Source organism: Oreochromis aureus, linkage group 16, assembly GCF_013358895.1.
Source record: "Oreochromis aureus strain Israel breed Guangdong linkage group 16, ZZ_aureus, whole genome shotgun sequence".
Taxonomy (NCBI): Eukaryota; Metazoa; Chordata; class Actinopteri; order Cichliformes; family Cichlidae; genus Oreochromis; species Oreochromis aureus.
Genome location: NC_052957.1, coordinates 30,843,360 through 30,987,214, shown reverse-complemented (window position 1 = coordinate 30,987,214; position 143,855 = coordinate 30,843,360). Strand labels below are relative to the sequence as shown.

Here is a 143,855-nt window from a genome sequence, read left to right as displayed (position 1 = left end):
AGATCCAGTGCTCTTTCGAAATAGGCAAAGTTTCTTTAAGAAAAGACATTTGGTTTTCTAGTTCCTCCTTAGCTTGTGGCACCATGTTAGTCAGCTTCTCCCGACAGATTACGCCCCCAGATTGAGGACTGTTGATGTGTATGATGAAGGCAAAGCCAAAAGACAAGTACCTTTCGCAACACATTTGCTCTTTTCGTTTGGTCGCTAGTGATGGGTAGTTGTGGTCGAAAAGTGGTCCATTTCCCCCCTTTTTAGCCTCCTTACAGTTATAAATGATAGTTTTTTTTATTACCACCAGCAAGTGCATTCATAGACTGGGCTTACCTTTGACTACATTTTTTAAAGAATTTATTTATTTACTTATTTTAGAAGAAAGGAGTTCATACAAAGTATTGATATAGTTGGTTGAAAGTTCATACAGAACACTTTTGAATTTTTAGGGACACTTTTACTTGTCTCAAAGGACACCATTGAGCCTCAGCACACTGTTTGAAAACCACACCCAGCAAACATGGTTGAAACATTAGACTACTATCGCCACAATCAAACCCAGATGTGCTACAATAGCAAAAAAGTGCACCACACATGGCACATGCATACATACATAGATATAGGAACAGTTTTCATAGATGGTAGTGCTCCTGTCAGAGTCCTTACATATTACTGCAATTGGGAAAACAAATTCCGAGATAAAAGTCATTTATTCAATTCTCACTCTGAAGAAAGCTTTTCATTCATTTCATAGTCTTCTTTTCCACAAATGTTTTGCTTATGCCATTTATTTCTAATTGAAAAAAAATAATAATATTTCTTGTACACAAACTTCCCCTTGCTAGAAAGTCAAGAATGAATATCAAAGATGATGACCAAGCTATGTTCAAGAGGAACATCCAGGCTATTCAACATCATGTGACAGGACTAGACACTGAAAACAGATGGGTGGACATTTCTTTGGTGTTGATGCTTTTTAAGAGTAAATACTTATTCAGCTAATAATGTTAAAACTAATCACAGGGAGGTCTATAGAATAACCAGAGTAAGCAGGATATTGTTTTGGAGAAGATCCAATCTTTTCAATCAAATTATTCAGTCTTTTCAATACAACAAGCAAAATCCCATCGAGAAAGCAGCACAACTGACAAAGGTGGATTTATCAAAACCTCTTCAAGTAAAACCAAAAAAATTCTCCTTAGGATGATACCACTTTGCATGAAATGACCATTAAGTTAAAAGAGGCTTTATGAAAAGGGGTGTGACAAGTGCTCTCATTTACCATCATTAGAATTTAAAGTGTATATCCTTGACTTCAGACTTTAGGATACTAGAAATAAATCATCCCTTCAGTTTCATTTTAGCACATTAAGGTCAGAGCCAGCAATTTCTGTCAGAACATTAGCAATATTTTTGCGAAAGCACCACCCAGCAGTGCCACTCACAAGGTAACACGATAGCTGGCATCCAAAGTTTTTAAAAATTCTCATTGAGAAAATTAGCATTTGGCAAACAGAATAGTTTAATTTTAAACTTCATGCTCATTTTGCAGCTAGCACTAAAAAAATCACCTTATTAGAGCTTCAGTAATTCTTTTTTAAATAGTTGATTTAAAAAAAGTTCCATGAGTTTATTATTTATTTTTAAATATACCTATTTATTCCTTGTTTTAATTTTCTAATTGAACATTCATTTATAGCTCAAGAAAGTAAAGCCAAAGTCAAACCCAAGTAAGTCTACATACAGAAATAGAAAAAAGCATGATTTGCAGTATTTGCAAAGGAAATGATGTGTATTCATGTAAAGTGTGTTGATTTCTATTTCCTGTCTCAAGTTTACTTTACTTGACTCACTATAAATACTAGCTAAAAAGAGTCCGGATCACAGCTGGTGCGGCATCCAGGAATCATTTTAACATTAACATGCTCGGCCAATACGTCACTGTTCTATGATTTGTTTGACGTTCAAAGAAAAACCCTAAAGCAATTTGCATTGTGTGCCTGTAGTTTGATATTTAGCTGCCACAAACTGATTCTTGGGCAGGACCACTTGGCGTTACATTTTAATGTGCTGGCTACCCTTTCGCAAGTCCTCCTACAGTCTAAAATAGACACCATGACACCGTGTTGACGTGGCACTTGCAATGCACTGCTCATTGTGGCAAGCAGAGGGGAGCTTGTTGTTGGTGGGTAAAGTTTGCCTTCTATCATGTGGTCAACACTGTGAAACATCCCATTCTTTATCTCAGGACATCAAACGCTCATTTGGCCAAAAATGCTGACATCTTCCAGTTGTACACAAGGCATCCGAAGGTGTTGGTTGTGTTTTACTCAAAACTTGTCATATATGGATGCTTGTTGTTCCTCGCATCAAACATGTAGTTTTACTCAAAACTTGTCAGTAATCACATATGGATGTAACTTGTTACCTTGGACTTCCCAAAATTACGCATCAAATTTAAATGTAGTTGCTATTTTCAAGCAGGACAATTACGCTGACAAATGTTTTATTCAATCATCACCTCTAGCCAGTGGTGTCAAGGCAGCGCGTGGGTATAAAATATGGGAAGTAATAGGATGAAATGTTCCACAACCAAGCATGAAATGTTAACGTGGGTATGAAAAGGTGATGGGAAGTAATAGATTACGTTTCTGTCCTTAAAGTATGGCTGCAACCAACTATTAACTCTAACCCCTCTACCTTGGCTTAAGCTCCCAAAATTACTAACCAAAATAATATCCTGAGAGGAGATGAGATTTTTCTAAATCTAACCAAGTAGTTTTGTTGCATAATTCTAGCTAAACAGCAACTGGAAATGAACACACACACAAAAAAATTCTAAAATTAACACGATTTCATGGGAGGTGAACTGCAAATGTTTTATGCAATCACTACCTCTGTGTTCCTCCTAATACATATGCACACACATGGTGTTTTGGTTTTATAGTTAATTAGCCAAGTTTCATATTGTAAAATTATTTACCTACCTAATTTAATTACTTTAAAGGTTAATCGTACCCCCACCCAGGATAACCACCAAACACAACAAATTGCAAAACAACAAAAGGTGATGGGCATAGCCACCCAGCTGAAACACACTTACTAAAGGGAGTCAATAGGACCCCTCAAACAAACTGATAAGCATGAAATGTCCAAACAATCCCGGACGAGCCCCACAGAGTGTTTACGTTTTTCTGTCCTTAAAGTATGGCTGCAACCAACTATTAACATTTGTAGCTTAGTACAAGTACTAGAAACAGAGAGAAAACAGTTGATAAGTTTACTTTACTTATGTCAATTAGTACATAATTAAAGTTCCTTCCATTTTCTTCAATTCAGGGTCTTTGGGGTGCTGGAGCCTACGCTGGCAGTCACTAGGTAAGTTGGTTCCATAGACAAAAGCTATGCTAACTACATGTTTCTATAGACTACATCTAAATCTCAGCAAGAAAGCAAATAAATGTATTCCCTTGAGGAAATTTTTATTACAAACAACTAACTTGTAGATTTTCAACATGAAATGATGGATTTATCTGGTTTTAGGCTTAGTATCGAATGGGACTCACTCAAATATTAGCCAGCTAATAAGCCAAGCTAAGTAGTGGGATCAGTTTGCTGCATCCTAAGAGAAGGCAGTGATTCCATGATCCCAGCTTACTGTAATGTGTCACAACCATGTCAGAGCATTGGTCCAAATATACGGTGGAAAGAATTATGGACACAATATTATTGGTCTATTGATATAAATGGTTCCCAGCACAGTGGCGCAGTGGTTAGCACTGCCTCAAAGTGAGAAAATCCTGGGTGCTAATCCACCAGCTGGCTAGTGTCTTTATGTATGGAGTTTGCATGTCTGTCCAGGTACTCTGGCTTCCAATGATCCAAAGACATGAATGTTAGTTTGCTAAATTGGCCATAGGTGTAAATGTGAGTGTGAATATTTGCCTGCCCCTCTATATTAGCCAAGCAATAGATCAGTCTCCCTGCCTTTCGTCCTATGATACTCCAGCTGGAGAGTCACAGTTTAAGAACTAGAATAGAATAGCCTTTATTGTCATTGTACAGGGTACAACGAAATTGGAGTGCCACTCCCTTGGTGCAAAATGCAATAATAAATATAAATGTAAAATATAAAAGGTACAATAAAACAAACGTAAGTACTCAAACAAAAGTAAGTATGATATTTAGAGGATAGCAGCATTAATATAATGACAGTATGACAGTATGAATAGCAGCATAATATAATGACAGTGACAGTATGGTATGGCTAAGCAGGTTCAATTGTTTTTGTGCTTATTTACAACGGTGATAGCTCTGGGAAAGAAGCTATCCCTGAATCTGTTTGTCCTGGTTTTATGTGACCTGTATCGTCGGCCTGATGGTAATAGTTCAAACAGTTGATTGCTGGGGTGAGAATGGTCCTTGATGATATTGCCAGCTCTGCTGAGGTACCGAGAGTTTGCAATGACCTCCAGGCTGGGCAGAGAGCAGCCAGTGATCTTCTGGGCTGTGTTGATGACCCTCTGCAGTACTTTCCTGTCTGCAGCTGAGCACCCTGCATACCATGTTGTTATGCCGTACGTTAGGATGCTCTCTATGGTGGCTCTGTAGAATGTCACCAGCAGCCTCTCCTCCAGGTTGTTCCTCCTGAGCACTCTCAGAAAGTGGAGACGCTGCTGGGCCTTTTTTACCACCGCAGTGGTATTTGCAGTCCAGGAGAGATCATCAGAGATCTGCTGTAACTACTAACTACTAACTACTGCTGTAATACAGTGAAAAAGACTCTTAAAGTTCTCTTAAAGTAACAATAAGTCCTTTACTCACTGCATATGCAAAGAGCATGTACAGTCAGACCCTCCCAGCTCTCTTTGTGACCTTTTACCTCCTTTTTACCTCCTTTCTCTGAAAGTAGGCCATTCTCGGACTACTCAAGTGTGAAAAAGTGTCTTTTTTTCTGACACAGTGGAAAGTTTACCTTGTGACCAAGGTGTGCTGCTGTGCTGATTATGCAAACATCCCACAGCCAGTAGGAGCCTGTACTCACACCCATATGCATGCATGGATGCATTCACCTGACTCACACGTGACGTCATGTACGACAGGTGCCTCTGTAGATACAGCAGGACCTGAGGCAGCGAAGGTCCGTGTGTGTATGCATGCGCTCTTTGAGTTGTTTGTGGTGTTTACACATAACAGTGCAATCGTTCGAGTGCGTGTCATGCGTCAGGGCAACTGGGAAAGTGAGGATTAATAGGAGCTGGTGATGTCACACAGTCATAACCAAGGAAAATGTTGTGCAATACCTGCGTCATTCTGCACCAGGACAACAGCAGGTCATAGCTGGGAGCCGGCTGGTCAACTTCTAAACAACATCTGTCATGTGGAGCCTGCAGGCGGCACAGAGGCATCGCTGTAGTGCTTCTGGTTAGTCAAGGGCCAGTGACTTATACTGCATTAGTAGGTGGAAAGCACCGTACTATCTGGCAAAGCCAGATAATCTGATGACTTTTGGAGGCACTTCAGATGACCAAACATTGTGGTCTGTTTTTACAGGAAGTAACTCAATCCCAACTTCAGCTGTTTCTCCTGTTTCTGGTTGTTACACACAAGCATGTGGACTATTTCACATACACACGTATTTGTCATACTTAAAAAAAACACAATGACTTCTCTCTAAATTAAAAAAAACCCGTTCTGTTCGAAGCAATGCCAGAATTTTGACAAGACAGAAGAACTGGATTAGGTTATGTCAACAGAGCAGATAAAGAGGAGTCTCTTATTCCCATCCGTTGGAACTGTGGAGTTTCCCTTGCTGCCCAGGTAGCGGAGCACCTGTCTACGAGAGCGTTGCTTTATGACTTAAACAAACAGAACACTGATGCTTTTCTTCCTGCCGTTAACAAAATATTTTTTTATACATTTTATTATTGCATCTGCTTTACAATCAAGTCATCATTACTCATCGCCGTTATCACTCATATTCAGGCTGCTGATCTTTCCCTCAGTTTATTTTGTTTAATGTTCCAGATATTCTTGGCAACAAAATGCGATAAAAAATGACTAAAAGCCACCGCTGTGGGAGGATTTAACCACTGTTTCAAATTAGCAACGTGAACCATTAAATAGCTGTTCAAGTGACCTCTCTGCTGATTGATGATTGTCAGAAGAGTCACGGTGACTCAAGCATAACAGCGGAAGGAATTTCAAGATTTCTGGAAAACTGGCCAGGTGCCAGTTGGGTTGCCATCTGTATTTTGCAGAGATTTTAAAGTGAAATTTTGTCACAGCAGACACAGCTTGTTAGCTGGAGGTGCAATCACCTTGTAAACAGGGAAGCCACAAGCAAGAGTTGTTCTCATGTGGACACTGGAGACAAGCTGACAGTATTTGTGGACACTGCCACCATGTGGCTCCTTCCATTTTACTTAGGTTCATCACAGCAAAGGATCAAACTCAAATATCGGCAACATATAGTGCAAATAATAAGTAAATAGTATCAATGTTAGCAGGTGAAAAAAATACAGGTTTCAGTTCAGATAAGTAGCATTGAGTGCTGGTATTCAATTCAAACACTAACTGTGCACACACAGATTTTTTATTATAGATCCAGTTATATTCGCCACAGCTGAGATTAAATGGACAGTGCATATCCTTGTAATTCCTTTTGACATAGTTGAAATATCAGTTCATTTACATTTATTTACGGACGGGCAGTATTGACACCGAGTCAAACTGCTGTGAAAACAAATCAGGTTTTTCATGTCATGCATCAAACCCACGACAATTTACTGGCATTAATATTAAGGCTAATTGATTAATTACTATTCAAGAATGCCAGTTTTAGTTATGTAATTGCTCTCCATTTCAATCCTAAAATCAACCTATTAATGAATTAATATTGAGATTAGCCTGTGCAGCTAACACAGTTTAATGAGAAAAATCACCTCCAACCAGCAGTGTTACTGAACGAGCAGATAAATATTTTCCCCCTGCACATTTTAAAAGTATGAATCAGTCCCGAGGTCAACACCCACTGATTCATGTTATAATGGTTAATAATTTACAACAGGAAAAAGCATTCCACAAAAATGTGCCGTGTACTTTTGCAGTAGCTTGATGAGTGACAGCAGTAATATATTGTCTGCCACATCGCAGGATGACAAATCTAAGAACCATCTTTGCAGTTCCTGGTGATGAGCTTCTGGAAGTGAAAACACAGGACTGCTTTCATAACAAATATATCAAGATGGTCAAACTGTGCTTATACCTCTGCACAGCGTAAAAGTGTTGGAAGTTAATAAAAAGTACAACTGCAAATACCTTTTAAAAAAAGTGTGATACATTCTGCAGAATACAGTGTGGCAGGAAAGAGTACTGAAAACCAGAAATGATTTTGGATTTTGCACCAGCAGTCATCTTATCCATCCATCCATCAATCGGTCCTTGAGCAATCTCAGAAATCCATAAATATACATGTAGCTCACAAATTTTGAAGTGTTTGTGTATCTCAGTGAAGGTTTTAGCTAACAAATGGCTAAGACATAGCTAGAGGCATCCAACATTATCAAAGCGAAATCCAGGAGGTTAGAGGTGGTGACTCTGAACTCAAACCGAGAACCAAAGAAGACCTAAAAAAAAAAAAAAAAAGAAACACAGTGGACTCTTGTTAAGGGAACCAAGGTGAAACTAAAGACCAAAATGGCCTAAAATATATGTAAACCCTGCAGTTTTTTAAATAAGACTGTCATCTTATCATGGTGCTCAATGTAACATTTCCTGACCATTTCAAATTGTATGGGTTATGATTCCTCACATTCCAGTGTCCCCTACCTTCTTTCTTCCTCTTGTCTTTCTCTCCCACTTGTTCTCCCACCGGGTATGAGTATATAGGAGGGCGTACCAGCCTGTCAGGACCCTCTGAAGGTCCTCAAAACAGACCTGGCTGGATTCTGGCAGACACACCTGCTTCTCATCCACTCATCAACCTCCTGCACATCAAAGGACCAACTCATCGCCCGCTTGCTGCCAGATTGTTATAGCTATCAAAGTGGTGACTAGTTCAGGCTGAGTTTTGTTTCTGTGAAGTTTTTCCAGTTACTTACCTTCCTCACTCTCTGCAAGGAACCCTGCTGCTCACTTGCTCTCTACCACTTTCCAACTTAAGGAATAAGGAGCAAGCCAAAACCCAGAATCCTTACTGGCTATTGCCAGCGCCCAGTCCCAGTGAAAGCCACAGGGTGATTGGAACAGTTATTTTAAGTACAGATTTTTAAACTGTTAGGTTGTGTTGTAAAGGGTTTTTCTAAAACCTATTGATTTTAAGATCCTATTGATTGAAAATCTGCAGAATAACACAATTTTTTAAAAACAAAGAAGGTGGATCTGTTGTATTCCAGCATCTGCAAAGTGGATGTTCATACCATTTGGCTAAACATGGTCAAATTTCTGTTATAGGTAATGATTTCTTTGACACACTGCCATCCTATCTTCTTCTGTCAGACCATCTGTTATGCATGTCGTCTATCACTACATCAGTGAATTCTCCTTGTCTTCCTGTATTGCGCGCGTCGGTGGCTCAGGCGGGTGGTCTACTTATTAGAAGGTCCATCCTCCAGTCTGCATGTCAGAGTGTCCTTGGGCAAAATCCTGAAGCACAAGTTGCCCCTAATGCATCCATTGGAGTGTGAGCATGTGCATAGTAGTTAGAAAGTGTTTAAAAGCAAGAAATATAGCTGTATGTGTATGGGTGAATGTGACTTGCAGTGAAAAGCACTTTGAGTGCTCAGTTAAAGTACAAGAGTACACCAGTCCATTTACAACTGCTCTTGCCTGGCAGCTCTAGGCTCCTTGTTCTGCACATGTCCAAACCACCTCAGACTTAGCTGTCTTTGTCTATAAAGTTGGCCTAAGTAAAAGAAAAAAAAAACCTTTGTAGGATTACAGATTACTAGATGATAAGTATGACAATTATTCTTCTAAACCAACAGAAACATTGCTCTGTTGGCTAAAATAGCTGGATTCTATTTGTGCTTGTTACACAGAACATCCTCCGGCTATGCAGAAGTTTTTCTTTCACCACCTGGACCTACAGTGCTGTTCTCGCATCAAAACACTTTGCAAGGTGGTGAGTCATTGTAATGAGTACTTTTACTATGCATGCACATTTAATTCACTATGTATGTGTGTGTGCACAAAATCACAAGATGCTCATCAAGTTAACCCAATGCATCCTGTGACTCAGCTCCAAAATACTCCAACTCTTACCAGCGGAATCTGGGGGACTTCTACCACATGGAGACCTTGTTGTTGCTTTGGCACATGTGGGAAAATGGATACTTTCTGAAAACATAATGGTGAGCTTGCTCAACGCTGAATGGTCTGCACACTTGGCAGGCAAAGCGGCTGAGCTTCCTGCGTCCCCTCCAGTGATACAGGAGGAGTGTGATATGTGTGTACATCCAGTCCACCTGTTTACTGAGACAGGAATTGCAGGGTTTGTGGACCTTCATTTTTGGTGCCATTTTGTGTTTAATTAATACTGTGCATAATTACCCGAATTACATGTTCAGTATGCTACTCTATTAGATCCAAGAAATTAGCATGGTTATTCCAGAGACACCATATATGGGGAAATGTGGCAGTTAAAGAACTCTACTACAAAATTCTGAAAAGATGGCAGTTGTCTCCACCTCCAGAACAGCTAGAGCTAGAGGTAGTTAACAGCTAGTTCAGGTAGTAACAGGGAATGTATTAGCAGTGTTGGGGAGTAACGGAATACATGTACCGGCATTACATATTTAAAATACAAAATATGAGTAACTGTATTCCGTTACAGTTTAAAAAGATGGTATTCAGAATACAGTCTTTTCCTGTTTCATATGTTAGGCTATGCCCTCTTCCACGCCGGTGGCAACCCAAACAAAACACACTTTAAGAGGCTCTAATGCCTGTGTGTCAATCTCGCGGCCCATGTCAACTCTAATGACGTGAAGAAATATTTTTTAAAATTATTATTCAAAAAAATTATTTAATATGAAGGCAACAGGGAGAGTGTTACAGTCATAGCCTTAAAGAATGTAGCCTCATGGGCAGTGTAGTCCGTGCTGCAGGGAGAATGGACTGCCATATCCGTTATGTGTCTGTGAGCGCGAGGAGGGAGAAAAGGAGAGTGGAAAAGTTGTCACCGACCAGAAACGGGAGATGGAAGCATGTAAATATAATAATAACCACTGAAGCCAAAGAGTGCCTGACGAGCCCAGTTGTAAGTAAGCTATTAAGACTCGACTGTACACTGTGTTCGTGTTTTCCTCATAAACAATAAGTTCCATTGGAACAGTCTTTCAATGCCTCTCTCTGTCACTCGCTAGCAAAGTTGACCCAGACAACAAAGTAAAGCTAGTTTTCGAGCATGACACGGAACCCGATGTATTAGCCAGAGGTCCTGTGGACCTGTTTTATATAAGCGCGGAATAGTTTTAATATGAGATCGCTGCAAAAATGGCGAGTAACCTTCAATAATAGTAATAAATCACACAGCTATAGTACATTCATGTAGCTGTAAAAAGCATGATAATATATTAAGTAATCCAAAGTATTCAGAATACGTTACTCTCATTGAGTAACGTAACGGAATACGTTACAAAATACATTTTAGGGCATGTATTCTGTAATCTGTAGTGGAATACATTTTAAAAGTAACCTTCCCAACACTGTGTATTAGCCATTGTATTAGCCAATGTTGCTGTGCTGATGCACAGTAGAGTCCAACGGTTTCAAATGTGTGGTAGCAGGCTATTCTCTCTCCTCATCCCTTATGTTTTCCTCATATTCCTTTTATTTTTTTCTTGTTGTCTCTTGCACTCTAAATTGTTCTCCTTGAGTATGACCTTTGGGCTATGTTTTTTTCTTTGTGTCCATTACAGGATTTGACTGATGACTGTATACATGAGGTTTTTATAACCCAGTGACAAAATAATGAATTTGTTCCGAAGTGGCTGTGGAGTTTGGTCTTTAATTATGGTTTCTCGCGCTGACTCTTTGATCAGGTCTTTAATTATGGTTTATGTAGCTACTTCCAATCTTGTTGCCAATCTACTTTAAGGACCTGTCTTTTTGACTATGTATATGAAGTGCAGTTGCCTGGAGCAAGAAAGAGACACTGTTGAAAGAGCGGGAGCAGAAAAGAGATTTACTGTTAGAAGGATTTACTAAGGTCAGAAGTTCAGCAAAGTCCCATTGGTGGATGGATGAAGCCTCTCTACCAAAGATCTTGAATTTCTCCAACCCTTTTCCTCTGGCAGCCAATAGAATCAAACTAGAAATCAGTCAATGACATGCTCTTTTTCACTTTCACCACATCCAGAGGATGGCAAACTTCCTATATTCGCACAGGGGCGACAATGACTAACAGCTAGCATAGTATTTTGCAGGCCATGTTTACTTTTCATCAGTCAAGGTCCACTGAATAGCACTGGTTTTACCTTCACCAAGACACACTTCCGAGCATCAACTCAAGGTAAAGGTACATTTGAAGAAAACTGCTGAAATATATGTAAAATAGAGGTTTATTTTTTATAATATACTAGATAAAAAATATTCTATAGTAGCTGTAGTACTTTAAATGTTGGACAGCTATGATTGAAAAGCAAAGTTAGTGGCTTGGGGCTTTGAAGAAGCTGCCATAATGACATCCACTGGGGGACTGGCATCAAGGTTCAATCCCCCTCAATCCTCTTAGTGCACTGCTATACATTTATATTCATTCTGATGTGACATGATCTCTGATTTCCCAAGGAGCATGAAAATTTAAAGACTGTAAGATTTTTTGTGAATGTGGGAGGGTTGTGAGATGCATTTATTCACTGAGTTTATATTGTGAGAATAAGGCTGCCAAGAGTCTCTGATGGGAAGTGGAAAATCAGCTTAACATTAGTTTGCACAGTCCATGACAAAAGAGTTGAGCTGCCTGAGGTCTTCCAACACACCCTTGACTATGCTGAGGACTTTGAACATGAAGGAGTACGTTGTGCACCATGACAGCTGTTACAGTTGAGAGCCTTTGATTTCATTCATCTTAGATTTTAGGGGTTGGGGAAAAAAATGATACACCATAGTTTCATGGCATGTTGCATGGCGATATTATATTGATATAGGAATACCAAATCTGATATTTTATTAAATAAATTAAATACTCTAGGAATACAAACAACAGGCCTCATCTTGTTCACCAATACTCTGCAATAAGTCAGCATCTTTAAATGGCAGACTGTCTTGATATTGACATGGCATCCCTGTGAAGGTGTATACTGTCGATATAAACTCCACTTATCCTGTGGAAACATGAATTGTCCTTCTAAGAAAATTCTAAAGTCATTGAAAGAGTAGTTCAAAAATGAAAATTCAGAGGGCTTTTACTTTGAAATGCACAAGAAGATGGGCTTTGATAGTGACAGGGTGCTACAAGAGTACAAGGGTCTAATCAGATGAATCTAACATTAGAGTGTGGAAACAAGACTAAATGATATTTATTATTATGTTCTTAACGTGTCTGTTAATGTGAAAGCTAAATTCACTCGACGTTGGCTATTATTTTGAAATTAGGTTTCAAATGCTTTTATTTTGAAATCAGATTTCGAGAGCTTTTTTTTTTTTTTTTTTTTTTTTTTTTTTTTTTTACGTCTTGCCGTAATAGTTGCCGTAATAGAATACATAGGAGCGCAAAACAAAGTGGAGGCTGGCTTGACACAAGTTTTTCACTGCAGGGAACAGCTGCTTTTGCTGCAAGTGTTATTTTTTTCCTTCCCATTTTTTGTACTTTAATAATAAGATTTAACTCTTCCATTTTTTGCCTTTATCACATTGACTACATAAACAGCTAACTAACAACTTCCATAGGAAATGAGTCATGAGTTATGGCTGCCGGAGGTGTAGGGACTTTTCCCACCCAAATAAAGAAGGCTTGTGAATGGATGAGTTACAGTTTGTTGGCCTGTTGCCAGTCACCCTGCGCCTCGTTTTAAGCGTTTTTCCTGCCACTATCTTGTGTTTGCATTATCAGGAGAGTCTGCGGTTCTGTTGCCTTGTGAGGTCGCTCTAAGTTTGCGGTTGTTTGTTCGTCCCAGCCCTGTACTACGGTTTCCTCGCGCCCCGGGAGACGCACGCGACCCACCGCGGCGGCTCTGACTCTCGGCTGAGTCACTGGACTGGACCGCACCACACCGACCCTCCGCCTCCGCCTGTCTCGCTCCTGTATATAAAGAAACCGAACAGAGCTGATGCCGAGCACCTCGCAGTTCTCAATACAGAGTGTACGTGTGAAACAGCTGAGACGAGGAAGAGTTCAAAAACGACAGTGAATAACCAACCAAGAGTGCGGTTACTTTCTTTACGAAACAGCTGTACAAATAGCATAACATGCTTGTATAATTATTAACTACTACAATATTATTTTAATGAAAAATACTTCTTTTATTCAAATAAATTTTGTGGATGGTATGTCCTATGTATTATAGGGTGCCTGTGAGTAAATAAAAGCAATAAAAAGCAATCAAAAATGCCCTGTCTTCCCTGTATAAGAGTTGTGGATGGTCGTCGCGGTGCTTCTATGTCTATCTTTTCAAAAGTCTTTCTGTGAATTTACTTGGAGTGAAATAACGGAAATGCTACACATTACATATTACATAGAAACATATTACCCAGCAAATTTACCTTTGTTTTTAAAGCTGAATCCTTTCCAGATTTTTATCCTGCCTTTTATTTCTATGTTATTATCCATTGATATTCACAAGTGAATTCTTTTCTTCTTCTTTGTTTTTTTTTAACACTATTTTATTAAGACTTTTTCTATAGTGATGTAGATGATAAGACCTGTTTTTCTTTCTTACTTGCTAGATTCATGGTGTCTGTTCCATTTAGTTACCTCCTTTAGAAAAGTGAGCAATGGAGACAGAAATTACTGGGATTCCCATGATATGGGAATTCCTTTTCAAGATTATATTTGATGGCTATTAAGCTCACATGGATCCTTTTTCATGCATGGATTTATGGATATTGTCTGTGTGTTTTATGCAATATTATAAGATTGTTAACTGTGTGGAGATCACATGTTTTAACACCTCATTTCAGACTAAACTGATGATGGTGCATAACGATGCCTAATAATCAATATTAAGAACAATACTTATTATACAGACTGAACAACTGATACACTGTTACTTTGTGCTATGTTTCAGCTACATTCAGCCCTTTTCTTCATTGATAAAAGCTAATGCATTACTGCAATTTATTCTGATCACAGTTTCATACCAAAGTTTAACTGAAGCAGCTGGATGCAAGCTGGAACTTTTGCTATATTTCAATAAATCATCCTTGAACAAGAAGAAGAAAACTATCTTTTTGTGGCATTCTCTATCAGAAAGCTATTTTATGTTCTCATCTCAGCCTTGTCAGACTTCAGATGTTTTGCTCTCTGCATTAACGGCAGTCTGTGCTTCTTACAGACACATTCCTCACAAACCCAGCACTTCCACAAATGACTATGATTTCCTCTTGGCTGCTGAAAGTACTTGATGCACACAGTCCAAGAAATATAATTTCTGCCCTTCTGTACATCCATTTCCTGTTCTAAAATACTTGCATGTGTTTTCTTTGCCAACTTTGGTGTGACTCACTCTGTTTAGGAGTAAACGGAACAAATACAAGTTGACTCACATGAGTGACTAACGCATCTGGAATACACCTTAAGGATTTAGGAACAGCTTTGATCCTGTTTAGTAATGTGTGTGAGTGTGTGGTGTGTAAGTGCTTTCACAACACAGTTAAGTTAGTGTCCATGGCTTTTTTTAACAACTCGGTTGATCAGTGACATCTGCTCTGCAAGCTGCTGTGTTAAACTGGCTCTGATCAGTTTTAATCTTCACTCAGAGCTGAAGTGGGAAACCATCGGATTTGATCAGACTGATGAAAAGTGTTTCCAAAAGTTACATCCATCCATCCATCCATCTTCTGCTGCTCAGCAAGACTGCTTCCCAGCCACCTCCTCCAGCCTCTCAGTTCAAAAACCTGTTACTTTATCTGGATGTTTCATCTTCACTCTGAGCTGAGCCCCTCCCGGATGGTGTGGATACTTGCCAAACCTACAGGAAGCTCATTTCTGCCGCTTGTATCCGCGATCTCACTAAAAGCAGAACTTTCCCTGGAGTGAAAGCCATCTTGTTTCCAAAAGTTACATTTTCTTTGAAATGAAAAATATTGTTAACATCACAGAGCTTGATTTTTTAAATGAAGGCAATGGAGTTTGTGTGATTTGGAGGAAATTTTAATAAGAAAAAAGTTCATCTTTAGAGAGGACCTTTGATCTCACTGCCAGACAACATCGGCTAATGGCACAGCTGATTTTGTTGTTCATATAGGATGTTCATATGCTTTACCCTGACAGTAGCTGCTGCGGTTGTATAGGGATCGAATGGCCTAGCAATCAACCTGCCTCCTATGCCTTCTCCAAGTCCACAAAACACCAGTTATTCCTCCTGTATGTTCATTTCTTTGCACCCTGGCATAGACTTTCCCAGGGAGGCTGAGGAGTTGATTGTAGTTGGAACACCCTGCTCCCTTCTTAAAGATTTTTATCAACCTGATTTTGTAGAGGCGTGTCACAGGACAACAACAAGACGGAATCATTATGTTTAACTGCCTTGAAAAGTTAATTTTCTTTGAAATGAAAAAATTGTTAATGCACTTGATTTTTTAAATGAAGGCAATGGAGTTTGTGTGATTTGGAAAACTAAGAAAAAGATAGAGAAATGATCTCACTGACAACATCGGCTAATGGCACAGCTGATTTTGTTGTTCATTAGGAGTTCATATGCTTTATAAAACCTGTGTCCTGTTCATTTCTTTGACCAATAGAGATGAGACAATCCAATCAAAACTAATGCACAAAAACTAAAACTATGATGAAATGCACTGATACTTTCATTAAAGAAAAAAAATGTGTCCTGGAGAGATGAGATCCAATCAGAACTAATTAAGTTGTGTAGAAAGGCAGTACGACTTTGTAAGTGATCCAATGAAATGTAAACTACTAGTACAGTAAGGTTAGACCAATCTGACTGTTGAAAACAGTACAGCAAAGAGAATTTCTTTCAGTGTGGGGTGGGGGCAGGCAGGGCAACTGGCACTGCAAACCGTGTGGTGCAACTCTCACCAGTAAAAACACAACAAACTTGTAAACTTTAAATGGGGGTGAGCTAGCAGAGGCTTGGGTAGTGTACTTCATTTATGCTATTCAAAACAAACCATATAAGCATTCCTGAAATGACATGTAGGTCTGCACACTAGAAAAGACCATAAATCATCTTTTTTTTAAATTCATCAAACTGTAGATATCAGTCTTTCACTTGCTTTTCTTTTTGCTTGCTGTTTGGTTCATTTAGGCAGCAAACATTGAGGTTTCGCTTCAAGTACAGCTTAGCTATCACTCACCATGACGCTGAGATCTGTGATGATGACATACATTTTACGCACTGACAGCTTGATGTCATCCATATACAGGAGGTGTCTGACAGTCATTCCACTCCATATCTCTTGAGCCAAGTGATCAGAGCTGTGAACCCTTGTTTGTTAATTTCTATCTTAGTAGCATCTCAGTTAACTGACTAACATCCTTCTGGTCTTCCCTGACTTTGGCTTCTAACCTACTTTTCCACAGGGGGCTTCCTCTATAAGCATCCTTGATTTTATAGTCAAGTGCTTTAGGATTACTTTGACATGGCCACACTCTTTATCCTCAGCTCAGTAGCTGTAGTAGTAGTAATAGTAGTAGTAGTAGTAGTAGTAGTAGTAATAGGTCATCTGTCATTATCAGTGGCTACACTGGACTACCAGGGATGGCTCATTATTTCCATTCTACTCACTATTGTTTCCACTCTACTGTAGGATCTGGATTGTATAGTCGCTGTCTTTTACTGATGTTACTGTTAAAACATCCCTACTTGACCTGTGGACAGTCTTTATCCTTCAAGCTTCGGTACTCTACCAGAGGCCTGGGAGCTTGAGGGTCCTGCACCATATTTCCTAGGACTACAGTCTTCTGGATGGAGATCTCAGATGCCGTTCCTGGGATCTGCTGGAGCAACTCGCCCAGTTTGCGGTCACTGCCCCAGTCCTTCGATTAGCATGGGGAACACTGTTTTCTTACCCCTCCACATCTTATGTACCTTCTTTCTGATGTTGCTATCACTTGGTACAGCTATATGTCTCACTATGGCATTCCTTCTCTGCTCATCCATCCCTACTATGTCTGGTTGGTTAGCCATCACTAGTTTGTCTGTCTGTATCTGGAAGTCCCACAGGATCTTAGCTTGGTCATTCTCAACCACCCAAGGAGGCGTTTTTTTCAGTTTTGACCTCGGGACTTCCAGGCTTTAGTCAGCACAGATGTTCCTGTATAATATGCGAGCCACTTGGTTATGGCATTCCACTTATCCCCTGCCTCTCTCTTCCTGCACCCAGCTGTTATGTGCTGGATTGTCTCAGGGGCATCTTTGCACAGCCAGCACCTGGGACCATGGTGTGATAGACCCCAGCCTCTACTGATCTTGTGCTCAGCCATTGCCCGTGGTGCATGCTGTGCACAAGCTTGTCCATCCATAATATGTGTGTGCACAGACCCACGAATCCACTTTGTTACTGAACCTCATAATTGTAATTATAAAGTGCATAACTGCACTTATAAATGTGTATAACTGCCTTTTATACCTGACAGACCAAAAACATAATCTCTACAAAACCAGACTTCAGCTTCCATCTTTGATATTTTCTAAAATGTCAGCCTCCACCCCATCCTCACTTCTGAAGGTAAATGAAGAGTGGAGAAAAAACATAGCCTGCCAGTACGTTTTTTTTTTAATGTAAAATTTAAAAGGGATCATGAATAAATTAAAAGTGTTTTGGTTGAAGCGGTTGTCAGTCCATCAGTTCAACACAGCCACCTGTGGTTGTGATAATGAAGTAACTGTCAAGCACAATGCCTACAGACCTTGTTACAGATGAATGAACTCGCACTTATGACTCATTTTATTACAGTAGCACAATGAATGTCATCCAGTGAGCACAATGAATGTCCCCCATCACATGCTTTCTAAAGATTTTCAAAGCTTTAGGTAAGGAATATATTGTTTAAAGATTCAGGCACCATAAAGGACCAAAAAGTCTAATTTTAGTGTTATTATAAGCCTTGTATTCATATGTTTCACACCGACTGTTCATGTAAAAGGTTGTCAGAGTAATTCAGTGAGCACCTGCCTTCGCCAGATTTTTGAATACTTCGATCCTTTTTACCCTTAAGCCAAGACAAAAGGGAAAGTGGTGCCCACTCAGAGGCCAAACAAACCAACCAACGCTATGGCAGTATCACAGCGGGATGTTAATGCATTCTGCTGTCGTTGTTGTTCAAATCAACAAATTTTCAACATTGCATTAGTCCGTCTCTCAGCACTTTTCAACTTCCCTTGTTTTTTGTTTTTTTATTTTTATATTTGAAATCTTTCTAAAACAGCATTTTAATGAGCTTTTAACCAGCAGGATAGGGTCACTTACAATGATCCATAATAAACTGAATGCCCATTTTGTCAGAATGGTCACCCAAATACTGCAATGGAGGGCACCAGTGTGTGTTGATGGGTCCATGTAGTACAAAATGTATTAAACTTCTGTAGCACTAACTGAAAAACTAATGGACAAAATAAGCTGTAACCAGAATGATCTGAATACAAAGTAACAGCAGTGACAACTTTTGCCAAGAATAAACTGAATCCAGCCATCAGGTGTTGAAGAAAGTGAAGAAATATGTCTGATTTGAAGTTAGGACAAAGCACTTTCCTCCTGCTGAGTTGAATGATGGGTGTAACACATTAATAGCTTTAATGGAAAGCACTTTTCGCACATAGATAAATAATAATACATTTCTCTTAGCCTCACTTTTTGTACTTTGTAGAGTAGTTATAAAAAGCTTTACAAATAAAACAGTAAAACAGCAGGTGTAGGTTGTCTCCAGCAGGTCTGGTTTATTCCCCAAAGTCCAACGACAGCTGCAGGCGTGTAAGTTGTGTGTCTGTCTGTCTGTGTCAGCCTTGCCATGCAGCGGGTGATCTGTTTAGTTTGATAAGTGTTTGATAAGTGGAAAGATGACATATCAAAACTTCAGTTCTGTCAGGACTACTTTAGGAAAAATAGGATTCTTATTCCACTTGCAGAACTTTATATTTCACAGTATGCCTCTGTGCTGGGACCTCCCTGCCTTCCATGTGGAAATATGAAAAGCCTAAAAGCGGAGAGAGTAGGTGTCACCTCTAGCACAGAAAAGAAGATATGGCAACAAATAGAACAGAAACAGCATGAAAAGGAGGAGCTTGGGTGGAGGTGGATTGCAATGCGGCTTGCCGATAAGCAGCGATAGTGGGCAGGCTGAAGCAGCTTAAATACTGTACCCTATTTGAGATTTGCCAATTTGTCAAGATTGCTGGTTGAGCTTGAGTGTATTGCCTGCATGAACTGATGCTATACTCACACTACCAGGATATTTCTTTTTACTAATAAAAAGGACTGGCAAGATAAAAGACAGAAAGATAATATAGAGGCTTTTTTTCACAAATCATGAATTTCTGACTATAGAAAATAAGTTTTAACAACATCGACACTGCTCCCAAACTATTCAAATGTCCCAGTGATTAATCACAGCGTGTCAGTGAAACAGCATGTACAGTTTCAGGAGCCTGAAATTAAAGCAACTAAGTTGAATGCAGCCATTCAGCCAACTATTCATTACACCTGTCCAACTCCCAGTGTCACATGCCAGAAAAACTTCTGTGAAAAACGCCTCTTCAACATTGACTTGAAACTTAGCGTCAAGCCATTTCATAGTCATTTATGTGCTGCCAAATTATTCAAATGCACCAAACTTTATCAAATCTAGTTGAGATCCAATGATTTCCAGTGATGATCCTCAGTGCAATTTCATTTTGGTGAAACCACAGAACAAGTATGATATTTGTTATTAAATGAGTAGCTCTGATTAAGGTTTCTTTTCCTCACAGGTTCTTTTTTAGTGCCAAAGCCATACTTTTTGTTTGACACTCCTGCTGCAGCTTAGCAGAGATAACACTGTCATAACATGATGTGTGAACCAACTGCAACACAATTAAAGAGGACCTTTAAAGTGAAAAGGAATGATTGACCTGACTGCTGTGTTACAAATTAGTTGAAGTAGGCTTTCTGTTTTGGCATAAATTCCTCTCTGTGATTAATTTTTTAGGTAAAGAAAAAATGTTGTTTTTGTAAGCTGTAATGGATTGATGGATGGATTTTGTTTTGTTTTGTCCTATACTAGCAGTAGTTTACACATTCAGTACTGAGGTCGCTGGAGTTTTGGTGGTAAATAGCTGCTGCGGCATTCTTTTCCTTGAAAAATTAAAATAGTAGCTAGCCAACTTTAACATTTTTATTAATTTGTTGAAGCTTCTATGTGGATCAAATCCAGAAAATCCAAGGTATTTGTTATTTTGGGGGGTTGAATAAGAGACCAGAGCTTCTACTGCTATCTAGTGGTAAAAAACTAATATCACCGTACAACTACTTTAAGTTAAAGCAGGTGATATTTTAAGCTGAAAAATAAATAAAAAGCTATACAGTAGGAATTCTACAAAACTTGGTAACACTTCAAATGTAGCAACGAGCTCTGTTATGACAGCCATTCTTTGCTGGTTATTAACAACCTCTGTTTTTACTTTAAGATATGTATAACAGGCAACGATTTGGACAAAGCACCCTACCAATGTGGAGAGATGACTCCACTCATATGTGCAAAAAAACAACTGGATCAAGCTTTTGAAGTGTTCGCCCTGAAATTTGGATCGTGCAACAGGACAATGATTCCAATCACAGCAGCAAATTTACAACACAATGACTTTACAAGAAAAGAATCGAGGTGTTGCAATGGCCAAGTCAAAACCCAGACCTGATTAAAATGCCCTGTAGCTGGACCTGAAGACAGCAGTGCACAAATGAATACCTTAAAAAATGAACTAAACCAGCACTATAAAAAATGACATAAGAGAATGATGAGGTCAGTTGCCAGGTTTATGCACTTTACTGTGCAATACTGCAAATTTTGATATTGATATGATACCAAGTAAATAGAGGGCCGTTATTGCCAATACCAATGCCAGTATTGATGCTTTTTACTTATAAAGGAAGCATATGCAGCGGAGAGCAGTGTGTCATGATTTATGAGATTAATCACCATCAATTACACATGCTAAATACATTTTAAAGACCACTAAATCACAGAGTTTTACTTTCCACAGTAACCAGGTAACACAGTAAAAAACCTTTCAGTATTTCATGTACATTTACATTCCGGGTTTTTTGGAAACCTGGAATGTAAATGTGCCTGTCTCAAAAGCACTTTGCATCAGTTCTGTCTTAAATGTGTCACATAAATAAAACAGACTTGACAATCATGTGTTCAGACATTTTTCACAGTTCATGTTCAAGGTTTTTCTCTTTTGTGCTCTTTCTTGTCTTTACATGAGTTGGTGCAGTACTGAGTTTCTTTCAAACACACATCACTGATTACAATGTTTTCATTTACAGCCACAAAGCACTTCTACACCATGTTCCTCTTTCTTACTCACGTCAGTCTGCCTGGCTCTGCTCAGTGCCGCTGAGTCACGTGACTGCAGGGAGGAGAGGACGGAGCAAAGAGTACCAGCATGAGAAGAGCGGCGTTTTCACAGACGTGTCTATTTTCTGATGAACAGCAGCTACGTTCTGAACTTAGAGGAGAGAAACAAACTAAAGCGTAGATCCAATCGTGCTTCCATTGATACACCAATACCAAGGTTGGTATCAATACTATCAATATTTGGATTGATCCGGCTACCCCTAATTACTGACGCTACCTCAAATGAGATTAGAAATGGAAACTGCCTTTTAAACCTTTTCCAACATAATAGAACAATTAAATAATTTAGATGAAGATTGGTTATAATCTCAATGATGACCACATTTTACTTTATATATACATTTATCAACATTTTCCAGTACACTGATATGATGAACTTTTCATAAAAGGGGTGAGATCAGGACATCATTGAACAGAGATTACAGAGAGTAGACAACAGTCAGTACAGCAAACATGACTTCATCATTATGATGGCAGTGCATGAGGCCCACAAAGAACGGTGGACTGCAGGGTACTGTCACATCTGTTTAAAAATAACTTTTATAGTTTGAAATAAAAGACATTGGCAGACATACTGCTGGTTCGCGTTGCAAACATAACAGGAAATGTATGTGCACAGCAAATTATCTGTCCATTTCTCTCAACAATTTCATTCTAATGAGATGGAAAAGAAAGGGAATCAAACAAGTTTTGGAAAATGTATCCATTTCAATCCATCCAGGTGCAGTGGAAACATCAATCCATTTCAGAGGCTGGGTACTGGACCGGCACTCATGGCTCAGTCACAGTAGACTCAAAATAAGCCTCTGTGTGACAACGAAAAAATGGTGGTTGCTCGGTGATTGCAATAAATTGGTCACCCAGACGTTGAGAATGGGAAACTACTTTCCATCACAAGTTCATTGCACAGGTCGACTGGTGGGAGGCAACCAGTCTCCACACAATAGTGGTCAGGGTCAGACTGAGTGCAATCTAAATAACTGCAGACAGATTTATAAATGCACTTTACAGTAAGGTTGTATTTTGGTAAACTTCCTATATATAAAAGCAAAGTTGCCAGATCTTGTGTCCAAGTCAACCTAAACTTATCTAAGGTTAGGGGTATGACTGGGTTTTTTTGTTTTAGCCACAGGGCACATTCATTTAACCCTTTTTCTGTTATGAGCTTTCCCACATGGGAGTTCTAAAAGTAGGTGTAAAAGGAGCGTTCACTGAGCTATCTCAAACTCTAACCCCAGATGGGAGACCAGTGACTTGGTTTATGTTGAGATATTAATATAACTGAGTCTGGAGTTATATTGCTATCACATGCCATTTTAAAACACTGTGAATGTAACAGATATCTTTATTCTTTCTTTTACTAGAGGTTTGGGCTGTCATTACATAGAGTCAGATTAAATCAAGGCTGTTAAACTGATCATAAATGTAGAAACAGTTTAATCAAATGGAGCCAGTCAGTCATTTCATTATTTATTTAGCTCTTTGTATCATTTCATTATTAGCCCGGAGGTGGAAGGCACTTTCTGTTCCTCTTTTACAAACCGACAATTATCAAAGTTCCTCTTTTCCTCGGTTGTAAATCACAGAATCATCTGTTCTTCTCTTAGGGGGAAGCTGTAAAGTAGATTTTGCACAGCACCTCTAAAAAAACCCACACTGTTTAATTACCAAATGTGACAACCTAGTGAGGAAAGGATAAAGACAGAACTTTATATTGATTGTAGGCAGAAACATCAGAAAAGCTTTTGATTTCTCTCAGCTGCTTTGTTCTGGGTCATTATTTTGTTTCCACTTCTGTACTTATAGACTTCATTCAGATTTTATAAAGAAACAGTTCCCCACTGAAACTGGATGCACCATGGGGACATTTAATGAGGCATCATGACTTTGTTATGCCACACGTTCTGACTGTGGCACACTTGCACTGGACTGAATATGGTGCAAATTCAGGGTACGGTTTACAGGGATAACAGGCTCCCTCGTGAATTCTGCGCACAAAACCAGCGAGCACTGAAGGAGACCTCAGCTGTGTTCAAGCAAACAGGTTACACCAGAAAACAAACAAGAAATTAGGTGGCCTTTTTCATATTTTATTTCTTTTTGGGGAAGTGTTTTCACACACACATGTATGTTTCAGTGATTCTGAAAGTAATATTTTAAACGCTGCCCTAAGCAGTATACTGCACAGCTCAACAACTCTGTGAAATAATTTAAAGAAAACTGAAGCCCAGTGAGCAAAACTATTTTAACTGCTCTCTTACTGATCCACTTGGCAAAGTTAAATTTTTACTGGCAGCCTGCTGTAGAAAAACCAACTGAATGGACAAATAGCAGCCAAGCGTGGACTCAGTTGCTGACGCTGCAGGACTGAAGGCAGGTAGTATTGTTAAAGGATCTTTAATATGAAGTTAGGGTTTAATAGGAAGAAATGCACTGAGCTGGCAGAAATCACAAAATCCAAAAGGGTAACTAGAGCTGGGGTATTTCCAGATTTCTTTTTTTAATGTGTGCTATGAGGAGCCTCAACTAAAATACATAATTTTGTCTGAGAACCTATGCATTCACCTGTAACAAGAGGCTCATCTATTTTCCCTCTGATGTGTGCATCAGCTACAAAAAGAAACAAGCGAGAGTAGCAGGCCAAGCATGACTTTAGCTTTTTTAAAGGATTTTCCTTTAAAGGGAAGTGTACAGTATTTAAATTGATCGTATTAGTAGAAGGAACAGCAAGGTGAGTGAACAAACGACAAGTGCAGGCAGAGATAGAGCCAAAAACAGTTCATTTCAAAGACACAGGCGATGGCCGTCACACTGACTCACTTCCTGCTTTGCTCCAGTGAAGGTGGAAATGACCACCCACAGAGCACGGGCCAAACAGCCACAAACACAGGACAGCTGTCTCAACTGCTGTTTGGCACCTTATCAAACTGTTTTCAGCCACCTGTAGTTTTGGTAGTGGGAGGTTGATCTGTACTGTTACATCAGTCAGGCCCCACCAATCTGATTATGTTTGTCTCTGAACACACCGAGCCGTCTTATAATTGTCAGCATTTGTGTTCGTAAAAAAGAACATTTGCCATTCTAGTACCATAAAATATATAATAAACAAAAAATAAAAATGTTTTTTCATTCTGTTAGTTGTTCACACAAAATGTGGCCATAGTGTCAAATAATTAGGTCAGTGTGTACAGAAGTTATCACTATGAGCCAAAAACCCAAAAGTGTTTCAAGACACTTTTTTTCTTCTACGTTTTAGTCTGTGTAATGTCAATATTATGGTGGCTCTGAGGGGTCAGGTACAATGCAACTTAAGAAATCCCAAATAAAAAAATGCTGCAGAAGCACAAAGTGTAGAAGAAAGCAATGAAAACATGTAAAGGAGACACAGGAGAAAGGAGAAAAGGATGCAGGTAATGTGTGTTTATATCACAATTCATGCAATACTGTAGTTGCATGTTTGTCATTAGCTCTTTACTGTAAGCTTGTAACTTGTGCAGCTGGTCTTATTGTCACAAAGAAACACTTCATCTGTGTTTCTTTCTTTTTACATTGTGTTTTGTTCTTTTGTAGCCTGTTTTCTTAAGTTGCAGCTCATTTAACCTCTCAGGGCCACAGCTACACCCATCTGCTGTTCCATTATTACTGCATGCAATACACATGTCAGAGGCAAGATTTAGGAAAATCATTACAGGTATTACAATAAAAACACAGCTGAAAAGCAGCTGACTTGCAGTCTCAAAAGCCTCATCAGGCAAGTTTTGAAAACTAAAGACTAAAAGTACAAAGTATATTTCCTCTTTATTGTTATGTTAGTTTAGTCTTTGCTTAGTTTTTGAGAAGCAGCCAATCAGAAGAAAGGGAGAAGATTCAAAATGGCTTGTTTCAGACAGGAGATGAACTGTGACGCTGTAGCATGAGATAAATGCTTGGAGCTGATATAGACATTCGGCCTAAAATATATTCAGTCTTTTTCTTGTTGTAGTGGAAAAGGAAGCATGTAAAAGAAGTATTCATGAGGACAATCCGACGACCCTTCCATGAGTATCCTTAAATCTGACAGATGACGTTAAGGTGAAGTTAAAACTACAACATCCCAAAGATTATAGCATATTAGACGCATCACCTCATGTCTATACCCTGCTCTCTGTTATGCAGGCTAAATAAACGTGGGCAGGGCGGGGTAAAACCAAGGTTAAAGCAAAATGTTAATCACAAAAGCAACATGAAACGGTTGTATTAAAAGATGCTGCTCACCCTGCTGTTTGATTTACTTCAACACTGCCTTTATTAGAACTTCAGGTCTCTGGAGGAAAGGGCTTACCAGGAATCCTCAAGACAAAGCAATGCATACCGGGTCACTCTACAACCTTCTCTTTACTTTGATCATTTCAATACAGCTATTAGGAAACAAATTCATAAGAAGCAGATTTTACTGAAGTGTCCTTGCGCAAGATACTGAACCCTGAGTTGCTCCCGTTGCTCCAGTTAGACAGAAAGCACTTAGATGTATTTTTTTAAAAAGCACTTGTATGAATGAGTCTATCTAGCATTAGTTGTCGAGTTACTTACGTTTGTGGACAGTCAGATGGTGTGTGGCTTTAAACTGTGTGATGATATTATCTCCTTTTCTCTTTAGAAAGGATGCTCCAGTATCATCTGATAAAGGAGGTAATAGAGGAAGCACTGAAACACCTTTCATTAGTAAAAGAATTTAACAGTCTTTTTGAAGCTGCTGTGCAGATACGTCCAGGTCACTTCACTCAGTTAGGAAGCTTTCTAAGTAAAACTGCCCGTTAAACCATAACGCCAGTATAAGATTAACTAAAAGCGGTATTTTGCCCTGTAAAATTCTAACTCTGGACTGAGCATAATAGACCTCCTTTGAACCCATGCTAGTCTACTGGAGCAGGCTCTGAAACCCAAAGGGCAACCTCCAGAGCTGGAAAATGAGGGATTGATAACAACTGCAGTTCCTTTAGGTTTCACTTGAGGCTGTCTGCAAAAAGAAGTCGATCAACACAGAGACTCCAGTGTTAAAAATCTTCAACTTTACAGTGTTCAAGAGCATTTTCACAGCCTGCTACAAAATACAGGCTGGGTGCCGACTAAATTACATCAGTGCTACTGAATACCGATTCATACCAAAGTTTCCATACCAGACTACATCTGGGTTAGAGGAACAATGAGCCCAAGGGCATGTAATGACAGTCCTGCCATGACAAACACTCAGGACAGCTGTGACAGCGGCTAGCTGAAAGCACTCTCACTTGTGGCAACTTGTGATCTCTGCATTTCCATCATTTGTACGATGCAAAGCTGGCTATGGTAACACATCTAATTTGAGAAAATAGCAAATCAAACATAAAATACATCTGAAAGCTGAAGAGCTGTAGAGTATGTGTTAGCCTGAAAGCCAAATTCACCACAGGACCTTTAGCATGCTCTTCCCCAACCCGTGGGTGATGATGATGAACCTGACTGACCATCTCTGGAGAGGGATTTGAAAATGGCTGTGCACTGAAGCTCCCCATCAAAGAATGGGAGAAAGTGCCCAAAAATATGTGTGCCAAGATTGTAGCATCATACTCAAAAGACTTGAGACTGTAATTGCTGCCAAAGGTGCTTCAACAAAGTATTGGGGAAAAGCTTGGATTCTTGCGCACATGTTTTTGCATCTTACGTTTAATAAATTGGAGCAGCAATGTGGTGCAGTGGTATTCCAGCTTCCTCCCAAGAACATGCATGAATTGACCATGAGTGCAAATGGTTGTCTGTCTCGCTGTGTTAGCGATCTGTCAGACTGGCACAGCCTCTTGTCCTGTGGTACCTGGGATGGGTTCAAGCAGCACTGATAAGGACAAAACGATGGCTAAATTTGAAAGAATTTAAAGCTAACCTGTTTTACTTTGTTGTTGCAGGGTATTGTGTGTAGAAATTTGAGGTGAAAAATAAATGTAATCTTAGAATGACAGTACAGAACAAGTGAATGAATGTTAATATTTTCTGGATGCAATGATAAATTAGCATTCCACCCATCCACATGGAAGCCTTTCAGTAACCTGTCTTTAAAAATCTTTTTTAAATAATACATTTTTGTATCTTATCTAAGTCCTTTGTATTGCAGGTTCTGCACTCGTCTTGTGTTACACAAACTTTAAACATTTAACTGCATTTAATTTTATATTGCTGGATGATGATACTGATAATTCTGGCATGTATGGAATATTTTCACTTTGTGCACCGCCGATAACTTTCCACCCAACAAGCAGACGGCACTGTTTGCACAGACACAATGCAGCTGCAGATGTAAATAAAGACCGGTTTTGTTTATTGACGCATAAAACATCCTTCAAACAATAAACCCATTTCAAGGTAAGGTCTCTGTACAATGCTTACTAAGCAGTTTTATTCATATAGAAAACGTTATGAGGGGCCGTGCTTTAAAAATCACAAGGCTCCTTCAAATTTAATGGCAGGTACTCTTGGAAAAAAAAACAAAAAAAAAAAAAACAAAAAAAAAAACAGTACAGCATTCCATCAACAAATATTTTTCAGGCAATAAATAGGCATTTATAAATAGTGTAATTTACAACCAAATAAAAAAAGAAAACATCACAAATTAAAGTTCACTCTTTCATCTATGTGCAACCCTTTTTCTTTGTGACATGGCCTACAACTCATTTCCTCTCCCTCAACCCAAAGGAACCAAAGTCTCATCATACTTGCAGCAAAATCAAAAAAACTTAAGTGATTACAAAAAAATCCAAAACAAACAAACAAAGGGAAATGTCTGTCACTCAACGTTTCACATTACAAAACAGTTTTTAACTCATGTTCCTGACCGAGGTGGTGTCTAACATACAAAAGACCCGCTATGCTAATGTACTTGTGTCATCGAGGGGAAGGAGGGAACGAAGCTCTTGTGAACCCACAAACAGAAGACAAAAATGGCGGGGAAAAAGGAAAACTATCGAGTCAGTAGTCTTTGCGTGATGATGTTGCCAGTTTAAACTTAATATGTACAAAATTTGACTTTTTTTTCCCTCCTTTTGTGTGTTTTTTGGGGTGAAGTCCAGCTGAGCCAGCAGAAGAACAGTCTGGTCGTGATGACAGGTGGAGCTACCATTCGCCCCCTCTAGTCCACTTGTTTGGGCGGGGGGGATGGAGGCACACCACTCTGGGCAGGTTGCATAGACACACAGCTTTCAGGCAGCTGCCTTATGGGATTAGCTACAGGGTGCAGTTGGGTGACTGCCGGCTTACTTCCTGAATATCAGAAGAAACAAAAGAGAGAGAGAGAGAAAAGAAAAAACAAGGTTTCCGGAGAGTTTCTGATTTGTGGTTCTAAAAGTCCTCAGAACGAGAGAATATCACCATCAAGAGGAGGAAGGCAGGGGACTCGCCTGTGGGGACAAAGAAGCACACACTGAAGCATTTCCATGGTTCTCTGTGGCCCGCCCTGGTGGATTTGTCCCCGATACTTACAAGTGTGAACTGGTCATAAACCTGCATGAGGTCCTCTATCTTGTACTGCTCCAGCACCACAAAGTTGTCCAGGTCAGCGCTCCCCCTACGGGCACAGTCCTGGCAGTGCACCACGTATGTTTTCCTGCTGTTGCTCTCGCTGGTTACAAACAGCAGGTCAAACACTTCCACCTAGGTGCAAAATAGCAGGTGCACAAGTGTTACCAAAGTAGGAAAAGTGACGACCGAATGGCATGCCTGCAGCAGGAAGGAAAATACAAATGAGCCGCAGCAGGGCTGCGCTTACTTCACAGATGCTGCAGTAGTGTGCCGGCTCGTTCTGGGTCCTCCCATGCCACACCAGTTCCTTCCCAGCAGCCAGCAGCAGCTCCCTCTGCATCTGACACTGCTTCAGAGTGCGCAACAAACAATACCTAAGAAACAGAAACACACCTGAGGTAAGATCAAGGTAACATGCACACAAAACCAAGAATGAGATGATGAATCTTCAGGCATTTACTTGATCATCTCATAAAGCTTGTGGTCTGAGACTTTAATGTTCCTGGCCATGTTCCATGAGAGGTGGATCATGGGAACGATGGATTTGACGCTCTGCAGTTTGTTCCACTCGTAGCGCTCCACCGCCAGCTTGTACTGATGGGCTGAAGACAAAAGCACATATTTATGTTCATCTGTGCATGATTCAGTCATACAGCTGGCCCCAATGGAGAAGGTGCTTTCCTTTCCTAACCTGTAAGGGGTCCGACATTCCACGCGATGTTGTTGCACCAGCCGATGGCCTGAACCCAGTGAATTGTGCCTGTATTAAGCCACACCAAGTCCCCGGGACGCTGGATGAAGCGGTAAACAGGCACATTGGTCTCGTACAAGTCCTCCAGGTTGGGCCACCAGGAGCCCATCAGGTAGTTAATGTTGTTCCTGTAAAAGGAGGTAAAATAAAGAAATATATCATCAGATACAATGAACCACTCTGAGCTTCACCTAAGAGACTTTCAAACCATCTTTTCTGGCGACGTACTTTTCACAGAAGTCATTGATGACGCCCCAGTAAGGCTCAGGCACAGCAAACCACTCGCAGTCCCCAGGACCAATATTAATATTGACGGAGCAAAAATTGTTGTTTTCTTGGTGACCTATGAAAAAGCATGATTACTCAGAGTGAGACAGAAGACTGCACAGACACTTGTGGTCACTGCGTCGATCTATACCTGGTGTCCTGCTCCCTGGCACCTTCATATAGAGCTGCACAGTATTCATGCCCAGGATTGTGTGACCTACGTGACTGAGCAGGTTACCAGCTGACACCACCCTGGCGAAGGCAGGCAACTTAGTCAGCTCCTGCAGCTGCTGCTTCCACCTGAAAGGGCAGAGGTCAATGAGACGAGGAAAAGGGACTAGTGCTTCATCTTTCTTCAACTGCAAATCGCTCTACACGTTTCATCGAATAAAATGAGTCACTTACTTCTTGTCATCTGACAGGTCGATGTTGGTGCCAAACTTGATGTGTTTGAAAGGACCCTTCCTTCGCCTCACACTAAGAGCAAGAATGTAAAAGGTCATTGATAACAGAAACAAGAGCTCGCAAAGCGTTCAAATCTACACAGAAAGACAGAGAAAGTTCACCCGTCTGAGGAACCCGCCTCCGCTTCCACCTCCTTTTTCTTCTCATTTTCTTCCTGTTAAAGAAAACATTTGGATTGGTAGATTTTTATAGGCTGGTAACATACTCAGCAACACGGTGAAAATATTTTCAATGTAACATGGGAGGTGCCTGATTTGTAACATTATACAAGGTCAGAGTTTTGTAGTGAAAATTAACAAACAAAACTAAGCATTTGATCCTGATTATCTTTTTACTTGAAAGCCAAAATAAGAACTTCAATTAAAATCTGATTAATCTCCCAATCATAAAAAAAGACATAGCTATTCAGCAGTGCAATGATCCTATTCTAGCTATCTTATTTTCTTTTTTTATTTTGAGATTATTTAGTGATCCCTGGGAACTGAGGATATGACTATTCAAACCCAGTGCGAGTCTGTCTCCCACTGACCCGTAGAGACTCCTGGAAGGACGAGGCCTGGTACTGGGCGTATTTGATGATGGTGGTGTGGGAGCGGCTGCTCTCACAGCGCCACATCTTCCTGGTGCCGCTGGGATCCCAGTTCTCATCGGTGGGCTGAGCCAGCTGAGTCCGCACCTCCACCAGATGGTCTGGGTTAGCCTCCACCAGCGTCTTAGTGGAGAACAGGCCCAAGTCTGAGGATGAGGAAGCAAGGATGAAGAGTTTAGAACAGCTTTCATGCATCTTACATCATTTTAAGCAAATGTTAAAATAGATTTTAGCGAACCATCAATATGAACTTATGACTTAAGGGGAACAGAGTGGAACACGTATGTTACATGAGTTGGTTTCGGTTTTGTTTTCTTTATAAATAAACTGAGGACAATCTGTTACATAATAGTTGGGGGGGGGGGAGCTGATGGTAGTGATTTTTTTATATTATTTTTTTGGCAAATCCAACTAGTTTTCTCCACAGGAAATGTGTGCAGTAACATTTTCAACTTGCAGGTGGTGCTGTTGTCATACATGTCATTCAAAGTCATCCACACAACATGCTCCCTCTTGTGATTTCAGAGACACACCCACAGAGCCATGTGAGACTGGGAAAGAAACATTGAGTCAGCCACGCCAGCCGCGCGTGCCACCCTCACCATGGAAAACACCTAATTTACAAAACTGTTGATGCTTTACAATGCCATCACATCCCATCCTCTTACCTAGTTTGAGTGCTCCAGCCAATCCTCTGATGACAGTGACCGGGTTGGTGGGATTGGTGCAGAACTGATGAAGGGGAGGGAAGAAGGCATCCCTCTTGTTTTCTAGCTGTATGTCAGACAGGAAAACATGAACTGACTCGGGCTTACTGAGAGTATTAGTGCATTAAAAAGGAGCTTAGAGTGTTTGTACTTGGCTGTAGCTAAGATACTGAGAATCAACAACATGATGAATACTTCTCCTTATATGGCACAGCTGTACTCACATAAATACTGGGTGTTGGGGGATTGAGTTTGTCCTTTGGCAGTGGAGGAGACGGTGCACGAGGGGGCCGCGGTGGGGGACACCTGTCCAGGAGGATGTTGCTGGTCGACAGGCCGTTCTTCCCCAGATTCCTGCAGGTAAAAAGCACGAGATACATAACGCTGTGTATCGGCTTAGGTAAAAATCTGAAACATCAGTGCTTAGTGTGCCTCATTTTGTGAACTCTCCGTTCGCTCTCCTTCCCTTTATAATATTCCACTGACCACAAACATGGCTAACACAAACACCTGCAACTGCTCGTAATCTGCTTTTCTGGTTTGACGCTGTGGTATACAAAACCATGCCTTTATTCAGCTTTGGGGATCAATCTAAGACAACATTTAGGCCTTTCCTGTCCATTTTTAGTTTAAATGATCTACAGCACTGACATCCATGGGAAACATAGCTTTGACAATCACAGCTTTGAAGACAGGTAGTTGTGTTTGTCCATCGTCTTTCCAGAGAGCCTCTAACCCTGCATGTAAACTTTGACACTAAGGTAGCAGGACAACAATGGTCACCAGTTGCAGTCAAAGACAGTGAAGTTGGAGGCCATGTCCACACTAATACGTTTTCGTTTGAAAACGCATCTTTTTTCCCCCGTTTTGGCCTTCCGTCCACACTGAGACAGCGTTTTTGGTCAAGGAAAACTGAGCTTTTTGAAAACGCTCTCCAAAGTGGATACACTTGAAAACGCTGTTTTTGCATCGCAGTGTGGACTGTGAACCTGGAGCCTTTCGAAGACAATGACGCATTTTAGTCATATGATGCAGTCATGTGACCAATTCAACTAAGATGGCGGACGGCATTGCAATCTATATTCTTGCTCAGTTTTGCAACTTTGTACTTTTGTGTTACTCGCAGCAACAACTCCACCTCATTGTCAGTCCATTTAAAAAACTTTCCTCAACATTTTGCCGCGATGTTTCGAAGAGCCGGAAAGTAAATAAACGGCAGATGGAAATGATGCAGGTCGAATCATCTTACATTTCACACATACGCAGTACAGAACATAAGCGTATTCAGTCGTTTCAGTGTGGATGCGCAAATTTTCGGAAACGATTGAAAATGATAGTATGGACACGGAGCATTTTTAGACGAAAACGCCGTTTTCAAATTTATCTGGATTAGTGTAAAAGTAGCTGGAGTCTAAGGAAATCTTGACTAGAACCTTCCCAGAGAAATTAGCTGAATGATGACAGGGATGACCACCACAGTGACCTATACTGGCAGCCAGCTAGCAGGGAAAACATGAGACAAAAGGGCAGGACCTATCTGCTTAGTAATAACTGGACATTCAAATAAGAGCACAGGGATTGCGTACAACTAAATTTGATCATGGATGGACTAGTTCTCTCAGATGGAAGAAAAAAAAAAAAAAAATCCTAAAAATTGTCATTAATGTGGCTGAGCTGCACAGGTAACTGTGTATGAGAAACAATCACATTACCAAACTGCAAGCTACTATTGGATCATGCAGCCAGCCAGCCACCAATTCAAAAGCCGGTTATGGTGAGTGTTTCACTTCTATGTTAAGCATACATACATAAACATAAGTGTGTATAGTAGAGTTGGGCAGGAGATAAGAATCTTCCAAATGGTCACTGTCAAACAAACAACCAGGAACTGTAGACGTGTGAGCACACAGTGCAGAGGTAGTGTCCCAGCACGAAAGAATTACAAATTCAAAAACAAACAAACAAAACTTAACTGAAGCCTTTCATTGAACTACCAAATAAGCAAACTGGTACTCTCTTTCTGGCCAGACATGTGGCAGCACTTCTGCTATCATTTTGTTCGTATTTAAAAAAAGAAAAATGCAGACTTAAGTGTACACATTAGTTTTTGACTGCTAGTGAAAATAACTCTCACTGAACTAACACAGCCAATCCCTCAACAAGTTTGTGCTCTCTGCTCATATTGCCTTCATAATAAATGATTTTTTGCTTTTTAAAGAACTTACTTTAACATTGCACTCAACAACAAACAAATCCTCCCTAACAAAAAAAAGTAACTTCATGGGCCAAATCCCCCGCAAGTAGGGGTGACGTGGGCTGCAAGTGGGCCCTGAGCCACAAGTTTGAGACCCCTAACATATACTAATATAGTGTTACCATTAACTGCTCATACACCTTTCATTCGTGCTTTGATGTTGCTTCTCTATCTGGAACCACTATTTCTAACTGCCCTGCTTTGTGAGACACAAATCAATAATTCAGTGAAAAAAAACAAAAGAAAAACAACTTTTGGTTTACAGTAATTTCACTAGAGGTTCATTGACACTTCACCACATCACTGCATGTACATCTCTTTATTAAGAGTCTGACAGCCACCTCTCCCTTCCAGTGCAGAGAGCTGCACATACGCATCCCTCTCTCTGTGCCACCAGTTAGCATTAGCTTTTGGGTCTAATGACTTTTGTGCTGGAAAACAAAACCCCCAAAACACGATAAGGAGAGGGACCAACATGAGTGATGGCCTAACTCTGCATGACTAAAGGCAAAAACGTTCTCCACATTTCTCTAAAGAAGGAAAGAGCGAGAAGAAACGAGTAAGTTTCTAGCACTGTGACAGTTACAAATCTATGTGGGTCACACAAACATTTCAGCAGATGTACACTTCGGATCTCTGTCTGACATGAGTGCAGGGTGTGCATGATGCTGGGAAGGAGCTAAATGGTGTATAGTACGGGGTCAAAATATCAGGGCATTTTCAAACGTACCAAAGAATCAAGGCATTCCTCACTTTCACAACATGGTTTCATACATATGAATGTGTCTGCTGCACTAACCGACATGGTTTGTGTCGGTTACCCCAACCCTAACAGATAATGGGCAGGTGTTAGCAATGAGCTGGAGAGGGCATTGCAGGTGTCTTTAGCTCTCACGGTGAACTAGGATAGCTGGAGTTGGGTTAACAGTTTCAGATGTATACAATAATTTGTACTTATATAAACTTCTGTGACTAATTTATGGCAGGCTGAAAAGTTTGAAAAACTCAGAATCACACTTAAATCCAAAGCTGAGTACAGTAAAATGAATATTAATTTAGGCATGCACTATATTAAGTCAGTAAATTCTATGTGGTCTTAGCGTTACTGACTTCGTACCTGCATGCTTTGAGCACTTCACTGGAGCTGGGGTAGATGGAAACTGAGGACCAGGGAGCCAGGCCAGCAGGGCCAGAATGTCTATGAGGCCCCCCACAAGGCTCCACCTTCATTGGGCTCTGGGAGTCCTCCAGCCCCTTTCCATTGAGCGTGGGCCCCTGACTGTTTGTACTGGACGGGCTGTTAAGGCAGGGGAGGCTGTTAGTGGTGTGAGGGTCTGCTGAACATGGAGAGGGCGTCGCAGTGGCAGAAAGTGGCGAGGATGCCACTGAGTGCTCTGAAATTGGCTTGGTGGCGCCATTGAGACCTGGATGGACATTGTTCATTTTCTCTGAGGAAGACCCTCCGTGGTTGCTGTAGTTATTGTTATTGTCATTACTGGTAGTATTAGCTTTTCCCTTTATCAAGGCTGAGAGAGGATTGTCTAAACTGAGCACGCTGGGGGCAGGAGAGCCGGGCAGAGACGCGCTGGCAGAGCCGTCCGTCACCCGCAGCTGGATGTGATTAGTCAATCCCTGCGTGGGGGTGGTGCCGGGACTATGCGATGTCCCTCCGGAATGCCTGACGGCAGCCTCTTGACCTGATGGCAAAGCGGCAGCTGCAGCACTGCTACCGGTGTTGCCCCCTGAAGGCGTGGTGTCTTTGGTGTGGACCCCTGAGGTAGTAGCGGAGTGGGGAGGCGAGGACAAGTGGTTGGGGGTTGTCTGAGGGGAAGTGGGGGATAAAGACGAGGCAGAGGAAGAGGCAGTGCAGGGCCCAGAGGAATGTCCAACCTGATTCAGAATGCCAGAGGATGTGAACGAGGTCTGAGGGGAGGAGGAAGAAGAGAAAGGGGGTTCTCCATTAGGACCTGCCGAATGTGAACCTGGACCTTTTTGAAGCCCCTGGAGAGAGAGTGAGACATACTGATTAATAAATGATGCATTCAATGAGCCAAAATATTTCATATGAAAAACATGCAGAAACAAAATAATGCAGAAGGTGACATGTACAAATGGTCTACACTTTCACCCATCTAATCAGTCATTCACATGGCAGCAACTCAAAGCATTTAGGTGTGTAGATGTGGTAAAGGTGACCTGCTGATGTTACATCAGACCAGAATGTCTGATGAATATTTCTTGCATCTTGCTAAATCTATGCCATTAACAACTAAGGCAGTTCTAATAGCTAAAGGTCAAACCTGGTGCTAGTATTTACTTATTAAAGTGGCCAGTGAATATGAATTGCTGTTGTGCAAAACACAGCCATTTCAAAGCAGTCAACAGTGTACCTGAGTGGTAGTGTTGCGTTGTTGGCTCCTCCATGTCTCATCTGTTTGACTGGGACTACTGGTAGTGCTGCTGGTGCTGGGGTGACTGGCGGCTGTGCAGTTGTGAGGTAGAGAGTTCTGCTGCGGGTAAGGCACGTTTCCGTTGCTCGCGCCGCCACCTCCCAGTCCCAGGTTGTGATTTTTGTCCGGGTGTCTAAGCAGCCCCGCTGAAGGACTTGTGGAACAGGATCCATTGGCTGTGGGCTGAGTGACACACGGGGGCTGGGTGGCTGTGTGATTGAGAGGGGAGGTGCGAGAGAAGCCTGCATGGTGGGGAGAGGGCTCAGCCAATGGGCCGTTGGGAAGGCTGGGCCTCAGTTGGCCACCCGCTGCTGCCTGCTGCCGCATCTGATACAGGGAGAATGAGAAAAGAGTCACACAAACTGTTCTGGCCAGGAGTTTACACACACACTTAATGTGAACACGAAGGCTTAGGCTATGTTGCTGTAAGCTACTCATTTTCTTTCACATCATTCACATTTAAGAAAAAAAAAAAAAAAGACACATTCTTTCTCAAATGAGTGTGCTCATCAATATAACACATATACCAGTTCAGTGGTGCTAAAAGTGTCTCAACTGCCAAGGCCTGTGCCCTTCCTTTTGGTGACTATGAAGGGCTACAGCAGGTAGTATCATGAAAAGGATTTGTTTCACACCACTCACTCATACAATGGACTCAAAGCAGATCTCACAAAGAAGATGGTAGATTTACACAAGCCAATCATTTCTCTTGTAGTCAATTTTTAAATGTAATTAGATAAACCAGTGTTACAAGTGTGTGGCAACTCAAACCAGAATTATGCCAAAACTTATTCACGAAGACCAAACCAAGAGGTTGAGAAATCACTGAAAGCCCAACAATGCCTTGACATTCATGTCCATCATAACCTTTATGCAAAACATAAACCTCCTATACATTAGCCAGTAGAAACTCACGTCAGTAATAACTAGAGATGGACTGATCCGATATTACGTATCGGTATCAGTTCGATAATGACCTAAATTACTGGATTGGATATCGGCGAGAAATAAAAAATGTAATCCGATCCATTAAATATCAAAAAAGCACCTCACAAAACTTGCAACACGGCGTAACTCGGCTCATAACCGTAGCACGTCGGAGCAGTATGCATCGCGTGATAGAGCGGCTGTGTGTATTTGTAGCCTCACTAGCAATCCAGCATTTCATCTCCGAGGAAGTTATCCCAGAGAGAAGTAAAGCAAGTGTGTAAGTTCATCTCTGAATGTTTGTAAAGCATACCCATGTTAAGCTTAACAACCGATATATGGAGCGACTGCCTCTCTCTCTCCCTCACCTTCCTGCTGCTACTTCAATCGTGAAACTGTTTAATGATCAGCTGATCGGCTTGTCTGTCGCGAGTCCGTCTCTCTTCTTTGTTTTTGGTCCACTTTGCACCAGAAAGAGGAAACCAGCGGCGGAACAACAGCAGCACGTTTAACCTTGATAAGCTGTCGTTAGAATTTATTTAATATTACTTTCTAGACCAGGATCGTTTTTTCACGTAGCTGACGGCTGGTAACTGTGCAGGGGCGGATCTAGCAAAGTTTAGCCAGGGGGCCGATAGGGCATGAACAGGGAAAAGGGGCACAAAGACATACTTTTCTTTCTTATTCTCATTTAAAATGTCTAGCTTTTAATAAATAAATATCTGAATCTTACACCCAAAGTTTTAATCTGATGTAAAATGTATAGAAGTCCATTACTGTATATAGTAACTGTTAAGTCTAATATACCCTAGTAAGCTATAGTACTTTTTCCTTTGGGAAGGTACCATCTGTGAATTCTGCAATTCTGTTGAAGAAAGATGTTGAATCTATTTAATTATTCTTGAAAAATAATTTATTTCTGTGCATTTTTTCCACACTGCATCAAATTAAAGTTGATTACGTCGATTAAGCATCATCAGGTGGAGGGTGGGGGGTGGTTCCCTATTTTCTTTTGCTGGGAGTTTCCAACCCTATTAGTTAGGTTGCTTAATATTTCTGCTAAGTACGGTGGCCCTGAAGTGCAAACCACAAAAACAAATCACAAAACGCACAACAAATTGAAAAGCGCAAAAACAAATTGAAAAGCGCAAAAACAAATTGACTTAACGCAAAAACAAATTGAAAAGCGCAAAAACAAATCACAAAACGCACAACAAATTGAAAAGCGCAAAAACAAATTGAAAAGCGCAACAACAAAAACCAAACCGGAAGAGGTAGGTACCAATGCTGCAACAACAGGCATCACTGATTGGATGATGGATCCGGTGGCCTTTTGAACCGGAAGTTGTTCTGTTCGGAAGTTTGGTGACTGCTCTACCAACTTTTTTCCACAACTTGGACAAAACATGTTGGCTGTATCCCAATTCAGGGTCTGCAGCCTTAAAGGCTGCATTTTAAGGCCGATTACGTCACAGCGGCGCGCCGAAGGCTGTCCCAATTCAAAGGCTGCTCGAAATATTTGTCTCTTATATATAATACATCTACATATACACTGTCAGAGATACTTGTCTTTGAGTGAAGATTTAAGGTGATAGGACATATAAATAACTGCAACTTGAATCTTTACTGAAGCTCAGTATTAGACACAGAGTTCACTCACATGAATTTCACTCACATGTGCTGTACCAGTGTACCTGCACATGTGATGTGACAATAGAAGTGATTTGATTTGAGAGTTCAAACTCACTGCTGTAATAACTTATGATTAATATAATAACTATGATATTGGCCATATCATATTTACACTGACTTTAGTCTCATGAACAACATTAGCTAATTGTTATTTACTAGCTAATCTTAAATGACTGTTCAGTACAGATATGAAGGCCAGCAATCATATTTTACAGTCCTGTGGTCTCAGCCTCAGATACGTATTAAATCACACAAAGCTCGTGTAGAAACAAACACACGAACAAAATATGTTCTCCTTCATTTCCGTCAAAGCTGTATGAAACGTTTCCAGCGGTTGGTGTTATGGTTGCTAGGCAACCTGGGCAGCGCAACGGAGGCTAGACCGTCCCATTTCACAAGCCTCGCACTTCCGGCCTTAGCGTTTTTAAGCACGCTGCCCTTGAGGATCGTTGAGGCTGCGTACTTTTAAGGCTGCAGACCCTGAATTGGGATACAGCCGTTGACTGCTCCTTCTCATAACCACGTTCGGCAGAACAACTTCCGGTTCAAAGGGCTACCGGATCCATCATCCAATCAGTGATGCCTGTTGTTGCAGCATTGGTACCTACCTCTTCCAGTTTGGTTTTTGTTTTTGTGTTTTGTGATTTGTTGTTGCGCTTTTCAATTTGTTTTTGCGTTTTGTGATTTGTTGTTGCGCTTTTCAATTTGTTTTTGCGCTTTTCAATTTGTTTTGCGTTAAGTGAATTTGTTTTGTGCTTTTCAATTTGTTTTTTGCGTTAAGTGATTTGTTTTTGCGCTTTTCAATTTGTTTTTGCGTTATGAATTTGTTTTTGTGCTTTTCAATTTGTTTTTTTGCGTTTTGTGATTTGTTGTTGCGCTTTTCAATTTGTTTTTGCGCTTTTCAATTTGTTTTTGCGTTAAGTGAATTTGTTTTTGCGCTTTTCAATTTGTTTTTGCGTTAAGTGATTTGTTTTTGCGCTTTTCAATTTGTTTTTGCGTTAAGAGATTTGTTTTTGCGCTTTTCAATTTGTTGTGCGTGTTGTGATTTGTTTTTGTGGTTTGCACTTCAGGGCCACCGTAGCTAAGTACTCTTTAAAATACCAGAATAGGAAGGATGCAGTAGGTTTAAGTTTATTAGATTGATCAGTATTGCTGAACTATGAAATATTTTGGGCGCAGTGTATTTTTTACATACAGGTATAACAGAATAGCTTTAGTGTTGTTGTTTATTTAAACTGGAGTATGAACTTATACAAAATGCAGCAAGATATTAAAAAAACAGTTTTATTGATTAAAAAAAACACACTATATCGGATTCATATCGGTATCGGCAGATATCCAAATTTATGATATCAGTATCGGACATAAAAAAGTGGTATCGTGCCATCTCTAGTAATAACCAAGGTAGCATGTGTGTACCTGCTGATGTTGCTGCATGAGAGAGAACTGCTTCTCCAGCTGCTCCAGCATCTGCAACTGGTGGGGGCTGAGGTTTGCTCGGTTGGTCCGCAAGTGTTCCAGGTGCTGTACATTTCACAACAGTGTTGCATTAAAATTAGCACATCACTTATTAAAGCTTACTACCAAATGCACAGGTAGCATTCCCCACACATATCTATTACTTGAACAAGACACACATGTAGTTTTAATTAACACCCAAATATATTTGGTGATATTAACTTTAGCATTTTTTGTGTATTATTTTAATCTATTTTGTCATCAATTTTCCTTTTCTTATTTCTAAACTTCAGTCACGATGACAAGCTAGCCCTATCCCTTTCTGTGTTTTTGTGGTGCCAGTCTCTGACACCATTCGACCTTGTCTCATTGTACAATCTTCAATCCCACCACCTCGGACAACAGGTAGCAACGCTCTCAGCAATGATGCTGAGCAGAATTAACACTACATCTGCAGCTGTAGTTCAAGACAATGGACTCAAAAGTCTATCCAATGAGAGATCCAGCTGATTACATTATGCCAATATAAATTTGTCACAGAGTTTTGGCAATTAAAGTACCTGCAGAGAAACACAACCTAATGGTATTTTTGTCATTTTTACCCATACTATATGGGGATTCCAAGATTATTATTGTTAACGACAACTAACCTAAAAAGTAAAACAAAAAACACATTTTATAATTTTAAATGACTGCTTCAGTTATTTTCATATGAAAGTGTTAGAATCTTTAAAGAGTTTCTAGGTTTACACTTGAGTTCCATGTAAATAAATAAATAAATGAGTAATTGGAATGTATAAATGAAACTGATGTCCAAGTACAATCCATGATGAGCTTTATGAATGTGATACAGATGGGAAGCACGGAGAATATAAAGAAAAATGACAAGACAGGACAAAAATGTTAAATATACATTATCATGAGCTGATATAAATGGTTCTGTGAAATGCATATGAACCCCGAAAGCGACCTATTTGAATATGTCTCATTTTAGCTAATAAAAGTCAGATGTCAGATCAGACTTTACATTTTCTCCTAAATCAGAATCATGTTTTTGTGTGTAACAGTAATAAAGTTTGATTTGGCCAATTTTTTGTTTTGTTTTATCTTTCTTGCATCCCCTATTGGGCTCCAACCTTGGATCTTTTGCATATTATGCAAATGTAAACCACTAAAATGTGAAGCCTCTGTGAAAAAATATTAATAATTACAAAATTAAGAAATGCATGTTCCTACCTGAAGCTTGATTTGCTGTTGATTGGTGGTGTTTCCCCACGAGTCTGCAGCACCCTGTAAAAGAGACACAAATATGTACCATGCCCCATATTTTTAACTCTCCACCATCACACACAGTAGCATCCCTGGCTGTACCTTGGCTGGGCTGGCAGTGCGTTTCTTCTTAGCAGGACTGGCCTGTGGATCTGCATGATTGCTGGCAGACTGGCCTCCCTCCCCTTTACAGGCCTAAAAATGCATTACAGACAGTTTGTGACTACACACTGGACTATCAACAACAGTAAAGCTGCCCGAAGCTGCCCCCCCAGTGAGCTAAAATTTAAAATAATGAGCCCTTAAACAAAAAAATCCAAACTTTCCCCACACTGACATCAAAGGACAGGCTCCATACTACACATTTACATGCAAAACACTGAGCATTTAAACAATGCTTGTATGGCAATACTCTGATATCAAATATGGTTTACCTTAATCTAAATAACTGAGATGGATTAAGGTGGTAATCAGAGTATTCATACTGTGATTATTATGTGAAACAATGTGCTATTTGTTGCATTTAGGGCTGTAACTGGATATTTGATAATGAAACAGTTTTTGTTGGGTAGGTATTCAGGATTCAGATATGAGGAAATAAAAAAACCTTAGTTTCTGTGCCTGACTTCCCACTCTCTCTCAGCAGTGACGATCATGTTTCACTTAACCCCAATGTTGCCAACACAGCGACTGCCACTAGAGTTCTGTGACTTTTCATATCTCTTTAGCCTTTTCCTTCCAAAAAATGCTGGGCAAACAGTCTATAGCCAGTAGCCGAGTGCTTTGCATCTGCCGCTTGTTCACCTGGCACTGACACAGCTCTCGCTCCCTCTCTTTCAGAATCCAAAAAGTAAAGCAAGCTTGAAGTGGCTTAAATCTGCATTCTTGGTAATGGCGACGAGGGGTGATACCTGTGGTTGTGAAATGACTAGTCTATGGATAAACGGCCCTCGATCCTGATGGGTTTAAACGCTTCTCCCATGAGCTTATGGGCTTAGTCACTCATTTCAGGTCACACTGAGTAAAACAATTTTGGTCGTGTGACAAATCAGATTGCAGCCACTGTCTTTAATTCATGTGAATCTTTGATTAATTCAGTCTGTTACTAAAATCGTATTGAGAGCATCCCTAGTTGCTTTACGAGAAAGTAGTTTGAACATCTCATATTCTGTTTGTTAACTCGAAAACACGCTGTAAAGTCACTAATGCAGACAGGATATCACTTGGTTCACTCTGATCAATACTTAGAATCACTAAAAATGACCTCATTACTGTTGTGGCACAGATGAAGCATGATGCAAATATGGTGATTTGAAGCCAAAATGAGGACTTAAGGATTTTACTAATATGCAAACTGAAAAAACAAGAAGGGTTACAACTGATGTGACAGTGGTGGAGTTGAGCCTCAGTCTTTTTTTCTAAGTCAGTTGTGGCAATCAAAACTCGCGTATGCCATTCATGACAAACACAGGTCAAATCCATGCATTCGTACTACTCGATATGCTACGCTCATTAGACATGCATTTTCAGCATTTTCTGTTGCAATGTCTGCGTAAGATTTGTGCCTTTTTGTAAAAAAAGAGTAGTGTGGCATGATGAGTTCTTTGTAGAAATCCTTAGTAATTCTAACACGTGCCTTTTGATGAGAGAGAGGCTATGAAGGGAAACTGCACTTTAGCAATTAAGATTATTGGAAAATGGGCCTCACTCCAGTTCTTTCATGCTGTTTATCTTTGGATCCATATTGAACACCGATGCAAGCCAGAATTTTGGAAAATGACTATGATGTAGTTAAATCCTCTAAAAGTATGAGGGCAAGGCTTAAACAATCCACTTGAATTTACAGTTTAACTAGTTTATAAGAGACTGGAGTTTCCTTTATAAGCTGGATCTCACCTGCTGTGTCTGTGCAGTGTTCAGGGTCCCCTGCCTGGATGTGAGCTCAGCAGGAATGGGTAGGCTCCATGCCTCCTCAATACTAGGAAGCATTTTACTCTTATTCTGCAGACTACCTGGTTGTAGGTTACACAACTGAGCCTAGGAGAAATCGTGTAAGACACAAACTTTAGTGCTGAACTTGGGTTGGACAAAGAAAAAAAAAAAAGGTACTAGAAAGGTTACTGCTCATGTACGTGCTGTGATCAAAAAATCTTCAAAGGAGCCCATTTAAAAAACAGAAGAAGATAAAAACACTTTGGCTGGTTTTAATTTGGCTGGTCTCTGCTTCAAAGTCACCTTTTTGTGGATGTCTGAAAAGCTTGTAGCTATTTGTAGGTAAGTGGAAGTCCCATTTTGACCATTTGCACTTGCTAGTAGGGCAGATTGTGACATTTGATTTGTATTTACACACAGCTAGATACATTTCTCTGGTGTTATAGTAGAACTCCACACAGAGTCTGACTCTGGTGGCCAAACTCACGGGAACTTACTCAATATTAAAAAACTCACACGCCCGCTCTGGTTTTACCTCTCCTGAGCTTTTGACATGTTGTGAATTTCCAAGTGAAAACTGAAGCTGACCCAGCACTCAAAACCACAGTTGGATCAGTTTAAAACTTGATTGGTTGATGTTTGCCGTCTTTGCTTGAAGATCGCAGACGTGCAAGTGCAAGATGGGACTTCCAGAGAGCAATATTACAAACGCAGCCATGCTGAAAACATTCTGAATTCCACAAAAAGATGACCTTAAAGGAAAAATTACAAATTTGGTAAAGTTAAATTTTCTTGGGGCAATTCTCAGATGTTTTTGATCACACCTTATAGAGGTGATATACTAAAATGTTCAATGCCATGAAGGAATGCTTTACAATAAAGTGAGGGGAAAACACCAAAACAAAATACCAATATGAATCAATATTCATATCTCTGTTACCAGAAATCAAAAGGACAAACACGCAGCCTGCAATTCAAAAAGCTGATTGCTTTGGCAATGTTTGGCACTTAACACATCACTTTAATACACGCACACACCAAAATACACAACACGTAACAAAGTGCGTTGGGTTTATGTAAAGGCCAACTCTACCTGCAGCAGTTTGATACGTTGTGTGAGTGCAGCAGTGTTGAGGCAGGCCTTGCTGCGAGTAGCGTTGATGTAGCACTTGATAGCGTCGTGCGGCTGGCCGCAGGATTCGTAGAGAGTGCCCAGATCCATCCAGGCGGCGGCGTGGCTGTGGTCCAGTTGAACAGCACAGATGTAAGCCTGCAGTGCATCCATAGGCTGGTTCTGCTGCTGGTAAAGCACCCTGGACGCAGAGGCAAAGATAGGAAATTATTCTCTTGCCATCTTCCAGGATTTAGGTCCTTATCCTCTTACAAACTCACAGTTCTCAGGAGACATAACCTGTTCTTCATAATTCTAACAATAGATCCTTTCACACTTTTTCCATGTCCTCTATGCAGCTGCTGCTGCTTCTCCACCAGCCATTTTGAGTCAGACCTAAAGATCTTCACCTTCTTCGTTGTGACCTTAATCATACTTCTCAGCATAAACAACACATGACAAATTTTGTTCTTACCCTATAGAGCACCAGGTGTCAGCACTGGCCTCTGATTTATCAATGGACTGCCGGTAAGAGATGAAGGCATCCTGCACCTTCCCAATACTGGAGTAGCACCTTGAGGAGAGGAGATAAAGAAAGAAATAAGGACCAAAGAACAGTTGAACTATAAAAATATGACTGGTACCATTCTGGTGACCAATTTCTACCCTAAATCAGACAATTCAGGGTTTAGTCTGATGTTTGTTTTTAGGAACAAATTGACTGATGTGAAAACATTCAGAAGACAGTTGGGCATCTACTGGTTATGTGCCAGTTTACGCTTACACAGCCTACATACAACAGTTTATGCTGTAGTTTAAAATACAACACTACACAACAAAACTTCAATACTGCACTAATACAGTGGTTTGCAGGGCTACCTTACTTTCCATCTCATCCATCTGAAACATTGTATAATGGAGAGGGGGGTTGCTAGATGGGACATGTAAATGCCTTTGTGCATTAAATTTAGTTTAACCAACTAGTTTTTCTGTTGCCAACTAGCAAAAGGAAGCAACATTTAGCTATCTAGTTGATGTTGCTGAGGAAAAATCTGCACTGAACTTCGTTCCAAACCATTTTCGCTTTTTATCACTTCTTCATGCATCTTAGCCCGCTTTTAAGACACCTTTATACACCAAGCCCCTTGATGTGCAGTCGACCGAGTCAAGTTACTTAAATCAACCAAAAACTGTCCTGTAGAATTTCCTGGGCTGTGAAAACCACACAAAACAGCTTTAATCATTCCTGTTTGCCCACGCATGAACTTAAGAACTGAAGCTATTTGCTACTCATCACAGAGACAGATACGTTTTCCATGCTTTTAGGTACTTTTTAACTAACATGCACACGTCTGTGAAGGTTCTTAGTCATCCAGGTCATCGTAGTCTAAGGCGCTAGGAAAGAAAAGTGTCTGGAATTCTTTACGTTTCCTTGAAAATGTTTCACCTCTCATCTCTGAAAAGTTTTGAGATCCCTTCCCAGACACCTTAAAGCCCACTCACATCCTGGGCCATTTGACCTTAGTAAATCACATGATAGGGTGGGGCTAGGTTTCACAATGGGTTCACCCGAAACCTTGGCTGATTGTGACACACACACACACACACACACACACACACACACACACACACACACACACACACACACACACACACACACACACACACACACACACACACACACACACACACGTTTTTACACCTTGGCTCGTGTGATTAGGGAGAGGATCAATAGGGGTTCCATGACCCTCTTGGGGACATTCCCAATAGGGCTTAAATCTGGGACTCTCCACCAATTGCATTTAGAACTGAAAAAGCTTCTCAGATGAGAAGTGAAACGTCTTCAAGGAAACTCCAGGCGCTTTTCTTTCCAAGCTCCTTAGACTACCATGCACATGGTCTCACTCAGATGGCTATATCAAGAGCAAGAGCATCTTTCAGCTTCCAAGCAGTAGAAAAGCTTTTCTACCTCCACAGCTACTTGCCCTAATGAAAGATAGTGTCACGTAGGCTTGTAAGGCTTTGAATAATTGGCAAAATATTAAGAATACCTGCTGTTTCCCCAGATCTGGTGAGTGAAATTCTGGTATTTATTAGTCTGCTAGTTAGCACTAATTACCAGACATGTGTGTTGCTAATCTATACAGTTTACACATGCAGCCTGCTAAGCAAGCTGGGAACGCTACGCACTGTCCACATATGATCAACTGTTTTAAAGTTGAGGCTTCAAAACGCAGAGTCAAGAAACCAATGCAGATGGTGTTTTATGGTGAAGTGATTTTACAGTGTTGAATGCTGACTATTTTGCAGCAAGTTTCAACTTATTTTCCTGAATAACTAGAAACTCTTTCAGTCAGTCAACTGAACAGCACTCATTACCCTGATCCAGAGGAAGGTCCATTTATGTGGGTCATCGGGCAAGGCCGATTCTAGTGCACCAACATAGTGACTCAAGTAAAGACTGCTTGGTCTAAAAGGAATATTATGCAAAGACCAATAACCCAGTTAAGGGATGCCTTTTTTTTTGTTTTTCACTGCTTAGGCTGTAACCTCAAGGACAGCAGCACAGGAGCATGCATTTTAACATCCTGAAGCATTAGCTAGATTTTAAGGTTGCTAAAAAACAAACAAATTATCTTGTGATGCCTGTTTTTGGCAACAACTGGGGTTTTTTGTGATGAAAAGAAGATGACAACTAAATAAAAACTAATGAATTTGAAGAGATGAGATCCAATTAAGTTGTGCAGAAAGGTCGGACGAGTTTGGAAGTGATCCAATCAGAAATAATCTTCATATACAGTAAGGTCAGACAAAAGACTACGACTAAAACTAAATCAGAATTTGCTGTCAAATTACCGTAGTTTTCGGATCATAAGCCGCGACTTTTTTCCCACACTGTGAACACTGCGGCTTATACTGACGTGCGGATAATGCTTTTTTTTTTTTTTCATGCGGCCAAAAACATTTTGCCTGGTAACAGTAGACCAATAAAATTGATAAGTAGTATATATACCGTATATATTTTTATCGGTTGTTAAGAGACGTTGTAATGTTGTTTTTGCAGCGTTCCGTAAAAAAACCATAAGCAACGTAATTTGTGTGTTACCCATACGTACATATACTTAAAGGTAGCCGTGTTACAGGCGCTGTTCGAGGAAAAAAAGCATTTGCAGTATGTATTTTTGTATGTTACCATAACGTTTATGTTACCATGTTTATGTTACCTTACGGATTAAATTAAACGTTAAAAATCCTCACGTGTAATATTTCTGTGCAAATATCTTATAATTGAAACGCATACGGCTTAAAATCCGGTGTGGCCTGTACAAGCACAAAATTGATTTTCTTTCTACAATTAGAGCATGCGGCTTTTAATCAGGTGCACTCTGTAGTCCGGGATTTACGGTAAATTTCACAACACAAGACAAGATAATACACAAACAGCCGCATCCTTTGTTTTCATACCTGCCAAGAAAGTACCAAGACTGGCCAGAGTTTGGGTCTGCCTCTAAAGACTTTTGCAGACACTGGATGGCATAGCTGTCCTTGGTGCCTTTATCCCCCAACTGTTCCACTGTGTGATGCATCCAGCCTGAGAAGAGCAAAACAAAACATCAGCCTTCACGATTCAACTGTAACAAACCTCCTGGCTTTCTTTTTTTATTTAGTGGTGATTACATACCAAAGGAGAATACAATTGTTATAAATCAAAATCCACATTTAAAAAAAAAAAAAAAGTGTAATGAAAAAGGTAAGATTTCTGATAAGATTAAGTTCTGTCTGCCAAAGGAGAAAAAAAACCAAAACAGAAATCAAATAAATAAAAACTTGTTACTTCCTGAAACTTTAACAAGAGTAACAGTGGAAAAAGTGAAAGAAGCAGTTATATTCAAAACGCTTAAAGACTTGATATGAACCAGCCTTTACAAACAGCTCCTCCCTGCTTTCAAGCATGTGCGCACGCACACACAAATTGGGCAATTTCATGCAAACACAGAGGCTCAGGAAGACTGTAGTGAGAAACGACAAACCTCCCACACCCTTCGCCTATACACCTGCGGCAAGCTTCACAGGTCACCTTGACAACCCCAAGAGGCTAGGTTAGTAATGGTCTTAACAAGTGGGTAAGCAAGGGAGGGGTGGGGGTGGGGGGGGGGGGGGCTGCTGTCTACATCATGGTAGAGAAAGAAATGGAATTGTCTCCACGTCCATGGAAAGAATCTAACATTACAGCTACCAAAAGCCTTACCAAAGGCTTCTACCAAAGTCAGCATACTGTACTGCTCTGCAACAGGTGTCATAATCATGTTTTCACTTAGTCTGTGGTAGAATATGAAACCAACTAAAAATCTTTTATGTAAAGGCAGCAGCGTCCCTCTAGAAATAACCTTTTTGCATTAATGCCTCGCATAGTGTTTTTGCATCTCAAAGCACAAATAATGTACAGTGGCTTGCAAAAGTATTCGGCCCCCTTGAACTTTTCCACATTTTGTCACATTACAGCCACAAACATGAATCAATTTTATTGGAATTCCACGTGAAAGACCAATACAAAGTGGTGTACACATGAGAAAGTGGAACGAAAATCATACATGATTCCAAACATTTTTACAAATAAATAACTGAAAAGTGGGGTGTGCGTAATTATTCAACCCCTGAGTCAATACTTTGTAGAACCACCTTTTGCTGCAATTACAGCTGCCAGTCTTTTAGGCTATGTCTCTACCAGCTTTGCACATCTAGAGACTGAAATCCTTGCCCATTCTTCTTTGCAAAACAGCTCCAGCTCAGTCAGATTAGATGGACAGCGTTTGTAAACAGCAGTTTTCAGATCTTGCCACAGATTCTCAATTGGATTTAGATCTGGACTTTGACTGGGCCATTCTAACACATGGATGTGTTTTGTTTTAAACCGTTCCATTGTTGCCCTGGCTTTATGTTTAGGGTCATTGTCCTGCTGGAAGGTGAACCTCTGCCCCAGTCTCAAGTCTTTTGCAGACTCCAAGAGGTTTTCTTCCAAGATTGCCCTGTATTTGGCTCCATCCATCTTCCCATCAACTCTGACCAGCTTCCCTGTCCCTGCTGAAGAGAAGCACCCCCAGAGCATGATGCTGCCACCACCATATTTGACAGTGGGGATGGTGTGTTCAGAGTGATGTGCAGTGTTAGTTTTCCGCCACACATAGCGTTTTGCATTTTGGCCAAAAAGTTCCATTTTGACCTCATCTGACCAGAGCACCTTCTTCCACATGTTTGCTGTGTCCCCCACATGGCTTGTGGCAAACTGCAAACGGAACTTCTTATGGTTTTCTGTTAACAATGGCTTTCTTCTTGCCACTCTTCCATAAAGGCCAACTTTGTGCAGTGCACGACTAATAGTTGTCCTATGGACAGATTCCCCCATCTGCAGATCTCTGCAGCTCGTCCAGAGTCACCATGGGCCTCTTGGCTGCATTTCTGATCAGCGCTCTCCTTGTTCGGCCTGTGAGTTTAGGTGGACGGCCTTGTCTTGGTAGGTTTACAGTTGTGCCATACTCCTTCCATTTCTGAATGATGGCTTGAACAGTGCTCCGTGGGATGTTCGAGGCTTGGGAAATCTTTTTGTAGCCTAAGCCTGCTTTAAATTTCTCAATAACTTTATCCCTGACCTGTCTGGTGTGTTCTTTGGACTTCATGGTGTTGTTGCTCCCAATATTCTCTTAGACAACCTCTGAGGCCGTCACAGGGCAGTTGTGGTCTCTAGATGTGCAAAGCTGGTAGAGACATAGCCTAAAAGACTGGCAGCTGTAATTGCAGCAAAAGGTTGTTCTACAAAGTATTGACTCAGGGGGCTGAATAATTACGCACACCCCACTTTTCAGTTATTTATTTGTAAAAAATGTTTGGAATCATGTATGATTTTCGTTCCACTTCTCATGTGTACACCACTTTGTATTGGTCTTTCACGTGGAATTCCAATAAAATTGATTCATGTTTGTGGCTGTAATGTGACAAAACGTGGAAAAGTTCAAGGGGGCCGAATACTTTTGCAAGCCACTGTACATATTCAGATTTTAAATGGTCAACTCCATAGTCTGTATTCTGTGTGACTGTTTTAAGGTCTGCAGGTTTGTGCAGGCTATACTGCATTTTCTTCATTCTTTTAATCAGTTAGTATTTTTAAGAGAAAAGTGCAAGAAAAAAGATTAGGTAATCTGTTTTCCAAAGATACATCACAGCACCTTTACATGATCTCTCACATTTTTCATCTCTTTCGTGGCACTTAGTTTTTTACTTGTCACTGAAAAAAGTGTAATTAGTCTTCTTGTGTTGCAAACTACCTCTGGAAATATCTTCCTATTGAATTTAACAAAATGTAGTGATACCCTGGGTGAGCTGATCTCACAGATTTGCAGGTGGAACTACAGGGTTTCACAGCTGTTTTATTTAATTTCAGTACCAAAAAAAATACAATGACTCAAAACCAAAACAATTCATGCACTCATTCGCCCCCTGCTTTCAAATGATTTTGCAGCACAAAACATGAAATTGCTAAACAAATCAAATAAACTCAACCACATAAGCAGTTCAAATTAAAAAAAAAACCCACTATATTCCGCAAAAAACTGTAGGAGAAGAAAATACAGTTCAGCACATTTCCATTCATTTCCAATAGTTCAGAGGACAACAAAATACTCCCGATAGCATATGCAGTCATACTATTAGCATGAAAAAAAAAAAAAAGCAAGATTGCACAAGCTTGACAGACAGATTGGGGAGCATCAGCAGTGATGCAGACACTGTGCTGGGCCGTGGTTTACTAGTCAATCTATGCCCTCAAGTATGGTCCAGAGCTTTGAGTATTGGCCAATAGAATGAAATCAAGGATATAAGTGGTGGAAATGAGTTTTCTCCAAAGGGTGGCTGGCCTCTCCCTCAGAGACAGGGTGAGGAGTTCGGTCATTTGGGAGGCACTTAAGAGCTGTTTTCCTCTCCACTGAAAGAGGCCAACTGAGGTGGATCGAGCATCTGATGAGGCAAGGTGGTCCAAGAGCTATGCTAATGACAGCACAGCGCGCTGGAACACAATGAAACTCTAAGTCAGGATAGCCATGGCTGTCTAAGATCCCAGAGTTCATGTGGACTGCTGTGTCTGTAGATTGTCAATGGAACCAGGTTTCAGTTATCATCAAGACCAAGGAGTCACAGGCATAGTGATTTCCAGCAATTAGTAATTCCGTGAAATTTTCTGGTCAGTCCAGCTTCCCTGCTTCTGCTCTTGCTCTCTATGACATCTGTCAGACTTGACAGCAATCCATGGCAATTCCTAGTGGTCTCACTAGGTTGGCAGGGCTATTGCAAGCATCGTAAATCTTCTGTAATGGGAAGTTTTAGCCAAAAACCAATTTCCAGCAAGTCCTGATAGGTACAACAGTGTTTACCACAACTATATACAAACATACTAAGCTAAACACACCAAACAAACCTATCTGTGTGCCTCACTACCTTGGTTATCTTGGTATTTTGGTGAGCCTGTGCAAAGTATACTGTCAGTTTCTGCTGTGGTCTTCTGCTGCTGTAGCCCATCTGCTTCAAGGTTCAACATGTTGTGCATTCCTGCCTTGGTTGTAACCAGTGCTTATCCGAGTTACTGCTGTCTTTCTATTAATTCAAAACATTCTGGCCATTCTTCTCTGACTTCTGGCATGAACATAGATAACTGCTGCTCACTGGATAGTTCCTACCAGACCAGTCCTCCTGGCACCAACAACCATGCCATGTTCAAAATCACTAAAATCATCTTCCTTCCCCATTCTGATGCTCAGTTTGGACTACAATAAGTCATCTTGTTCTTGTCTATATACCCAAATACAACGAGTTGCTATCCTGTGACTCACTGATTAGATATCTGCATTAACAAGCAGTTAAATAGGTATAGTTAATACAGCAAGTGTATATAAAAAACACAATTTACCAACATCATCACAGCGTGTGTGGCCCTTTCAATTTTTTTTAATATAAATGTATGCATTTACACATTTACACACACACACACACACACACACACACACACAAAGAAACCAATGCCTGAGTAAATAAAGCCAGGATTATTCAAACTAAATAAAAATCCACTTATTACAACATTTGATGTAAAAATACAACGATTATAGCATTCGCTGGTTGCAGATGTTTCTTTCTCCCCACCCAATTCTTTGCAGGAACACTAAAAACACTAATATCTAAAAAAAAAAAAAAAATCATTAGTCAAAAAAGTAATTAACTGAATACCCAATTATAGGCAGATGACCAGAACAAGACTGCCTCTAGGATTTAATATCTAAAATAAGGAGTATTAGTCCACAAGATAATGGAAGTCATCACTTAATCAATGTTGATTTGTATGGGGGAATGTGTGCAGCAAGAACCAATGCCACACAGCGCAATATTTACCAGTCTAAGCTCATTTGCAATACATGTCTCTAGCTCTGTTATGGACCTATCTGAAAACCACTTCACTGCATGCAAAGCAGTTTGTGATCTGAGTGCCAAAACCTGAAGATACTTTCAGCCAGTTTAATCCGCTACATTTCACATGTGGACATGAGCATCGGCCTACATCAGCAAAGGTCACTCACCAAGTTGTTGCAGTGTGGTCGCCTTCACCTGTGCAGGAAGATTTTCCGTCTGCAACAGACTTTCATACGCTTCCTTCGCTGCTCTGTATTTCTTCTGCGGGGAGAACAGGAAGAGGAGGACAAGCAAGAGAAGTAGACATGGGGGTTTGTTTAAGCCAGACAGGAAAGCCAGTGTTTTATGGTTCTATCTAGACAGACAAAGACTTTAAAGACCTCCTCACACTCATAATGTCCTTCCATACACAGACACACACACGGGGGAGGGTCACTGTGAAAGAGCACAGGCCTGCCAGACTCAACAAGTCTGGCAGGTGTGTGTGTCTGCACTTTAATGTATGTGTGCTTTAACGAAAAGGAACGCTTTATATTTTGGGGAAATCTGAGCTGCCTGCTGGTGAACCAAGGGTTTGTTTTAACTTAGTGAGCTTACTGACCTTTAGTCTAGATCATCAGGTAGAGTAATGTCAGTGCATGCACAGAATCTTCTCTTATCAGGTCTAAAATAGCCTTTTAAAAACCAACCCACCAGACTGTGTATGTGCAGACCTTGCACATACACAGTCTGGCTCTAGACTCTTCCTGTCTGCACACAATAAAAACACCTCTGGGCAAACACTGACACTTGGGCACACAAGCAAGAGAGATTCTTCAATGTTCCTTCCTGTGTCGACTAATGATTGTCATTGAACCTGAAGGCAAACAACCAAATGAAAAGCTGCATTTGGAACTACTACAACTGAAGAATTGCAATGGGGGGAAAATTGTTGGTAATGAAACCCTGCCATTACCTACAAGATCTGACATTTAGAGTCATTTAGTTTTAGATAATACTTGAACAAAACACTGTTACTGTAGTTAAATGACACATTTTCCAACAGGTCTTGATCATGTTGTTTCAACATGATAGTAACAGTAATGGTTCTTATATAGTGCTTTTCTACTCTACCTGAGCACCCAAAGCGCTTTGTAGAACATGCCTCATTCACCCATTCAAAAAAAAAGCACTTTTTTTCTATGCCTAAGTGCTTTCTACCTAACATTCACACACATTTACACTCTGATGGATGCATCAACTTGGGATCTGTGACTGGAGCAGCCAGGGATCGATCCAACAACTTTCCACTTAGTAAATAACCTGCTCTACCCCCAGTGCAGCATATTTTCATAATGGTATACTGAGGAGTGCATTAACATATTCAAACTTGGTCTAAACAAGGCAAAGGGACAGATACATGTAAATAAAAACAGTACCTAGATATAGTAACTCATCTACACCAGTGGTCTAGTACAAAGTAGGGGTGTAATGTACCTATATATGCCCTGAATCATTCCCAGCGGCCTTTGAGCCAAACAATAATAGTTAACAGTTAAAGCTTTATATTATTGGTGTTGTTCATCATAATGGAGTTTTTTTTAAATAATTGAATTATGACTAAACAGTACAGTTGTTCTTATAAGCCGCAGTATCTTAGTTCTTAAAAAGGCTGGATTACACTGAAGGTCTTCCCTTGTCAGAGAAATTGTTAAATCAATATAAAGTTATAGCAGGTGCGTAGTGCTATATTAATTGAGTACAACCTGAAATTGTTTGGCCCACATTTATCGATTGCTTACCTGGATCTCATATAAATGAGCGATGTGGAACTGAACTGTGGGGGTAAAAAAGAAGAGAAAATTAGAAATTCAGTTCATTTGTGAAATAAAACAAACAAACAAAAAACCCAAACAAAGAGAGAAATTAAGATAGATAATGGATCCATGAAGCTCAGTGGGTACAGACTGCTAACACTATGGAGCACAGATGGGAGGGGGAGTAGGACACTTTCCCCAGAGTGTACATGTAATCTGAAATCACAGTGTGTATCTGCAATGTGCTTAAAAGCACTTCCAGCTCGCTCTCTCTCCTTGTGCTGTCTCCTAGGCAACCCCAGTCTTGGGCAGAGTCAGCAGGGAAACAAGCAGCAGAGAGAGAGGGAAAAAAAATCTGCTCTGTAGAAATATTCCTATGCCCTTTCAATATGTGTTACATACCACTAGCAACACGGCACATCATATGTGATCATACTTTAAGTTGTAGTGTGTGACTGGTTGGCTGGAACAATTATAGCACCTATACTTACTTTCAGCTTTGGACAAAGTGCAGAGCTTGGAGTCGATCAAAGCCAGCTGAAAATGCTGCAGAGAGGGAAAAATTAAATAATTTTAGTGTGAATGCAAATTCACACAAATCAAACATCTCTGTGACAAGATTAAAAACAAACAAACAAAAACTATTTAACCTAGTTTTTTCCGAGAGCACAGAGCACTGGAGTGATGCTTTTAAGGAAATCGTGGAGAAATTTCTATTCTTCTCCAACTAATGTGCATTACCCAAATCCCCAGCATTTATAATAAACCATAAATGAACTCTTGCCACTGCAACAAGAGAGGACACTGATAGCTGGAAAAGCTAAGGCACAAATCTCACCCCTCCTTTCTCCTGTCCAACTTGTCCTCAAAATGAGACGCTGATATCCAGTGGCAGGCTATTAATGGCATCCAATTCCATCATCTGAACTAGGGTTTCTGGGTAAGGCAGATGTCTGCAGAGGCCAAGGCGTGGCACAGTACCAGGAAATGCCTTCTATATGGGGTCACTGAACTGATTAGCCCAAGTCACACAGCTCTTCTGGCCTTCTCGGACTCCCTTTAGTTCTTCCACAAAATGCCAAGATGTTGCTGACACATTGCTGTAATTTTAACTGTATTCAAGTTCATTATACGAGAAAGTGAAATGTAAAATTCCAGCAAGATGTCCTGTCTATAAGTGGCTTCAAAGTGACAGTTTTCATTGCAGTTTATTTCGGTAGTTAACTAATCTTCCAATTTTTCTTCAATTAGTCAACGATCATTTCAGTTATTCTTATCTCCACTTCCAGTGGGTAAACCTCCTCTTCTAGGCTCCAGTGTTTCACCTAGTCAAGTCTTCCCACCTGTGAATATCACTGTGTTGTCTCAGCCCACAGCAAATTAAAATAATAACTTGTACTAATTACTATTCAGAATAAACACTAATAATAATGTGAGAAAAAAACAAACCAAACAAACTAGCATACAGTAAACCATTAAACAGGAGTAGCTACATTATCGCATTTCACTCTTTAGCTAACAAAACTAAAATGGTGTTCGCTTAGCAAGCATCATGCATGAGAAGGTTCCGATAGGTAATCTAACATAAACATTACTGGACAAATTTGAACCTAAACAAAGTATTAACGCGATGCACTGAAATCCCTAAAACTGAAGCATTCAGAGCTGACGTCACAGCTCCAGGGTGCCGGCGTTTTAAATGCTCGTGCACAGCAGTAGTCCTGTCATGGAAGGAAAGCGCCAGTTTGCACAGTCTGCATTTAACTTTTGTTTAAAATCTCAGTTTCCATTTTCTTCCGTCCTCCTGTTTTGCCCTTCGCGCTACGTTCTTCTTCGTTAGTATTGTCTGCAGTCTTAGCAGAAGATATAGGTGATACTGCCCTATGGCTTCCTGTAGTGTATTGCAGTTACAAAAATACATTTACAATATGATGCATCGACAATAAAATTCCCCATGAATTTTTATAGTGGATGTCATCGATTATTTGGACAAATCATTGGAGCCCTTTTGCAGTCGCCTAGGGCTGCTGCACTGTAACCCTATGCAGTCCCAAATAATGCTTTGTGTATTTAAAAAGGCACCACTAGAATCTGGGTCAGTAAAACCTGTCAGCACCTGAGCACGAGGAAAATCCCAAAACCGGGAACTTCTTTCAATGACACGCACACTTTTGGAACAAACTGTACTGCTGCTGTTGCTGAACTCTGCTGGTCAAATCGAAGAGGATTTCTTGCTTTAACCTTAAAGGCAAGCACCGGTATCAGCCGTCCATGCTGGGGAAAAAGACAGCTACGAGCACAGGCACACACATAAAAAGGAGGGGCCCGCTGTCTTGGAGCGACAGCAGCCGCACAGACGGTCAATGTCAGCCAGATAAAAATCAAGAGCCGTCCAGCTGGATCTTTCTTTGCATGCTTCACCCTGGGCCAGTGGAGCTGACACACACACACGCACACACACACGGAACCCTGCTTAGGACAAACTCCCTTTTAAACAGCGCTACGAGCCACTAAACACCAGACACTCTTACTGCATCCACATGCTTTAATGTCAGAGTCAAGCAACAGAGGCAAAGACAAATGCTTTTACCTAGATCGCTTTCACATCACACTCCTCCTGGAACCCCACAGCATCCTCCTGTAGATCTCCGCCTCAGCCTCTTCTATCCTTTCCCTCCTTCCCTTTCACACTTGCTCTACCATCAGGCAGATAATGCAGCAGGATTGTCAGCTTGGCATTCCACCTCCCTCCCCATGTCTCGCTTTCCTCACTCTCTCTCTGTCTCTTTGCAATCTTTCTTTTTGTCTCTCTCCCTCCCTCTCTCACTCCACCTCCTTCCCCCTCTTCTATCCTGGTGTCACTGATTACTATTCAGCAGACGGCTGTGGTGGAGAGTACCGAGAGATGACACACAATACCTCAAAGCTGGAACAGGCAGGGAAACACCACCTCTACATCCCCCCCTCCCTCACCCAACCCAAATCTCACCTCTCTTTCTCAGCTCAAAGCTCTTCTCTATGGCTACGCAGCTCTACAGACGCAGCCAACTCATATAACCTCAATTTAAAGCACAATGGGGCCAAATCATTTCCTCTTCTCTCATTAACCACATTAGCAGACACTAATGGGATGAAATTGTCTGCGCTTTATGTGAAATCCAAGTTTGGTGCAGTTACATGCAGTGATTCACATTGCAATGTGTTCTTAGAAACTCAAGGCATCTCAGTCACTTGATGCTCTGCGCCTTGAAACATGCATCCTTCATGAAAGTCCATTTCTACATTCCCTCCCTCTCCCTCCCGCATGCATCCACTACAGAAAACAGTTTCTGATTCCTTTCTCATTTCTCTTTCTTACATTTATTCAATCTCAGCTCCTCTGCGAGAGAGACCACCCCTCCCTTTAGATAAGTGGGGCAGTTGTGTGTGTATATGTGTTGGCAGCGAGCCAGAACAAACAGGGAGGGGTGGCCTCCAACACCGAGTGAAGACGTGCAACGCGTGCAGCCTAGTTAGCTCCACAGAGCACCGTGTGTATAAACTCTTAAAACCTTTGGTAATAAACTATAAACTGAAAGCGTTAAGCTTTAGGAAATACTTCTTTCACCATTAACCAATACAGAATATTTGCTTGATATAGTTAAGACACGTGTCATGCATCTTAAATTCCGAGTGCTGCACACTTCGTTTCTTGCACATATACAGGACTGTCGGTATTGTTCTGGAAATGTAATTCACCCTGCTGAGTACATGCACATATTCACATCACTTCCTCTTGTGTCATCTTATCTGTTAATCTGATGACAGTGTGTTTTCTTTGGAGAGAGAATTGTTTAAATGTGTATGCTGCAGCTTTTTGCATCAATGACAAATTTATTTGAATTCATAGACCTCTGAACCGTACACCTCAAACGTGTTTCGGCAGGATTTCTACTCACATTCAAACTAGGTTACTTAGTCTGACTGAAAAAAAGAAAGTCAGGCAGATCAGGCAACACTAACTCACAACTTACTTTTAAGACTTTGTTTTTAAGAAAAAGTGACCACCTCGACCTTTTTCCTTCTGGATCCTCCATGGGCATCAGAGGAGAGGAGGAGCTCCTGTGCTGCTGACTGAGATCACAGCGATATGTTTCTGAGTTTGTGTGTCTGGCACTTATTATACCTTCCCCAAAAGATTGAGTAATGTATGAACTTCATATTCTGGAAGTCTGGAAGAATACTACTGCAGTGTTTCCTGTGCTATTTTCTGACTGTGGTCATTCAGAGTATTAAATACTGATTATACACTGATGCACCTATTGCTGCAATATTGACACTTACTTGTACCTTATTGGAATTTAATCTTTTCTTAGTTAGTTTTCTATTCTTAGTTCTGGTTATTTGAACTGTTATTTCATAAATAAATCACCATAAATAAAATCCTCTGCAATGGCAGTATAATAAATATTACTTTTGTATGACTTGTAATATCCAGTTTGCTTGTCTAAACTTTTGTAGTGCACTGGCATAAGTATACTAGTGCACACTACTGCTTATTACAAACTCATGTGACAGAACGTCTGAAACAGGACAAAGCCTAGGATCAGATAGCAATCAATCCCCAAAGGGATCCCCGACAACAGATCGGCAGCTAAGTCAGAATGCCTTTTGCCTTTTGTTACTGTCTGGACAACTCACAGGTGTCTGAGGATTATAGACACACGGGATAGATGATCCTGCAGCCTGTGTTGATCCAAAGGACTAGGGAGGTCAGATTTATCTAAAAAGTTAAAAGGCTCTTATCCGTGATTGTACATCGGAATTCATGAAACTTAAGTGGCATGAATGCAAAATGATTCAATTGTTCCAGCACTCTCATCAGGCAAGGACACTCTGCTGATGACTCGAGTCAAAATGTATATATTTGTTCTAGCTGCACTTCTAGCAGCTGTAGGTGCAGAACCTTTAGATGTGCAAGGAACAAAGTAAGACTGTATAATACACTTCATAACCACCCACAATAGCAAATGCTTCCAGTATCCCTCCAATATTAGCTGATATGACAACCATGCAAAGGTTGTTATGACAACGTTACAAGATAGCTCGCCTGCTTCCCTATGGCTTTACTTCTGACTACATTTATAACATCACGTCAGACCACAGCTAGCATTGTCGCCCCAAGTCCTTTGTGATGGATAGTTCAAGATATTTAGAATATTACAACTGAAATCAGTAACTTCATTATTAAAATGTGTGAGACAACATCTGTTCAGTAGTCCTCTACAGTGCATCCTCTTAAGTTAGACATTATTCTGCAGCCTCAGTATAGCAACCTCAGATCAACCATTTTATGTGTGCATGCATGCTTCAGTTCAGTCCAACATATTTTACCATCTCAGTGAAAATACACAAAACAAGACAAGGTGGAAGATATGACACTACTGAATAGGGATGTAAGAAAATATCGATACAACGAAATATCGCGATATTTCGTGCAATGATACTGAATCAATATTCAAAATCAGTGTTATCGATTTTTTTTTTAATGAAAAATTACATGCATTTACTGTTTTTACTTTTGTATGTTGCAATTCAAACTCCGGCCACTGGTTTGCAGTTTTTACCGCCTTTACTTTGACGTAAAAACAAGGTCTCGCGATAACTGTAGAAGCGTCTAGTTTGCCAAAACCAGCGAAGTAGAACAGTGGATGTGTGGCCAATTGTGCTAGCTAACTGATGACTGAAGAGGAGAGGATACAGCCGGCCCCTGCAGCTTTCAAAGCTGATGTGTGGACTTATTTTGGATTTAGGACAAAAGAAGGCGGTAAAGACTATGACAAGAGCTATGCAGTCTGTAAAATCTGCAGCGCCAGAGTCAAATATTCCGGTAACACAACAAATTTAAGAACACGCATGTCTAGATACCATAGCAACGTAGCATCAAATGCTAATTTTAAAACGAAACGAGGTGACCCCGCTCAACGGACAATTGAAGAAGTTAACTTTTCGAAACTACCAGCATCTTCAACTCGTGCAACAAAAATAACACAGTCAGTACTTGTTTTTATTTGCAAAGACATGCGCCCTCTGAGTGTTGTGGAGAATAAAGGATTTCGTAATATGATTAAAACGCTGGAGCCCCGTTACACCGTTCCTTCCTGACAACACATCACGGACATCGCTCTGCCAAAGTTGTACCAAGAAGTCAAAGCGACAGTGCTGGACTCCCTCAGCTCGGCAGAGACAGTTGCTTTGACATGCGACGCTTGGACTTCAAGAGCCACTGAATCGTACGTAACTGTTACAGCACATCACATAACGGACCAGTGGAACCTTCAGTCTCATGTACTACAAACACGAGCCATGCATGACAGTCACACAGGTGAGCACATTGCAGCGTTACTAACTGACACTGTGGCTGAATGGGGATTGAACACAAAGGACCTTGTTGTTGTTACCGATAATACACCAAACATGGCTCTCGCAGCTAGACTTGCAGGCATGACGCACATACAATGTTTTGCACACAGTCTGAATCTCGCCTCACAGAAAGCACTGAAAATACAATCCGTGGTGCGACTTCTCGGGAGGATCCGACGTGTAACAGCCTTTTTCAGGCGCAGCACCACAGCCAGCAACCAGTTGAAGCAGAAACAGTGCCTCCTTCAGCTACCAGCTCACAGATTGATCACGGACATAACAAGGTGGAACAGCTCCTATGATATGATAGAACGATTTTTAGAACAGCAACCAGCCATCTGTGCAGCTCTGCTTTCTGCAGAAGTTAGGAAGAGTGAAAAAGAAATTTTCACATTAAGTAAGTCTGACATCACATGTGTAGAAGAAGTTGTCAGGGCACTCAAGCCTATGAAGGACGCCACCCTGGTGATGTCAGAGGAGAGTATGCCAACCCTGTCCATCATTGCTCCTCTTCATGCCAAGCTTGTGATGGGTGCACAAGAAAGTGTTGATGATGCACCGACAGTAAGGGACATTAAAACTGCCATAGCAGAAGATCTGGGAAAGAGATATGTAAATGAGAGGGAGACACTATGGATGGCATCAACAGTTGATCCTTGGTTTAAGGACCTGCCCTTCCTGTCTGAAGCAGAGACCAGTGAGACCTATTCCAGACTGTTGGACACTGTGGTGACTGTGATAAAGAAGGAAAAAAATGTAAGTAAATAAATGAATTTATTTGGAAAAATTCAACTGACGTTATAAGCAAGTGAATAAAGTTTAAAAAAAAAACGCATATTGATGACATTTGTCATTAAATATTAGTGAAAAACAGAGTGAATCTTGGATTTGAATTTTGACTTTCTGACATTTTTCAGCAGCAAGAGAATAAGGAGACTGACAAACAGGTGGAGGAAAGAATGTCACAGAGGAGGCTCATCACCCACATATCAAAGACAGCTTTGACTCCATCCCTCGGCCACCCCTAAAGAGACAGAGGACCTCATGTGCATTCCTCATGTGCGTAGCTCGGAGCTACGTTTGCCTCTACTAGTGACAATACTGCACCAAAATCAGAACATGATGTTGCTGCAGCTGAGATCAAGAGGTATAGAGATGAGACCCCTTTGCCTCTCACAGGAAATCCTCTCAGTTGGTGGAAGGACCATGAACAGGAATACCCTCACCTATCCAAAGTAGCAAAGAGTTTCCTATGCATTCCTGGAACAAGTGTCTCTGCAGAGAGAGTTTTCTCCTCTGCAGGAGACATAGTAAATGCACAGAGAAGTGTCCTGAGAGCTGACCATGTCGATCAGCTTGTATTCCTGCACAAAAATCTGGAAATTGAACAATAACCACTGAGAAAACACTAAACATGTAAAATCTCTGATATGAGAATGTTTGACATTTTGGTTGAGTCTCATAAGCACTTTTATTTAGATGAGTAAATTCCTTTTTCAGGTTGTACTAAAAGTGTTCCATTGATGGACACTGCAGAGCTGTACTTTATTTTAATAGCACTTTACATTGTTTGTTAATGTTTACTTGGATGGATTCTTCAAGCAATTTCATTTTTGATTTATATTTGTTTATGTTAAGGTCACATAAAAAGTGCTTTGTTTTGATGCTCCATAGAGCAGTTTTTGGATAAGTATTTTACAATCATAGTACTTAGAAAGACTTCAGTGTTACATGTTTACTTTTTTCATGTTAAAAAAAATACTTGATATTTCAGTAAAGTAGTTTTTGTTTGTTTATTTGACATGACTTCTAATAAGGCAGATGTTAATTTCTCCATTCATTTTGAACTTAGAGAGAGTGTTTTTGTTTCAGATGTTTCATGTCAAGCATTTAACAGTTTGGACTGTTTACTGTGGGTTTTCCAAACTAAATTCAGTCCTACTAAACACAAATATCGTCTGGCTTTTAGTATCGCAATGTATCGTATCGTCTACCCTGTATTATGATACATATTGTATCGCCAGATTCTTGCCAATACACACCCCTACTACTGAAAGTAAAATCCTTAAAACACAGACTGGATTCTGTCTCAAACTTCATATCTATTTAGATTTACAGACACTATCTCTACTTTTAAGATTAAGCTTAAAACAGTCCTTTTTGCTAAAGCATATAGTTAGAACTGGACCAGGTGACCCTGAATCCTCCCTTAGTTATGCTGCAATAGGTGAGTATTTCTTTTTCAGTCACCTTTCTCACTCACTATGTGTTAATAGACCTCTCTGCATTGAATCGTACTTGTTATTAATCTCTGTCTCTCTTCCACAGCATGTCTTCTATCCTGTTTTCCTTCTCTCACCCCAACCGGTCGCATCAGCTGGGTGGTCCTCCCTGAGCCTGGTTCTGCCGGAGGTTTCTTCCTGTTAAAAGGGAGATTTTCCTTCCCACTGTCGCCAAAGAGCTTGCTCATAGGCGGTCATTTGATTGTTGGGTTTTTCTCTGTATGTATTATTGTAGGGTCTACTGTACAATATAAAGCGCCTTGAGGCGACTGTTGTTGTGATTTGGCGCTATATAAATAAAACTGAATTGAAAGTGAATTGAATTGAATTTACCTTTAAGCTTGACTCGTAGTCTGTGTTGACTTTAAACATGAATCCCAGTCTCAGATGAATCTCTTTAGCTCTTGAGAAACTGGGATTGATGTAAAGCACCTCCTGGAATGCCTTGATTGCCCTGGAAAAAGACCACAAAAATAGGAGGATTAATAAGAACAGAAACAATACAAACAGTTAACCTAATAAAATATGCCAATATAGCCCATGTGGACACTTTACTACACTACCGATCAATAAAAATAATAATAATAATAATAATACTAATAATGATAATAATGAGGTAATAATATGGAGTATAAAAATGTCCAAGGTAACCAGATAAGTGTAAATGCTACTTTGAAAAGAAAAAAAAAAAAAAAACTCGGTTTTACAAATGGGATTTCACTCATTTACCATCTCAGAAATTAGGTTGAGATAAGGGATGAGGACCTAATATTAGCCATTTAAGGCAGCAAGATGCGTTGCTTGATGCTACTTTTACAAAAAAAAAAAAAAAAAAAAAAAAATTCGTAATCATTTCACTGTACAAACAGCTGCAGGCAATTTGTTTACTTCAATTAGATAAAAATGGCTTCAGCAATGTATCAGTATATTGTACTGTAGCCTTTACAGGGAGTGCAGAATTATTAGGCAAATTAATATTTTGTCCACATCATCCTCTTCATGCATGTTGTCTTACTCCAAGCTGTATAGGCTCGAAAGCCTACTACCAATTAAGCATATTAGGTGATGTGCATCTCTGTAATGAGAAGGGTGTGTGTCTAATGACATCAACACCCTATATCAGGTGTGCATAATTATTAGGCAACTTCCTTTCCTTTGGCAAAATGGGTCAAAAGAAGGACTTGACAGGCTCAGAAAAGTCAAAAATAGTGAGATATCTTGCAGAGGGATGCAGCAGTCTTAAAATTGCAAAGCTTCTGAAGCGTGATCATCGAACAATCAAGCGTTTCATTCAAAATAGTCAACAGGGCCGCAAGAAGCGTGTGGAAAAACCAAGGCGCAAAATAACTGCCCATGAACTGAGAAAAGTCAAGCGTGCAGCTGCCAAGATGCCACTTGCCACCAGTTTGGCCATATTTCAGAGCTGCAACATCACTGGAGTGCCCAAAAGCACAAGGTGTGCAATACTCAGAGACATGGCCAAGGTAAGAAAGGCTGAAAGACGACCACCACTGAACAAGACACACAAGCTGAAACGTCAAGACTGGGCCAAGAAATATCTCAAGACTGATTTTTCTAAGGTTTTATGGACTGATGAAATGAGAGTGAGTCTTGATGGGCCAGATGGATGGGCCCGTGGCTGGATTGGTAAAGGGCAGAGAGCTCCAGTCCCACTCAGACGCCAGCAAGGTGGAGGTGGAGTACTGGTTTGGGCTGGTATCATCAAAGATGAGCTTGTGGGGCCTTTTCGGGTTGAGGATGAAGTCAAGCTCAACTCCCAGTCCTACTGCCAGTTTCTGGAAGACACCTTCTTCAAGCAGTGGTACAGGAAGAAGTCTGCATCCTTCAAGAAAACATGATTTTCATGCAGGACAATGCTCCATCACACGCGTCCAAGTACTCCACAGCGTGGCTGGCAAGAAAAGGGTATAAAAGAAGAAAAACTAATGACATGGCCTCCTTGTTCACCTGATCTGAACCCCATTGAGAACCTGTGGTCCATCATCAAATGTGAGATTTACAAGGAGGGAAAACAGTACACCTCTCTGAACAGTGTCTGGGAGGCTGTGGTTGCTGCTGCACATAATGTTGATGGTGAACAGATCAAAACACTGACAGAATCCATGGATGGCAGGCTTTTGAGTGTCCTTGCAAAGAAAGGTGGCTATATTGGTCACTGATTTGTTTTTGTTTTGTTTTGAATGTCAGAAATGTATATTTGTGAATGTGGAGATGTTATATTGGTTTCACTGGTAAAAATAAATAATTGAAATGGGTATATATTTGTTTTTTGTTAAGTTGCCTAATAATTATGCACAGTAATAGTCACCTGCACACACAGATATCCCCTAAAATAGCTAAAACTAAAACAAACTAAAAACTACTTCCAAAAACATTCAGCTTTGATATTAATGAGTTTTTGGGTTCATTGAGAACATGGTTGTTGTTCAATAATAAAATTATTCCTCAAAAATACAACTTGCCTAATAATTCTGCACTCCCTGTATGGTCAGTGGACAGTGTCTTCCCTAGTTTCTTCCCATTATTCTTCTAGGTGCTGCAGATACTACTGTATATTGGTATCTACCAGCCCAAATCTATGATACACATGATTCCATGTGGGCTTCACGCATGTGTTTTTTCCCAAAAGTACATTTGTTTTCCTCTTTGCTTGCTTGCAAAGTTCACAACAGGGTCAACTATGTGGAGGCACTCAATCAACTCATCACTGTAGTAAAGATGTAGTTATGTGCACTTTGTTAGCTTACTATATTCATAAGATGGTTTTTCATGGCAAGTAGTCTGGTGGGAGCCAGAGACATCTCACTTGAGCTGTTACATGTTTGCATACATATAGAAGCATAACTTGTAGCTAAAGAAACCATTTCAGGGCTACAATATTTAACTGAGTAATTCCAATAACTCGATTATAAAAAAAAAAATTTCTCAACACGAACTTTGCTTCGATGCTTCGGTTAACGCATGGCTCTGTATTGCGCCAATGTGTTAAATGATGTAAACATGAGGGTTTCACACGCAAGTGCGACTAAAAATGGACCTTCAGTATAAATGTGTTTAGGAGCAGCGTGTGAATAAAAAGTCTGACAACATTAAGCCCACACAGGCCCCAGTTTTAAACAAAAACACTGATAAAATAACAGCAGCAGTAGTGATAAAGTTGGCACAGTTTAACGTGGACCCGGAGTCTGTTTACACAACGCAAAGAGCAAAGAGGTGGAGCCATTACCGAGATGGTGAGCTCGGGTAGAGTGAAAGAAAAACGTGTTTCTAGTGTCGTAAACAGCAGCGCTCTTCCTGTGATCACCATTAATGCCTTTAGTGGAAAAAAAGCGAGCGGGAGTCCTTCATCAAAACACCCGATCAACAAACTCTGATGTAAAGAAAAGCAAAACTTTGTAGCTACTCCATCCACCGCCATTTGTTTTACACAGATAAAAATCTGCAGTAAATCTGAAGAAGTTGTATAAAAATGTGCAGATGAACACTTAACGTAGTCTGACACCATGTTTAAATTGTACATTGTGGCTTCAAAGTCAGGGACCAGGGTCTGAGACCACTTGTAGTCAACTTGCCCGTCTTCAAATCAACACTGGTGTGTCAATATGGCGGTAGAATGGGGATAAAACAGCAATAAGACCCAGTTGGTCCGCTACCACTGTTTTGTTTTGTTTTGTTTTGTTTTGTTTTTTTTGGGGGGGGGGGGGGTTCCTCTAAATCAGTTCATGAGCAACTTGGCACTTATGACATGTGGTTTAACACATTTGTTAAGCATTGTACATGCAATCTGTTTGTGATAATACTGCAATCTCAAATCTGTTCCCGCCTACATCTGACCTGCAGAGCTGTACCCTGGGCCAGGGACGGACTTGCCAGCTTTGGACCGTGCAGAATCAACTCCCTCAGCCACAGGCTGGGCCAGATCTAAACACGGCAAACTTTGAACTTATTTATTTCTAAACAAGTAAAGACGTAGCAAACTATATGCATTTCACCTAGAGCAAAAGTCAGGGAGCAAGTAACAAGGCTGAAGAGGAATCGGTAAATATGATACAAATGTAAACACTTCTGTTTGAAATTGTTGGTAACTGTGTGAAGGCTTGAGGACTGAGACTCGAATGGAGCGCAGGATTTGACCTTAGAGTTGCTTTATTGCAAACTGTTCCTCCATATGAGCCTGAAATCCATGTGTAACACCTGACATATACGATGTTTAGAAGAACAAAACATTATTTATTGTCAGTTCCAAGCTGTCCGCATGTTAATGAAGATGCTCTTACTGTGCCGGGTGTTCAAATATGATCGATCAGGGGTTTTCTACAGTGTGCGAAACATAACTGATGCGATGCACCGGGGCTGCTGTCTCACATCCTACAGTTAGAAAGCCTTGCTGTGAGAGGATCTCTGAAAAAATGTCATGCAAAGTTTACTGGCTTTGCAAATGATGACTTTTCCACTCGATAAAAGTTAACGTGAAGGTTCCTGATGGTTAGAGACAAATACAATCGCATGGCAGGATGCTGTAAACGGACCAAACTTCAGTCAGGAGAACAACTGAGATAATCCATCCACAATACGAGGTTAGTCATTAATATATTGCGACAACATGGGAATAGAGCAGCTGTGATAGAACACAGCATTAATGAATCAATGGTACAGAAGTGGAGGAAGCAAGAAGAATGAGTTGAATAAAGTTAGATTTATCTGACTGCTTTGTTTCGCTTAATGTGCCTTATAATCCCGTGCACCTTATGGTCCGAAAAATATGTATTTGACTTTTTTATTTGGCACACTGCAGTTTAATGTTGCAAAGCACCTCTTTTTAACTTCAGTGGATATTATACATGGTTATGCTCAGGATATGTCAGCCCATTTCTACTGGAAATGCCTTTTGGTTAAACTTTCAGCAAGGAATTTGCATTTGCACTGTTAAATTTTTATATAGCTGTAATGCACATAAAAAACAGCTGCTTGTTTAAGTGAAAATAAATGGATGGGTTTTTGGTTTTTTTTGTGCTAGCAAAGTTGTGGAGTTGTATTTTGTCTCGCAGAAATTATATCGTCAGTTATATTGTTATCGCAAATTTTCAAATATATATCGTGATATATATTTTTGGCCATATCGCCCTGCTCTACTGCTCACTATAAAAAAAAAAACAAAGAAAGTAAGCTGAATCCTTGTATGTGTCTTGCATTAGAATTCTCCTCCTTCCATTAAGTTGAGTTTGGTTCTACTGTTTCAGTAAAATACCAGCATCATTGTGGAGCAGGAACATGCGGGACTCGGCTATAAACACTGAGGAAAGAGCGACAGAAGAGAGCTTAAGCTTTAAGCCATCCAGCCGTGCCGATTACACACTTGTTCTGGTAACACCTTTCCCTCTCATTCCAAATAAACAGTCCAAGAGGCAACTATAACACACATTGGCACAAAATAAGACATGCTTTTCAGTGCCCAAACAGTAACTCAGGTTTGTGCTCTTTGATATGTGATGGAGCAAACCACTGATTAAAATTTGTTGGCAATTTGTCTGCATTTATAGATTAGACGGCAATTAATAGCAAACCTTCATCAATCTATTGAAGAGGGACTGGAGTCTGCCCGCCCTCGGACTTCCCACCCAGAGGCTGAGCAGTTGACTTGTGACCAAAGTTGGGTGCCCAGAGCAGAGGGCACTCAGCCTCTGGCCTCCCAGAGGGTAACTGCATTGACTTGCAACTGTTCCCAGATAGAAAAAAAACAAACAAACACACACACCCAAAAGCCAAGCTTATTTACCAGTGGTTTTTCCTGGTTGCACAATTTGCCATCCTACTTTTTTACTCTAGTCTGAAACAGGTTTCAGTTCACATAAACTTGACGTGACAATGGTATAATGTTCCCTTAAAGCTAACAAGAGGACTTCATATCTTGCTCCCTAGTTGCCAGCAATAAGCTGAACTAATTTCTCAGTTCAGCCCAGAAAAAGGCAAACAGACTTTCCGCTGTACTGTTTTTTTTATCTGTAAAATAAAAGCAAAGTGCACATGCAATCCCTCCCTCCTTTTTTTAAACAAATCCGTCCTTGTAATGTCAAATATAGCACAGCCAGCAGAAAATGGAGAGCGATTATTTAAGGATGACAGTATGCTCAGCAGTTTGAAAATTCAAGTCCCCAAATTTCTCTTCAACACTTGTCATTTTGCTGCAAGCTAAAAATCTGTCATTCAGTAACAGTGCCTGCAAAGTGGATCTGGTCTATATCGGTGGGTCTGGCTTCACAAGTGTAGTGTATGTCAGAGCAATCGGAAATTTGCTAGCATGACAGCAGCCTTTCAACATTTCAGCACCGACCTCTCAGCAATATTGAAATAAACTAACCTACAGTACAGAGACGAGAGCACATTAAAACACAGACAAACACTAGTTTCCAGTTGAAGCCACTCACTGTGTAGCTATGACAACAATGGCAACTGCATATCAGCACGAAGCCCTTCTCCTGTATGGCAGGGCACTCAGCTCACTGCTGACTGGGTGCAACACACAGATACACGCACACACACACAAACGGCAGCCTGACTGAACTCATTGCCCTCATTCCCTCCTCCCTGTTTATCTGGGCCCTCCCTCTCTCCCTCCCCTCTGTGTTCATCCTCCCCTCCCTAAATGGCACAATCCAAAGTGAAGCTGCTCTACCAAATAGGTTGTGACACACAGCATAAGGCAGACTCGAGCCAAAGGATGAACAGAGGGTGACCCAGGCCTTTAGAAAAGACCATTCAAAAACAAAAAGATGCACATCTGAAATATGGCTACTGGTTGGTGACCATTTGAAATTGAATGTCCAACATTATTTCAACATCAAAATTAGAAAGGCATTTATGACCTAATATCTTCTCCTTCCATTGTGGCTTTCTTTTTCTTTCTTTTTTCTTTTTAATAAGCACTAAGAATCACAAGCTTGTAGGAGAAGGCTAAACACCCAGGCTAGCATCCCTCTCTGGATATGCAAAACTACAGCGTTGTGAAGTAACATTCACCGTTTGACAGCTCAGCATTCCTTTGGGCCTCCGGCTCAAGTTGACGTAATCTGACCTTGAGGGCCCAACATGACATGCTCCCCTCCCCCATTAACATACCCCAACACTGACAGCCGTTTTACACAAAGAGATTCAAATACCTGTCAAAGCCATGGTTTCATCTTAGTGTGAATGAAACATGACTGTACAGCTCTACAACCACTGTTTGCACTGAGAGACTCAGAAGGCACTTAGAAAAGATATTACATATGTCGAGCAAGAGGGCAAAGGATGAATATGCAGGCTCTGCAGACAAAAATTTCTCTGCAATTCAGCAAACTCAGACATAGTTTATCACTTGAAACATGCAAGCAGTCTTAGACTAACCATTTAGAACTTCATGTAAAAATCTTCTTGCTCTTTATTGTACACAGACTTTTCTGCGCGGGTCTCTCAGCTACACTAATAGCCCTTTTCCAATAGTACCTAACAAGCTCGGCCCGATCCCCTTTTTGGTCGTTTTTCCATTAAAATTGAGTACCACCTAATGCAGGTGAAGCCCTTTCCCTAGTTGCCCGGTTTTAAAAATTAGAGTTTTGATTTTTGTGAAAGAGATGTGCTCATGTGACTCATCGATGGACGCCATAGACTAGCCAAACAGTGGAATGCAGTCTGTTGACGTCACATTTTCAGATCGCTTGGAATCCCGGTACTAAAAAATGGAGTACTGGGTACCAGATGCTAGCACCTAATGGAATACCTTCGAGACGAGCCGAGCTGACCCAAGTACGTATTAGTAGGAAAATACTGTAACAGCCACCCAATCATATTTTTCTATTCCTTTGCATTTTTTCACACATCCAAAGACAACAACTCATTTGCTGTTGAGCCATTCCCTCAGTTTTGAGAGTTAGGGACTACTAAGCAGCCCACTTATGTTTCCCTACAGGAAGGCTTGTCATGCTGCTGAGTCTCACTCCCCACCAGTAGACTCCAACTATACTGGTGAGGACTGCAGTTATTGACAATAGTACTTTTTGTGCTCTGGAGATACACTAAGTAAGAGGGCTACTCCAACTAGAACCTGAAACTGGAGCACAGACGAGTAGTCATTTCTGATCCTGAAGCCTGACAGGTGCATGTGTAGCCGGTGCACTGTAATGTACAACGTAATTTTAAATTTGATAGGAAATATCTGCCTACAGATAATACATTGGTTGGTCATTAGACAAAAATGCTGGACATTACTTGAAAGTATTTGATCTTAAATGAAAGTGAAAGTTCTACAATAGGGATTCAGTGAAATAGACCCAGGAACAAGGTGGTCCTTTACAGGGTAAAAAGCACTAATGTAGTAAAAGACTTACTAAAGAAGGTTTTCAAGCTTTAAAAGCTTGGCTTAGGCTAGGGGAAAAAATAAGATGTTCTGCTGGTGTAGCTTATGAAAGCAATAAAATCAACAGGCCCACAGGTAACAGGCACAGACACAGCATAGAGCTGGGCGATAAAACGATAACGATATGTATTGCGAAATAACTTTTTCTCGATAGAAAAATTAAACTATTGCGATAGGCCTCATCTCTCTTGTCCTCTTAAAAAAAAAAAAAAAAAAAAGAACAGCCAATCCAAATTAAGTAGCGCAGAGCCGAACCAATCACAGCTGCAGCGTCACGTCACGTGACTTGTTACGTACAGCACAAGCGCCAAGGTGGACATGTGTATTTGTTTTTGCAGCCGTGCAGCCTGGGTAATGAAGGAAAGGAGTTTGCCGACTAGAGAAAAATCAACCGAGAGCGTGAGCGAAGGTTACGAAAAAAACAGATGATGGTTCCAATGCCGGAGAGCTTGTCGAACGGAAGGGCCACAGAAGTTCCGTAGTGTGAAGGTATTTCGGCTATTTCAAGTCTGACAAAAAACAGAGTAGCACGCACTGTAAATTGTGCCGAAAGCAAGTCTGGAAATACAATAAAGCGGTGCATGCTCAATCTCTGACTGAAAGCGCTAATTCGTCATTCGGCTTTTGTCAGACTAAAGTAACTGTTAAAACTGTTTGAAAAGCTAAGCTATACAACAAGGAGAGATTGAGAATTTCCTTTTAGTTCTCAGTTTATTTGATATTGACAGAAGTCAGTCAATTTTGTCTGTTCTTCTGTAAAACGACCTAAGATTTATTTTTAGAATTAATATTTTGTTTCTAAGTGGAATTGACAATTTAGTCTGTTTTGTTTGTTCTATTTTGAAACTTAAATGCTTTAGCGGCTGCCTTTTGTGTAGTTTGCAATATTTGCCTTCATTTATCTGAAACTGAAGTCTCATGTTCCTTAAGTACATCTGCCCTGTTGAACTTATTATGGGAAATAAATATTTTAATTAAAACAAGCTGCTAATTATTTCACATTTTACTTGTGAGCAACGGCACATTTAAATCTTACAAATATAGTTATTTGGCTTATATCGTGATATATATCGTTATCGCCTGAAATGAAAAAAACATATCGTGATATGAAAAAATCTTATATCGCCCAGCTCTAACACAGCAGCAGGTCAGCCTCTACAGCCTGGTATATAAGAAAGCTACACCCCTGGCTTCCATAAGTCTGGTTACAAGATTTGTTTGATGCCACGTCAGTCGGTGCAGCAAAATGACTACACTCACATCACAGACTTATCTGCTACATTCTAATGCAATAAGTGTCAACACTCATCACGTCTTTGCACATCAACACCAGCGGCAGCAGAACAAAACAATGTGAATACAGTCTTAGCCTCCAAGATTTTATACAATCATGATACACAAGTGGAAAGTCTGTTGTGCCATCAAACATATCGGTTAAAAGGATTTAAGAAAGCAAAAAAAGAGTCAAGAATATTTTTACCAGCATGTGTAATTTTTAAAAAATTAAATGGCAGAGGTGGTGATAACTTTCACCAATTCCACAACCTTGAGGGTGCCAGTGCCTCTTGTCTTGGCTTACTGGGAATACTTAATGGAATACAAAGACATCATTCATTACACACAAAGTTTCTCTAGTGCAACAGATGTAAAAATTTAATGACAAAAAGTGCCTGCTAACAGCATATAAATCACAGAAACACAGAAAAGTGTACTTCCAATAGCTGGAAAAGCAATACTTCAACGAACACACACACTACTAATGCCTGGCAATAATATGTCAAGTGCCTATTGAGCACTGGGAATTCAAAAAAGGATTTCTCTTACTCTTATCTGCATATTAGCTTGATACACGAAGGCAGCCTTCAGTCCAGAGGGAAACCTTGCCTTACAACTGTTCTGTCTCTCCCTGAAACTGTTCTGGTTTTATCAAGTTTCTTTGTCTTCACATAAAGTTGGGGTGACATAGCGTGCGTTTATTTACCACAAGGTCAGAGCATTCCACAGCAAAGGAAAAGGGTTTTTTTTAATCCCCACTTGGTTCATGGAGAAACCAATTATAAAACTGGCAAGAGATCACACATGTAATGAGAAACTTTTTTTTCAAAAGTACTTACCACTGAAATGCATTGTAATGGAAGTAAACCATGCCAAGCCCATATAAAAAGGCAGCATTCTGTGGAGGAAAACAAAGGTTGGAAAATTGTTGTTAAGAGCAAAACAGACATTTTTCAGCTCATTGTTTACTGTACAGAATTTAGCATTAAAGTAAGAGCTAGCAAGGATAACCTTGATGGCACCAAAACATGTTTATACACTGTACATTCAATACTAGTTAAATATATGACTTTTCAAGGCCTTTAATACCACTTTAAAGGAATACTTCCCTGAGGTGAAACAGAGAGCAAGATAGAAGAGAGAAAGTAGAGCCACACTAAACAATAGCCAAAAAAGAAAAAAGTTTTTCCGTTTTCAATTTTAGGGCCCTGAATCCTTCTTCTTACTTGTTTTTTAAATGTCAAAATGTGAATCATCTCTGCTGTCTACCTGACACTACTCTAAGTAAAAGCAGTGATCACCATGCTTCAGTTCACCTCACTGTTGATAACTTTCACACCCTGCTAGCTGATTTGATTTATTCATTTTTAATGGCAGAGCCAAAACTCTGTGGACAGTAGTAATGGTGCCTAACTTCCTATCTCAGTGATCCTTTTATATGGAAATCTGGTTCAGGTTTTGTGTTTAACTCATGTCCAAAATCAGTCATGAGTCATTGTCTCCCTTCCCCCATATTAGTGCAGTGATCTATACATGGCACACAAACAAAACGATGCATTGTTACATAAATAAAAAACTTTCTTTCTGTTACAGTATTTATTTTTTATTTTTGCTTTGTTAAAGGGCAGGCAGTCTCGTTGGGACTGGCACTAAGTGGGGGAAATCGAGACTACGAGCTTACATTATCACTTCACTGTGGTGAACTGTAAGCAGGGAGCTGTCAGGTCCGATCACAATCGAACTCTCAACACCTCTGTTTAATGGGCCTGCTGCAGCACATGAAGAGCACGGGCTGGACACCATCATAACATGGACAATTTGACTAAAGTTCAAATAATGCTGTAAGGAAAAAAAAAAAAAAAACTACTGATTTGAGGCTTAAGCTAACAAATTACACAATGGGGGGACCATGATTATGGATGAGGTAATTGTGAAGGGGTAGACAGAAATAGAGCACGTTTTTTGTCTCCTTCCCCTGAAGTGCTTTTGTGATCCTCTTTCTCACCATATTAAGTTTGCTTTTCCCCTCACAATATTGTCTGTGATCCTCTTGAACCATACAAATAAGTTAATGTGCTAGTTCATGCCAGGCATGATACACTTGTAATTTAGCAGGACAATCTACACATGCTACAAGAGAGGATGTGCGACACTTCACTTAACGTTATTGCTTTTAGTTTAGACAGAATACAGGTGCAAACTCTCAGCACAGCCGCTGCACTTTCCAAAAATCTTGGGATTACTAAAAAACTGCACAAAGACAACAAATCATATGACCACACTGAAGAAAAACAAGCTTAAAACTGTTGTGCTATGAACTTGCTTCAAAGCAGTTGGCAACAAAATACTAAAAAATTTGTTATGATAGGAGAAAACAAAATCATAACAAACATAGTTCATTAGTAGCATAGCAGTGTACAAAAAATAAAAATAAACGAGCATCCCCAAAAGGGGATTCATTACACAGTGAAAGACTAATGTTCAACTGGGCATGTACCGATCCAGTAGCTGGACTGGATATCAGTCCAATCCGGACTTCAAAAACTGGCTCTGATACCAATCGATCTAAAGTCTATTCATTCAGTTCTACACCGCACATTAGCAACAGAGCAATGGCCACTAATGGGACCGCCAAGATAGCATAGAGGAAGCTTATTTTGCAGGCATACCTTGATGCATGCTCAGTCATCCAGGTAAGCAAATCCCAAAAGGTTGATTCTGTTCATCTGGACTCAAGGAGGGGGCCTAAGGGTACATCTTTCGCCATCTTACACTGCTGTGATTGCAGCCATTCCCCAACTCTCTGTGAATGGTACTCATGGCCATTAATCAGTGATCTTTGATCAATGGTTTGCATATTAATGACCAAGGAACTGACCTCACAGCCCATCGTTTATTCAGTGGGCTGGTTTCAGTTATTGTGCAATTGTACTGTTTATAAGGTTGGGGAAACCTGCAGCCCCAGCCTCAGCTGGCTGAAGAAGTCACTTGGATGAGTGAGGAAACGTTTCTCCCACTGAAAACACTACGTCCAGATGAACAGAATCAACCTTTTGGGCTTTGCAGACATAGTTTTTCTTTAACCAAAAACTGTGATTAAGTGAGTTGATATGACTTAAAGGCTCCAGCGAACATGCTTACACCATCTCTCTCTAGCTCGGTCGCTTTCAGTGCTGAGATGAAACCAAACACCAGCATCTTTCTCTCTCTCTCTCACTTGTTGTGTTATAGTAAGTTTGAAACTAGCTAAACGTAAAGTAATACAGATGATTCCCTGCTAACCACTGATTCTGCATTACTTTGCTCCGTTAATGAATGGTTTTGTGTAGACTTTGTCAAAATAAACCGACATATGAACTGGAACACTAAATAACCATATTGTGGGAACTAATCTACAAGGAAAGAAGGCTGCTAGTGCTACCTGCAGCATCATGTGTCCAGTGTTAGGCACAGCACAATCAGAAAGACATTTCAGCAACATTTAAGATAGAATTTCTTTCCTGAATAATGTGACTAATGGTTTAAGGTGGCAAAACACACATGCTAGATCTGGGACACTGTTTAACCTCAGTTAAATCAGTTATCTTGTTGATTAAATTGTAACTGTTTTCTGACTTATAGACTAGCTGACTAGCCTGATTTCTTTATTTTATTCCATCCAGTAGTAAATTAGTTAATGCTGTAAAGCCATGGTTATTCTTGATGCAAATTTGATGTCACTGGAACTGCAATTTAGGCAGGTTGTCATCCTGCTACAGTCTCTTCCTAAATAATAAGCGAACAGTGAAAAATCCAAAGTTAGAGGTGAAATATCTTTTATAATCAATGAAAATCAGACACAAATTTGCATTTTAGAGGTGATACAGTTATTTACTGCTATAAAGCCATTGAAACCCCAGCCACTTATCCAGCTAAAATTAGTTCTCAATGCTGACAACACTAAACTAATGTTGTTTTTGACACAGAAGGTCCCAGAGCCTATTAACAAAAATGTCATAGAGATAGTTCCCTTGGTGTCTGGATAGATGACTCCTTTACCTTTAAACCACATATAGAAAAGTGGAATCCGTAATTATAGTTCTTTTGCAGTAAAAAACAAACATCTGCAGAATGGTGACATTCTTTAACCTTCTAATGTTGCCGATGTATCATGCAGGTTTATCAAAGTGATATCTGACCCATCATTGTGACTTGTACAGAGTAAATATAGAAGAAAGGGCAACTTTTATTTACAAAACTATTCTTGATTGTTGCTTATAACAACAAGGCAAAAGTGGTTCTTCAGCTTTCAAATGAAGCTGCTGATGTCTGTTCCCCTTGTCCCTTTGAGTTGGGTAATACTGCCTTTTTCATGGAACCTGTTACAGAAAGACTGACTGACTGAATTGTTGTCTTTAAATGTTTTTCTAAACTCAAAGGCCTACAGACTGCCTCAATAATGTGTAATTGTTTTGTGTAATTTTTAATCTTGTTTGTTTGTATGTATTTGTTTTTCTGCTTGGCCAGGACTCCCTTGAAAAAGAGGTTTTAATCTTTCAATGGGAGACTGTTTAAAGGTTAAATTTTAGTTAAACCTTTGACACAGCACCATCCATCCACCCATGAAAAGTGGAATTGCGATAGTTCAAAACAAACAGTAGAAAGGAGCCTTTAACCTTCATCCAGCATTTCAAAGAATGCTCTCTGCACAGATATAAAAAGTTAGCTGGCAACAACTGGCAAAGGATAAAACTGTAATCAAGCCAGTTAATATGAAATCATGATTTCTGCCGTCTTTGCGAGACTGTTATTTTAGTTAACTGTATGCTTCCATCCATCCACCCATCTTCCTGGTATTGTATCCAGTTCAAAGAATGCACTTCAAGTTTCAGCAGGATAACTAAACAGCAAAAAAGAAATCCACGCTATATTCACACTGACATGACTACCAATCTCCAAGCTCTATAAACTTATATCAAACTGTCAATCACAGGATCTATTCCAGCAGTGGCTCTGGACTAGGAGTGAATAATCTAAAGCAGGTTGCTGAGGCGCATTTTACAGGCTAACTGTCAGCCAGTCAAGCATTGTTTGGTATGTGCACACTGTTTAAGGACAATGACATGCTGAACATTCTTGCATCTGAGCAGTTGTTACCCTCTACCGCCCCTCAGTACCTGCAGTGCATTTAAGGCACAGTTTCTGATGCTGACCTGTTCCTTTCTGCCAGCTCAAAAACAAAAGCAGTAGAAAAATCGGTAATAGGGGATGTTGTGTATCCCAGAAAAAAAATCAGTCCTAGCAAATTAAAAAAAATAAATAAATGAATACAGCTTTTTGATGGCTGTGTTACATATAAGAGTCATGAAAGCTTACCTTCCAGTAGTCCGACTGTAAACTGAAGTACCTCTGGTATGCAGATAATGCTAAATATAAGAACATAAAACAGACAGAGGGAAAGACTCAACAGGATGTAAACAATTAGTGACAATGTTAAAAGCTGAGCATATTTACTTCTGTTACACTTCAACGCTTCCCAGCAGGAAAGCACAAATGACCTAATCTGAATATTTCATCATCAGCATTTTTTTAAGCAGAGTAAAGAAACAAGAGTGAAGTCAAATTTTTACTGGGAAAAAAAATTATCTCTTAGTGGATCCTAAGAAGCAGATTTGAGAGGAACAGGGAGCCATCTACACTCTGGTCTCTCACCTTTTGAATAATCCTCCAGCAGAAGGTTGAAGTGGCCGAGCTGGCAGAAAATGTCAGGGTCCACTTTCCCCTCTGCTTTCAGGATGAGGGCATCATAGCAGCTAACAGCCTAAATAAAAGAGCGATAGCAGTGAAGAGTTTAAAAGGGTGTGACTGACAACAGTAAGGTAGATGTTCAGTTTGTCCTGTGCATATTACAGAGAAGTTATGAGGCTATAAAGGACCGATATGACCAATGCTTAGGTCACCGGATAAGCTTTATTGGAGGTAACGTTCTGACACAGTTGACTCACATACTATCAAAGGGATATCCTTTTCAAACCTTCTAGACCTGTTTTGCATAGTACCAGCTCTGTGCCCAAATATGGACCTGGAAAGTCAGTATTTAAACAATGGATAAACAAATTACGCGCTATAGCCCGTGCTGCAGTCACTAAGGACAAATGATTGATGAGTATGACTGTGTGCGTACATGAGAGGGTAAAATAAAGGCAGAAAAACAATTGTATGATTTGGAACCGCTGAACTAAATTAAATGTAACTCAACTGACAAAAATAAATGGTAAGTGAACTGAACAGAGTGTACTGTGAATTTGGGCATACAGAATGAGCAGGAAAGACATGTGCTGCATTTACAGACAAAAAGATGACATTAGAGCATAATCTCAAAGCAGAATACTAGCATACTTTGGAAGTATGCTAGTCTTGTTGAGCTGGTAACAATCACAGAAACAAAAATGGTAAATTGTAAATTGACTGGTGCTTATATAGCGCTTTTCTACTCTGCCTGATTACTCAAAGTGCTTTACAGAACTTGCTTTATACCAGCTACAACTCAGCAAAGAACTAACTTTATCACTGTCAGGTTAGGGTCATGTGACGCGAGTCAGATTAATATTTCAACCACAGCAAAAATATCAGTAGTATTTATCTATTTACAGTTTAAGGCTTTGTCACGGACGCTCCTTTTAGAACCTGTTCTAAAACACTGGCACTATCATACTGATGGAGCTGAAGCTGAAAGCATTGATCTCAGTGGCTATTGGATAAGTCACTGCAAGAAATATAGGCAGCGCAAACTGCAGGTATCTTACCACCATAGTTTTCTTACAATGGTAAATGCCCCAATGTCTGCAAGCAGAGCTACCCAATAACTAGTTCTTAAAACGCTCAAATTGAGTCTGGGTGTCTAATGGGAACCAAGGCAGAACTGGCTCCACACCAGCACTATGTTGGTGGAAAAGAGGTAGTAGTGGATAATGTTAGTGCAAGAACTGGAAATCAGGCTGGTAGCAACAGCCAACACAGAATGGTTCCTTATTTTTGGTTTTGGTTCTTGTTTTGCAGAACTCGTGAGCAGCACTCCATCCTTCTGAATCCCATGCACCTCGGTCTAGCATAGACACTTTTTTTCTGCCAGGTGTACTTTGCAAAACAATGATATCCATCTCACTGTACGGCTATGTTGCATGCACAACGTTGCTGCACTGTTTTTAGACAGATATAATTAACTAGCTGCACTGATCCTGAAAACCTGCGCAGTGTTTATCTGTGATCAGTTCTACTGCTCTGCAAAAAAAGGCAACCTTCCATATATGTATACTGGTTGTTTACAGCAGAGGCATATTTTTCAGAGATTCTGGCAAAGTATTTTTTCAGATAATTGACTCAGTAACTCTTCGTTATTACAAGACCTTGAGGCGACTGTTGTTGGGATTTGGCGCTATATAAATAAAATTGAACTGAATTGAATTGAACAAGACCTCATGAAAAAAAAATTCTGAAAACATTTTTCTTGTTAATGCACCTTATCTAGTGGTCTAGAAAAAAACATTCCCGCATGATTCGTCACTGCACATACAACTACGCTAACCTATAGGGCTGTGATGTATCAGAAACTGGTTTAAAAATCCATGCACATTTAAACTACTGTTGTTCTGCTCACGAATTCTGCTTTTGGTGCAGCAGTGAAGTCTGTAGAGACGGTGTCAATCAGCAAGGACCACTTTTGGAACCATTTAAGCAAATTATCATATATTGGACGATGAAAAATCTACTTGTTTCTAATATTCACTATTCATTCGAACAGAGCATCGTGCAAAAAATTAGTCACCCCAAATTTTAAAATGGTAGGATGCGGAAAGAACATAAGAAGAATTGGGTAAAAGCGTAGACTCATTTTGGAAGACACAACTGTATTCAATGGGATACAATCTAAAACACCATCACCAAGAAAGACTCAACAACCAGATGTTTTAAGTTTAACGTTATGATGTTGAACGGTCTGGTTGTCCAGCTATCCAGCAGAGTATGAAGGACAGCAACACCACAAATGTGCAAAGAATGAGTGTAATGGCTCGGCCTAATCTGAAAGTAGACCCTGACAAAACAACGTCCCAAGAAACCTCTTCAACAAGAAACCCAGAAGCCACATGTTGAAGACACATCCAGCACAGGCAGCTCAACTGTAGTAACATTGACTGCATGAACAGGGTTGATGTGTTTGCAACAGACACTGTGCAATCAACTGTAAACCCTGCTTTGCACTTTAATCGTGCATCTTTGTTCTAAAACACAACGCCACCGTCGTTGTATCTTTTATGCGAATGGTGGTTAGCCTAGCCACCGCTGCTAGTTAGCCAGTCAGCTAGCAAACCTTTGCTAGGTATTTTCTCCCTATCCCCGCCATCTTGCGCCAAGTTGAGCAGCCATTATTTTTGCAAGCTTAAATTAATACATAACATTGTTTTTTTCATTCTTAGTGTTCTCCAAGTTATGCCGTAATAGCTATACGTGAGAGCAGGAAGGGGGGTAGGGGGTGGGTAACCGCTGGACAGTTAGCTGCTACATGCTAACAGAGTGAGCTGACGCACAAACCAAACTCTGCCTGCCGTTACTGAGGAGGGGACGGACGACATAGTGCGACACTAATATTTCTGTTAACGTCTCTCGGTAAAAGTCAAGAAAGTCGGCGTTTACCGTATTACCAGGCTCGCTGTAATCCCTTTAGATTCAAAATACCGAGTTAGCTTGGTAGCAAAGTATTAAATTTGTTAGTCCTACAGTTTACAACGTGTGCTTGACTATCTAGCATTATTTAACTAGTAATAACCACTGTAATATTTTTTTTTCACCCATACACGTGCCTTCCACTTATTGTGAGTTTTGTTAAAAGAAATATTTTTGCTACGCCAAGTATGTTTTCAACACTCCATAAAACGCTATCATGTACATGGTTACCTACTCTCAACTACGGATGACACCACCGATTTGAGCAGGGTGGAGATTCCCATCTCCCTGCAATCGTACTGTAGCCCTGTCGGTTAGTTTGGGCATGTTTAATACTAAACATAGTAATAAACATAGCAGAAATACACTGGAGTTGGCTCGCTGTGTACCTGGCACTGTACGTGTTGTCTTGCGAATGCAATGATGTAAAACTGAGGGCTGGTTTGTACATTTAGCCCGCTGGTTCAGCTTCAAAGTTGGGGAAATTATGGTTTGTGTATGTCGCTGCTGGCCTTATAGCAAGAGTGGCGTTGGGGGATCTGTACCACTTATTTCATATGGGATATGCACTCGTCTGTGGAGATAACGGAGAGAGGCGACTGTGATCCTATTCTGTGGCATACCTTTAACAGCAAGGCCTTCGTTCTGGCGCCATCTTCTTGAAGCCTATGAAATCCAAACAGTGAACTGCAAGTAGAGGACAGACAACACAGGCGGTTCCGTATTACTTGGAGGGGAGGGGGGGCAATTGTTGTTTCCAACTGCGCGAAGAAAATTTATTATTGCAAAAAAACTAAGCGAATTAAACTATTTACACAATAGAGCGTCTAACCTGTCAATTCCGACCAAGCTCTCTTTCTCTTGCGCTGTTAGCTTCGGAAAGTCCTCTTCGATTTCAGTCGCTTTTCCCGACGCCATTTTCTCCTCGTCATTACCAGCAACGCCGAGACTCCGGGCAGCAGCAGAGGCAGCGGCGGTGAGCGACACTCCGCACGATTTCATGGAAAAGAACTGGGAAGATCAACGGCACCGAGCAACTCCGCCAAAATGCAGTCACAACGAAAGTGTTGCACACCTATCCAGGATTAAAACGGGGCGTAGTGTAATTCTTGCCAAATCCTCAAGGAAATGATCCCTTCAAGTTATCTTCCACACTCCTCATTGTACATCAAACTCAACGTGTATTCCAGTGCCAATTTATGCATGAAGTTGATGTAATGTTGGGTTTTAGGAGTGAGTGTTATTTGATAATATCTCAAACTTCCCCAACCATCGGCTCAAAGTTGTTGTAATTGTGTCACACAGGCAAACGCATGCCGCCACCTTCGACACGCCCTCTGCTCATTGTGCCCAATCAGCGCGCGGCATCCGCGGTCACGTGGTGGTCTCCTGTTGACGTGTTGCGAACACGCGCACGTACACATCAAATCTGCTTCCAAGTCCCGCCTCACGTCCTGCGATTGGTTCTTCAGGCTGTATTATGATTACGTAACTGTTTTTGTAGGTAACGTATTGGTTAAAATAGCTGTCATATGTGCCAAGGGTATTTGTTGCAACGTCGCACATGTACTTTTTGACTGATAGATAGATAGATAGATAGATAGATAGATAGATAGATAGATAGATGCTTATTAGCTCAAGAAACGGGGAACTCATTTTCATCCAAATAACACAAATAAACATGAATTTAAAAAATCAACGACTGAATAAACTGTGAAATGAACTCCATTGAAAGCAAACTAAAGTGACTAAATAGTCCAGAAAACTCTAACTATTCCCTTTTTGAAGTTTTGTGCCGTGTTATCTATAATATTTGTGTTTTAAGCTTCAGGAGGACGTCAGTTAGCGAATGAACACAATGCCTTGCTGTTCCAAAAAAGATATTAAAAAATCCCCATAAAAATAAAAGCTATATAAAACACAATAATAATGTTTTAATATATTTACTATTTGTTTCTTTATTTTGTTTGTCTGTTTTGTCTTTCTCTACCACTAGGCACACCGGGTTATTTCGAAACAAATTCATTGATTTGGTCCATAAGCCACGGCAGGATTTCTTCTGCTAATTTAATAGTGCAAAAATAACCTAAATAAATGAAACCTGTTATTGTCAGGAATTGTTTTCCTAATATCGGTTAGAAAAATAGGGGGTTAACTTTTAGAAAACCATCTCCACTTGGAATGCACTCATTTAGAGTTATTCTTAAAAAACAAAATAGCCACGACCAAAACACCTTTAGCTGCCCATACCTGTGTCCTAACAACCTTCAGTGCACTGAGTGTATTGGAGGTCACGCGAAACTTGGATGGAGTTGCGAGACTGGCAAAATCTCCAAATGTTTCATAAGAAAGAAAAACATGTATTATTGTTATTATTATTATTATTATTATTACATAACGTATAACGTTACATTATATGTAGGCCTGCCCATGTCTCGGTTTCTTTTTCACCGTCAAATTTATGCAAATGACGCCGGACGTGAAGGCAGCTGAGGACAGACCAGTGCACTCCAAAATGGCGAATAGCAAGGGTAAGGAGGCCTGTAATGTTATTGCATGTTGTTCGGATCCAGGACGGTCTCGACACCGTGGGTGCATTTAGTAACGTTCGCGTTGCTGCTACGAAGCCTTGAAGCCGTTTTCCCGTTTCCTCTGTGGCGCTGACTCTCTCTTGGGCCGCACCATTTACAGCTAGCATTAACTTTTCACCTGTTAGCTTTAGTTGTGTAGTCATGCTAAGTTATTGTTAGGCCCAGGAATTTTAGTAAGTTGTAATGGAGCCCGTAATGAAACTATTGGTATCTGCCTTTGTCATGATAGATCTTGTTAAGTAAAAAAGCAGGAAACTACTACAGTTTATAGTTGAGTAATGGATAATAGCGTCTAGAATCGTGTGTTGATTTTGTAGCATTAATGTAACTGTGCTTGTAAGGCTTGTCGCTGCTGCATTCATTGTTATTTCATGCTAGCTGTCTTTTATTTTTCCTTGTATGTACACAAGTGGAAGATGAGATTTACGACAAGGTCGTGGATCTGACAGAATACGCTAAACGTCAGCGATGGTGGAACCGCCTTTTCGGAAAGAATTCCGGCCCCATAGCTGAAAAATACTCTGTGGCTACACAGATTGCAATAGGTGGAGTGAGTGGATGGTAAATATTCTCATTAAAATGCATTATGCTGCCTTTAGCGTTCCTAGTTAAGCACTTCATGTAGTTGTAGTTCTAGTAAATATGAATGGCTGAGAAACACCCTAACGCAAAATTAGAAAATCTCAAGGTTAATTTAGATGGTTATAAATTGCTCTGTGTCTCATCTTGTTTACAGTATATTTTCTGTTGGCTGATTGGACACGGATGTCTTTATTTCTTAAAGTACTATGCAAAAATCTCTAGCCACCCCACATTTCCTTTGCTAGGAAAATATGAAATGTGTGCAGACATTATTTGAAACATGCAAACATATATGTCATACAGTATATAAAGCAAAACAGAGTTTATACAATACTAATGACCTTGAAAGTGATCAAGGTCATGAGTATTCTTCAACAGCCTGAAGTCTCCTCAGAAAGCTTTCGTCTAATTCCTTTAAGCACTCTTCAAAGATAGTTCTTCAAAGTTCTCCTTTGAATGCCTTTTGTTCCATTCTTTGTCATGATGATCTCACACTGCTTCAGTAATGTTGAGGTCCAGGCTTTGCACAATTGGTGGCTGACTGCGTTCCACCGTGTTTTTTGTTTGTTTTTTGGAGGGGGGGGTTCTATCCAGGTATACCTTTAGCAGCGTGTATGGCAGCAGTTTCATTATTTAGTTTCAGTTTCCAAATCAGACACTTTGGAGATGACATTGCATGGTGGATCAAAGAACTTTTACTGTGTTCATGAATTTATTACTTTTGACAAGCGATTTACAATCCAGTTCTTGTGTCATTTGGCATACCTCAGAACTTGGAAAGGAAAGTCCAAAGAAAAAACATTAAAAGAGCATCAGAAGGGCTGGAGAGCTACTGCTCAAGGCCACTTTAAAAAATGACCAGGAGGCCTGGCTCCTTGGAAGCAAAATATATTGAAATGAGGAGTAGCTCAAAACGTTTTGCACAGTATTGTATTACATATAGTGCATGCTCATCTCGCTGTTCACATGTTACTGTAGCAGAGAGACAAAATTGTATTTTGCCATCACTTAAGAAAACAAATTTCACACTCCCAACTTTATAACTCTGCAGTTAAGGTATCTTGCAAACAGTGTCTTAGTTATACTTTATCAGTGGGACCTTTCACATCATGCAAACCTTATGACAGTGAATGGCCACCTCACAATGGTCATTGTTAGGCTAACTTGTGTCATTATTATTGTTAGATCAGCTACTATGCTCTCTTTTCAATTTGCCTTAGGTGTGCAGGTTACCTCTTCCAGAAGGTTGGAAAAGTTGCTGCTACTGCAGTGGGGGGCGGTCTTCTGCTTTTACAGGTATTATTGCATCGCCCTGCATAAATATGTGCAGGTTAAGCTTTTCAACACGTTGACATTGTTTTCATGAATCTGTCTTTCTTCAGGTAGCTAACAACAGTGGTTATATCCAAGTGGACTGGAAGCGAGTAGAGAAGGATGTCAACAAAGCTAAGAAGCAGTTAAAGAAGGGAACAGATCAGGCAGTCCCTGAGCTCAACACATTTGTTGAGAAGGTAATTTTTTTGTGAGTTGTCTGGTTGATTGTGAGATCATTTTCACCCTCCCGTTACAATGAAAAAGCGACTGTGTCATATGAAATATGATTTGTATCTTTCAGTCCAGAGAGTTTGTGAAGAAAAACATTGTCGTCACAAGTGGCTTCATCGGAGGATTCCTTCTCGGCCTGGCATCTTAGGACCTACCGAATGAGAAGAGTGTATTATTGGGGGGTTTTTTGTGTTATGTTTCTGATGTTATAAAAAGCTATAGAGGATAATTATAAGTCTTTGCTTATAATTAGCAATATTATAATTAAGTTCTCAAGTGTTTTAACAGCAAGTGACCAACAGATACCAGTTTAGCTTGGAGCTCTGTGTTTTTACTTAAGCTGCATTGCAAACCCTTCTGTTTATAACATCGTACTTGCAAGTATTTTTGATATAGACGTGGGACTTATTTATTAGCCCAGAATGGCCGTCTTGAAACACTCCAGTTTTAACGCCAAATAATAATACATATCATGGAAATTAAATTAAAAAAGGAAACCCAACAGAATGTTTCTGTTATTATGTATTTATTAAAAAAACGGACAATGTTCCAGAAGGAAAGATTTCCCACTGTGGTTGTGCACAGTTGGGGCAAATAGATTTCAGTTCACCTACACATGGCAGGGGATGCATGTCTTTAGGGTATTCTATCAGTGCCACTGTTAATTTTTATATTTTGGTTCAACACGTTATAATCAATCATCTTCAAAGTAAACACTGGGTTACACCAGTCTTTGCAGTCTCTGTTTTTTTATGATCTATTATGTTTACCATCACTTTGGGTACTGAAGGCTGTGGTCTGACTATTATGTAAGTAAATAAAAATAAAGAAATATGTTGAATTGTGTCTAATTCAATTTACAGTGCAGTTTATTTAACTGTAAAGATGATGAAACCTAGTCTCTGATGCCTTTGAAGTCTGTTAGTATACATTCATCCATGCTTTGGTTCAATAATAATAATAATAATAATAATAATAATAATAAACTTTATAAAACACATTTAAAAACCAAGGGTATGCCAAGGTGCTTAACAAGTAACAGAGAGAGTAGAAGGAAGATAATAGAAATAGGACCAAAGCAAGTACTAGGTATGCAAGCAGGTAGCTGTCACTGATACATAGGAAAGCAACAGGTACAGAGCAAACAAGAAATTAAATGAGCATAAAAGTGCATAATATAAAATCATAAAAATATTAACTAGAGCGAAAGGCAAGATTGAATAAGTGGGTTTTTAGTCGTGATTTGAACAGTGCAATGGAATCAGATGCGCGGAGGACAAGAGGAAGGGTATTCCACAGTACCGGGGCAGCCAGAGCAAACACGCGGTCACCCCGGGACTTCAGCCGAGATCTGGGTTGTGTCAGAAGTAGTTTACTTTCACTTGGATTTTGTAAAATGTTTCACATATAATTAGAAACAAAAATGAGCTGTTACTCTGGCCATTTATTTTTGTATGCCCTACAAGCATAATAGTTTACAGTTTATAAAGAAACAGGATGTGTTATAATGTATTCTTAAGTCCAACTTTAATTTTTGCAGGATGTGTGTGGCATACATTAAATTATAATTTTTTTAGGTAGACTCAGAGGGCTTATAGATAGTGTAAAAGTTCCAGCAAGAATTATTTCCAAATCAGAATGTACAGTAAACTATAAACAGCAAGGTATTATTTACAGGGATAATTACTCAATTACCTTAGTAGAGGTGGTAAAAAATATGCCAACTCTGATACTATTTGTAAACTTTAATATATAAATAGTACACAAGTACACAGTTTACTCTCTGTTGTACTTTTTAACTTGGAGGAAAAACAATGTATAATTTTTTTTAAAAATTTATTGGCTATGTTAGCATCAAAATATACGATGAACAGCAATAATTTGAATATTGTTATGAAAATAAAAATATTTTATTGGTTCTTTTTGTTGCTAAGAGACGTGTCCCCAATAGACGTTTCCATGGTAACAGACCAATAACAGACCGTTGGAACTTCAGGGCTGCTGAGTTTTATGGAGAAAGTAATCCAACAATTATAAGTATTACCACTATGGCTTTACCGTTTCTGCCAGGGAACTCTCCCAATGAAAGAGTAAGTTTAAGACACTTCGTATTTTTCTCGCAAATTACTGAGTTTCGTTAGCAGGCGACTTCCTTAGCTAGAAACTAACCCCAGGTCGCCTGTTAGCTAGAGAGCACTTAAGCTCAGATAAAAGTGGTTGTACGAGTGGGTGAGTGAGGTATGCTGTTTAGAAAGAGCTTTGAGTGCTCAGGCATATAAGAACCAGTCTATTTAACATGTTTTTAATAGAAAGTGCTCAGATATACTTTCTCCTTTCTGTACCACAGCTGGGGAAGGAGAAATTCCACAAATCCCAACATTTTGACTATTCCAGTGGAGTCCCTATGCTGGTTGGGTCTGAGAAGCCAGGCATTGGAGGAGAACATTTAGTTGGTCAGGAGATTAAATCAAAGTACTCCGTTTATCCTATAGGAAGTGGTACCGGTTTACCACCATGGGTAACCTTTGACAAACAGGTGAATAATAGAAACTGATTTTAATTGTCCACTCAGACAAACACAGACACGTATTATGGTATAGCTTTGTGTTATTTTTTTACGTCTGTTATTAAGGTTTAAAGCTTCCAATAGCTTGTGTTACTCATTCAAGTAAAAAAAATAAATAAAACCTGTTATTTTTTAAAGCCTGTCATCATTTCACTAACTAAACATTTGTCATTTGAGTAATTTTAGCCACAAAATATCACTTTGTCCTTCTAGGTTCTGTGTTTTGATGCATACTTCCAGGAGACTGTACCTGAGGCTCAGTCTGAGACGTACAGAATCAGAAAGTGTAAGATCTACTTCTTCCTGGAAGACGATACCATACAGGTTGTGGAGCCGGAGTACAAGAACAGTGGCATTCCCCAAGGTGTCTGTGATATAACAGGAAATATCTTGAGAATATTGCTTAAATTCAATTACAGCCTCAATAAATAAATAAATAAACAATTAGACACTATGCAAAATGTAAATGGAAACAGAATGCAATGAGTTGCAAATCTGATAAACTCACATTTTACTCATAATAAAAAGTTGAAACATTCCATACTCTTATAATACCAAAAGTCGGGGGCGCTGGAGCCTATCCCAGCTGTCATAGGGCGAGAGGCGGGGAAACTGGACAGGTTTTAGTCTGTCGCAGGGCCAACACACAGGACAGACAACCATTCACAAGTAAGGTCTACCTCAAACTGCATGTTTGACGGTGGGAGGGGCGGAGTAGATGAAACACAGGAGAACAGCAAAACACAGAAAGACCCGGCCTGATGTGAACCAGGACCTTCTTCTCAGTGCTAATGCCAATTATGCCTATGAAAAAAAAGGTCACTTTGAATTTGATGGGAGGAAGAGGAAGAAGAATGAAGAAAAGTTTATGAAAGTTGTTATAGAGGCAGTATGTGTTTTAGCAGTGTTTTGCAAGTATACAAGACCTTCACTGAAGACATCATCTGGATGGGCGCATATGTTGCTCTAAAACTTGTATATGCATTTCAGCACTGATTGCACCTTTCCAGATGTGCACACTGCCAATTCCATATTCACTAATGCACCCCCATACCAGCAAAGACGCAGGTTTCTGAAGTGAGGCTGATAACAACCTCTATGGTTCCTCTCATCTTTAGTCCCAAGGACACTGTGAAGAAATAAAAAATCAAATATTGCATTTTAATTTGTCTGACTACAGATGCAGTCTACTTTGCCTCTGTAAATTTTAAATGAGTGTTGGCTCAGAGAAGATGGTGGCGTTGTTCACATACAGTTTCTTCTCTGCATGATTGAGCTTTAACCGTTTCTGCCAACCATTTGTGGACAGTGAACAGTGATTTCTGGAAGTGTTCCTGAGCTGATGCAGTGATTTCCATGACAAAACCATGCCTGTATTAGATGCCTTCGGGGTGGCGATGATCATGGGCATTCAGCATTGATTTTCAGCTTTGTCTCTTGCAAAAAGACATTTCTTCAGACTGATATGGTTTTATGAGTTTGTCAATGATTGCATTCTGTTTTAATTTACATTCTACACAGCGTCCCAACTCTTTTGGGATTAGGTTTGGATTTTTGTTCATCTTCTGCTTTTTCCCAAGTGGCCCAAAAATGCAATATGATGAGAGTTTCCAGACCCATTTGTTACCAATTCTGTGTTGGTGATCCCTGTCATAGGAACACTCATTCGTCGCCACCGTATCCCACTGCCTCCTCCAAATGAAGGCCAGTTCTACAACCTGTTCCATTTCAACATCAACCAACAGATGAAGCTGTACTCTCGCACGTTCACTGTGACTGACTGTGACTCTTTCACAAGGAACTTTCTGACAAAACGTGGGGTGCACGTAAATAACCCTACCACTGTACCTGAGGACCCCTACAGCAGCCTCCGGGAACAGGTGAGCATCCGAAATACATTTTTTGTTGTTTGTATTTTATTTCAACTCATATAACTCTGTCGAACTATATTTTAATCCTCCTTTATTTATTTATTTTTAAAGAAAGTTATAGTGAATAATTTATTTGTTTCACGCTCTCAGCTCAAAAAGAGTATGCAGCCGCTTCGGCCATATGAGAGACATGATACGCTGAAGCAGTTCTTGGACCATGACCGCAAAGTCCTGCGCTTCTACTGCTTCTGGGATGACTCACAGAGCATTTATGTTGACTTGCGGGAGCTCATACTGCACTACTTCCTGGTTGATGACACCATAGAGATCCGGGAGGTGATCCCCCCAAATTCTGGCAGAGACAAAGTGAACAAATTTCTTCGTCGCTGCAGACTACCTAAGGTAGGTAAGGCAGCGTGATAAGAGCGCGATAACAGCTGTCGAGAAATGAGAGAATAAGGAAGAAACGCACAGACAGGTTTATACAAAAGGGTAAATAAGGGCTTTTTTGAGCTTGAAGTTTTGCTATTTCTTTGTTTTAGTTAACATTTAAAGATGGTTACTCCTAACCTAAAGGCTTGCAGTGTCCCTCTTTCTGGTTGTGTTGCTTCTTTTCGTCTTCCTGCTTTCATGGAGACCTCATTCACTCTGACAGGACTGCTTTAGCACCCAGTTTCCCTCAAGCATGTAGGCTTTCTCCTCCAGTTACTGACTGACCAAGCCTAATTCATCCTGAAGGACATCCAGGCATCAATCATGTCAGTGTGTAACTATGTGTTTTCAGTCCAGTAACGTTGTTTGCTCCGATGCCTTTTTATTAAATGTCAGCCTTAAAGGTTGAGCAGACTTTGCCATCCAGTGGGAAATCACCGTGTCCTTAACGACAGATCTCGTTTCCTTCTTCAGTCTTATTTTGTTGATCTGCTTCTCCCTCTCTCTTTCAGTCTTTTATCCATCATTTTCTTTCTCTTACCAGTTGTGTGCATGCAGAATGGTATTTACTTATAAAGAGTATTTTTTGTTTAACAGTTTCTGTATTTTTCCTGTCCGCACTTGTTTTCCTTTTGCAGCATGTTCCAGCCAAAGTCAAGCAGCCTGGAGAGATAACAGACCGCACGGTGCTCAACGTGCTCACCTCCAGTACTATGGGAAATCGCTACATACTGGACAGCCTCAAAGTATGTCCTGTCTCAGCTATGCTCACACTACAAACATGCTAACGGGATGTTATTTGAGAGGTCACCGAGAGGCTAGGCAGTTAGCGAGATTTTCGTGAATCTCAGAGGTTAAGTCTAAAACGAGCTATTAAGACACTCGATTAGAGTTAGAGGATAAAATATGCGTCGAATTACAATCCAGTAATCCAGTCTAGGGGAAGGCCGCTTCCTGTTTCAGTAAATACAATACTGCGCAAACCTCTTGTGTCACTCCTCATTCCCTCCATATTTTGCTAGGAAATTGGGAAATAGGGGCAATTTATTGAAACATGTACGTACATATGTGGAAATACAATATATAAGGCAAAAACAGAGGTTGTACAAGACCTTGAAAGTCAAAGTATGAATACCTTTATACTTCACAGTCTGAACTCTCTTAGGTGGGTTTTCTTCTAATTTCTTTAAGTATCCTTCAGGAATAGTTCTCAAAGACTTTCAAAGTTATTCTTTGGATGTTGGCTGCTTTTTGTTCTGTTCTCTGTGAAGATGATGCCACGCTGCTAAAATGATTCTGCTGAGGCCAGTCCATGACTGATAATGTTCCATTGTGTGTTTCTCTATTCAGATATGCTTTTACTGCATTGGCAGTGTCATGCTGAAAAAAAAAAGCTGTTGCTAATCAAACATAGATTATGTTTGACCACACTTTTCTGTATTAAATAATAATTCCATCAATTTTCAGTTTTCTGGTCTTTGCAAATCACCATGTTGGTACAAAAATATTTTCTATGTAGAATAGAATAGAATAGAATAGAATAGAATAGCCTTTATTGTCATTGTACAGGGTACAACGAAATTGGAGTGCCACTCCCTTGGTGCAAAATACAATAATAAATATAAATGTAAAATATAAAAGGTACAATAAAACAATCGTAAGTACTCAAACAATAGTAAGTACGATGTCTGTCAAACTGTGTTATCTTTGGCATTTTTTACACATTCGGCTAAAAGTAATAGGAACAAACATGTTTATGTGTCAGTCCCATGGTAACAAAGTGCCTAAAGATATTTAAATTTGGTTCTTTGCTGAGTTGTGTGCTGTGTGTAGACACAACACTGATTCATCCCTTGAGTTAGGTGCATTAGGACAAAACACTGCATTTCTGACCATTTAAAAATATACAATAAAACTTGGCTCCTTGAAATCAAAACATGAAAAAAAAGGGTTTCCTCCATGCATAACATTTTTTTAATTCATAAAGGAAAGTCCTTCTAGCAAGTCCAGCTAATCAGCAGTCATCACGATAAAGCCTCCAGGTGCTGATTTTGAAGCTTAAATTAAAAACAAAAAGCTTATTCTAAGCTAATTTCATTTGTTACAGGATCAGTCTAATCAGAAATAAAAGGTTTCCTGACTTTGACCCAAGATAAGGTTTTAAAATGCTTCCACAGAGCGTTAATCTTATTCCACCATCTTTGCTGATATAATTTCTGCTGTGGATTTTAATTCAGGATTCTTCGATCACCATGTCCCACTCTTACAATGTCCCTGTATCCACTCAGCACCAGGCTCTTAATAGATATAACCATCCAATTCATGTGTGTTTAAGTAATTCAATTCAACAAGTAAGATTCTATATAAGTTTTTTTTGTTTACTCATTTCATTATCTCCATTATTTCCACTCTCACCTGCAGACCGGAGCTGTCCACGAGGAATTCTACAAGGACTGTGATTTGATCATAGGTGGGGAAGTGAATGTGTGGGGCAGGAGAGTAATCCTCGCTGACTGTGATGACTTCACCAAACACTACTACCACTCCAAATATGGCATAGGTAAGGTAAACACTACTGCAGTGCTGTTGATTTCTTTATTTCAGTATTACTACAAATGTTTGCATTGTTTCTTTGGACAGGATTGTCAACTGAAAAAAAAAATTAATTGCATTAAGTATACACCTATGGAATAAATGATGTAAGAAAATGCTTACAGTGACATATTTTTTCCTGGGGATTTTCACCTGTGTCTTGCATTGCATTAATCTGAACACTTGGGGGCAGTAAGAGCAAGCATCTGCCAAAGCCGTCCTTCTTGTGGAAGTGATTCCTGAATCCAATGGTACAGGATAGATTTGCTTGGATAATGAAGTCTTTCTGTCTATAGAGAGTGCTCCTTGCTTGATGCTTATTAGAAAAAAAGAAAGTGTTCAACACCATTGATGAACTGACAAAAGACACCTGGGCCTCCAGTTAAATTTAAAGGCACTTACTCCCCAGCAGGGAAAAACCTTATAGTATATCCTTGCTCTCTGCCACCCTGGGTAGGTTTTGGGGGCTTGCTGCATTAGTCACGGCAGGAAACAAGACAGAGGCCCCGCTGACAGGCCACTGTGATGGAAGTGTCCCGTCTTGCTCTGAGTAGTCAGGGGTCAGCTCAGGGATGGATTACCTGTTTCCTTGTGATCATTTAAGCTCTCCTCCTGGGTTTCTTTTCTTCTTTTAAGTGTTTTGTTTCTTCTTTCTCCCGCTTCCTCTCAGAGGACTTCACCCCGTTGCAATACAAAGCTCCACCAGCCCCTAAGCCCCTGAGACCTGTGCCCCCCTACAACGGCTTTGGCTCAGAGGAAGACTCACTGAGCTTCTGCCAGCGCCTCCTGCCCAAGCCGCCACGGAAAGACTTCCAGAAATTTATGGAGAAAGACAGGTTCGATGAGTTTAAGTCACTGTCACAATCAAATTAGTGAAAGGTTTTTATCTCTATCTCTCACTCTATATGTGTTAGTGCTAGCCCCGAACTCTACTGTGAGCCTGTCTCCACAGGTATGGCTTGGACAGTAAAGTGCTGAATTTCCAAGCTAAGATGATTACAGCTGATCCAGTTGACAGAGAGCGGGTTTTCATCATCTCCTTCTACCTCTCCGATGACACCATCAGTGTGTTTGAACGCCCACAGAAGAACTCAGGTAAAAACTTTCCGTCCTCATTTGCACCAGAGATACTCGTAGGACCTGAGATACAAAAAATGATTACCATCATGGTTCGGATACATGTAGTTAAGTATTACCGATGCTTTCTTTCTACACTCTGTCCCATCTTGTAGGTGTTCTTGGTGGTAAGTTTCTGGAGCGCGGTCGGGTAAAGAAGCCAGGCCAGGAGCTGTTTAAGAGTCAGCTGTCTCAGTACTTTACAGCTCAGGATCTGTATGTGGGAGGTACCCTCTGCCTTAACAGCATCAACTTCCAGCTTCTGGATGCTGATGAATACACATTCAAGTACATGGAGCAGCATGCTGAGGAGGTAAGGAGGAAAGATAACAAATCAGCACAAGCTGGTTTTAGTTTTTTGTCTCGGGGGCATGAACCAGGCCGCTTTTCCTTAAGTGCTATTAAGCATGTTTTCTGTGTTACCCTTTAAAGTTTCCCAGAGCCAACATGGGCATCATCATTAGCAAACTAAGGTCCCTTCCGGAGGAGAAACAGAGTGAGATAAGGAAGTTTCTGACTCTCAGTGACCCCAGCAACACTGGCTTCATCCCTTTTGAGTCGATAAGGTACAGTAATGAAGAAAAAACGCTTGCAGTTTAATCTCTAGCCTGCAAGTGTTGAAGTACGTGATCAATGTATTCAGTTCTACAAGGTGAAATTACTGCCAGCACCTCCTGTTAGCAGAGTGCCGTAACTTGGACGACACTAAGAGAAGGGTTCTAGTTCCTAACCATAAAGTGATGAAAAGGACAGTTATTCAATACATATGTGGACAGTCAGGTGGCAGTGAGTTTAAATAGTGATTTACTGGAGACTAAGTTGTTCCTGTCCAATTCTAAGGATGTAAATATAATAAGTGACACATGAAAGCAAAGAGAAATCCTATGCACAATATATTAAGGGTGTTTTCACATCTGCAGGGTTTAGTCAGTTTAAATCGAATTCTAAGTCGAACTCTCTTTGTTTTATGGAAAATGGAGAATAAAACAGTTAGTATGGGCCAGCCATAAATTGAATGTAAGTTCTCCATGTTACCCACTCAGTGAGAACACAACCTCAACCTCTTTCCTCTATTTACTTTTGTTGCTCCAGACACATCTGACCAATAAGCGTGCTACACGTTCTCACATATTATGTAGCAACACATTTTGGTTCACTTCGAGTTCCCCTTCGAGTTTTATCTGGTAAACAGAAACCAGATCTTCAAGTTTACAGACTCATGAGCTGATTTGGACCAGAGTAAGTGAACCGTAGGTGTGAAAACAACCTTAAAGGATTGTGAGATGTGGGTTAGTTCATTGGTCATCAGTTTGTGTGTATTATTTTCTCCCCAAACAGGAGCCTGCTGCTGGGCCTGGACTGCGATCTGTCTGAGCACGAGGTGCTGGTGCTGGGCCGGTGTTTCTCAGAGCGCAAGCAGACCCAGGTGGACGTGGGCTTGATGCTGGCTGTGGCCCAGGACTTCCTCAAGAAGAAGGCCTTTGAAGAATTCCCTAAAATGGCCAGAGCATTTGTGGATCAGGATCGACACAAGTAAGGCAAAATACTATTGCAGCATAAACACAAACACACACAGAAAAACACACAGGCAGATAACGTCACAACAAGGTATCAATCGTGCAGCCTGTAGCCCCCATACCTCAGAGCAACGATTAGTTCCAGCAATGTGAGAGCGGAGCATTGGAACCAGATGGATCCTTAAGACATGTTTAGGCCACTGCGCATGCACACACACACACACACACACACACACACACTATCCTGAGTCTATGTGTGTTTCTGATTGTGTATCACCTTGATTTTGTTTTTGTGCATAAAATCACATATTTAATGCGCACACACTGCTCATCCATTTGATAGGACCTTTAACTCACTTTTGCTGATTTGTTTATGTGACACAAGTATTGACACCCTTAATAGGCATCAATTTGTTCATCAGCATCCCTGTAATAAGGATGGCATGACAAGAACGGCGCCTCTGGACTCGCGGGCATTACTGTGGCTGTGGAGAATAAGTGTTCTTGCAGGACAGACATCCTCTGTTTTACACACATTGTCCAAACACGATATCACTTTAAACCGTTTTCCACTAGCACTGAATTTATGTCAGTCCTTATGGGAATTGCATGTACTTTATGTTAAACTAACAACAAAGGCCAGCTCATGTTGCTGCTGATGGCACATTGTCTCTGATGTAATGTACTGGCCTCTAACCAACATGTTTTGTTTTGTTGTTTTTTTTCTTTGAGCCTTTCTCAAATGTCTCTGACAAACAGCAGGCTCACAGCCAATGCGAGTCCGAACTGTAGTCTACTAACTGCAGCTTTTGGCTCTACCATATGTTGGATATGTTGTGATCTTGTTTTTTTTTCTTTAGGACACAACGTCTCTCCACAAAAGAGATAAGGACCATTTGTAAGGCTTTCCACCTTCCCGTGCCCAACAGCCTGCTCGAAGGTCTTCTCAGCAAGTAAGAGCCCACAAATCAGTTTAGAGTAGAGACCAGTTCAAGTGTCAGTTCATCCAGGTCATCTCAAAAGTTTGCAAAGAAGCGTCTGGACTTCTTTAAGTTGCTTGAAGACGTTTCACCTCTCATCCGAAAGCTTCTCATTTTCAGTTCTAAGGTCAAATGGCCGAGTCCCAGATTTAAACCAGTGGGAGTATCCCCAAGGAGGGACAAAGGACCCCTGGTGACTAATCACATGCGCCAAGGTGTGGCGGGTGTTTACAATGGGCTGCAGGTCCGCTTTCACACCTTGGTTTGATTAGAGGATCCCAGTTCTTGTCATTAAAAATCTGGGACTCTCTACCTAGAACTGAACTGAAACTTCGGATGAGAGAAAACTTCACAACTTAAAAATGACGCTTTTCTTTGAAATTGAAGACCAGTGCCCTCAAAATTTCAGAACATTTTCAGAAGGCTTTTCAGAAAGATTTATTTTCACTGAGGTAAAGTGCAGTCCGCAGTTTGTGCCCAGTTCTTGTCATTAAAAAAAAATCTCTACCGAACTGAAAACCACAAAAATGAAGAAATGGTGCCTTGTTACAATCTTTTCAGGGACATTTCTTATAAATATTTAAAGGTGTGTTCTGACCAGAGTTGTTTTTTTTAATTGAAATTAAAATTTTGGTTTCTATTTTCAGTTGGTTTCCAGTGTGCGTTTGATTTTTTAGTTTCAGCCTAATAGTGTTTAGGCTCAGTTTAGTTTTTTTCTCTTTCATTTTTTATTATTTATATTGGGGGTATTTGACTGGGTAAGAAATATAAGACATCAAGCAGACATCCCAATCACAATCTGCACTAACATCTCCTGATGGTTGGGAAAACTTCATTTGACCATTTCTACATATTTTTGCTGCTTTTGTCAGCCCAGAATATTGTTTGGTAGTCTTTGTTTTCTCTGAAGTCTATATTGTTTATTTTTATTCCACATAAAAAAAAAAATCATACTTGGCTTTACAGTTGTGGTTACAAGTTGTGAAGAAAAGTTTTGAAGTAGTGCAGAGACAGTGCAGAAATATGGGTTAAACTTGGCCCAGGTGGTGTGAATACAGTCCAATATGCATCCATGCAAACTGAAAATATTTCAGCTTTCAACAAAAAATGTATGAAAGCCACAGAGATTCTGACTCGGACTGGATTTTCCAGAAGCCACAGACAAATAGAAAGTACATGATTATTGTAGCACCTTCATGGCAGCTGGAACTGAATAATTCAACCTCGCAGATCTTTGGGAAGAGTAAGCAAAAATTGCAGGGGTCTGATAATTAATGGGCATGTGTAATTCTATCTGTGAGTTACTCTTGGAAAGGAAGCAATTCTTAATTTTAAGTTTGCAAAATGGTCCAAAAAGCTCCAGCGACTGTGGCCATGAAGTACAAAAAAACGGTTTCTTATGTGGATGGTATCTTTTATCCAGGTTTGCAGATGGAGATGAGATTGACTACCATGCCTTCCTTGCTGGTATTAACTGGTTAGAGCACCCTGCTCCACCCGTGATGCCTGAAGACACCTTAAAGGTGAGAAAAAGGAGTAACTAATACAAATAAAGCAAGAAGAAATAGTCAATTCAGTGAGAGACAGTAAGTGATTTCACAGCATGTGCACAGATTTTTAAATAGGGGTAATTGAAAATGAGTTTAAGTTCTCCTCTAACCTGCGATCACTCAGTGGATAAGTGAGCCAAAGGCAGAATCAAGTGAGCGGAAAGGAACAGTCATCGGACAAGAAGAATCTGTGTGTGTGTGTGTCTGTGTGTGTGTGTAAGGCAAATGTCTTGAGAGAGACATACATACAGGGGTGGTCAAAAAGAAGTAGCTCTTCTCTTCTTCTCTCTTTTACTTGTATCTTTCCTGTGTAATACAAATTCAGCATGCTACGCTATAGCCAAATCTAAGCAGAAACAGGTGAGCAGGAGAGATATTCACCAGACTTGCGTGAATAGAACGAGAGTGAAGGAATCTGTGTATGTGCTCACGGTGTGTGTGTGTGTGTGTGTGTGTGTGTGTGTATACTGACACTGTGCTTAATTTATTCTCCATTTTCCTCTGCCATGGTTTCCAGCTGCTTATTGCCTCGCCGGCTTCTAAGCCCAAACTCATTGCTCAGTCTCTGCTCAACTACTCTGCCGTCCTAAAAAAGCTCCAAGGTAAACCCTCGAAGTGACCAAAAATGGCCACTGCACCTTTTTAACATTTTTTTAAGGTGTCAAAAACAACAGGAATGTCACGTTGGCAGGTCCAGACAAACTAACTTCTCCTTGGGTGCCTTTTTGGTATTTGCTGCATTCCAACTCGCTTTTTAGCATTGCTGATTTTCTTATTGCCTCTGCTGTTATCATTCTTTTGTTCTGTTCATTTTACTTTATCTTGGAAACAATTCAAAAAAAAGTGGAAAGTGCTAAATGGCACTTTTGTAAGCAGGATTTTCTTTTGTTTTCTAGGGTTTAATCAGTATAATGTAGGTAAAAGACAGCCCTTAGTTTTCTTAACGTTTGAAAAAGCAGTGCTATTTTAAATAGCCCTTTTGCTACACTCTGAAATGTTTAATTTGTGTAAAAGTGCATAGTCAAGTCATAGTCCAGAGTCAAGCAAATAAAAGAACAATAAAGAAGAGCTTTATCACAGAGAAGCACAAACAGTCACAGAGGAGAGAAAGAAATAGTAAAATAAAGCTGGACACCAGAATAATCAATTATTTACAACACTAAGTATTTGAATCTGCTCAAAGTGACGTGTGTGTTCCTGTTTCCAGTTTGAAGTCGATGTGGGGTTTGATGGTGGCGGAGCTGCCGTGAAAAACATCAACTACTCTGCCTTCCTGCAGGATGCATTCAGCTTGCCCTCCAACAGCAGTGACACCTCAGCATAGACACATACCCTTACCCCATGGACACAAACACACACACACACACACTGCTCATTCCTCAATTAAAGGACATGGTACATCACATAACCAGTCTCTGTGTTTTCATCATGGGTCAGAGTGGAGATGTGTAAAACCACAGGAGAAGTGGTATGTGTGTGTGTGTGTGTGTGTGTGTGTGTGTGTGTGTGTGTGTGTGTGTGTGTGTGTACAGTTTGGCAGCAGTGGTTCAAGCGCAAAGCTAAAACAATTGAGTTAACTGGAAAATTGGTGCTTTAGGGGAGAGAAGTTGTGAGAACACAGATGTTTTTTTATGTGCTTGCATGTGTTAGTGTGTGTTTGCGATTTGGTTTGAATTTAGCCAAGATATGGTTGAAAAACACATGCTGGGCAGAGCTCTGCTCACAAATATATTGATTAAACAGTATTACCTTTACAAGAAAAAGCTGACATTTGGCAGTCATTTTGTTAATGATACCAGGTAGTTATGTTGTGTCCGCCTTGCCAAATGATTAAATTAAAGGACAAGGACATAAAAATTTTAGGTAGTAAACTTTACTACAACGTGCTACACGTTGTTCAAAGTCATCAGTGATACTCCTAAACCTAACCCTGGGAATTCAGAACATGTAGTTAATGTTTTTATGAAATTCCTTTTCCAAGTCTTGGCAATGAGGGAAGTTCGAAAACAGTCTGACACACATCAGAAACTATTCACATTTTTACAGGGTTATGGTAGGGTTAGGTTTATCTGCTATGATGACTAAGCCCTCAGAGGTTTAAGCTGCTTTAACCCTTTGAGAGCTAAGGTTAAGCCTAATTACAGCTGCCGCAGCCTCTGCAAGCTGCTTCGCAACCCTACCTCTACCCCAGCTCTTCCATTTCATACGATTTTCTGACTTAATCAGTGTCATGCTTGTTGTCACTGATGCCTGCCAAAGATAAATTACTGCAGACACGGTGGTTAACACATTTGCCTTGCAGCAAGAAAGTCCTGAATTTGAATCCACCAGCTGGCTGACGCCTTTCTGTGTGGAGGTTGCACATTCTCCCTGCATGGGTTCTTCAATTCAATTCAATTCAATTCAATTTTATTTTATTTATATAGCGCCAAATCACAACAAAAGTCGCCTCAAGGCGCTTTATATACTTGGGTACTTGGGTTCTCTCCAAGTACGCTGGCTTCACCGCCCAGTGCTCCACCCAAGTCAGATTAACTGGTGTTCTAAACTGGCCATAGGTAGGAAAGCGAGTGTGAATGGTTGTCTGTCCGTTGGTTTTGATGACAGACTGGCAACCTGTCCAGGGTGTACCTTGGACTTACCTTGTGACAACTGGGATAGCCTCGAGCCCACTGGGACCCTGGCCTGGCTTTATGCAGTTACCATAAATTCATAAGAGGTGAAATGAAATGAATGACCTCAACCATACAGCTCTTTATTCAGTATGAACCTCCTAGTCACTGGACAACTTTTCTACCTTCTCTAGAGCTGTAGAAATAGCTGAGAAGACACTAAAATTCCCAACTTGGCTAAAGCATTCACTCGTGTCTTGGCAGTTGTTCTGGGTACTGGACACAAAATTATCAGCCCTCCTGTGAAATCAAAAGTTTTCACTGGGGGGCTGATAATTTTGTCCTAATCCGTAGATGGGTTGTAATGATCCAAAATCTGGCAAATATATCCAGGACTTATATGTTTATTATCAAGGCAAAATCTTACTTTTAAAAGTAGAAATGTACATAGAGAAAACAAAATGGATTTTGTTGTTATTGTTGTCTCTCTTTGGCTTCAGTTATATATTCCTTTAGGCTCATTCCAGCATCAGTGACTTATTGTCAGTGATAGTTCTGGGATTTCTTTTCTCATACTAAATGGATGAAAACATCGCAAAGGATATTGGCAACACATAGAAGTGAGGAGTGAGCTCTTCAGAGGTCTGAATTACATGGAACTACACTCTCATGTTTGCCTGTCTGTATGTGGCACTGTTAGAATATGAAAAAGCACAGGTTGTTCAGGTTGAGGCGCCGTTGTAATGGGAGCCGGCGTTGCAAATTATAGTAAGGGGATAAGTCAAACATTGGGTAATCAAACACCCAATCCCCTTTGTGTAACCACACACACACACACATGCAAACACACACCATATGCACCGCCTCACCCCTTTCACACTGAGCACAGAAACAGTGCATTACATCACTCAGGGCATTATCAGGTCCTGTCCGCCTGCTTTCACACATACTAAAATATTAACCTCCACAGTCACCCGCCACCAAAACACAACGAGTGACGGTGATGCGGTCAGCGGTGGCGGGGAGCTTCCTGGGCACATGCTTGGCTTTTTTTTGCCTTCTGAAACATGAGGTGAGAGAGAGAGGATAATGAGGGAGGAATTTCAACGCCTCCACCACCCCCACATCGTCCAACACTCCTCTTCCTCCTGTCAGTTGCTATGCACCCACACATCCCATTTTCTGCCCTGTCACGGTCTGTGGCACAGCAACAGCAGATTGAATGGGTTGCGTCATCATCATTGGGCTTTAAAATATGGATGTGACGTATGAGGTGCACAATGTCCTTCAGGAGTAGGCTGGGTTTTTAAAAATATAGAATATTATAGTTTGAGCTGAAGTATATGAAGTACTTGCTGATCAATGATTTTTGATTGTCTTTGGATGTATTCAGAAAATAAATCACGCTTTGCGAAAAACTATAAGTTTGTTAGTAGGATGCCTCCATTATTTAAAGTGGGGAGGAAGTACTCAGAGACTTACTGACATATGGGGAAGGTCATGCAGTGAAAATATCAAAGGAAGTTATTATATTCAGGACAGTGTATTACTACTTTAAAAAGTGCCCCAGGCAGAGTAATGGTCACTGTGACTGTTATGTGTATATTACATTATAAATATGCATTCAGTTAAAAACAAGCAACTAATGATTGTGTTCTTTACAGATTAATCACTAATCATTTCGCAAATGAATCCATTAAATGTAGAGTAGAATGTAGTGGAAGACACTCATCTAGTTATGAACCAAATTTCCACTTACTGACTGCTGCTTTTTTTGCTGATAATGAGAACATCCTGAGCTTTAATATATACATGAGAAAGAACATATATAAATGTGCTGATTTATATTCATCCAGACCAGTTACAGAAGAGAATCAAAAACTATGAAAAGGAGAGAACAAACTTATTGATCTCAGAGCTTTTGCTTCTGTGTCTGACACAAAAGAAAGATGTCTGTCAGGTTTCAAAAAGCAGTTGGGTTGATCCTTCAGAAAAGTGATGGATCTTTTTCAGGAGTCCTTCCATTTGTGTAGGATGGGCCTTCTTGGCACAAGTCGACCAAAAGCAGTAATTTCAGCTTGGATTCTGTTCAGGTTCACATTTGGAGGGTTTACCCCAAATATTGCTGTAATAGCAGACAGTGCACTTTCCCCCAAATTGTAGAAAACTTTCAAAGTATTGACATCAGAAATTTTTTAAATTTGGGTACAAGCAAAGACAGTTTACAACGATCACATGTAGTCTTAAGGTCACAGTAAATTTCTGTTAATTAAATAATCTGACTTTGGCCCAGTGAAGCCTGTGTATGGTCTTAAATTGGAGTATTTAATGTTGAAGGCAGACAGAGGATGGTTGTATTAGCTGAACGACTTTGTGCCACTCCCATCTTTGTTTTGAAGAGTGTAAAGCTACAAGGCCATGAGCATTTAGTAATTTATTCCATTGTTTCAAATGCATGTTACACTTGAGGACAGCATCTAAGAGAGAACTTAGGGCAGAGGCGGACATAGGTAAAAACAAATCTTTACCAAAAAAAAGTCTTTCTCCTTCATCTGTTCTCATCTGTAAATATTGTTTAATGAGGTAAGAAGAATGCTGAACTCAAATCTATGTGAGAATTGTGCAAAAGAAAAAGATTTTTAAAACCTTTATTTGGTGCAAAGCCCTCTTTTTACGCTGCTTTTAACAGATTTCAAGGTGTCTGTACAAGAGTCTCTCCATCTAAAGCAATGCATTATCAGGGACTGTAACATCTAGTCCTTTTTACTGAATGAATGTAAATAATGTTGCAAAAATAGCTGCTTCATAACATTCAGCTAGCATACGAGAGGTTCCTGGTTCAAGACTTCCCATGAGATTGCATCTGGTGTAAAAATCAAATATCTGGAGCTGTCTGCTGTGGGGACCCCTTCTGTATAAGTTAGCAGCCAACAGAAGCTCATTTTGGCTGCTGAGAGAATGACAGAAGTAGTTTCTGAAAGTGTTTTTAAGTTGGTACGTGAATTTACTGTAGGTCATCCGCATCCCAAAGAACAAAAGTCCTCCTAGAAGTGAGTGTACCTGTTGGCACTTATTTGCGCAGTTGCTTTAAAGCATTATCAGATCTGGGGTGGTAAACCTGCAGCTCCACAGCCATATGCTGCCCTTTTGCTCATCTCACATGAGACAAATTAGCAAACACCAAAAACAGTAACATGCTAAATAATTTCAAGAAAAATCAGGATATCGCTGTATTTACAGGTCCCACAGTTGATGGTTGTCTACATGTAGCTGGAGAAAAATGAAAATGAATCTCGCATATTGAACTAGACTGTCTACTGCAGATTAGATAACTGGAATAAAATGGATGGATGGAGTCCACAGTTGAGCAGAGTAGTCAGATGTGTTAATAGGTTTTGATTTACATGAGTAAGAGCTTCATAGAGATTTTTGGGGTCAAAAGTTGCTCTTTGGAATAGTAAATGTACTTTATTTTCAGCGCAACTGCATGCACAGAATCACAGCAGTGAAAACAAAACACAACTACTGATATAAGTTTGCTGTCTTTGTCCTGAAATATGGTAGCTGGATATTGTGCCATGTGTCTCTCTTGCATTAGGGAGTAGGTAGTCCTGAATAAGTGAATGATAAGATTCATCAGCGGTTAAAAAAGGGGAAGTTTCTCAAGAAAAGAAAATTACAAATTAAAAGGAAAAATTTTTTGTTTAGCTGCAGTTGTCCACACAGAAAACAAAAGCTAACAGGCATTAGCTTCCATAATTGTAATGGACCCTACCATGGAGTTTGGTTAACTCCATAAAATTCTAATCATTGTGATGAACTTTTATAAATGTATTTATTTATTAACGTCACAATTTTAAAAAGGACTTTTATGTGAATTGATATTTGTCTGCATGCTGTATAGAAGGCAACAGTTGTCTTGCAGTGCTGTTAATGTTTAAGAAAGCGTTTTATCAAACAGCACGACGATGAACATGTGACTCAAACTTTGCAGCAAACACGGGGGCAGCGCTATCATGAATCACCCTCTGCGATGCACTGTTTAGTTCATGTGGTTTGTGTTCTGTTGCCTCAGCACAAACAGGACACTGAGGCTTGTTTTAAAGAGTCTGCTCCCTTTTTTCTTTTCTTTTTTTTTGTCCTCATTCTACATTACTGCTGTTCTGCTCAGGACGATTGTACTGTAAAAACCGATATGCAGGAAATCCATAAATGTCTCCTGGGTGAAGAGGATCTGAGTGTGCGGCGCACGGGTATGTTTGCGCGCACTGTATGTGCGTGATTGGCCTAATGCAAGTCTGATGGAGTCATGGCTAATCTATGAAGTCTAAACAGATATCTGAGAACAAGAGGGGGGAGTTTCTGTTTACTGGCTGGGTTCCTTTCTTTTCTCATGACAACAAATCTTAAACCTGGAACAACACACACACACACACACACACACACACACACACACACACACACACATCACAAAGCACCTGTGTTCAGATGTTGTTTTCTCAGAACTCTTCCCCCAAAGCAGCAGTTTTTGGCCCTGCACTTAACTTGGAACAATCTGCCAGTAATTGGTATAATCTTTTAATCCGCCCTGCTAATGATTTTCTACACAGTTTAAGACTGTAGTTGTGGAAAATTATCAAGTTTGTTTAGCTAAAGTCATTACCTACACAAGATTAAAAAAAAAATACAGCCAGGGCATCAGACTTACGCCATCTCACGCTATCCCCAACACTGTCCCGCTCTGTCACACCAACCCTCTGCATGTCGTCCTTCAGTGCGTCCATAAATCTTCTCTGTGGTCTTCCTCTTTGCCTTTTTCTTGGCAGCTCCAAATTCAACATCCTTTGTTCAAAATATCCACTATTCCTCCTGCGTCCAAACCAGCTTTTTGTCCAAACTGCTCAACCTCAACTGTCCCTCTGATATACTCATTTTACTTCAATTTCAAAATATGTGTATATTTAATTTATTTGGATTTTTTAATTTTTTTTTTTTTTTTAATGGTCCGTTGGCCCACTTTCAGGCCTTTTTGTCACATATTGTAATCTGAGGCAAAGGATAAACATGCATATCTGAAAGACTGTTAAAGATAAAAGCCTGAATTTTTCATTGCCCTGACATACATCAAAGTACGTGTAAGTACTGGCTAGGTAAAATATGAAAAAACAAATTCAAGCCATCCTGTAAAGTCTCACATTGTGAAAGACAATTCACAAAACTGTGAATTAAAGCATGCAGAAAAGTTTTTAAGATGAAATACTTAATCACGAAAGATTGAGCAAATATGACAAAAACACAAGTATCAGTAGATTGTCGCGTCTAAATAAATCAAAAATATGACATTTACAGGTGGGACTTTAATTACAACTCAGAAAATAATTTTGTTAAATATGTATAGATTTTTTTCCATTTTCTTCTTAAATCATCACATTTATAAAAACATTTTCTGCATTTAAAAAAATGCCTAGAAAGTTTATGTTTCAAAGGTTGAACATATGTTCTGTTTGCTGTGAAATTGTAGCTTTATGTATCAAATACTTTCAAGATATATTTTTGGAGAAATGGTCCATTTATCCATTTTCAGGCCTTTTTTTTTTGCACATTGAAATCTCAGACAATGTTTGAATATGATTATCTCAAAAGTGATTAAAGATAAAAGCCTGAAATTTTCATGCTGGATTGGGGAAACATAACAAGTTTTACCACAAAAACAAAATATGAGCAGATAGTTTAATCCAAATAGAACAAATCTCTGTTTTGAGTTTTTGATCATCTGATTTGAGATGGAACGACAAGTTGTGATGAAAACTTTGGAAAACCTTTGGAAATGAGAGCTAGATAGTATCTTGTTTGTTGGCTGGTTTTTGTTTTTGCCTTTTGAACACAGGTAGAGTGTTTTTGTAGCACAGTTCAAACTACCTTCACTAAACGTGGTGTCTTTCCACCTGTTGATTCTGACTCAGAAGTCCCAAGTGGGCTGCAGAGGTAGAGCAGCTACTTTAATGGTACTTCTATGGGAATGAAGTGAGTTTAGTAGATTGTTTTTTGCAGCTCTCCCTCATTCCGGTGATTGCTCAGTGCCTATGGCCATTGGTATAGAGAGAGGGTGGAGGTAGAGAGGGGTCTAAGGCTTAGACCCCACTTTACAGGGTCAGACCCTGCCCCAGGTGCACATGGGGAAGCACTTATTTGCTCTTTTTTTTTGTTCCATATCTCAGAATCTTTCACTTTCTCTCTTATATCCCTTTATCCACAAACCCTCCACCCAGTGGGGTTGTTCTGATTTCCCATGCAATGTCATGCACACAGCTATGTGCTTTTGGGTTTAAATGAGTGTTAAGATCATTAGCTACGGTGTGGTCTGCACTCACTGCGCCCTCATCGCCATTTGAGCCGTGCAGTTTCTCTTTGATACCACAGTTTTATTGCTGTACTAGACAATATCCCTTGATTCTGAGCTAACTGTGTTTCTCCCTGAGCTCCATAGGCAGACCTGGTACACTCATCAAACACCAAGTTGTCTTTGGCAGCTGCTGTGACATTACTCTACCTGGTCAAGAACAGAGAAAGTTATTCTACACCAGCTTTAAATTACAACTATGGGACTATTTTTGTCAGGCATTTGGCTCCCAGTGGAGACCACTTTTGAGGCAAACACGCCTGTTTTTCTGTTGCACACTGGTCTGCATAAATCTCCAAAAATAATAGCCCACTTCTATTTTTTTTTCATCCAGCTTCAAAAATACTGAAAGTTAAGCTTCCAAATGAAGACTGAATACGTGTGTGTTCACCATCAGTCAGTCTGCTGTTTTATGTGTCTCGCAGACGATATGAAGTGGCTCGAAATAAGCTGTCCTGCTCCGAAGGAAACAAGTTAAAAACTGACAGATATCAATGTTTACATCTTTGGACAGGGCATCAGAGCTTTATCATCACCATAAATTCTTTGCTGGTGTTAGGATACCATGCCCAAAGGCCAGCAAATGTGTGACTCAGGTGATGCGATATGACCCTGCCCTGCTAATCCTGTTGAAGACCAGTTCGAGTGCTGGTGCTCACAGGGACAGGAGGATCAGAGTGCCTACAGCCAAGGTGGGACTTAATAAAGACATGGACCGCTGTCACATGCAACTGAAGCGAAAAAAATCTTAAGGTGGTGACACGTCACTAAAATGGAGCCGAACAAAGAGAGAAACGAGGTGTAATTTTAAAAAGTAAGTTACCTGCCAGCAGCTGTCACATTATTCTTGCTTTTTATTACCGCCCGTTTACCAGCTAAAACTGCAGAGAGTGAGAGAGTTTGTCCAAGTTGTCAGGAAGCTGCTTTTGCAGCGGTATGTCAGCTCAGTGCATCCCCCTTCAGCTCAATATGTCTTCTGGCCTTTCTCCTCCGCTCTCTGCCTCCCACCCCACCCTCTTCTCCCCGCATATGGGATTCACATTTGGCTCCACTGACCGTTTTTTTAATGTGATATTATGATACATTATCTGAAGCCATTTACTCCCTGTCACCACCTCTCATGTGGACACAAGCCGAGTTAAGCCAAGGAGAGGCAGTCAGACTCCAGTCCAGGTGAGTTATGACCATTTAATTTGACACCATTCACAGCCGGCCCGATCTTTTACAATGCCTGAAAGTGCAATCAAAACACAAACACAAAACACTTACGTGTGCTTCTCGCTCTCACTCTCTAGGAGCCCGTTGGTGGCATATAAGTTTTCACCCCCACCTCCTGCTGCTGGTTGTAAATCCCCTCTGTCGAAGGTGTATTTGTGCGAGAGAGAGAGGGAACAGAAGGCGAGAAATTTGAGGGTCAGCTGAGGCCTTCCAGGTAATTGTGCTTCTTAAACTTTTGACCCTGTAAGCCCTGCTTAGTGTGGTGGACCTCTCTCCCCTTATTTCCCCTGAGAATTTTTACTCCCCATACCAAGGACATGTTCGTGTGTGATACAATGACAATATGAGCATAGGCTGTCACCAAACACGTGTTATTCTTTTACACCTTTTTTGGGGGGCCATGAACTCGTTACTTATTTCATGAGGCGATGAAAAATGGCACGAGCTAGTCCCTTAATAGGCTCTGCCTCTCTGTGCCTGTGTAAAAACTGTGAAATACCCTTTTCCCTCTGTATCCCAGTACCACAAACACATCAGGTAGTTGTCATATTTTTGATAATTCCCTATCCAGAAATGCTGAAAAGGAAGCGAGGTCACTGACGTAATCGACTGCAATAATCAGGCGACTGTCGTGCGCGCAGCCTCAGAGAATATATAACTTTCAGGGCAAGCCTCATTATTTGCCTTCTCTTCACAGCAGTGTGCCCCTTTAATATTTCCAGGGTCTGTCTGTCTTCATATTGAGCCGCTTGAGAATGATGGATGAGGTTATTACAGTTGGATCCACTCGGGGCTCTCCTATATTGCAGTTTGTTTTCATCATTTCTAAACATACAACTGACTTTAGGTTTGTGCTCATATTTCCCCTCCCCTCCGGGTTGTGTGTCTGTGTTTTAAACACAGAGTAATTTTTGGCAAATAAGTCCTTCATTCGGTTATAATTTGGCGCTTTTCATAATGTCTCCTTTTTCAATATATTCAGCGTATGTGTAGCTTTGCTTTTCTAATGGAAGTAAATGGTATCTCAGAGTTGCAATCCCAAATATGCTTCTCTCCTTCCCCTTCCTTCCTCCCCTCCAAACCACCACCACACCTGCGAACCCCTCCGCCCCTACCCCCTGTGTCATGGGGGGGACGCCGCGTGAAGAGGAAGGGCCGTAGGGGCCAGTTGTTTTTAAATAAACTAAATCTGCTAACAGTTTTATAACCCTGACCTCGTAAAAAACTGGCTGCAGCTTTTGGTCAGCTCTCTCTTGATGGGGCGAGCAGAGTCGTTCCAAGCCTGGAATTCCCATTTGCCGCTGCGGAGCATGTCGGTGCGTCAGCTGGTGTGCCTGCGAGAGAGAGGGAAAAGGGAAAAGGGCGTATGATATATGATTGCTGTGTCACGATCCACATGTGATGAGCGTCCTCACAGGCGGGGAGCATCCAGGCTGCTCCCTCTATCTGGTGATTTCCCTGTTAAAGAAAAGTAAGGGAGAGGGGGGCAAGGGAGGGAGAAAGAGAGAGAAAGCAGAGGTGAGAGAGAGAGAGAGAGGGAGAGGGAGGAGAGAGGAGCGCTCAGACAATCAGTGTGTGTGTGTGTGTGTGTGTGTGTGTGAGTGAGAGAGAGAGAGAGAGAGAGGTAGAAACAAGAGGAGAGAGGAGCTGGCTGGGAAACAACAGTTGAACAACAAATCCAGTGTTGCATGCAGCCTCTCCGGATACCTCTGCTGTCTTTCTGCTGCCGGTCACTGAAGGTAAGACCATCAGGCTGGGTGTCACACCTCTGAATCTGCACTCCTACAGATTTGGGTGCATCCTGTTGTCTTTTTCTTATAACTCTGTGTGCTGCAACTGTAGTTAATCAAACTCTGTATCAGGCATGCCATCAAGGATCCAAGTATTCACTGCTATACCCTGGATTTGTTTCACGTGTGTGCATTTTTACGTAGCTGTATGTACATCACACATGGGCTCGCTCAAAGAGAGTTTGACTGACACTCCTGCTCACTTTTATTTTCTCTCCCCCTCCTCCTCCCTTCCTCTGTTGCACATCACTAAGCTCAGGTGTGCATTCCTGTTTTACTGCAGGTCGTTTCTACACCGTGTGAGTCCAGAAACTGCAAGTGGTTGTGATTAGGACGCAGTGTGACATGATTTGTAATAAGAGGAAACATGTTTGTGTTGGCGCCGGTGGATTTGCTAATCAGGCACTGACAGCGAGGCTGGATAGTGGGAACCCGCGTGGCTTGCGGGACGTTAATGAACATCGCTGTGCGTTGATAGTGAACATCTCCAGAGATGCATGAATATGTGTTTTACAGGTGTGTGCGTTCATGGCTGTAAGTGTATGATTGACTTGGCCTGTTATGTTGGACCCCGAGGCTGCTGGCTTATGCTAGAAGTACATGATGACAGATACAATAGACTCTGTGGTAGGTAGGAGGAGGAGGAGGAGGAGGAGGCGAGCTACCACTTTGATTTGACTGAGGAGGAGAGGCGTGTGTGCGTGTGTGTGAGAATGATAAAGGGAGAAGGTGTTTAAATGAAAAATGAAGTGGCTACAAAAGAGTGTGGGATAATGTGAGTGGGGTAGGAAAAGAAGCCCAAGTAGGAGGAAAGGGAAAAAAATCATCTGAGAAAGAAAGAGACGGGCAGAGCCAGGAGGAGGACACAATAAATAGGAGAAACAGAATGAAACTGAGATGTGTGAGAGAGGCTGAGAAAAGAAGGGCTGGAGGAGGTGAGAGTGAGAGAGCATGACACAAGACAGGGCGGAAAAAAGAAAGCGATTGAGACCGTGTGATGCAAACAGCCCTCCAGACATCGCCATCCACTTCCGGTGACACCAGATGAGAAACAGTTTGCGCGGTAACGAAAGAAGCGCCGCAGACTCTGAGAATCACCTCTGAACTGTTTGGGGAAGAGAAAAAGGCGAAGACAAGGAGTAGGAGGTGTGTTTGAAACACTGCACAGTCAGCCAGGTGCAGATAGACAGCAATGCTCTGGCAGAGCAGCGCACACTTGGTTTTGTGTCTCATGTTTCATATTCTCACACACACACACACGCACACACACACACACTGGGGCCCATTGTGAGTATATTTATTTGGACAGTGCTGAAGCTCCGATAGGCAGTTCACAATGTCTCACTGCCACAGGAATGTGCTTCTGACAAATGGATGCTCTACACGAACCTGAGGCTATCAAGGGGATCCTTAATACCAACCACCCAGACGAGCATGTGGCAGATATCTGCTGCCCAAAGAAACCCGGTCCAGAGTGATAAAACAAATGCGTCCATGACTCCTTTCGCTCCCTCTTTTTCAAAAAGGCCTTAGGCCCAGAGCTGCATTGAGGATCGATCTAGTTACATGCGCAGCTTTTTTAGCCCACAGCTCACCACAGCTTTTCTTTTCCCCCACTTCTTTCTGATACGGATGGAGAGAACAGCAGAGGAGATGGAGTAGGGATTTGAGGTGCATGCGTGTTGACTCAAGAAGATTAGGGGGTTCTGTTTTTATCAAAGCGGTCACCAAACAGCTCCAACACTCTGGTTAAATGAGAAGAAAAAGAAACTGGAGAATATTTACACAAATGCCTTCCCTGTGAATTCTCCAATCCCAGTGCCTCTTATTTCCCACTGTTTCTGAGAAGCCTAAATTGTAAAGCTAACATAAGATTAGCTCCAGCTCACACGGCCGCCTGTCATTGGCTGTACAGTGCTCTCAAATCCACACTGTTTGTCTTATCTTTACTTGGGGGGGGGATATATTTAGTGAGGAGCTTAGCTTTTAGGAGAGTGGCGCGTGGGGAGGGTAAGAGAGGGTGAATGTGTGTGTGTGTTTTAGACAGAGAGGAAGAGTAAGTTTGTGTGTGCGTTTTGAGAGCTGGCGTCAGTAGACAGTGGAAGAGCTTGGCACTCTGCATGCCAAACTGTGTGTGTGTTTGTGTGTGTGTGGTTGGACAGGTCTGTGGTTCTGTACACCCCCACCCCCCCTCATTTCACTGCAGTCAGGAATCTGCCCTTTAGTTTATTAAAAGCTGGTGAAACAATGGAGGGGGTGAGGTTGGGGATGAGGGCAGGTGGTGGTGGTGGTGAATAGAAAATCATGACGTAAACTCTGGGCATGATACCGAGCAGGAGCAGATCAGAAACGAGGGTGATGATGTAGCAGTAAATGTAGGAGAGAAGGCAAGATTGAGTTATTCATGACAGATCATAAAGCAACCTTTTCCCCCGCTCTACCTGTCACCTCGTCCTCACTCCATCTCCTCCATCGTCCTGTGATGCACCTGTTTTTCTCAGCAGGGCAGCGGGGGCTTAATACCCGAGCTCCCCACTGTGACTGCAGACAGGCCCATCACTGGACAACAACTGTGTACTCAGCTGCCGCCAGGCATAGGTGATAAAGCAGAGGATCCCTGAGAAGATCCAACTCCCCCTACCCAGCCCATGTGCCATCACACACCAACATCCCAGCAATGTTCAGAGCATAATAACACCCACGAGAATACCACATGACACAGCCCTTATGTACATATGTGAGGGTTTGTGTGTGTGAGATGAAAACCCATAAGTAAGGTGGGCAGGGGATATTTATACTTGCACCCCACTGCTAATCAGAAAACATGATAACAAGTATTGTGCAATTCTGTTCTACACAACATATGGCACGTACACTGGGGCGTCAGCGCAGTGTCACTTTTCATAACAGATTTTTGAGATAACGTAATTGTTTCACTTGTACCTCTTGAACAAAAGTTTTCATTATGACTTGTGTTTGTGTATCTTAGAGCAGTGGAAAACAGGGAAATCAGTTCTTGCTGTCACTGTCTGTGCGAACTGATCGATTGCTTGGTTTTACAAATGGTAAGAAAATATTGTTCACCACAGATACTCCAAAAGTAGTCAAAAATCTGAAGCTTTTCACAGATCTGGCCTGCCTGTATTTCAGACCCGTCATGATCTGTCTCTGTATCCCAGGTGAGCGTGGGGAGGCATCTTTCCCACAGTAGCCTTTAAGAGAGGCATCACAGTGTCTGCACTTCTGAAGCTTGGAATTATCTTCTCATAACTAGCTGAAGCCAAAACCTTTAGACCACACAAACTGTGGTGTGTAAGGAGGGGCTGTGTTTGTAGTAATGTGGTTTGGATTCCCACATATTATATATTTAACCCAGTTTGGATCTCTTTGCAGGTACAGGGCCCTTTTTAAAATTACCCACCCTTTGGCTATGATGCTAAAGTTATATAAAAAATGAAGGGGAATTTGTTTAATTAGATTTTTTCTATGACAGATGATATGTATTTTTATAAGCAATAAGCACAGATCTAGAGATAGGCCTGGAGTTACAGTGCAAATAATACATGCTGTGTAATAATTTCGTCTGCCTCTGGGGCTCCAGCTTTGGCACTCTTATTAGTTTCTGAGTACTGGGAATTTCACGTTGGTCAGTTAAAGAGGAAAGGAGATTGCTTTAGATTTGGAGGCCTTTGTGCCAAATTACTGAAGTTCCAATTTGTTTGAGTAAGACCCAAAGCAGTGGACGCACTCTACCGATACATTCAATTCACTTCCATGTTATTTATACAGCGCCAAATCACAACAACAGGTGCTTTATATTGTAAGGTAGACCCTACAATAATACATAGAGAGGAAAAACCCAACAATCATATGACCCCCCCCATGAGCAACAAAGGGAAGGAAAAACTCCCTTTTAACAGGAGGAAACCTCCGGCAGAACCAGGCTCAGGGTTGGGGCAGCCATCTGCCGCGAATCGTTGGGGTGAGATAGGTAAAGGATAAATAAAGGTAATGGATAAATGCCATTTACCTGGTATAGGCCAAAGAAGCGGGATGTTCACGAAGAATCTAAAGCTAAAACTATTAGCTTTTTGCTAAATGATTTTACAATCATTTCTTAGTAACTCACTGTCATCTCAGGTCTGTCAAGCTCTGAATTTCTCCACATGAATGATGTGAATGAATTTGTAAAAAGAATGTTATGTTTCATTAAAAGGGTTTAGAGCATGCTTCCTTACTTCACAAACCAAAGCGTACATTCATGACACTGCATTTTCACCTCACTCTAAGTACACCCCATGAACTCATGAGCTCGTAGAACCACCTTTAGCAGCAATAATGTGAAGTAATCCATTTCTACATAGCTTTATCAGACTCTCACATTGAATTCTGGCACACTCTTCTTTTCAATGTTGCTTCAGTTCATTGAGGTTTATGTGTATTTGTTTATACAAAAGTCTCTTAAGGTCCCGCCACAGCATTTCATTCGGGTTGAGGCGTATACACAGGCGTTCCATGGTTTACTCAGTGACTGTAAGGTGCCCAGGTCACGTGGCTGCAGAACAAACTCAAACCATCACCCCTCCACCACCATGCTTGGCATTTGGTATGAGATGTTTGTGCTGACCAAATGTAATGCTGTGCATCACGGCCAAACATCTCCACTTTAGTCTCATCTGTCCAAAGAACATTGTTCCAGAAGTCTCGTTTTTCATTCAGGTACAGCTTTGCAAACCTAAGCTGTGGTGCCATGTTCTCTACAGAGAGAAAAGAGGCTTTCTTCAGGCAACCTTTCCAAGTAAGCAATACACATTAAGTCTTTTTATAATCATAATTTTTGTAACTGTTAACGTTGGTAGTATAATATAAACTAAGTAGCCATTAAGTTTATATTTATATATATATTTACGCGTCAGCTGTACACATTAAAGGGTTAGTTCTAAGCAGTATATTCAACTTACTTGTGTAACTATCTTAATTAAGGTAACATATTAAACATTTTAATATGTTGTAACTGTACTTAGTTGAAAGTTCTGTCTTTATTAGTGGTGGTCTTAACTCAATATCTACATAAAAAAAACACCCCACAACTGTCACTCTATCCTTCTCCTTTTGTAATAATGCTACTCTGGACTACTTGTTTTTGCCTTAGACTTGGCAATATTGTGATAGCTAATTCAGCATATCTCCCCCATGTCCCTGGCTTCTGTAGAACACAACATACTTTCTCCTTCTTTGCTAGAACAGTACAAGTCTAACACTCTGAAGCAGCGGTCCAGCTGCTGCTTCCTGTAGTGTTACCTCATGCAGTGTTCCTATTCCACTAAGCTCTGAACATGGATTCCTGTCACGGATATCAGGACACAGGCTTTCAGTTAACAGAACTGAGAACCTGGATTTGTTAAAGTAAAATCAATCCGAGTGATGTATGTGATACACCAAATGGAAGTTATCCATGTGATGAGGATGAGGGATGAGGTGTTTTTTTTCCTGGAGGTTACGGGATTGGACCTGGTCTTGCAGCAATTTTTCTGCAACAATCATCAAAGGAGGTTGTTTACTTTAATTGAGGTGAAATTTCATGGGTAATTCAGAATTAATGACTTGTTGTATTGCTCACATAGCAGCACATTATAATGGAAGCAGTAAGGACCCAAGGTGACATAATGAGGTTGAATCCAGCACTCCTCCCAGAAATAATCATTTCTATCAGACATCAGACAGTACCGGTGCAACTGCTTGGTCTTGGGGATTAAAGAGAAAGATGTGATGGGAAAGGAACGATAGAGGCACTGGTTTTGGAAAAAGGAAAAGGTTCAGGTTTAAGTGGAACACCATGGGGATTTGTTTTTGTAATTATATCAGAAAGACAAGCTTGGTTGGACTTGATGATGGGGTTGATTCCAAACAATAGATCCAGGAAAGATATGGACCGTAACGGTCTCGGGTTTGCTGGTCATTATACTTGGATCGGTTGGGGGAATGGGGTGGACGGGGCAATAGAGCTTGTTTTTCTAAACTCTAAGATCTCTATAAATATGAGCTGGATAGGTGAGAGTATAAGGTACCTGGCATCTCACACATTAATAAGTTCTCAGTTTGTACATTCACAGTGCAGTAATGAACTCACTCAGCCAGATACAATCTCCATATATTATCCTGAAAGCCCCCATTATCTGAGTCAGCTGCCATTCATAGCTCTGTATTGATACGACCAGCTTTCAGAGTTTAAGCATGAGTTGCCAAAAGAGACAGTAATAATGATGTGTGGTCACCTTGCGGTAAGGGCACGTCCCTGCTTGCATAGCAATGATGTTAGAGGGAAGCTGCCTCAGATGGATACATAACAAGCAGACGACAGTCAATAGAAAGTCATCTCCCTGCTGCACATAAAAAGGTGGAAATGTCTGGCTAGCTCAACTAATTAGTAATCAGAGAGCGCAGAGCTGGCTGGAGACCAAAATTATGAGATTTGGGGTAAAATAAAGTTTGCTTGGCTTGTCCTGGTATTTACTAGGTGGTTCACTCCCGTCATTAACTTTGATTGTTTTTCTTCATGGTAAGGCCTGTTGTCTAACAAAAACACATGTTCTGAGAGGAAATTTTGATTTATGAGGAAACACTGCGGATGTTTTTCCTGTGAAAACACCTAAATACAGTTACATTGTCATGTTTGATCTGAGCTGATTCAACACATTTCCTTTAAAAAGTGGGCTAGGAGATGCTGCAATCACATACATATGTTCTGTTCTTTCATCCAAAACCAGACTGTCGTCCAGCTAAGGCAGCATCCAGCTGTCACTGAGCGCCAAAACTACAGGAGCCAGAAAATTCACAGATTGACTGCATGTGTACTTTTAATAGGCAATTTGAAAGGGAAAATCAGTTGAATCGTCAATAATTCATTGTTTAGTCAGTTGAGAGCAGGGAAACCATATTATCATAATTGAAGTTGATAATGACCATTTTATCCAGACATCTGTGTGTTTGAATACAGTAGATATTAAGCAGTATTCCAGTTCATTGTAGATCTGTCTCTCAGCCCCTGCTGAATGTAGGTCTGTAGTTTAAAGTCCTCTTAACTCTTTGTGTCCACTGGATTTTTAGGAAGGTATCTGACTTTTTAACTGCTATATGCGCTAATTTGTTTGCCACCTACTCACTAAGTTGCTATGCTTCTTTGAGCAAACGCTTTCCTGTTGCATTGATCATTTCAAGTGTTTTAGAAATACTGATTATAGAGGCTGGAAGAAAGGTCTAGTTAATTTTGTGAGTCCGCATTGCTTTGATTTTATAGGGCAGTTAGATCACATTCACTGTAAAATAAACCTGTTGATCACAAATTCAGCTGACATGCAGAAAACCTAAGAACTGTTTTACCACTTGAGTATTGGTTGTTTTCTGGGTCTCTGGGGATGTAATGAAGCTGTCATGTGTACTCTGTAGTGCGCACTGCACTGAAAGGGAATTTGGAGGCCACAGGGCATGCAAGGTGTGCACAGAGGCATAAGTGAGGGTAGTCTCGGGTAAAAAACGAGCCCGACAGCAAATTTTTGTCTCGTTGCCCCTTTGCTGCTTAATCTGGTCTTTAAACAGATCAGTTATCATAGTTTTGTATTTTCGAATTAGCCTTTATTTTGTATTATTTTCAGTTAGTTTCCAGAGTGGATTTTCTTGCTTCAGATTAGTTTATAAAATGTTTACTTTTAGTTTTTAATTAGCATCAGAGTTTAAGTCTAGTTTAGCTGTTACTGTATAAAAGGAAGATGTCAGAGGCAAGATTTGAGAAAATCTTTACAATTATTACAATAAAAACAGAATTTTTTGAAAGCAGTTGACTCTTTTGGACATTCAAAGTCTTGATAAACATGTCTATCAGTGTCATCAGGCAAGCTGTAATTAAAGGTTTACCAAACTAACAGACACTAAAGGATATTTCCTCTATATTTCTATTTTATTTTCATTTTCAAAGTTCACAAAATCATTACAGTTAGTGTTAGTGTAGTGTAATTTTTATTTTTTTTCATAATAGATATTTTTTCCACATCTAGTTTTATTCTACTTTTTGTAAGCTATATTCACATAGGTGGACGTAAATATGTAGATTATGTCGATCTAGTAAAAACAAGCCAACATCTGCTTCAATGTCCACTTTGGCTGATGCCTCTATTTTCCTCCCTGCTCTGTCTTATATAGGAACTGAATTGATTTCACTGTACACACTTGCTTGATTGTCAATGACTTGACTGTGTAATTTCTAAGACATGCACACTAATGATACTGATAGCGATACCAGCAGCAGAGACGGGGATAACAGTGTTCGTTGTAACGGTATGGCTGGCAAAGCTGGAAGTGCTGATGGGTGCTGGCTGTGTAAAGCAGCCTGTTGCATGAGCCGACTGCAATGTAAACCCTGCAGCACATGTTCGACAAGCCAACGAAACATCTCGGGGAATATTTATTTTAACAGGCCAAATGATACTTCTATTTCTCTCAAGAGGAATGTTAAGGTTAAATGATTCCCCCTTAGAAAGAAAAACACTGGGGTTGAACTAAAGGGGAGCTGAAGATGAAGAGATGGGGTAAAGGCTTCACCCGAACTAGATGCTTGGTTTTAGTTCAGATGAAGAAGTGAGTGCAAGATGGTGCAGTGTTGAAAAGAGATGTAATAAAAATGATAATAATAACAGAATTTCATGTATTCGTGTTTTGCGAAAGTATTTCCTCTGTTCATATTATAACACATTTAGTGCAACTGACCTGTTGGGAAAGTTATCTTGAAATGTAGTAGGTCACAAATTGCTAGATATAGATTTAAAACAGAAGACTATAAGTAATTTAGTCATGTGCCAAATGCATTGCTTCAAAGTAATAAAACAGAAAAGTTCTCTACAGGCTGAAGATGTTTCCTTAGGTTTGATCATTTTACTAGCAGTACCGACAGCTTGCTGCAAATTATTGCAAATTGTTTCTGGTGATTAAGGACCCTGGAATGTACTTCATTCCATCCTTGGTCAATAGCGACTTCTTGGCTTTCAATATATTACCTCCCCTGCTGGTACTCCTTTTCATGCTTTGGAGAGGCAAAGCGTGAAATGGACACGATGGACCGGCATGTCTGTTACACGTTTTGCCAAGATATTGGGTTGAACTGTGACTCGGCTAAAGCAACTCAAATTGTGCATATTGTATGAGGAAGGCAACTGGATGCATAGAAGGCTCAGGTGGGTGATTAGCACTCAGATGTTTTAATGCACACTCACAAAAACACTAATGCATTAAAGTTACATTTTCATTTTCTAATGTAATGTAACTCCATTTCATGTCTAGTTATGTGACTAAAAGCAATTGACTGAAGAGTTAGTTACAACTTGTCTTGACTTAAAATTTCAATAATTTCCAAGTATTATCAAAGTACTATTCAAATAGGTTACATTTCGCAAACTTTTTAAGTAGACAATATCACTTAATAACTACTTGTACTCATCATATGTCAAGAGGTGTCCACACAGGAAGCAACAACCAGCAACATAGCAACCTCAGATCATAGAGAGCGATTAGGTCATCTTACCATTTAAACATTTACACTGTCACAAGTGACGGTGAGGGAAATAAATGCCAGCAGCATGAAGTAGGCTAGTCATTTATGCTCAAACGTTAAACTCTTCTCAACTTCAAGGATTAAAGCACCTACCAGTGACAATGAATAATACCACTGATTGACATATGACAGAGTGGAAAATACATCAGTGGGGTTATATAGTTGTCCCTGAAAAGAAATGCATATTCATTTAGTTGAGGAGTAATAAGAAACAGAGTATTCATCTGACCTATCCCTTTATATGACCTGGAATTTTTCTAACCATTGCAAGCAGCATCAGACTGCTGATATTTTCTTCTCATCCCGAAGCAACTGAACAATGAATGTGTAAAAGACACATTTTTCCACAGCAACACTAACGAGCACCTACATTTACAAAGCCATGATTTACACTCAACTTTTAATTGTACCTGTGTTTTGAATAACCACTTAAGCATAAATACAGCTCTTGCGACTCCATGTGTAACGACTTCATCGTAAACCTTTAGCACACAAGTATAAATCAGGTTGAAGTATTTAGAATTATCACAAAGTATGAATTTATAGGTAGCTGGTGATAATAGATAGATAGATAATAGATAGATAGATAATAATGGTTAATAAACTTTAACACAGCTATTTTGCTCCTTTCTCTCTCACCCAACAATGCACTTAATTCACAACACATTTCAGCATACCTGCCGCAGCCAGAACCAGGCTCACTTTTAACAAAAACCCTATTGTCAGAAGGACTATAAAACTATGAAGTTGAAAAAAAGAATAACCTAAATAAATGTGAAAATATGCAGAGAGCTTGCAGTCATGAGAGGGCTTGTTGGGAAAGTGAATTGTTTTAATGAAAAAGTCATTCCTGGGGAGAGGAAAAGGCCCGGCTGCGGGCTGTTTGTGCATGGCTTAAGTTTCTCTTCTGTAATAAAAGCACAAGGACTTATGTGTCTACATGTGTGTGCCGTGTGTGGGCGTACTGGGTTGAGCGTGGAATAAAGGAGACAAAGTAGACGGCCAGTTTCTTGAGACGCACACACTCAAATAATTAATCTCAAAAACTGGCAAAAAAAAAAAACTGTGTCTGGAGATAGCTTCATCCACTACACACGAATTGTAGCAGTTGGAACAGTTTGACTTGTGGACAAAACATAGAACAGCCACACGCAATATTGCTGCTTTTTCTGGTCTTTATCTCTTCATGTTTCCATTGATGCAGTTATGTTTGTGTTCTGCTTCCAGACCCTGATGGATTAAGGCAGCAGGGGATGGAGCAGCCTGCCCAAGAAACCCTCCTACTACCTAAAGCTTGCTGAATTTGAACCTATAGTGAGCTGACAGGAACAAAGCAGAGTCAAAGATAATCTCCTTTTGTGCAGCCCTGTGACAGAACAGACTGTGTAAGGAGGAGGAAGAAAAGGAACTACGTTACACGTTGGACATCCCGTGAGGATCGAGAGCCTCAGGGTGGCCCGATCATGAAACCTTCCATCTCTGGGGGCTCCCCCTCTGGTCTTCTGCTGGTTCTAATGTGCTGCCCCCTCCTGGGCTTGGTCCATTCTGCCAGCAGCAGCAACAAGGCCAGCGATAACGGACACGCACACCTGGGAGATGCTGACCCAGACCGCTGCATGAGGCATCACTTTGTGGAGACCATCACGCACCCAATTTATAAATGCAACTCCAAGGTAAATACACCTACCAACACACTAAAAGCCAACCTTTTTATATGAAATTAGATAGTTGTCAATGTTTGTTATGTGACTTTTCTTTTGTTTGATGTATTAAATGTTTATTGTTGCCAGTGTTTAAATGGAGTGCAATATAACTTCAAAAAAGGAGACCATCCCCGAGTCTCTCAGTTCCCTCTGTCAGCCGGTGGTGTGATTTCTATGTGAACGATGTGATTGAGATTTTCCACAAAAACCCAAAGGATGTGACGATTATTCTACACCCCGCGTACCTCAGTGCCTGCCTTCTAGTGCAAGTGTCAAGAGCAGAAAACAACAGCTTAGAACATAAGTCAACTAATAAGACTTAGACTTAGAGCTTTTTATTGTCATTGTGCAGTTTCTTATAAATAAAAAAATAAAAAAAATAATAAATAGAATAGAATAAAAAGCAGTGTATATGTATACATATGTGTGTATACATAATGTATACATAATAAGCACTGTCATACACTGCAGGATGGAGTAAACATCAGGCTAGCTAGCTACCTGGTGTTGGTATCAAGTTGTCCATGTTAGCTGATGAGCTGAAATTAGCCAGAACACAGTTTTATTTAAGTTGGATTGCCTGGCCAAGTGGAAATTTGACCATCAGGGGAAACTGTGGTGGACTTCAGGATGTTTGGTTTTCAGAGTCATGGCCAAAGTGCAAACAGCAGGGTTTGCTAATTAATCTAATACCTTAGCTGGACATTTTAAAATTACTTTATCTGCTAGTGTTACCAAAACTGAGTATGGCTAATCATATCTTGCTTGTCAGTGAAAATCATATCTGAATGAAAATGCTAGTTGGTTAGCTTGCCCAGCTAAAGTCATCGTTGATTATAAAGTGTCACATGGTGCTGATTTTAGTAAATCATGCAATGGCACAAATATCTATGAGTAATATTTACTTTATACAAAATATGGTTTTCTTTTCAACATGGAGGTGGTTAGCAAGCTATCTGCAATTTAGCTTTGATGTCTTTATGTTGATACCCAGTATTTATACCGGTCTCCTGGTTTCTGTTCAAGATACAAGAAATACAGCACAAACAACAGAACAACATTTTTTTACAGGACAGTGTTGACTGGCTAAAGTACAAGCTGAGCATGAACCTGAGCTATAGCCTACTGATCACCTGGGTGGAGGTGTCAGTAATAACAGTGGTTTTCTAAGGTTGCACAGAGCTCCTTAAGGTAATGGGCCATTTGCTTCAAATCAAGCCCCTGAGCCTAAGAATAATACTCAGCAATGACTTAAGAGCCATTTTTCTCACAAATTCCGTTCTTTCTACTAGTATTGCTCATTTCCCCTTGAAAGCCTTTCTCCATTTGACCATTCTATTGTATCATTCTTTCCTTTGCTCTCTTAATCTCCATCTCTCTTTTAGAAGAGTCACATAGGAGTGTGTGTGTGTGTGTGTGTGTGTGTGTGTGTGTGTTGGTGGTTCTGGAGATGGGCCACGCTGCAGACATATTCTGCACCTCAGCTGGGGCTCAGGTTTGGCTGAAGCTATCGCGTCGCTGTTAGCCTGCTCGCTCGTGCGACGCCAGGTGCTAAAGAGAGGGAGAGAGAGAGATGGGGTGAGGAAAGAAGAAGAAAAGTGGAGAGCCAGTGATTAAACAATGGTGTGGTGTGTCTCCTGACAACTTAAAGACAGCCACTTGACGTAAAGAGACTGATGATCCCATTGAGTAGCACCAAACATGTGAATGCTATTGTGGGAAGGTGCTGTCGATTTTCCCTCTTTCCTTTTGTTGCGCACCAGTGCAGTTGCTTGTCTAGCGTGAGTGATCTGGTCTTTGGTCTTTTTATAATATTCTGACTCTGAGTGCATCAAGCAGGTGGCCAAACCGCAACTCGGCTCAGGCGAGGCAGGGCTGAACACACACTCAGCATGAGCTTGGCTTTCTATTACAGCGCACAGAGCGCTGAGTGGAAGCCTGACTGAGCAACTGTTTTACACCTCAGGCCTGATTTAGACTTCTGTGGTGAATCTTTGTAGCGCCTACGATGTAACCTACGTAAGTGGCTGACTTTGTTGCCGGCTTTTATGCTTGTGCTGGTGCGTTATGTGCTAGTTAGCATGTGGTCGTGTCCTTTGTTTTATATGCGGTGCCAGCGGATAGAAACCAATAAAACGATGGGATTTTTTCCCTCCTGGGCCTTCACACTGTTGTGTTCTTTTTTGTTGTTTGCTTCTTTTCTGGGGTAAACTATATTGGTTCCTCGAGTCTTTCCACTTTCACATTCCCTCGATCCCTTTAGATCCCTGGATCTAAAGTTTTTGGCTGTGTACAGTACTGTTCAAAAAGTTTGAGCCAGCTGTCATTTCTTTATATTTTGATTCTGCAAAGCCAGATTTGCCTGTTCTTTTAAAGTGGTCTTGAGTGATGGGTCTTCAGGTTGTCTGAAGGTGTTTCAAAGCTTTTCTTTGAACATTTTCAGTCCAGTCCTTGTACCTGACCATTTTCAGAGGATTTTCACTTTTAATTCTAAAAGTGTTACAAAAGTCATTTAACAAAGTCATTTAACAAAGGGATGCAATTTTAAAAGTATCTTCTGTCACTTTATTTTGTCTTTTGTCACATAGTTTGATAGACATAAAATAGTAGTAGTAGGCGATTTGGAAAGAGCTGTTAGCTGAAAACTTGTTGGCATATCTCATCATGTTGTGCATTGTGCCCTGAAATATTTAGAGGAAACTGGGGGACAAAAGAAGAAGTGTCAGACTTAAAAATATACAGCAGATGAACAGTATCTAAAAGGCCCGTTCTTAAGAAACAGATAAAAATCCAGTAAAAAAAAAAAACTGACACAAGAGTGACCTGAGTGATGCATCTGGCACTCCAGTTGATCCAACTTCAGTTTGATGACCATCAAGAAGGCAAGAAGGAAGGGAAACAGGGAAAATATACTAATAATAACTTTATTTATATAGAACTTTTTAAAACACAGTTACAAAGGACTTCATAGTTTGGATAAAAATGCATTAAAGTTAAGTGCACATGTTCAACCATGCAAGCACACAGTCGATTACCCAGTCACTTTCATCCCTGCATACACAGTCCTATACACACATAGCAGAAGAACAAAAGGCCACAAATAGATGGCAAAAGATTAAGTAGAAGCTTAACTATAGAAATGAGATTGCAGCAGATGTTTGAAACAAACCCCAGATTCAGCCAACCTGAGCTACAACCACAAAATCGTGATTACCACAAGCTTTAAAATAAGAGCAACAGTTAGGAGACCCCGATCAGATGAGGTTGGCTGCAGTTATGATGTCTCAGTAGCTCTGCTTTATACGCAGGAGGCCGGTCATGAGGGGCTTTATATGTTGTTAGTAACATTCTTAAATGGATTCTGAATGCCGGCTAGTTTTTGTTTTGTTGCATTATGTACCAACTGAAGACGGGCTGAGGAGGCTGAGAAATGCACGTGAAAAGTGAGCAGCAATAATCAAGACAGAAGAAAATTGTGTGTGTACAAGAAGTTCCACATTATTTGGAGGCAATTATGGTTTGATTTTTCAAATGTATCTTAAATGAAAGAAACAAGACTGGATGATGTATGCCAGATTACACATGAACTGGACTAAAAACTCAGTGGCACCAGGTCTTATAGAGATGGATCATCACAGGACTTGTATGAACAAGAGAGGGGGACAACAGCGAATGTCTACAGCCATCTGTAAAACATGTCCTGGCCTGGGGCCAGTAGTGTTGGGGATCTTGTCAACAGTGATGGAATTATGAACGCAGAAAAGTACAGTTAGATTTTGATCTGCCATGCAGTAACATCTGGAAAGACTCTGATAGGCAACAGCTTAATATTTCAGCATGACAATGATCCCAGACACAGCCAGCACAGTAATAGCATATCTGGATAGAAAAACACACAATGAGACACTATCAGTCATGGACTGGCCTCCCCAGAGCCCAGGCCTCAACATTATTGAAGCAGTGTGGGATCATCTTGACAGAAAACAGAACAAAAGGCAGAAACATCCAAAGAACAGTGTTGACTGACCTTCAAAAAGCCAGAAAAACGATTCCTTAAATAAAATAACGAAAGCTTTAAAGGTGGTCATAAAAGTGGTCATACAAAACACTGACTTTGTGTGTTTTTGCCTTCTATACTCTGTGTATTGTTACACATTTTCCCTGTTTTCCTAGGAACAAAGAAATTTGGGGCAGCTCAAGCTCAAGTAGTACTGTATGACTAGAAAAAGAGCAGCTGCCGACGAATCTCTGCTGTCTGCAGCTCAGGTGTTGAGTAATATTCTGGTAGCAATCTCCTCCATTGTAAATTTGAACTTACACCATCGCTATGCTAATTCCACAAATAAAGTTGAGTTTACAGGGTGCGAAGAGCACAACTCAGCCAGTGGAAGCAGTTGTATAATGTCCTCTGTGGATCTGAGGGGAGAAGAAAAACAAACCCGGGGATTTCATTATGGTTATCCTGGCACTGCGCAGCGTGCAAAGAAATAGGATTGGGTTTGTTTTTGAACGACTTTCCTGCTTAGATGCTAACGCAACTCTTGTCTGAGCATCTGTCTCAACTTATTAGCAAAAAACATGATGAAAGCACACAGGTGAGATCCGCAGTGTGTGGTTTCCTGTCAGTGCTGAACTGCTGCTTTCTTGGGTTAATGTAAGTAACATCAGCAGTTGTGACCTGTTTCACCGGAGCTAAACAAAATCATCGAAACAGCAAAATTCATAGCAGCCATTTTGGAATAAAACAGTAGATAAACACAGCTGCTGCTAATGACATTAATGAAAGCTGTGCTGTGTTTAGGTACAGAGCTTTGATCAGTGTGATCAGGAACACCTGCACTTATGCTTGAAATGCACTTTGCATTTTTCTTCACGTCTTAGCTTCACTTAAACTTTAGTCTGCTAAAGATATTTTAATTGTGAAGGGAAAAAACAATAGTTCACACACTGATGTGGTTATTTATTGTACTTTTTTGTGCACAAACATAAAAATTGTACTGTTTTGTTTTTTCGCAGTGCAGTAAAAATGAGTCAAAAATTGTTCAAGATGTTGATGTTTTTTCTTCCCTCTTTGTTCTCTGCTTATTTTCGCCCCTGCTGGGTTTTTGGTGTTGATGTGTGAGTATTAGAGCAGGGCGATATGACCAAAAATATTTATCACGATATACATTTGAAAATTTGCGATAACGATATAACTGACGATATAATTGACACTAGACAAAATACTTTACAACTCCACAACTTTATTAGTGCAAAAAACCCCATCAATGTATTTTCACTTAAACAAGCAGCTGTTTTTTATGTGCATTAAAGTTATATAAAAATGTAACAGTGCAAATTCCTTGCTGACAGTTTAACCAAAAGGCATTTCCAGTGGAAATTGGCCGACATATCCTCAGCATAACCATGTAGAATATCCACAAAACTTAAAAAGAGGTTATACACACACAATACAGTAGGGATGGGTATCGAAACCGGTTCTTGTTGAGAACCGGTTCCCACTGTTTCAATTCCTTGGAATCGTTTGCCATTTTGCAAACGATTCCCTTATCGATTCCAGTCGCCTCGAATGACGCCACCACGCTATGGAGGCGTCGGAGGGTACCTGGCAGGAAACACGGCGCCTAAGTGGCTCAAACGCTTAAAAGTTTGTTTATACTTTACAAGAACGAATGACAACAGGGCAACTTGCAATACTTGCAAAGTAGATATTTCATTAAGGGAGGAAACACTACAAATATGCAAAAGCATTCGCTCACAAAACCGCCCGGACTCGTGAATCTCAACCCAGCAGCAGCAGCGGTAACGTTTGCACGTCATCTCCGTTAACGCGGCAGGTAAATAATCAACTAACAGTGCATATTATGTTAGCGCGATCTGCCTTATTACAAAACCTGCCATTACTGTGCATTTAGGTGACCATGATGAGACAAACAGACAGAGTCTGGCTGGCGCCGCTGGCAGTTGTCGCTGCAGTCTACCGGTAGCGTCTCTTTTCAGGCCTGAATGTCGAGCAGTGACTAGTTTGTGGTCAAACCTTGCAGCCATTTGCCACAGCAGATGGTAAGTGAATGTGTTTAATTGTAGGCAGGGACATTACTGGATATTCTTGTGTAATTGCTACAGAATAATTTATGTTATACTTTGTTATTGCTACAGAAGAATATTTATTTTGTGACACCCCATTGAAGAGCCGTAGGCTGTGGATCTCTTAAGATCTCACTGTTGGGTTTGTAAGGCCATGTTACTCCTAAATTTCTATCTTGTTGAAAGAGAAAATATAAAACAGTTCTAAGCTAATTGACCTTAGTGTTCTCCTTTTTAAAAACAAGAATCGATAAGAGAATCGATAAAGAATCGAATCGTTAAACAGAATCGAAAATGGAATCGGAATCGTTAAAATCTTATCAATACCCATCCCTACAATACAGTAATATTATGTTGAAGCACAGTACGTATCACTCCGCGAGGCTCCTGCCTACAGTAGCCGTAATGCTCCGACAATCCATCAAGCGGTGCGGCTTCGTAACTTAGCAAAGTCGTACTGAAACATTTGACAGATTTTCGAGCGCCGTGTACCACATAAAACCGTTTCGAGGTCAGTAAACACAACCAGAATTCATACATAAGGCACACGGGATTATAAGGGGCACTGACGATTTTCAGAAAAATCAAAGGATTGATTTTAAGTGTGCCGTATTTTCCAAACAACACGGTAATAACGACGGCCCGCTAGCATGCTCTACAAAAAATAGTGCTTTGTTGTGTATCTGACGGACGAAAGCTAAACCAGTTCCACACCACTGAAGTTGCAGCATTTTTACAAACCAATTCTGGTTCATCCGTTTCATTTAACAATCCACTTTCGCTCTTCTCATTCTGCATCGCTGCCATGTGCGTATGTAAACATAGGCGCTGCGCATGCGCGTTTTACCCATATTCTATCGCGATATTTAATTTTCCTATCGTTGCCCAAAATTACACCGGTATTACCGTGAACGGTATGATATAGCCCAGCCCTAGTGAGTATACTGTCATTATACTGTACATTGTCATTTATGTGACACTAAACCAACTATAGGGTCCAGTTATTCAAAGAAATGTCCAAAGCCATCTGAAAAATGGATTTATCAGAAATTGCCTTTGATTTGTGTTCAAAAACACAAAACACACTTACCAGTTATTACCAGTGTAAAACTAGTTCTTCACCTTGAGTTTTATTTAAGCCTGTAAAGCCCTAAAATTTCCAGAAAATTCCTTTCTTTCAAACTAGTGTTTGTCGACCCTTCAGACGAATTTGCATGTATGAGATTTAATTTGTATGATTTTTGCTACGTCCAGGATTTCTGTGCAATTTATTTTTCATAGTTTGTTTATCTTAAACCAACAAAAACATATAAGGGGGTTAGAGTTCTTAAAAACTGATGCATCAAATCTGATATACTTGGCATTACAGGGTTAATTATAATTTTAATCCCATTAAAAAACAAAATTTCAAGGTTAAAAACTGATTTTTTTATAATTAGGGTTCCAACTAACTATTACTTCTGCTCCTGATTAATCAATGTGTTGTTCAGTAAATAAAATATCAGAGCACAGAAGATACTGAGGTGACCTCAGACTATAAAATCAAGCAAAAGCTTTCATATGAGAAACTGAACTGAATGTGTTGTTTCACCAAAACGTTTAACATGCAGTGAGTTCTTTGGTGATGTGTGTGTTGTGTGAACAAGTGCTGTGCAAGTAAACCAAAAAAATAATGGTGACAATGATCAGTCAAAACAAATAATCTGGAGGTCAGCGAGCAGCTGAGTCCGTAGGCTCAAATTGTATATCTGCAGATGAGCAACCCAGGTGTCAGCCATTACTCCCAGGGAGCCATTCCACACGTCCAAGCAACGACAAAAAACAGGAAGTGGATCTAGAGACCTTCTAAAGGCCAAGATGTTACTTCAGCCTGTAAAACAAAATATATTAAATGAATGAAAAAAATATTCTTGCTGTAAGAGACTACAGTAAGCAAACATGCCTTACTGCATGCCTTAGCCCCCCTCCCCCATCCCCCATCCCACACATATAGACAAAAAAAAGGAAATATTTCACGTCCCATACATCTGAATGGATCAGTCACACAAGCTATTCATTTGACGACAGCACAGATTACTGTGTTGACTCTCTGGATTTTGTCTTTAGGACATATGGGACTTCCTCACGGGAATCACAAATATTTCAGTGCAGGGTTGCAGAAAAGTCATCCTTTATTTTTGAGTATCTTAGTTCTTAACGTAATCACATCTGTCTAAACTTGGACACCAACACTGCTGCGGTTTTAATGCTTTCATTTTGAATTTTTTGTTAATAATTACTTTTATTTTAAGTACTGTAAGTACATTGTTAACTAACAGATCCACGTGCATTTAGCAACCCCGGCTCAAATAAAGTCTAATGCTGCTCAGTTTTAGTCTGAAAATCCAAGCAGTGACTTTTTTAAGTAAAACAGCAGCTGTTGTTGGAAACACTGAAGTAATTTCAGCCAAAATAAGCACCATTATTCCTAATTACAAAAGTACTTGAGTTTAGAGCATAAAACCTCAAATTCAAATTAAAAACTGCCAATAAAAACACCAAAGTAGGAAAAAAGGCTAATCAGTTAAAGTTTTTCTATAAAAAGTAACCACAGCGCCTGTCACTAAAACACAACAGACCGATGAATGCAAGGTTCATGTCATATTGGAGTTTTCATGATTAATCACAGCTAACTTTTCATCATGAGAATTCAAGAATTTAACATAATTCTTTAAAAAAATTATTACACAGATAACACGCATCCAGCTCCAGTACTTTTGCACTCCACCTTCAGTTTTTAACTATCGTGTTCTATTTAATTTTATTCAGTTTTATTTTATTTCTTTATATAGCACCAAATTACAACAACAATCAGTTCGATGTGCTTTATATTTGCACTGATGACATTTCTCCTATATGTATGGAATTACATGTATATAACGCTCATCGGACCAGGGGCATGTCCAGAGGGGGCCACAAGGTGGTACAAGCCCTTTTGAAAATATATAATACTTGTATATTATATAATATTAAATAATTATATAAATAATAAATACAAAGCTAGTCTTGTATTTAGTAATATTTAATCATTTATAATATAGTTCAAAGGAAATTTACAGTTTGTTGCAAAATTATATACTACTACTACCGCAAATACAATTAATAACAATAATAATAATAAATAATAATAATAATAATACTAGGGAAAATGATACTGACATGTTGCATCTAAAATAATAATTTTTTTTTTTTTTGTATTAAAAGAACAATCCCTCCGACAGCAGTATATTGTCACTAGATTCTGTTATTAGTGATGTTTTATTTTGCAGAAAAAACTGATAAAGGTGCAAATTAATAAAAAAGTATACTCTACATCTTGAAAATTTGCAACTAACTTTTTAAATAAGTTTCCTTTGGGAAAGTTTTGAGTTATCAGAATCTCCTCCAATAACCTTTTCTTGAAATTGAACCTCTAAATGTTCCTCAAGGAACCTCCAAAGTGAACAAAGTTGCTTGAATGAGCCCATGACGACTGCTTAGTAATGGTTTATATCACTTTATATCGCTTTTAACAGGAAGAGACCTCCAAATAACCAGGCTCAGAGAGGGGTGGCCATCAGCCGTCACCTATGAGAATGGAAATATACAGAAGTACAAACTGAGTCGTTGAAAATGGTGTACGTTCACCCGATAATAGTTCATTATGGCACTTGAACAGTGCTGTGTCAGTACTGAAGCTAGCATAGGTTTGTTTAATGTAGCGGCTCATGAGTAACAGGAGGAGCAGGAAAGGTGCAGACAGAGAGGAGGCCAAAGTTTGATAGCCTGATCCTCTGCCAGGACAAAAACAAATGGTCTTAAAGTGGCGACAACACTCTTGATATGTGTGTGTGTGTGTGTGTGTGTGTGTGTGTGTGTGTGGCCCCAGACAGGACTTTATCAAAGTGGGTACACGGGTGGCGACACACAGCAGCTGGCAGAAGGACATGACACAGGAGTCAGTTTAGGGAGGCGACAGGAATGCAGTGACCTACAGAGGAATGCCGGTCGGACGGTCACAACACTAACCAGGCTGGTGCTGTGTATGTGCGTGTGAGTGTGTGTGTGCTGATTGGTTAAACTGGGGAAAGGTTTCATATGCTGGCTTTGTTCCCTCTAAACAACACAGAAAAAATGTGGCCAACCTCTTTCAAATGTGTGACCCTGAGCTGCAGCAGGTGTAGGAGTGTGTGACTGCTCTTACAGCTTTCTCTCATTTTGCAGGTGCAAGGCCGAGGCTGACAGGATTTCAAGACAAACACACACACACACACACAGAGCCCAAACATCCTTTTACTCCCCTTAAAGAGCCTGAAGGTCAACAAAAAATGCTTATCTGTATTTTTCATAACGTCGCCTTTTCCCTTACGTCTTTCTTCCAGATGGTGTTGCTGGCGCGCTGCGAGGGCCACTGCAGCCACACGACCCGCTCCGACCCCCTCATCTCATTCAGCTCAGTGCTCAAACAGCCCTTCAAGAGCACCTGCTCCTGCTGCCGGCCGCACACCTCCAAGCTGAAGGCGGTGAGGCTGCGCTGCACTGGCGGGACTCGCATTACGGCCACTTACAGATACATCCTCGCCTGCAACTGCGAGGAGTGCAGCTGAGCCGACAGCAGCACCCTCCCAGACCCTCAAGACTCTCAAGAGCCGGCATTTTTCTTGGCCACAGACCTTCCTCTCAAGCTGTCCAAAGCATTTTGGTTGATTATTGGATCAGAAAATGGCCCCAGAGATGCTGGTTGTTAACTTGTGAGTGATAGTTTGGAGCAGTCAGATCAGCCTCACGTGGGCCTTAAAATTGACCTACAGCCCTTGGGACTCAGACAGAACATACTATACCCTCTCTATTATGTGCATTCAATCAGTACAAACAATGCAAAGCATATTTCTTCAGCTCACAAGGCCAGACACCACAAACTGCAGCTCCCAGGAGCCTGCTGGAGACCCTCCTCGCTGCAGAGACACACTGCACTCATTATAAGCCTCCGTAATTCATAACACACACGCTCAAGAACCACAGAATGAGAGCTCATTGCAAATATCTGTAACAGCCTTCTCCCAGCTCCATAAAAAAAAGAAAAAAAGAAAAAAAGCGTTTGACGACTAAACAAAATGCCTCGTTAAAAAGCAGCATGGGAAAGGACGAGCGGGTCTGCATGAGCCCTGACATGTGCTGGATCTACAGTGGAGCACCTGCGCCGTGCTTACTCACCCAGTAACATTTTACACACTCCCTGCAGACTTTCATCTAGCTGTGTAAAACATGACTGATGCTGACAGGAGAGCTCATCGAATGAACAGTAAAAAAAAAAAAAAAAGTAGCATAAGAGGAGCCCAGAGGATGCAAGAAGACCACTGATGAAGCTTTTAGCAGCCTCCGGGTCAGCGGCGTGGACTGTCAATAGACTGCCGAGGGTATCAGTGCTCATTTAAAGTATAACCTGTTCTACTTGGATCTTTGTGATGTTCATGTTGACGTTATTGTAACTGCCGCTACTATCACGCCGGATTGATTAAACTTGCCGCTATTGCCTGTAACGTATTGTTAGTAATGACATGTCCTGTGTCCAACATGATGAATACAGAACTTCGCACTCACTATTCATGCTCTGTGTGTGCATTTGTGAATGTGTGTGTGTGTGTGCCGCAGGCTCATTTGCAAAACTTGTGGTCACTTTATTTGAATTGGAAAAACTGTGTTCAAATTGAGCTTTTTCCATCATTAAGGCTTCAGTTTTTCTCAAACCACAAAGAATTAAGAGCTCACGTTTAGAATTTGAGCTGAAATAATGGGTGGTTTGGGGGTTTTTTGGAAGCAAAGAAAGACCATGGTAGTTTGAATTTTAAATGTTCCTTTCTAAATGCATAGCAGTTATCTTCACTGCTTTGGAGTATGCTAATTTATGTCATACATGTTAATTTAAATCCTGTGTGTCTGGCATATACAGCAGGACGTTCTTTCTTTCTTCTTGTTTTGGCTGCTCCCTTTAGAGGGTCACTCCAGCAGATCATCTGCCTTCATTCTATCCCTGCATCCTCCTCCGTCACACCAACCCTCTGCATGTCCTCCTTCTTTACGACCATCTTCTCCATCTTCAACATCCTTTGTCCAATATAAAGTATCTACCATCCCTTCTCTGCACATTTCCAAACCATTTTAATCTCACCCATCTAACTCTGCCTCCTGAGTTGTCCCTCCGATGTACTCATTTTCTAATCTTGTCTATCTTGATCATTCCTAATAAAAATCATAACATCTTCACCTCCTCCACCTGCAACTGAGGCTATCCAAAATCCAAATCTCTGAATCATACATCATAGCAGGTCTCATTACAATCTTGTAAAGCTTCCTTTTCACTCTTACTGCTGTGCTTCTGTCACATATCACCCCTGACACTCATCTACACCCACTCCACCCTGCCTGCACTCTCTTCTTCACCTTGCAGCTACTTCTTGTAGCTTCACCGTTACTCCCGTCTCCCTCTCATTCACACACATGTATTCTGTCTTGACTTCTTTTCTCTTTGCTGCATACCTCCACCCTTCCAGGCTCTCTTCCACCTGCTTCCTGCTCTCACCACAGATCACGATGCTGTCTGCAAATGTCATAGTCAGAGAAAAGGCTTCTGTCCGCCTCTCCATCACCACTGCAAATAAGAAGGGTCTCAGAGCCAATCCTTGATGTAATCCCAACCCAACCTTGAACTACAGCTTAAAGACACACTCTGCAAACATGACCACTGTCTCACTGTCCTTTTACATATATTTCACTACCCTCACATACATGTCTGCTACTCAGAGATAGTTGGTAGCACTCTCAAAATGTCTGGTCACTAGGGAAAAAGTGATTTCCCAACTGGTTGAGGAGCAGCTGCTGATTGTTACTGGGTGAAACTGATCAAAGAGGGTGCTGCTCCAAAAACCTCTGTGTGATCACTTTGGTCACTGGCAGACTAGTTTGCAAGTGTCTGCAAACAAACACTCTTCCATACAAACTAAAGGTGACTGTAGCCATCTGCTTGCAGCCACAGAAATCACAATGAGGTTTTCAGTGCAGCACCGTATGACCAGCTTCACCTAGCAACAGGAAGCAAGCTCCTGCAGCCATGAGCTACCTGGACTGTTTTTAAGCCCTGCATGAACGATCATTAGCAATCAGTTTCACAGTGACTGCCAGCAACCACATGCAACCAGTCTGGGAATACTTATGTTTCTCCAGTGACTGGCGGCCATCCCATCGCCAGGCCTGTGTGACTGGTGCCTTAACAGATCACTTATCAGTTTGTGCAGTTCACTGCAGAACGACTGAAATGGGTAAAAAATAAAAGCCAAACTTAGGAAATGGAACAGTTGTTTGATGTTCTGCTATTAATTAAACCTCTACATGTCATTAAATGTCTTATCAGAAAATTTAACACTTCAAAAATAAATCAATGAAGAGAAAGACAAACTTAATGTGGGATAAATAATATGTTTTGTGTGAATTTCTTTCACTTAGAATGAGAAGGAAAAGTTTACAAAAAGAACTTTTATTGATTATGAACTGAAGCAAGTACAAGTTTTATTATTATTATTTTTTTACTGAGGTCATAATATAAAGGAGCAGAAGGTATTCTTCTCAAAAACATCGATACAGCCAGAAGTCCCTTTCGCAAACACATGAGTAGCCCCCTAGTGAACAGTTAATGAATGTATGTTTAAGATTCTTGCTTGACTTTTCAGACCCAGAAACTATGTCCATCTTGTATATTGTCTTTTATGTATCTAATCCACTAAGATGGAAGTGGTGGAGTTTAATACAGACACTGGAAGCTAGTCACCTAGAGGTGATGTAGATATCTGTGGGGTTTTTTGCCTCTTAATACATTTCCTTATTTACCCCGTGCAAATCAGTCTACTGAGAACAATATGAGGAAACTGATCTGACTTCTTGTTCTGTCAGCTCTAATCTAAGTCACATAAACCCGGACAGAGAGGTGACTGTTGATCCTATGGTCACTGGAATCCCACTTTGTAAGCTAAAACATTTCAGTGCAGTCAGTGGTAGCTTAGCAATGACATGTGCTGCTTGTAATATGAACTTCATCCAGCCCTGAAACAGCTGGAGAAGAGAGGCTGATCTTAAAGGGAAATTAAAAACAGTAACAGTGGATTATATGTGTGCATCATCCTTTGTGCATCCCTAGCAGAAACCTTAAAGTCAGCTGCATGCAGATGAATTTATAGAACTGAAAAAAGAAATGAAATAGAAAAAGGCTTTAGGATTGTGACTGCAGGTATTTAATGGTTTGCTTCTATACAGTTTTGCGTCATAACGCATAGAGAAGACAAATATGAAGTTACCAACGGGTAGATCCGTTTCTGATTTAGGTTTTGATAAAATTGCCAACATATAAATTTTGATGAAACTCAGATTGCTCCTTCCCAGGTTGTGGCACAACAAAGCTAAAGAAAAAGAAAATACATCCAAAAGAAATGCAAAAGAAATGCAAATGATGAAAAACTGAAGGATGGATCCTTTCCCTCACACACCCAAAGCCCACTGTGTGGATTCACTGAGTATCCTGTAAGATTCTTTTTCTGAGAAGTGTGACAGCCTGGAGCACAGAGCTCTGACACTTACAAAGTGTATGTTTTTTTCTGCTTGCAGTATCCACTCCCTGCACACGTGTGTTCGCTGTTTTCAGACCTGTACCCTGTGAAACAGCACAACACGCCGCTCTCTGAACACTTCAGTGCCGACAACAACTGACAGCACGGCCGACTGCTTCACACGCGAACCTAATAAAAATGGCTTTACCTTCCACTCCGGAGATTAATCTGCCTTTCTCTGCTGTCTCCTCTCACTGTGGCTCGCTTGTATCAACACGCACGCGCAAAAGATGCCGGTGGTGAGGAGGGACGAGTAGGTGTAATTAACAAGAGAACTGGTGTGACAGAATGAGAGAAGGTTCAAGGCTGATGCTAACTGCTCTCTTTTCAGGCTGTCCCAGCAGAACAAAATAGGATCGGGGAGACTGTTGTTGGCCGGGTCCAGGCTTTCTAATTAAAGCAGCAGAAATATCATTCATCAGGTCCACTTTCTTCATTTCCAGGTGTAAGGCAGCCTGGCAGGCAGATGTGGTCATTATATAACCTTTCACATCAGCAGACATCACACATTTATTCAGTCTCGAGCCTAATCATAACCATTCAGGTGATAAAAATCGTAGAAAAGACGCATTTCATTTGGACTCGTTTAAAAAAAAAATCACCTCTGTGTGTTTAGCTTTCCATCATAATGCCAGACGTGAAGCATGGACAACAGCCATGTGCTGGAGGGTTCACAATGTGACCATTCACTGCTTGAGGTTTGCGAGCGTGCTGTCAGCACATACTTTACTAAGGAAATATGAATACAATGGCAGTGTAGGGTGTAGGCTCACAGTGTTTCAGGTCTCTTTCTGAAGGTTTCGCTTGCTGTTTCATTTCATTTTATTTTTGTGACCGGGGCTGTGCTCGTTAATCAACAACACAATAAACTGTAAAGACAGAGCCAACCCTCTATAAGCTAATTCTATTGTCTCTGGCAAGCTCTTAAAAAGGCAACCTAAAATTGGCAGCACTCTTTGTGATCATATTTTCTTTAAAAAGTGTTTATGTCCTAAAGTATCCAGCAGAGTTTATCTTAAACTAATGTGAGGCTTTGGCAGTCTGCGCTTTGTGTCTAACCAGAAAGAATTTCGTCCTGAAACTTTGGAAATAGCCACGTGATTTGATTAATTAGGGCTGCTCAGGCATCGTTAACTTCAGCTATTCTCTCCTCACTTTGATGTACCAGTATGGTGTTTGCTTTTACTAATAAACAGATTAACCAAATCCACAGTGCATAAAAAGTTGTTTAAGAGGATTGTAATGTAGGAAAACTGGGATGAAATGTTTATTTCCAGTAAAATGTTCCAAAACATGGTTTTTTTTTGTTTGTTTGTTTGTAAAACAAACAAACCCTTTATATTCATATCTCAACTCACTGTGTAACCAAACACTTCACATATGTTAGGCTTTTGTGGTGTTTCATTAAGTTGCAGGGCAAATGACAGTAAGGTATGTGCTTGCTTTTATATTTACAGGTCATTCTCGATAACGCCTAAAATCACACTTGGTTAAATCGAAACAAAGTGCAGGTGAGCTCAGATTGGTTTTAGTTCAGTTTTAGTTGACTTTCATTTTGTGATAGCCTGATGGATGGATGAAATGATGGATACTGATTTCCAAAGAACGTTACCAGAAAAACTCTGCTAATATAACCCTGCTTACAGTAGGTCAGCAGCAGTCTTTGACATTTTAAGGCTTTGTCACCAAACTCATCTTGGGCCTCTGCTGCCCTCTGCTGACAAACCACCACACTGTGCACACCTCTGTTTCCCACTGAAGCAGCGCATAGTGAACATTAAAGATTGCGGATATAGCTGGAGCTTATCCTGCATACTAAATATTACAGACACGTTTTGGAGATTAAAAGACTTCCTGCTATGTCATGGTGGCATTCCCACTGACTCCTTTGGTCTGTAGTTCTTTGTAGTCCCTCACCTGTCCACCACGTTCATACAGCCACCACAGCATTCTCCACAAATACACATCATCATTTAATGTAACAGGAATTTTCAGTCACACACAGGAAAATCATTTAGTGTTGGATTTTTTCCAAAACATCAAGGTGCCAAGGAGCTGCTGACTCATCAAATTGCTTCCTTAGGAGCTGTTATAATATTAAAATATATTTTAAAAATAAATGACTCTATTCTTAGGCCAGAAGAAGTACTCAGAAGTACTACACAAATCTAACCTAACCAGGTCTTCAGATGTTTTGAGAATACAGGCACTGTTTTCACTGAGTAGAGTGCCACATAATGAGGAATTATGATGATTTTAAAGAAAGAATACAGCATCACTAATACATTACAAGAACACACTTCACACTGCGTGATCAGAGAGTTACTACTGATGCTGTATTGGACTGCATTATATTTAAAGATGCTTCTGATTACAGGAATACAGCACAACCAGACTGTGTGGGATAATGTACAGGAACATCTGTGCTGCGTACGGAAGAAGTCCCCAAGTCCTGATGGGACACACCTTGGAAGGTGGTTGAGAACAACAGGGCTAAGTTCCTGTGGGACTTCCTGTTCCAGACAGACAACCAGCTGCTGGCCAGCCAACCAGATGCTGTGGTGGCTGACATGCAACAGAACACCGCAGTTATGATAGATGCGGCAATCCCAGTGGACAGCAACATCAGGAAGAAGGAGCATGAGAAAATAGAGAAGTACCAGGGGCTGAAAGAACATCTGGAGCAGATGTGGAAGGTAAAGTCCAAAGTGGCCCCAGTGGTAATAGGAACATTAGGAGCTGTAACCAGCAGAGTACAGGCGCAACATCAGAAGAGCACAGTCCCAGGAATGGCCAACATACAGCACGGAACCCTCAAACTCCCAGGCCTCTGTTATCGCCGTGTCTGCATTGGTTCTCTCCATTCTCTCCTCGTATCCGAAATGTACAATACATATATTTAATATATTTAATAATTTATATTTATTCATTTAATGATTCACAATACGAAATTGAGATGTTAAAGGTTTTTCAAGAGATCCCTAAACTGAGCAAAGTTGCTTGAATAACCCCAGAGTCCCTTGATGCTCGCTTAGTGACAGCTTTCTCTGTTTCTCAATCATCAAGTTTTAAGTTTATGTACAAGAAAACCTTGAGCAAGTTTAGCTGAAACATAACCAAGCTATATGGCACACAGCCCACACAGCACATGATGTGGCTGTGTGCACTCCACACGGCGTGTGCAGGTGAGTTCTTGGCTAATTGTGACAAACCAACCACAAGAGGGCAACGGAAACTGAAGAATACAACATGACGGTTGAATGCATCACGTATGATAATGCTGCTGAATCTTTTAAAGACAGAGGAAAACAAAGTCATAAAAATATAAGGCAATAGCAGTGCCCCTGAGAAGGAGATAAAATGACTATGCTGAGTGACTCCTGGGTATCCGAGATAATTAGTTTTTTCATTCAGTAGTGATTCTGGGAATTTTTCAAAGATAGATAGGAGCTGCCATAGAAAGTATAAAGCTGTTCTGTCTGTTTGTGCAACCAGATGTATTCTTTGGATGCACCTCACCTTCTGCTTAGCTTTGTGTAAATTAAGATGACTGTTAAACTTGAAAACCCAGTGTACCCAGCCTGGTATGATATAATACTCTGCTGATAAGAAATATGCTGATAAGCCTTTGGCCAGACAGTTATAGCACCACTATCAGCAGGAACGTCTGTGCTTTTACAACTGCTGCAAATTCATAAAAAGATTAAGAGTAAACTCCCTAAAGACTTCCTAAAATTAGCTAACAATAAGTATAAGCAAGTGTAAAGAACAAAAAAGAGTGAGTAACACAAATTTGGGGATTCTGCAAAAAATAAAAAACGAATAAATGCATGGAAATAAAACAAAAGTACACTGGAGAAAAAGACCATGAATGAATTATGAATGAATTATATATTTTTACATTGTGTTTTTAAATTCCCTAGTAAAATGTGGGTCTATAGTAAGTAACTATACTTTAGTATTTTTTTTTTTTCATTTCATAAAATGTTTTCCCTAATAGTCCTCCATACCCACAGGGCAGCGCTTTACTATGGGTAGGCGGAGCCTGCAGGGAGTGGGCCTGCCCGGCGCTTTTTAATCCAGATGCTCTCCGCCGTGCACCCTGCGTTCGGCAACGAGCTGACACAACCAAGAGGTGAAAGAAGACACACCACCCAGCAACATGACTGCACCCAGCAACACCTACGATGTTATAGTGGTCGGTGCGGGCATATCAGGTAGGCTCCACCTCAGAAAACTTTAGTTTTGTGTTCCGGCTCCGCGGACGAGCTGAGCAAATAAACTGATTAAAGCCAAAGCTCCGAGCAGAGCTGGTAGCGGTCAGATGCGCTTTGTGGAAGGTAACTACACGACTGTGGCCGTGTGCGTGTGTGTGAGAAGACGCGGCGCATCCTGTATCCACAGCTGACTGTGTGCAGAGCTGACAATGATGGAGAGTTTTTTTTATTCGTAGTGTTTTTCTTCTTCACGGTGTTCTTCCGTGAGGCTGCCTCCCCTCCCCTCCAGCTCGTCCACCTCTGTATCACCGCAGCAACAGCAGAGCAAGTTGAGTAACAGCTAATCAACCAGCGCATACTTTGTGTTACATAAGAGGACGTGAGCTGGAGGGGTTCTCGTAAATGATTGTTGCTCGCATCCATAAGGCTGACATGTGACTTGGCCCGAGTTGTTGGATTGTACAGATAAAAGCAGCTGCTCTGTATTCGCTCTGTGAGCCAGGTGGAGACTGGCCGTGATGCTGAGGAGGAGTCCAGCAGCCATGTGAAAAATGACGCGATGTGTGGATTACAAACGTTGCATTTGACGCCGCGATAGGTGTAATATTGCACACTTGCATTTTAAGTACAAGTTGGCAATTTTTTCCCGCTCAGTAGTAATAAATAATAATAACAATGATAATAATGCATAGGAGGGGAGGGAAATGCACTGAGCGCCTTCTGGTACTAAATACTCCTTAGGAAACAGGCTGTGTGCTGTTCTTACCTAACCTAACAAGGGAAACCTTTACTATGAGGATAGGGAATGTTCTCAATCCTAGAATGCAAATCTTTGTACATAGTGTCATTTGGTAGGGATGTGCTGATATATCAGCTGAATATCGGTGTTGAGTCAAAAAGTGATTTTATGTCCAGTATTTTTGCTTATGTATGTGTGATAAATAGTCTGCAGTCAGCAGGATTTACAAACAAGTTATATATAAAGTAAGGAAATCTGTATCTTTATGACTCTGCACTATTGTACCTACTCTGTGTTCTACATTATAACCGATCCAGAGCTTATATAACTGTTATGTTATAGATTTTGCAATTTCTGCTGCCTTTTTGGCCAGACCTCTCTTGAAAACAACATTTTAATGTCAGTTAAACATTTACATTCATAAATAAATGATCTAAAAAAGTCGCTTTGCCCAAAACTGCTTGTAGCTGTCACCTTGTGACAGAAATGTTCTTTCTGGCTCAGACTGGCTTGATAGCAACTGCCAATTTTCTGAGCTGTTTCCAATCGTCCGACTTGGACTGACTGCAGTCGTTCTCAGGTAGACTGGCAAAGGTTCGTAAATAATTACCCTTTAATTTATAAATGCAGGCAGATTGCCAACACATTGTGGTCCATGTGCAGTGATGAATGCTACAGCATGTTTCTGTGCAATGGTGGACTCGACTCAGTTGGTTATATTCTGGTCATTTTTGAGATATTACCACAAACAGATTGCATGTAGTTGTCAGCTTGAACCATTCAGTGGGAAACTGGTCGCAGACTTTCTCCCAGTCTTTGATGTTTTCTCGCCATCGTGACATTTTTAAGATGGCAGTTGACTGCGAGTGGTTTTAAACCAGGTCCTGTCTTAAATTTAAAACATTTGAATTCATTAAGTCTGGTAAGAATAATGAGCTCTAATCAAAGATGCTGATTGACATACTGTATGTGGTGTAACGTCAAGACTTTGAATCCCTGTTGTTCCTGGCTGTTTTGACGCAGCTACAC

At 40.5% G+C, this 143,855-nt stretch overlaps 6 protein-coding genes and 2 long non-coding RNA genes across 15 annotated transcripts in view; 6 read left to right on the top strand and 2 right to left on the bottom strand.

Annotated features, from left to right (window-relative positions):
• Positions 1–6,570: 6,570 nt before the first annotated feature.
• LOC120433417 lies at positions 6,571–7,934 on the bottom strand. Its single transcript, XR_005608542.1, has 2 exons — positions 7,822–7,934; positions 6,571–7,619 (listed from the first exon to the last, which is right to left on the bottom strand). It is a non-coding gene; the product is annotated as an uncharacterized LOC120433417 (long non-coding RNA).
• LOC116311180 lies at positions 7,916–13,537 on the top strand. Of its 3 annotated transcripts, XR_005608545.1 has the most exons (5): positions 7,916–8,041; positions 8,156–8,228; positions 9,033–9,115; positions 9,233–9,344; positions 13,049–13,537. It is a non-coding gene; the product is annotated as an uncharacterized LOC116311180 (long non-coding RNA). The 3 variants fall into 3 exon arrangements; XR_005608544.1 differs by lacking the exon at positions 7,916–8,041 and having other exon boundaries at positions 8,159–8,228; positions 9,033–9,112; XR_005608543.1 differs by lacking the exons at positions 7,916–8,041; positions 9,233–9,344 and having other exon boundaries at positions 8,159–8,228.
• A 14,503-nt stretch (positions 13,538–28,040) lies between these two features.
• Positions 28,041–83,794, bottom strand: kdm6a (lysine (K)-specific demethylase 6A). 4 transcript variants are annotated; one of them, XM_039600464.1, is made up of 31 exons: positions 83,278–83,794; positions 83,069–83,132; positions 79,437–79,545; positions 79,101–79,150; positions 74,585–74,643; positions 64,391–64,511; positions 55,865–55,919; positions 55,359–55,393; positions 53,745–53,838; positions 48,595–48,721; positions 45,605–45,703; positions 45,112–45,331; positions 43,983–44,123; positions 42,189–42,281; positions 42,054–42,107; positions 40,779–40,883; positions 36,681–37,067; positions 35,408–36,291; positions 32,261–32,390; positions 31,998–32,103; positions 31,270–31,475; positions 30,842–30,894; positions 30,681–30,752; positions 30,427–30,575; positions 30,237–30,351; positions 29,949–30,136; positions 29,718–29,859; positions 29,505–29,631; positions 29,219–29,389; positions 29,108–29,136; positions 28,041–28,999 (listed from the first exon to the last, which is right to left on the bottom strand). In XM_039600464.1, the coding sequence occupies exons 1-30, from the start codon at positions 83,445–83,447 to the stop codon at positions 29,110–29,112; spliced, it is 4,353 nt and encodes a 1,450-aa protein (XP_039456398.1). In that variant the 5' UTR covers positions 83,448–83,794; the 3' UTR covers positions 28,041–28,999; positions 29,108–29,109. The 4 variants fall into 4 exon arrangements, with proteins under 4 accessions (XP_039456398.1, XP_031584100.2, XP_039456400.1 ...); XM_031728240.2 differs by having other exon boundaries at positions 28,041–29,136; positions 83,278–83,793; XM_039600466.1 differs by lacking the exons at positions 64,391–64,511; positions 74,585–74,643; positions 79,101–79,150; ... (1 more) ...; positions 83,069–83,132; positions 83,278–83,794 and adding an exon at positions 64,074–64,089 and having other exon boundaries at positions 28,041–29,136.
• Positions 61,112–63,243, top strand: LOC120433709 (zinc finger BED domain-containing protein 4-like). Its single transcript, XM_039600467.1, has 2 exons — positions 61,112–62,531; positions 62,693–63,243. Exons 1-2 carry the CDS (start codon positions 61,719–61,721, stop codon positions 62,801–62,803), a joined length of 924 nt encoding a protein of 307 aa, XP_039456401.1. The 5' UTR covers positions 61,112–61,718; the 3' UTR covers positions 62,804–63,243.
• Positions 83,795–84,820: 1,026 nt separating the features above from the next.
• Positions 84,821–88,004, top strand: fundc1 (FUN14 domain containing 1). Its single transcript, XM_031728241.2, has 5 exons — positions 84,821–84,976; positions 85,447–85,597; positions 86,839–86,914; positions 87,001–87,129; positions 87,234–88,004. Exons 1-5 carry the CDS (start codon positions 84,907–84,909, stop codon positions 87,309–87,311), a joined length of 504 nt encoding a protein of 167 aa, XP_031584101.1. The 5' UTR covers positions 84,821–84,906; the 3' UTR covers positions 87,312–88,004.
• Positions 88,005–89,099: 1,095 nt separating this feature from the next.
• Positions 89,100–101,188, top strand: efhc2 (EF-hand domain (C-terminal) containing 2). Of its 3 annotated transcripts, XM_031728222.2 has the most exons (16): positions 89,100–89,253; positions 89,511–89,699; positions 89,943–90,093; positions 91,386–91,609; positions 91,751–92,002; positions 92,671–92,778; positions 94,454–94,592; positions 95,295–95,460; positions 95,577–95,719; positions 95,857–96,053; positions 96,173–96,306; positions 97,079–97,273; positions 98,118–98,210; positions 99,661–99,760; positions 100,305–100,389; positions 100,995–101,127. In XM_031728222.2, exons 1-16 carry the CDS (start codon positions 89,212–89,214, stop codon positions 100,997–100,999), a joined length of 2,223 nt encoding a protein of 740 aa, XP_031584082.2. In that variant the 5' UTR covers positions 89,100–89,211; the 3' UTR covers positions 101,000–101,127. The 3 variants fall into 3 exon arrangements, with proteins under 3 accessions (XP_031584082.2, XP_031584081.2, XP_039455610.1); XM_031728221.2 differs by lacking the exon at positions 100,305–100,389 and having other exon boundaries at positions 89,101–89,253; positions 100,995–101,188; XM_039599676.1 differs by lacking the exons at positions 89,511–89,699; positions 100,305–100,389 and having other exon boundaries at positions 89,101–89,253; positions 100,995–101,188.
• A 10,377-nt stretch (positions 101,189–111,565) lies between these two features.
• Positions 111,566–134,819, top strand: LOC116311183 (norrin cystine knot growth factor NDP). Its single transcript, XM_031728224.2, has 3 exons — positions 111,566–111,756; positions 122,636–123,081; positions 133,599–134,819. Exons 2-3 carry the CDS (start codon positions 122,872–122,874, stop codon positions 133,821–133,823), a joined length of 435 nt encoding a protein of 144 aa, XP_031584084.1. The 5' UTR covers positions 111,566–111,756; positions 122,636–122,871; the 3' UTR covers positions 133,824–134,819.
• Positions 134,820–141,941: 7,122 nt separating this feature from the next.
• The window catches only part of LOC116324645 (amine oxidase [flavin-containing]-like), a 90,353-nt gene continuing 88,439 nt past the window's right edge, over positions 141,942–143,855 (top strand). Inside the window, exon 1 of the mRNA XM_039599835.1 lies at positions 141,942–142,087. Within this exon, the coding sequence (XP_039455769.1) occupies positions 142,033–142,087 (55 nt within the window). The 5' untranslated portion in view covers positions 141,942–142,032. The remainder of the gene's footprint in view (positions 142,088–143,855) is intronic.

What these genes read in the sequence shown, in the direction of transcription:
- LOC120433709 (XM_039600467.1), top strand. Translation starts at nt 61,719, where the DNA reads ATGCATGACAGTCACACAGGTGAGCACATTGCAGCGTTACTAACTGAC. An exon ending in TGATAAAGAAGGAAAAAAAT is followed by an intron (nt 62,532 to 62,692) that starts GTAAGTAAATAA and finishes GACATTTTTCAG; the next exon opens with CAGCAAGAGAATAAGGAGAC.
- kdm6a (XM_039600464.1), bottom strand. Translation starts at nt 83,447, where the DNA reads ATGAAATCGTGCGGAGTGTCGCTCACCGCCGCTGCCTCTGCTGCTGCC. An exon ending in AACGTATCAAACTGCTGCAG is followed by an intron (nt 44,124 to 45,111) that starts GTAGAGTTGGCC and finishes GATTTCTCCTAG; the next exon opens with GCTCAGTTGTGTAACCTACA. An exon ending in ACACTGCACAGACACAGCAG is followed by an intron (nt 42,282 to 43,982) that starts GTGAGATCCAGC and finishes ATGCATTTTTAG; the next exon opens with GCCTGTAAAGGGGAGGGAGG.
- fundc1 (XM_031728241.2), top strand. Translation starts at nt 84,907, where the DNA reads ATGCAAATGACGCCGGACGTGAAGGCAGCTGAGGACAGACCAGTGCAC. An exon ending in ATAGGTGGAGTGAGTGGATG is followed by an intron (nt 85,598 to 86,838) that starts GTAAATATTCTC and finishes AATTTGCCTTAG; the next exon opens with GTGTGCAGGTTACCTCTTCC. An exon ending in TCAACACATTTGTTGAGAAG is followed by an intron (nt 87,130 to 87,233) that starts GTAATTTTTTTG and finishes TGTATCTTTCAG; the next exon opens with TCCAGAGAGTTTGTGAAGAA.
- efhc2 (XM_031728221.2), top strand. Translation starts at nt 89,212, where the DNA reads ATGGCTTTACCGTTTCTGCCAGGGAACTCTCCCAATGAAAGA. An exon ending in GGGTAACCTTTGACAAACAG is followed by an intron (nt 89,700 to 89,942) that starts GTGAATAATAGA and finishes TTGTCCTTCTAG; the next exon opens with GTTCTGTGTTTTGATGCATA. An exon ending in TGGAGCAGCATGCTGAGGAG is followed by an intron (nt 96,054 to 96,172) that starts GTAAGGAGGAAA and finishes TACCCTTTAAAG; the next exon opens with TTTCCCAGAGCCAACATGGG.
- LOC116311183 (XM_031728224.2), top strand. Translation starts at nt 122,872, where the DNA reads ATGAAACCTTCCATCTCTGGGGGCTCCCCCTCTGGTCTTCTGCTGGTT. An exon ending in TTTATAAATGCAACTCCAAG is followed by an intron (nt 123,082 to 133,598) that starts GTAAATACACCT and finishes TCTTTCTTCCAG; the next exon opens with ATGGTGTTGCTGGCGCGCTG.